At 39.6% G+C, this 144,179-nt stretch overlaps 2 protein-coding genes across 2 annotated transcripts in view; one reads left to right on the forward strand and one right to left on the reverse strand.

The window, feature by feature from the left end:
* Positions 1-46,309: 46,309 nt before the first annotated feature.
* On the forward strand, positions 46,310-110,217 carry LOC140243797 (uncharacterized). Its single transcript, XM_072323468.1, has 4 exons — positions 46,310-46,437; positions 98,792-99,033; positions 108,898-109,017; positions 109,958-110,217. Exons 1-4 carry the CDS (start codon positions 46,310-46,312, stop codon positions 110,215-110,217), a joined length of 750 nt encoding a protein of 249 aa, XP_072179569.1.
* A 20,105-nt stretch (positions 110,218-130,322) lies between these two features.
* LOC140241396 (monoglyceride lipase-like) overlaps positions 130,323-144,179 on the reverse strand; it is a 16,050-nt gene continuing 2,193 nt past the window's right edge. The window contains exons 2-7 of the mRNA XM_072321129.1: positions 140,113-140,219; positions 136,109-136,245; positions 134,598-134,708; positions 133,126-133,215; positions 132,391-132,606; positions 130,323-130,527 (exon numbers count right to left, since the gene is read on the reverse strand). Of these exons, the coding sequence (XP_072177230.1) occupies positions 130,414-130,527; positions 132,391-132,606; positions 133,126-133,215; positions 134,598-134,708; positions 136,109-136,245; positions 140,113-140,219 (775 nt within the window). The 3' untranslated portion in view covers positions 130,323-130,413. The remainder of the gene's footprint in view (positions 130,528-132,390; positions 132,607-133,125; positions 133,216-134,597; positions 134,709-136,108; positions 136,246-140,112; positions 140,220-144,179) is intronic.

The following is a 144,179-nucleotide window of genomic DNA, read 5'->3' on the forward strand; positions in this document are numbered from 1 at the left end:
CCGCATTCACCTGGCAGGCTTGTGTATTATTGAAGTCAAGTTGTGCAGCCAGTTGTAGAAAGTGAAACAGGGTTGTTTCTTTCTAGTTTGGTTGATTGTGTTAGTTTTGGTGAAGAATGTGTTCTTTTTGTTTCCACTGACCGAGATTTTGATGTGTGCTGTCATGTTTTCCAAAAGCAAAACCAGCAATTTACAAAACTGTTCGGGTGTATGAGGCATCAGTATCGTTTTTGAAAATGAAGCCAAAAAATAGAATGGCCGAATTTCAAGAGAAGGGTCATGACTAAAGTCAATCGTTATGCCCAATGATTACGGTATGATTCCATGGGAATTCCGTATAGTATTTTTGATAGTAGTGAATTCGTTTTGCTCGACAAACTTATATTTCAAGTTTTAAAGTATGTGTCAGATAGTGATTTTTGTTAGTGACAAAGGAAGGTCAGGATTTTTTTATGTGCATCTCAAAATTTGATGAGATGTCTATGCACATGAATGTGGATCAAGCGATCCGTGAATTAGAAGATAATGCTCATAACTAATGAACCTTGTTATTATTTTATCAGTTTGCGTCATCTAGCCATGACCATCTCAATTTGAATTGTTGTGTATGTGTTTTGATTTACTAGAGTTGAAAAGTCTGGATAGGATGTAATCAACAGTCTGATTATTTTGTGTTGTGTGTTTCATGGCAGCAGGGTCATGGTGAAGGGCTACTGCCCAAAGAAAAAGCAGCATATAGGCTTATGAGAGGAATAAGGACTATCGAGTTTAGGAGATTGTTAGGCTCTCCGAACCTGCCTTATCTTACTTTACAGATGAGGAATAAACACCCATCTTGCGCATTTTTTTTTTTTTTTTTGACTAGTGCCGTGTAATGATGGACACTCTGATGTTATCATTAATTCGTATATGATGTGTTTCTGTTATGGGGAAGAGCTGCAGGACGAGTATTGTGATATAATTATGTTTGAATGGTTTAGTGTGTTGCTAATGTCATTACAATTTGCGAAAGAGTTATTACATTTTGATTCTGTCGAGGACGATTATTTTGATGTCGGGAGTGCAGATTAAGCAAGAACTGCAATTAAGTTCGCGTTGATGTTTTACGAGTTTATTATCAGTTCTCGAAGTTTACGAAGTCTCAGGTTTGAGAGGTGCAGATATATTTTGTTGAAAGCTAAATACTTTGTTATGATTGTGATAATGTTATTCATGTCTAACGAAGGTAGTGACGTGTATCTTGATATTGACCATTGGGAGTATTGTATGCGTATCCTTAGCAGGGAGGTGGAAGAAATCTTCCACCTCCCTGTCCTTAGCTTTGATGAGTATTAAGATCGGTCAAAGTTAGGTTGGCAAGGTGATTGGTATGCTTGCTTGTAAATAGTATGCAAATGTGACAAACGTTCTACCCAATTTCGAGGACGAAATTTTTCGGAGGTGGGGTAGATGTAGCCCAGATGGCTACTAGCACATATAATAAAGAATAGAATAGACTATAGGATAGAAAGTTGAAGAAAACAGAAGCATTACAGTACGTTGTTTTCCATCAAGTCACCCTGTGACGTCAATATGAATCAGTCTTTTCCCCTTCTTGGAGTTTATGAAACCCCTTATTTTGCTTCCAGCTAGACTTCCTTTATTTTTTGTCAATTCTCCTCTCCCAAGAAAAGTTATTGGTCTATAGGAATTTATGAGTTTGACATTGGCTACTTTCTCCAGGTAGTGGTCAGTTCCCTGCACTCTCCATCCCCAAAGCCCCAATCCAAATTACGGGAATGACGTGTTTTTTGCCCTCTGATCCCTAAACATGAAATGACCCTCTGGGCTGGAAGGTCGTTCTCCAGCCGAATTTCTCACTTTTATTTTGATGTACTTTAGTGCAGAAGGTCAGACAGGAATTCCAAAAACAAATTCAGGGACAACAACCCAGAAAAATGATGACGATGACGTTGGACGTCATAAGGACACTAACATTCATTAGTTTTATGATTTTATTATCCAAGAAACAATAAGTCTTGACCAGTGGTTACAGAGAAAAAGGAGATAAAGAAACTAAAAGACAGTGGGCGAATTAATCAGAAATTGATGTGAATCGTAGGAAATGGAGTTCCACAAAAACAAATAGGAGGAGCTAATGGAAGATCTGACCAATAAGAAATTAATTTCCAGAGAAGATCACACCCCAAAATAAGATTTAGCCAATGAAATACTTTTAGAGAAAGGATGCCAATAGTAAATTTGTTATAAAAGACCATGTTTGAGCAGAGATTAGAAATAAAGAGGGGAATCCGAGCAGAGGAGCTACGTGATTAGAGAGACCTGAAGATAGAGAAGCGTGGCAAGCATCATGGGAGCAGCTTCACACTTAGTGAAGCAAAGGCTGCGGAATACTTTGGAACGTTGAGGTACTTTGAATAGTTGGAGACAACAGAGTTAAGAGTCAGGAGATCCCCTTCCTTGTACATCATGCCCCCTCATATTAATCAAATTAACTCTATCGACGCTGTGAATGTGAAGAGGATCTTGGTTGGACTGCCGAAGAGTTAATTAGTTAACCGATGAACAACGACAGGAGGATGAGAAACTGTGCCTCAAGAGAGAGTACAGAACATTGGTTTACACCAATCTGGGTTGTAACGAACTCCAAATAGTCAACTGGTGTCATCGGAGATGGTGAAGCGTCCTGTCAGATTGCCACAACGTGGACGGCAAAGGTGACGGACTGTTTGAAGGACAAGTTCACCTTCATAGACATGTGGGTTAAGTGAATGCAGCAATATTAGTAGAACACATCAGTGAGAGTTTGAGCAAAATCGGACAATCCGTTAAAAAGTTATGAATTTTTGAAGTTTCTCCTCGGTCACGGCTGGATGAAAAGACTATTATAGCTTGTGATGTCACATGAGTACAACGATATAAAGAAAGAATAAAGAAAATTCAACATATTTCCAGTTTTCTCGCATAACAAAAGAACACGTGACTTCTCTCTTTCAGAAGGCAGGGGGAATAATATCACCCTTATGTCAGTAGCAAGTCGAAGAAATGTGCACTTTATTAAAAAAGTAAAGTTTTGTGAAATTCTCTTTTTATTTTCCTTATATAGTTGTACGCATGTGACATCATACACTGTAGTAGTCTTCTCTTCCAGCAGTGACTGCGCAGATACTTAAAATATTCGTAACTTTTGAACGGATTGTCCAATTTTCCTCAAACTTTCACTGATGTGTTCTACTAATATTGCTGCATTCTCTCAATCCTTATGTATATGAAGGTGGACTTGTCCTTTAAGGAAGCAGTGAAAGCAGCGACCGGTTAACAGACGCCTCAGCCCTTGGACGAGCTCGAATGCAGACAAGGACCCTATCCGCCAGCCATGCCGACGTCGAGATAAGTGGCCACACCCACTAACATCATTTTCCCTACTAACCAAATCCCTCCCTTTCCCATAGATTAAGGTGGTAAAAATGAAACGGTCTCCAAAGATGTGTTCCAGTGTGTAATAAGAAAAGGAATTTGTTTGTGATTAAGTATCTGTTTCAGACCCAATACGAGAAGGCAGGTCGGTGAATAAATATGCTATTAGCCGCATTGATATTATCCATATAGATTTTCTCATTCTCCCGCATTTTATATTCACTGTTGTTGTGAAACAATATTTAGTCTTTTGGAAATTTGGTGATGATCGATTGGTGTCTATGTGATTACATAACCCCCGACCAGTACAGAGAGAAGCTAACAGACCAGACCAACATTAGTTTATCCGCCTCTGTACAACATCGGTCGCCCCTTTGAGACAAATTGGTGATTCTATATACCTCTTGTAAAACTATGACAAAGTTTGGTGTACCTCAAGGTTCTGTTGGAGGCCCGCTGCTTTTTTCTCTGTATATGCAACCAATTAGTGAAGTATTTCGCAAGCATTGTATTAGTTATCATTGTTATGCGGATGATATACAACTTTATTTGTCTTTTAAACCCACTGTGTCTTCATTGTCATCCGCCATTGTAAAACTCGAAGCATGTTTGCAAGACCTGAAAATTTGGCTTACATCCAATGGCCTTAAACTAAATGATGATAAATCTGAGTTTCTGTTATTGGGATCAAAGCATATGTTAAGCAAAGTTGATTATCGGTCATGTCATGTCAACATCGGTAGCACTTGCATTATTCCGTCGAAAACAGCCCGTAATTTAGGTGTCATATTTGATCAGGAAATGTCATTTCGAAGTCATGTAACTCATATTCAGCGGAATGTTCGATATCAGTTGCGTAATTTAAGTTTCATAAGGAAATATTTGTCTAAATCTGCAGCTGAGATACTTATTCATGCTTTGATTTCTTCTCGGTTGGATTTTTCGAATTCATTGTTGTGTAATCTTTCAAAAAAAGATGTCACAAAACTTCAACGGTTGCAAAATTCTGCTGCCCGATTGTTAACTTTTACTAATAAGTTTGATTCCATGTCACCAGTTCTCCGTTCCTTACATTGGTTACCTGTAGAAAAAAGGATTATTTTCAAGATTCTGTTATTAGTACATCATTCAGTTCATTATTTTTCCCCAATATACATAAGTAATTCTGTTCAAAAATACAATCCGACACGAAGGCTACGTTCATCATCAGATGCATTCTTACTCCAAACACCCAGAGTAAAACATGGGTATGGTGATCGTGCCTTTTCCGTTATGGGACCAAAATTGTGGAATCAGTTACCTCTTCAGTTAAGGGAACTGTCATCTACAGAGTCATTCAAATCCAAACTTAAAACTTATCTGTTCCTTTCATACTGAGGACTGTAATTGCTGTATGTCATTAATATTGGATTAATATTGTATTTTTAATTGATATATGTTGTATTCTTTATTTGGTATATATTTGCTTTTGTTTACCATTTTTTTCTTTGTTGAAATGTTTGAATATGTATATGCATGTAAATATATGATATTTTTTCATTTTTGAAGCGCCATGAGCACTGAAAAGTGGACCTGTGCGCTATACAAGTAGCCACTATTATTATTATTATTATTAAATAGGGAGCTTTAGATTTTAGACGCGCGGACGCTCAAAGAGAAAAAAAAAACATGAACTGAGCGTGCGCAGTAGCTTGACGTGCGCTACTGCGCACGCTCAGATCATGTTTTTTTCTCTTTGAACGTCCGCGCGTCTAAAATCTAAAGCTCCCTAATGAGGGGTTAGGGGTGACATATGGATTGTGTATATGGATTGTGAAAAAAAAATGTATCAGAGTGTATCAAAATGTATTAAATTGATGTTAAGTTTTGGCATAAATATTGTATCCATTGACGAAAATGATTATGAAATTGGTCCAGAGAATTTTGTATAAATCTGTTTGTATATTATGTTTTCCATTGATGAAGAATAACATTCTTTAAAAAAAAAAAGAATTAGAGACTACCAGAATCGATTATAATTGTTGACATCGTTCTCTGCGAAATCGATGCACTACTTACTCCTTCGCCGACCGATCGACTTACTTTTCAGCTCCGATTTCTCATTTTTCTTCCTTCTTCGACTTGACAAACGGCCGCGGCGAAGCGAACGGTAGGTGTGCATTTCTACATAATCGTGATATACATTGTACATAGTCCCCACCGCTGCGTGTCCGTAATACCCTACCTAACCCTAGTCCGCGGCGCGGGTGGGTGCACGCGCACTGTGTTGGGGCATATGGTGGGGACAATGACAATGACAATGACAATGACAATGAATTTTATTCTTGAACGACCCCGCCAGGGGGCATGGAAGAATAACAAACGATGCCCAAACGATCATGCCGGTCCACTGGTTGCGCCATTGCGTTCCGTTTGCCAACTAGGCAGATACTAGACTAGATATACGCACAGCATCATGCACCCTGGCCTGTTTTACGTCTCTCCTCTAGCTCTGCTCGCTGATCGCTCCCCGCTTGCTCGAGCTCGCGCTTGATCACGCCGCCGCGCGCGCACGCAGGGCATACGGCATGCCGGTGTAGGGAAGTATGAAACGATGGCCATGCGATGATTATGGAGAAGGGCGCTAGCTAGAGCAACGAATGGTGCATACAATTGGATGTGCAATGTGACATATTAACGCAAGTGCTGGGAGTAAAGACGTAATAGGGACTGTACAGTGCTGGTTGAGGTGGGGATTTTTAACACTCCTAAGTGAGATAATGAGAAACCTCTTATGAAATATGAAAGAGCATGTAATTTTAAGAAGGATTCAAAGTTTATTTGCTGAAATTGGTTTTCAAATGGCTGAGATATCAACAAAAGTAATAATAATTAAAGGCAACAGGCCACGCCTTTTTTTTTTTTTATAATTATAGTATGAGGATCTCTTTGTTTCACCTTATTTTTTGATGTCTCAGCCATTTTAAAACTGATTTTCATCAAATAAACTTTTGATACCCCGTAGAATTGAATGCTATTTGACATATCATAGCGTACGTGGTTTCCGAATATCTCGCAAAATGTTAAAAGCTAAATCCTCACCTCAGTCAGAACTGTACACATATCCTTTAACTGTTATCTCTACCAAAGAGTATGGAAGCTAGCTAATAGCGCTTGCTTCTATATGCTTTGATCTCTACTATCTTTGGTTCGGAGTATAACCTAGTCGGGTACCGGTACAGACATAATATCCCTCCCCTTCTAGATAAGGAGTGTACATAGGCTGAAAATACAAGTTGAAGGCAGAGAGAATTTTTCAGAGCAAAACAGGGAGAAAAGAATAGCGATGAGATTGAAAGAGAGAACAGGGGAGCCACAATAGTGCTTCATACACGAACATGTGAATTATATCATACATTGCAAAGACATTTAAAACACTGATAAAATCAATTTGTAGCAGCACAATGAGTCACACTTTCATTTTCTAACATTACTGAGAATTGTTTTCGTCCACTTGCTGACCATATCCGCTAGTGGTCGCTCTACGACGTAGTACAGCCACATTTTACGACCGCTCTGGCCCACTGTCTTGCGAGCACTCATATATTATCATCTGTCACATTCCTCGCGAACAACGTAACTTCACCTCCGGTCACTCCTACGGTCACCATGACAACGCGAGATGGACATCCTTTCTAACCAATCTCCTTCTTTCTTCGCTCCACTTCTCGAAGAAGTTTCGCATGCGTGTTATAACCTCTCCATTCACAAAAATCAACTTTTCACGCACACTACACTTCTTGACCAGCTTTCGACGTGAAAGCACGGAAACGTCAAGTTGTCAACTCGCCAAACTTCATCATCAAACATCGGACTCGTGAACTTCTCTCTCTCTCTCTCAATCTGTCTATCTCTATTTTCCCTCTCCAACTTCGCCGTCTTCTGGAGCATTCAACACTGTGCTACTTCGCCTTATTTACTGGAATTATATACTTTGTGTCGTGTTATGTTTGTGTGTATATACCAAACGGGAAAGTGCAATAACTGAACTCACAATTGGAGGATCATTTCCTGCAACAGCATCGACTCCAGGCGCAGCTCGGCAGCACGGGAGATATTGTGTGTTATAAAATCAACGAATGGTGAGTAGAAGGATACATTCTCTATGCTCTATTAACATCCTACTACGAAATCCCTTCACTGGTGACCCCGACGTGATTTAATTCATCTCCCCGCCACTATGACCGACCCCTCGCAAGCGCCTGTTGAGCCCGTTCAGCCCCCGATTGATGACGCGACTTCGAAACCATCCACTGACATCGCTGTCGATAACGCCGCCGTAGCAAACATAAAGCTGCCGCCCTAGTGGCCACATGACCCGTTGGTGTCGTTCGCGCAGGTTGAGGCCCAATTCACAACTCGCCGCATTACCAAGGAAGACTCAAAATATGCCTATGTGGTTTCTTCTCTTTCCCCCGACATCGCCCAGGAGGTGCGCGATCTCCTCATCACAAAGCCTGCCGCACAGCCGTACACCACACTGAAGACAGCACTCGTCGCTCGGACATCCGAGTCGGAGCAGCGTAGACTACAGCAGCTCTTGACGGAGGAAGAACTAGGGGATAGGAAGCCAACCCAACTCCTCCGTCGGATGAAACAGCTGCTTGGTGATCGCCTGCTCGAAGACAGCATTCTACGGCAGCTGTTCGTCCAGCGCATGCCGACAAACGTGCAACAAATCCTGGCCTCGTCTAGCGATTTGCTGACGGTCACACAGTTAACGGAGCTCGCCGACCGCATCTTAGCCGTCACAGCGCCGAGTTTAGTCAATGCCATGGCAGCCCCACCCCAAACAACATCCACGTGCAATCGACACCTCCAGGACCAAATACACCGTTTAAAAATGCAGGTGGAAACTCTAACAATGCAGCTTCGTAACCGTGAGCGGAGCCGTAGTCGAGGTCGGTCGGCCACACGCAGAAACCGACAGCATACCTCGCGTGGTAGCAGCCCTGCTGTACCTGCTCAGACGCCTGCTTCAGACAATGGTGAGTGCTGGTACCATCAAACCTACGGAGAGAACGCTCGCCGTTGTCAACCAATTGTTGACGACAACTGTCTTCTGCTCATCAACCGCCCGCTGCCACGACCCAGGGAAACGAGCAAGCCAGCGCCTAATGGCGACAAGCAGCGCTGGTTCACACTCACACAGTCGCCTCTTCTTCATTTCAGACAAGAACACCGGCACGCGGTTCCTCGTCGACACCGGCGCGGAAGTCGGTGTTCTTCCCCCTTCCCTGGCAGAGAGGCGAGTGCAATCAAACAAAATCAAACTACAGGCCGCAAACCAGTCACAAATCACGACATACGGCGAACGCTCCCTGACGCTAAATCTTGGACTGCGACGCATGTGTCGATGGATTTTCGTAATCGCAGACGTGCCCACACCCATATTAGGAGCCGACTTCCTACGGCATTTCAGTCTGCTAGTCGATGTCAAGCGACACAAACTGATAGATGGAACCACTAATCTTTCAGTCAGCGGCGTCGTCACCGAACCGTCGGCAAAGTCCCTCAGTCTGAAAATGCTACGCTCCACCGGCACTCGCTTCGACGCCCTAATTCAGCAACATCCATCAATCACACAACCAGTATACACACCGGCGAGCGTCAAACATTCAGTCACCCATCACATTGAGACTCGAGGTCCCCCCGTCTCCGCTCAACCACGCCGGCTCGCATCAGACCGCCTCGAAGCAGCTAGAGAGGAATTTAGCCACATGCTCGAGCTCGGCATCGTCACGCAATCGAAAAGCAACTGGTCTTCGCCCCTCCACATGGTGCCGAAAAAGACCTCCGGCGATTGGCGACCATGTGGCGATTACCGCGCCCTCAACCGACAAACAGTCCCCGATCGTTACCCCATTCCCCACCTACAAGACTTTGCAGCAAATCTCGATGGCATGACAGTATTTTCCAAACTCGACCTCGTTAAGGCGTACCATCAAATTCCCGTTCATCCGGCTGACGTTCACAAAACCGCCATCACCACGCCCTTCGGTCTGTTTGAATATGCTTGCATGCCTTTTGGACTTCGCAACGCAGTGCAGACCTTTCAACGCTTCATGGACGAAGTACTGCGTGGGCTTCCATTCGCCTACGCGTACGTGGACGACGTCCTTGTTGCAAGCTGCTCACATGAGGAACACGAAAAACACCTCAACATTGTGTTTTCACGCTTCTCTGAGTATGGCATCGTCATCAACCCAGCCAAATGCCAACTCGGCGTGCCATCCCTCCACTTCCTCGGCCACGTTGTCGATCACCACGGCATCTCTCCTCTGCCAGACAAGATCAAGGCAATTCAAGACCTCCCAGCCCCTGCTTCACTTCGCAAGCTGCGAGAATTTCTGGGTCTCGTCAACTTCTACCGGAGATTTCTCCCTCGATGCGCTGATTTAATGCAACCACTCACCGACAAGTTGAAAAATGCTAAAAGGAAAAATCAGCCCATCTCACTCAGCGACGACGAACTTTCCTCATTCCATGCAGTCAAAGCAGCGCTTTCACAAGCCACCATGCTTGTTCACCCGAAGATGGATGCACCCCTCTGTCTCATCACAGACGCGTCGGACGTCGGCGTCGGCGGTGTACTCCAGCAATGCATCGACGGTACATGGCAACCTCTCACGTTTTTTTTCTAAACGACTACAGCCAGCTGAAACTCGCTACAGTGCATTTGGACGAGAGCTGCTCGTTGTCTACCTGTGCATCAAACACTTCCGTCACATGCTCGAGGGAAGACAATTCATCGTGTACACCGACCACAAGCCTCTCACTCACTCTCTCCACGGCCGTCCCGACAGATACTCGCCACGGGAAATTCGTCAACTCGACTTCATTTCCCAGTTCACCACCGACATCCGTCACATCTCAGGCAAACGGAACACAGCTGCTGACGCACTCTCTCGAGCCTTCATCAACAATGTAAGCACTACCCCCATGGACTTCGACGTCATTGCCCTCGCCCAAGAGCACGACGAGGAACTCAAACAACTCACGACTGACAGTTCACTCAAACTTTCACCAGTGCCAATCCCCTCATCAGATCGCACGATATTATGTGATTTGTCAACTGGATTTCCTCGTCCATACATCCCAGCCCCTCATCGCAAGGCGATCTTCCACTCCCTTCATCAACTCTCTCATCCAGGGGTAAGAGCAACGCAGAAACTGGTCACTGACAGATTTGTTTGGAACGGCATCAATCGTGATGTTCGTTCATGGGCCAAAACATGTCTACAGTGCCAACGCAGCAAAATTCATCGCCACTACAAAACACCTCTCGGCACCTTCTCATCTCCCGATGCGAGATTCGACCACGTTCACATCGACATCGTCGGCCCACTCCCTCCATCAAATGGTCACACATACCTCCTCACATGTGTCGATCGATTCACACGATGGCCAGAAGCCTTCCCCATGAGCGACATCACAGCCGAAACAGTCGCTCGAGTCTTCGTCACGCACTGGGTCGCACGATTTGGCGCACCATCGACCATCACAACAGACAGAGGTCGCCAATTTGAATCCAATCTCTTCAACGCTCTCACTACACAACTCGGATCCACTCGCATTCGCACAACGGCATACCATCCGACATCGAACGGCCTCGTCGAACGCCTGCATCGTCAACTTAAAGCCTCTCTCATGGCACACGACCACGCCAAATGGACCGAGACACTACCACTCGTTCTCCTCGGCATTCGGACCGCAGTGAAGACAGACATAGGCTGCTCAGCTGCAGAGCTTGTCTATGGGACAACATTACGACTCCCAGGCCAGTGCATCACCAAGCATGAATAGATTTCGACGGACATCGACCCTTCCGACTACGTCCAACGTCTACGTAAGTTCATGCAGGACATGCACCCGCCATCAACACGCACTCAAAACAAACCGACATTCATACACAACGACCTCAACACATCTACACATGTTTTCATTTGCGGTGACACCGTGAGAAAACCACTACAACACCCATACAGAGGTCCCTTTCCGGTCATTCGGCGTGCTGACAAGTTTTTCGTGATCGACTACCATGGCAAACACGACACCGTCAGCATCGACTGCTTGAAACCAGCATTCATAGAAACGGACATCATTCCCGAGCCATTGCCTCGCCGCACCACACGACCACCCGTGACTACAAACACTCAACGCACGACACAACCTGCCACGCCCCCTTCCATCCCACCTCGCACCCCCACCTCGCACTCCAACCAAACGACCACGGAAATCAACAAAACACGCTCCGGTCGTCACGTGCGATTTCCCACAAAATACGTCGACTACTGTGACAACGGTTGAAGAGACAATTTTGTTTCTTACGGATCCAGCTTGTTGTTTTCTAAGTCATTGTACATATTATTTTGTTACTCTCGCTCACCTGAGAACATGCTACTCTATTTTTTACACTCATCCGATTGCTCCTACATCTCATTTCGCAGCAATCTAGGGGGGAGCTACTTGTAGCAGCACAATGAGTCACACTTTCATTTTCTAACATTACTGAGAATTGTTTTCGTCCACTCGCTGACCATATCCGCTAGTGGTCGCTCTACGACGTAGTACAGCCACATTTTACGACCGCTCTGGCCCACTGTCTCGCGAGCACTCGTATATTATCATCTGTCACATTCCTCGCGAACAACGTAACTTCACCTCCGGTCACTCCTACGGTCACCATGACAACGCGAGATGGACATCCTTTCTAACCAATCTCCTTCTTTCTTCGCTCCACTTCTCGAAGAAGTTTCGCACGTGTGTTATAACCTCTCCATTCACAAAAATCAACTTTTCTCGCACACTACACTTCTTGACCAGCTTTCGACGTGAAAGCACGGAAACGTCAAGTTGTCAACTCGCCAAACTTCATCATCAAACATCGGACTCGTGAACTTCTCTCTCTCTCTCTCAATCTGTCTATCTCTATTTTCCCTCTCCAACTTCGCCGTCTTCTGGAGCATTCAACACTGTGCTACTTCGCCTTATTTACTGGAATTATACTTTGTGTCGCATTATGTTTGTGTGTATATACCAAACGGGAAAGTGCAATAACTGAACTCGCAATTGGAGGATCATTTCCTGCAACAGCATCGACTCCAGGCGCAGCTCGGCAGCACGGGAGATATTGTGTGTTATAAAATCAACGAATGGTTGAGTAGAAGGATACATTCTCTACGCTCTATTAACATCCTACTACGAAATCCCTTCAAATTGAACAAGAGAATATCTCGGTCATAACTGATTCTGAATACACGGTGCATTTCAAACTTGATATTTTTTATTTTTTATTATTGTTGTATGGCTGATTAAGAGCCATTGTGTTAATCCTTCTCAAACTAGTTCTCTGTACTCTGTACTCCAAATATTTGAGATGCAAGAGCATAATATTCAATAATTAAATGTATTCAAAATTGCTTCATTATTGTATCCCCCGGCATGTGTGCCGGAGGATACTCGGTACTCCGGTACTTCGATTCAGCAGCGTTTATGCTGCCGCCATCACGTCACATTCTTGTGTGCACTCTAGCGGCCACAAACCTTGACGGATTTCTTTGAAATTTTGTATGGAGGTTCATATTGGTAATATCTCCACACCTATAACTTTGGGTCATGCTGCCCCCAGTGTTCCATCTTGTATAGGGAAAAATGCCATATTTTGGTGCAACGGTAGTTATATGTGCGCTCGATCTGGAGGTCACATCTTTATTTTGTCAACAGATTTTGTTCAAATTTGGTATGGAGGTTTATCATGATGTAATCTACAAGCCTACAGATTTTGGATGTGCTGCCCCCAGTGTTCCGCCTTTTATAGGGTCAAAGGTCATGTTGGTAGATCCCACTGGGCATTCTACCGGATATTACCCGGGTGATAACAGGCAATAACATTGTTATTACTCCGGTAACAGCAGCGGCCTAGCGGGTAATAACGGGGAAATAGTAGACCAATCTTTCCCTGTAGAGTGTTATTACCCGAACCCGATATTACTCCATTTACCCTACCCGGTATGATGTAACCGATATTTCCAGCATTTCCATGTTATTACCACCGATATTACTGCATTTACCCAATATTACCCTGATATTACTGCATTTACCCAATATCACCCGTTATGATGTAACTGATATTTCCAGCATTTCCATGTTATTACCACTGACATTACTCCATTTACCCAGTGTTACCTGGTATGATGTAACCGATATTTCCAGCATTTCCATGTTACTACTACCCGTTATGACTGCATTTCCCCAGTACTTAGTAGGCCTATGATGTACCATAACCGATATTACCCACGTTCCCATGTTATTACCTCACAACATTATAGGATAAAAATAAAGATTAAGGGTTGAATTGGGCATATTAATTAGTTGTGAGATTATGTTAGGCACAATTTTGGGATAAATATGCCCTAATCCTAATCCTATCCTAACCTAACCTGTTCCTAATATCCTACCGTCTAAACCTACTACCGGTACATCCTATTCCTAACTGACGTATACTCTATCACATTCCACCTGCAAAATGTTGTAATGCGTGAAAACATGGTTACTAGAATTAGGTCACACATTTTCTCATTTGAATATTCATTAATATGCATGAATGTTACCAGTTGTTATTACTCGAGTTTGCAATGTTATAACCAATTAAAGCCAGTCAACGTTACTGGTACCCATATTACCCCCTTCTTATCACCCTGTTGTAACTCGGTAAATGTTGGTTTCAACACTGTGATAACAGCAATTTGTGGAACTTGAAAATTTTGCTGGAATTGCTACGAGATCACTGTTATTACTCAAGTTTGCAATGGGTTACAACCAATTAAAGCCATTCAGGATTACCTATATTACCCCTCATCACCTGTTGTAACTCGGTAAAATGTTGGTTTCAACACAGTAATAACAGTATTTTGGGGAACTTGAAAATGTTGCTGGGATTGCTATTCAACATTACCCAGGTATCCATTTTACCCCTCATCACCCTGCTGTAACTCGGTAAAAGGAGGGTTTCAACACGGAGATAACATTAATTTGTGGAACTTGAAAATTTTGCTGGGATTGCTACAAGATTACTGTTATTACTCAAGTTTGCAATGTTACAAAACCAATTAAAGCCATTCAAGATTACCTATATTACCCCTCATCACCCTGTTGTAACTGGGTAAAATGTTGGTTTCAACAGGGTGATAACAGTAATTTGTGGAACTTTAAAAGTTTGCTGGGATTGCTACAAGATTACTGTTATTACTCAAGTGCGCAATGTTATAACTAAATAAAGCCATTCAACATTACCCATATTACCCCTCATCACCCTGTTGTACAATAACTCGGTAAGAAGTCGGTTTCACAGGGTGGTAACAGTAATATTTGGGACTTGAACATTGCGTTACGAGGTGCACCGTTTTTCAATTGTTTTCCTCATCAGAAACAGATCCTGTCGGCCTTGAGGATCATTCATATCTTATCCTTATCCTCAAAATAAAAAATAGTAAGGAATTCAAGGAATAGTAAGGAACACTTTCATTATTACACAGGTAATATCATTTGAGTAATAACATGGTAATATCGGTTACAGTTCGTTATTCCGAAGGATCTTAAGTCCTAAGGTTCGTTATTCTAATGGTTCGTTATTCTGAAGCTTCGTTATGCTGAAGATTCGTTAATCCGAAAATGTGATAAGGTTTGTTATTCCGAAGGTTCATTAATCTGAAAATGAAATAAGGTTCGTTACTCTGAAGGTTCGTTAATCCGAAAATGAAACAAAGCTCATTATTCCGAAGGTTTGTTACGGACCCAGATTAACGAATCTTCGGAATAACGAGCCCTATTTCATTTTCGGATTAACGAACCTTCGGAATAATGAACCCTATTTCATTTTCAGATAAATGAGCCTTTCGGAATAGCAAACCCTATTTCATTTTCGGATTAGCGAACCTTTGGAATAACGAACCTTCGGAATAATGAACAGCACCCGTAGCATCGGTAATATTTGGTCTTAGTCAAAATTCGCTAATCCTGTGTATGAAGTGAGCACTTAAAATTGACTCAAAGATGTACTGTAATCTAATTTCTTGTTTTCACAAAAATGAATACATTCCATTTTCAAATGAGGTGGTTATGGTGTTTGATGTCATCAAAATTGAAAAAGAGCTCAATAAAAGCAGTGAATTTCAGGAATACAGAGTAGGCTATGCTTTTTGGGGGAACGTTGGATCCCATTATGATTCACACTAGTCAATACTGTAATGGAAATGTTATTTTATTAAACAACTGGCAGGGAGACTACTCCTCCTTCCTATCAGGCCTAGGCCTGCGCCTTCCCTTCTCTTCTTCCTTCCCCTCTCCAGGGAGGTGGGACCCCACCTCCCTGCACCTCCCTGCACCTCCCTGCCCTCTCTCATCTCATCCTTTGTCCACTTGTCTTCGTCCTCTTTCCCTTTCTCTACCCCAGCACAGCCACCTTCCATCTCTTATTAGTACATCATCTCTTTTTTCCTCTATCTTCTCCCATACTCTCCCTGGCAGGTTGGGTTCTTATCTCTGTTCAGTAAACAAGGAAAGTGTTGTGAAAGTGGGGTCTCTGGAGCCTACATCCATGGTCTTGAACTGACCATGGACAAAGCACAGAGGCAGGAGTAATGTCGAGAGTATAAAAGGCTGTTACACTGCAGTCTTAGATTCAGAGAGCTACCCAGTCACTCCGTGAACGTCGATACGGGCGGGTGGTTGAAATTGGAGGAAAAGGCGTCATTTGCTGCACTTCCCACTTTTCTCGCGTGAGTAAATTCTAGATAACGGGAGTCATTTGGCATTTTCCTATAATTGAAAGTCTTATGTATGAACTTTGAGCTGAGAGAGAGAGAGAGAGAGCTAAGGAGCATCTTATTTGACATACAACTGTGTTTTGCTGCAACGTCGCATGTACTGGGCTATGCTGGAGAGTTCAGAGAGTTCCGAGAGGTACAACTGTACAAGAGGTACAAGAGCTTCCAGGAGCTCAGAGTATACCAAGGAGGTACTAGGCTAGTGCCTCCTTAAGTGTGTGCAGCAGAGATGTGTTTGTAGTGGCTCGATTAGCCGCTCATTACTTTGTATTGTTTCCCCTGTTGACGTATCGTTAGTTTTCACTGAAATTTTCCCCCAGCCTCAGATAGTGAGAATGGAAAATTCCATGTCAGCTTGCCGACCTACTTAATTGCTGACCTCTCATTCTGGTTTAGACCAGTTCATGGTTAGGTCTAGATTGCGTGGATTCATTTGGTAGATCCAATCACAGTTATATCTATAGTTTCTTAGTATCTATTTGCATATTTCACTTTTAACCAATGGCGACCCGAGGTTCGCACCTCCACACACGCATGTTTGGAACATCAGTTCTCGACCACATTCGATACGCTAATTCAAATCACTCGCACCTCGATCGTGCTTGAGTCAAGACATCGTCACTACGCTCCAGCTTCAACTTTCGTCGAGCACATCAAGCTCTCACACTTATTACCTTCAGTGCGGTTGAGTCATAATGTCTTCGTGCATTCTGCACTTGCCAGCAGCCAAATAGCTGAGGTTTTTCTACCGGCTGAAGTAAACTCTGCATTACGGTACTGCTTATCAGAGTTCCGGTCCAGAGACACTGAAGTTTTGGCTCTGCTGTTTATCATCAGGGACATCCTTCCCTTCGTCTCCGTTCGGTGACTTTCATTTCACGAACGTCTAGATATTTGTTTGCTTCATTCAACGCGTCTCCCGGCACGACTACCCACATATCGTTGGTCGAGATTAACGTCATTCTCCTACCTCCGTCTTGACTTTTCAGTCCCACCACGTATGATAGCCCTACTACATATCGACCACCGTCTTTTAAACCGACCGCGTATTAATTGGCGCACTGAACGCTTAGTACGCACTTCACTGCGCGCAAAGCACATAAAAATGGATTGGCTTTGACTGTTGATGAGGATGGTGTGGGAAAACCCGAACATTCACTGTTCATTAACGGTTTTAATCCAGGACAAATTTTCGAATGAATATTTTCACCGAATTGTAACGTAATGTCTATGGAAGTTTCTAAAGAGCTTCGTACAACACGGTGTTCAATACAACTCGGTTTGCGTGCATTGTCAATGCAAAAACAGCGATCGGTCTAAATAAGGAGCGTTACCGCGGGGAGCTGAAACGAGGCCACGCAAGTTCGACGGCGATATTTTTGCACTAAAACTTCGAATGGAAAAGGGAACAACGGCATTTTATAGAGCTGGATTTTCTCAATCACGTAGGTCAAGTTTTTTTATGTGAATTTCAGTGTAAGATATTCTTATCAAGCAAATAAACATTAGGCGGTCGATGAGTAGTAGGTCCAAACGGCTTGTGCCGAAAGGGTGGGTTGGGTGGTGGCACGTCGCGTTAATGGGAACACCACCCTTCGTCCAAAGCCCCCCCGGTTTTGCCGAAAGGGTGCGTTGGGAGCGTTGGGTCGCGTCGCATTGACTGGAACCCCACCCTTCGTCCAAAGCCCCCCCCCCCCCCCCCCCCCCCCCGGTTTTGCGGAAAGGGTGCATTGGTACTTTTTCTCATGTAATATTAAAAGACGAGTTTTGAATTTATATTTAACCTTCAAACAACCATTTCAAAGAGGCTATCGTACGGATCGGTTTACACTCTATTACCACTTGGTCTACAGCCAGTTGGTCTAATAGTCTGTTTAATATCAGTTGGTCTAATAACCAGTTGGTCTGGTCATCATTTCGTCCAGTTACTGTTTGGCCTAATTGTTATTTGGTTTGATTACTATTTGGTCTACAGTCAATTCGTCTAATAGTAGCCATTTGGTCTATTTTTGGTCTAACACCAATTTATATCATCAAATACCGATTTGGTCTATTATGAGTTGGTCTAATTCCATTTCGTCTAATCATCAAATGGTCTAAGATAAAACCAAATTTGTCCAATATAAATTTGGTGTACACATCATTAATTTTGGTTCATTGCCCAGTTGGTCTAGCCTTAGTCTGTCTATCATCATTTAGTCTTCACCCATTTAGTCTAATAACCATTGATCTTATTGTCATTTGGTCTAATAGCCAGCCTCCTGGTCTAATCAGGTATTATTTGGTCCAATCATCGTTTCGTCTATATGACCAACTGGGTTATTATTATTATTATTTTTTTTTTTTTTTTGGGGGGGGCTTTTTCTACGACTACGGACTACCCTCTGACCCTTCATCGAGGGAGAAAAAAAAATATGTTCATACGCATGAAATAAAATTAGGGTAAAGTTTAGGGTCCCTCGCCCCTCCCCCATGGTGCCAGGCCAGCACCCCCAGCAGCTGGACTATAGATAAGCCACTGATTATCCACATGATCCATGTCCTGTAATGTAAAACAGAAACGGATATTAGACCAAATGGATATTGGACCAAATGAACATTGGACGAACTAAATATTAGATCCGGACGATAGCCTCTTTGAAATGGTTGTTTGAAGGTTAAATATAAATTCAAAACTCGTCTTTTAATATTAAATGAGAAAAAGTACCAACGCACCCTTTCGGCAAAACCGGGGGGGGGGGGGGGGGCTTTGGACGAAGGGTGGTGTTCCCATTAATGCGACGCGCCACCACCCAACCCACCCTTTCGGCACAAGCCGTTCCAAACATACAGAGCGTCGCATCTATGATTAAGCGTCTCCAGCAGTCATCGTCATCACCACCACATCGACCTCATACATCGCCTGTTGAGACCCCCTTTTTAGCTCACCTGAGCCAAAGGCTCAAGTGAGCTATTGCGATCGCCCTTCGTCCGTCGTGCGTCGTCCGTCGTGCGTAAACTTTTTACATTTTCATCTTCTTCTTGAAAACCCCAAGACCGATTTTCATCAAACTTGGCAGGTAGCATCCCTAGGGGGTTAGGAACTCAATTTGTTAAAATGGGCACCATGCCCCACCCAGGGGGCCCCCAGGGGGGCCCAAACCCCCCAAAATTAAGGAATCTGTCAAAATTTTCTTCTCTAGAACCAGAAGTGATAGAGCTAAGTTAATACTGTGAGTTAGTACATTGATGACTGTAGTTTCAAGTTTGTTCATGGCAGAATCAGGGGTGCCCCCCTTGGGACCCAGGGGAGGGGGGTGGGGAGGGGTCCTAATGGGGCCTAAATTGTACATTTTCATCTTCTTGAGAACCCCATGACCCATTTTCACCAAACTTGGCAGGTAGCATCCCTAGGGGGTTAGGATCTCAATTTGTTCAAATGGGCACCATACCCCACCCAGGGGGCCCCTAGGGGGGCCCAAACCCCCAAAATGAAGGAATCTTTAAAAATCTTCTCTAGAATCAGAAGTTATAGAGCTAAGATAATACTATTAGTGAGTACATTAATGACTGTAGTTTCAAGTTTGTTCATAGCAGATCCAGGGGTGCCCCTCGGGGGGGGGGGGGGGGGTTGGGAAGGTCCAAATGGGGGCCTGAATTATACATTTTCATCTTCTTCCTGAAAACATCATGATGGATTTTCGTCTAACTTGGCAGGTAGCATCCCTAGGGGGTCAGGATCTCAATTTATCAAAATGGGTACCATGCCCCACCCAGACGGCCCCAGGGGGCCCCATCCCCCCAAATTAAGGAATCTTCAAAAATTTGGGCCCTTATTGTACATTTTCATCTTCTACTTGAGAATGCCTGGTCAAATTTTAGTAGAGCTGTGACTAATTTAGATTAGTGACTGCGTGAAAGGTGAACTTGCGATACTCAGGTGAGCGCTAGACCCGCGGGTCTCTCGTTATCTATAGAATGTCTATTCCATCATCTTCTACTTCACCTGATTCCTTTTCCTGTCTCATCATATCGCGATAGCCTGTGTGCATGATAAATTCGCGTTCGGATAAAGACTTCTCCAGGAACTCGTATTCACATTCGGAACTTTAATTCCATTTTTATACTCACGTGAGTTGGTTATATTGTCATGTAGACCTAGTCTATGTCAGCGGCGGCCTTCCGCTGTACAAACAGTGCCACTCTTTGTATAATTGTTTAGCAATGCATGTTAATACACCTCTGCTCTGCTAATTACATTACGGTATCACTGTTGTGGGGGTTGTCAGATCTATAGGGCCTACTCTGCGTCAACATGTCACTTTATCCAATGTCACAATTCTTTTGTGCAATAGCCTGTGATATTTTATCTTTATAATAAACATTCTGAAAAGGGAATATTTGACTCATTTCAATTATTTGTGTGAACTGCTCTCCAGGTAGATCATAAAGTTAAAAAAGGGAGATTGATTGTTTGAGCACGCCTTTTGTTTGTGTGATTTAAGATGCAATTTTTATGTTAACATTCTGAGTACCTTCTAACCTTCAGTACAAGAACACACTCTATTTTACCTAAATCCTTATAATCAATTTTTTCCACATGTTAATTCCTATGTTTGTTCTGATGTCCTCAATGCCATAAAATGCTGTCCAAGCCCACAGTAGGGACTTTTCGATTGTGTGGACATGGAGGAGGCCTTTCTCGTGCCAGAGCGGTTCCAAATTGCTGCAGTTCACTTGTTACGTCCACGATATTATCACCCATTTCGATTTTTATTGCACACCGTTCACGACATACTGCTATGACGTCATGGCCCCGTCCCCTCCTGCAGGCTGACAATTGATGCACCAAGCAGTGACATCACTCATGTCCTGAATCTAGGGGGACGAGAAATCCTTGGATTTCGCGATTCTTGGGTTGGATGTGCTGGGAACTTGGAGCAGTTCGTCATTACCATGACATCCATGTCCAGGAGGTGAAATCGAAAAGTCCCTGTATAGTATTGTTTGTAAGATTCTTGAAAAGCGGCATGACAGCACTGTATCATACTATTTTCTTGGCTGCCAAAAAGTAGTAAATATCAAAAAAGTTGTGTATGTCATCTCAAAAGCCTCCCCCCCCACCCCACCCCCCCCAAAAAAAAAGACATTGATGCTGCGCCCAAATCGAGTTCGCACAAAGACAAGAAACTATTTTCTGTTTTTGTGTGATGGTAATGCAGTCAGGCAAACCAAGATGTTGGTAGAAAATACTACCACTGGTACGTGCTAGTTGTTGGTGTTGGTTTTTTTTTTTTCTCTCTCTTTCTTCCCATCATAATATGTATGTGTAAGTGTGTATTACAATATGTATATATAGCAGGGCATGACATATAATTCATTGGTAGACCAGTTGCCCAAGGCCACCAAAACTGATGACAGGCCATTTCCATAAATCAGGCACTTAACATTGAAAATTGATTGTTCTGTTTCTGTTTATATCGGGCCACCAAAATTTTAAAGGACAAGTTCACCATAATATGCATGAGGATTGAGTGAATGCAGCAATTAACACATCAGCAAAAGTTCAAGGAAATCGACAATCAGTTCAAAAGTATTGATTTTTTGTGAAGTTTCTGTGCAATCTTTTGATCACGCTGGACGAGAAGTACTATAGTTTGTGATGTCACATGCATAGAACGAGATAAGGAAAATATAAGGAGAATTCTACATAATGTCACTTTTATCCGAAAAAACATTGATCACTTATCTTGCTCTATTGTTACAGGTTTCAGGGTAATATATAATATCATTCCCCTGCCTGAAATAGGCAAGTCAAGTGCTCAATGATTATTCGGGAAAAGTGAAAATATGTAGAATTTCCTTCATATTTTCATCATCTTGTTCTATGCATGTGACATCACAAACTATAGTACTTTTCTCATCCAGCTACGCCGGTACTGAAACTTAAAAAATCAATTACTTTTTGAACTGATTGTCCGAATTTCCTTTAACTTTCACTGATGTGTTCTATCAAATTTGCTGTTAAACATTCTCTCAATCCACATGTGTATTACAGTGAACCTGTCCTTTTTATTTTATTGACCCAAACAGACCACCAGAGAAAAAAAAAATAGTGTCAAGTCCTGATGTAATGTATATCTTTGTTTTGTTTTGCTTTTTGTATTTCACTCTGAGGTGATTATGTATAGAAAACATGATGATATACATACTCTATTTGAAATCTTTGCTTTACTTATTAAGGATGACATTTGATACTGGATCCAGTCACAGTAAGTTCATCTGGTTTATGTGCTTTTGTTGGTTTTACCTTGCATTCAATGTATGGCATACTTTTTAAAAGTTTTGATTATTTTTGTTTGTTTGTTTATGGATGGTCTTTGGATTGTTCATTAGAGCATTCAGCTTTAGTGTAGACCCTTAACGTCCGCAGATGTCACAAGTTTATTTGTACCCATATGATGTATTGACATGTTTGCATGTGCACAACTGACTGAAAATTTTTGATTTTGTCATTTGTACGTTCATATTTTAATACTCTCATAATGTTTGCATGTGCACAATTGACAGTATAAAACACTGATTTGGTCACATTACTATTCATTATCAGTGTCATTCTTTCAGTCTTCAGAATGCAAAATGGTATGCACAATAAGATTTATGATTAGTTACCAAAAACACTTTGATTGATTTCCATTGTCATCTGTGACAAACCTTACATGGAGTTGTACTTGTATGGAATTGATTATCCTGTGTTTAATTTGTTTTGTGGAGGGATCAAGAAAAATGCCTGACTTTTCATTGTTGCCAAATTTTGCAGAATAAGTTGTACTGCATATGCAAAAGCAATGTTTTTGTTTAAGTGTTGATTGTGAAATCATGTGTCAACTGCCAAGCGGCTCCAGAATATTTTATGCATTCTCACTGTCGGGTACATAATGTGAGGGCATCAATCCATTTTCAGGATGGGGGGGGGGGGGCGAAACTTGGATGGTAATTGGTATGTGTTAGGGAGCAGAGCAACTGAAGCAGGGGGGGGGGGGGGGAGTGGTTTCCTATGCGAGGGAGATTTCAGAATTCAATGATGTTTGAAAACTTTTGGTGAAATATTTGAAATTTATTCTGTGAAAAAGTTATGAAAATAGATGTTCAGGGAAAATGTGAATGGCCAACTCATGGTTTCGGTCTCCTCTGGTTCCACAAAGTGTGTCATCACTGTGTACTACATGTAACTCTATATGGTCCAAGCAAGAGGGAAATGTGAGAGACCATCCTTCCAACACTTGGAGCATTTGCATTTTCAGAATTAAAATGTAACAATCTGATGCACTTTGAGGAATACCTCGCCTTATGGGATAATGTTGGGCAGAACATTTCTTACCCGATTACTGTACCCAGTTAAACCAGAAAGCACATTTTGTTCACATCACAACCACAACATACTGTACCGGTACATCATTATGAATCTATGTCTGCACCACATACAGAGCACAGTATTTCACTACAGCCACAGCACATCTGTGGTATGTGGCACAATATTCTGAATGAGAGTTAGAGTCTCAGGCAGATGTAGCTTATCCTTCGTTTTTCCCAAGAGCTAGCTAGAGATTTGTTGTCACTGTGTGTGTACAGTAGCTTTGGTACTAGTAGTATGTGTAGTGCTGATGAAAGGGCTTGTACATACATGGCATGAATAAGTGTGTCTACTAATGTAGTGTAAACATCATACCCCTAATTGTTCTCTGGTCTCTTAGTACCTCTCAGTTTCTTCAAAAATTTTAATTACACCCATTTTAGATATTCCCTGCGAGAAACTACAAAGATAAATGAGGTTTGTCTGGAAATTTTCTACCTGTTTAACCAAAATGCCTACCCAACTATCCGTTAAATATAACCTGCATCAAAGGAACTTTTTTTTTCTCCCATTTGAACGTCAAGTTGTAATTGCCAAAGTGTACTCTTGTCCAAGGGAGGGGACTGAGGAAGAGGAGGGTTTACACATAATGTATATTAAAATATAGTGGCGGGTTGACTTACATTAAAAGGCAATCAGTGTTACTTTTTAAGAATTGATAGAGACTAAATTAGAACAGTAAACACTCCTTTTGAAACTTTACATAATATTTGTTGTACAAACATAGACCTACCATATGTATAAAATAAAGTGCAGAAAGTATGACTTATTAAAATATGAACAGAAGGAATGTAGAGAACATCTGTTGCAATACAGTGTATTTCTTTTTATGCCACAGCCATGAAGTATTGTTTTCGAGGTACTAAGTATACCGTCTGTCTGTGGTTCTTTCTGCCCATAATCAGTTTTGTGAACAGTGTAGCTTAATGGAGGAATCGTGCAGTTTTGGTGTGTAGCTTGATGGAGGAATCGTGCAGTTTTGGTTAAGACCTAACTTCAGGTTTCTAACAGTTTTTGGTGAGATCAATGAAAAATCTCTTATGAAACATGAAAGATCATGTAATTCCAAGAGGGACTCAACGTTTATTTCAATGATGAAAATTGGTTTTGAAATGGCTGAGATATCCAAAACACAGCAATCCTAATTAAAGGTGGGACCCACCTTTCATTAGGATCGCTTTGTTTTACTTTGATTTTGGATGTTTCAACAATTCCAAAACCAGTTTTTCATCTAATAAACTTGTAATTTCTCATATAATGATATTCTCAGTGTTATTTCATAAGTGGTTTCTTGGTATCGCAAAAAGTTAAAACTTGATCCTTATCTCCACCATACTATACTATCCCCTTAAGAACCGTTTGAGTTATCAGTAATGAAACTTGGCATGAGTGGACAAAGTTGTGCCTATCAACTTTTGGGTGCACAACCTCAAGATCAAAGGTCAAGGTCAAATTCTTACAATTTCTCTGTTTCCCTTATATCTATGCAATGTATACCAGATAAAGATTCTCCAGGAAAAGTTCCAGACCATTGAGTCAAAGGTCAAGTGAAAATGCTCAATTTCCTGAATAATTGCTGTCTGAAACAATTTAGCCATAAATCCAAATGAGCGATCCAGGCAATTACCCCCCCCCCCCCTTTTCAATATTCATAAACCATATCAGTTTAGCCCCGAGTGAATAACCCACCGATATGTTCATACACTAAAGCAATTGCGCGTCCCTGCGTGCTTCTTACTTGAATTCGCTACGCTGATTGGTTGAATGTCCTTGGCCTTACGAGGTCGCATCGGGTCAACGCGTGATCGTGACGTAGCGCGTATGCAAATTTGTGACGTCTTTATTACTATTAAGATTTCATTACTGTAAAAGTGGTTTCTTTCGCGGTTTCCATCGGTGCCGACTTTTTCGCGTGTGTTTAAATTCGCGGTCGGTAATGATAGCGTTGTAACAAGCGACGAGTTCAAAACATTTTCGCGTGATGTTAAATTCGCGGTTCAACCTCAAAGCGCGAAAAGCGCGAAAATAAAACCACTGCGAAAGAAACCACTTTTACAGTAATGCATTTGTAGTTCAACGTAGCATTTGCGGCGCGTGATTGTATCATGAATATACTATTATTCTTTCACGCTCAACGCACTGTGATTGGTGGTATGCAAATGACGGATCTACGTTATAGCTCATTATCTCTTTGTCACTGTTCGCGTGTAGACTTTTTGTGATGAAGATGTTGAAATTATACTACATGTATTCTTTCCATACCCTGGAAATAAATGAATGTATACACTTAGCAGTGTGAGTGAAATTGCAATTTGTACATGCATTGCCACACAGTAATTAAATGTATGGAAAGTTTTGGGCCATTAGGTCAAAGGTTGAGATAAAATCCCAAAACTTTGCCTCTTTTCATATTTTGGAAGTAGCTGAAAGTATTGTCATGAAAGTTGGTATATAACTACTCAGATAATTGTTACCGGTATTTGCCAATCATGTGAAATTTTTGTCTGACATTGACGATGGCATGTACATGTATAGTGTAGACCTAATGGGAGAATAATGCAATATGGTGCTTGCATTCTAATAGCCGTGGTGACATTTCTACTTTTTAGGAAAAATTGAAAATTTCCTCTAATGGCTAATCATAATTCATTGTGTCCTTAATATAGAATAGTAAAAAACTGTACAGTTAAAGGACAAGTTCACCTTCATAGACATGTGGGTTGAGTGAATGCAGCAATATTAGTAGAACACATCAGTGAGAGTTTATGAGCAAAATTGGACAATCCGTTAAAGAGTTATGAATTTTTGAAGTTTCTGCTCAGTCACGGCTGGATGAAAAGACTAGCATAGCTTGTGATGTCACATGAGTACAACGATATATAGAAAGAATAAAGAAAATTCAACATATTTCCATTTTTCTCGCATAACAAAAGAACACTCGACTTCTCTCTTTCAGAAGGCAGGGGGAATAATATTACCCTTAACATACGTCAGTAGCAAGTCGAAGAAATATGCACTTTATTCAAAAAGTAAAGTTTTGTGAAATTCTCTTTTTATTTTCCTAATAGTTGTACGCATGTGGCATCATACACTGTAGTAGTCTTCTCTTCCAGCAGTGACTGTGCAGATACTTGAAATATTCGTAACTTTTGAACGGATTGTCCAATTTTCCTCAAACTTTCACTGATGTGTTCTACTAATATTGCTGCATTCTCTCAATCCTTATGTATATGAAGGTAGACTCGTCCTTTAATATGCCAGTGGAATACACTTGTTTGGATTCTCTCGTGATTGTTATATCAATTTTCTTTCAGTTATCTTGCATTCTAATTTGCATAAATTTGCTGGTAGTGAGTTGGTGCATCATAATTATCAGATGCATTTTCGTCCATTTAACCTAGATTCATTTGAATGTTACATTTAACACAAAGTGCATGAACATGTGTTGCTCAGTGATTGTTGGTTATGTTGCTGTGGTAATATAATTATAGTGTATGCATGCTTTGAAGTATGAAAATGCTTATTTGTATCATACTGATGCTTCTCTGATGAGTTTTGTGAGCCTCCTGCTTTTGTATGTCATGTCTGTCAGAGTCATATTTTGTACCTCTCCTGAGTAGACAAACATTTAAATGGCACACAACCAGGGGGGTGTTTCATCAAGTTAGTCAGCGCTGACAAGTTGTCAGTCTCTGACAATCTCAGCCTATCAAAACCAAGGATTTTGTTGAAATTGTCAGCACTGACCACTTGTCAGCACTGATGAAACACCCTCTGTCTGTCGCACGTCGTGCGTAAACTTTTTACATTTTCATCTTCTTCTCGAGAACCCCATGACCAATTTTCACCACACTTGGCAGGTAGCATTCTTAGGGGTATAGGATCTCAATTTGTTCAAATGGGCACCATGCCCCACCTTATTGGGGCCCCCAGGAGGCCCAAACCCCCCAAAATTAAGGAATTTTAAAAAAATCTTTCTTCTATGGAACCAGAAGTGATAGAGCTGAGTTGATGCTACATGTATAAGTTAGTACATTAATGACTGTAGTTTCAAGTTTGTTCATGTAGAATCAGGGGTGTTCCCCTTGGAGACCCAGGGGAGGGGGTGGGGAGGGGTCCCAATGGGGCCTTAATTGTACATTTTCATCTTCTTCTTGAAAACCCCATGATGAATTTTCATCAAACTTGGTAGGTAGCATCCCTCGGGAGATAGAATCTCAATTCCATCAAATTGGCACCATGCCCCACCTGGGCACCCCCCCCCCCCCCCCCAGGGGGACCAACCCACTCACCAGTAAGGAATCTTTAAAGATTTCTCTAGAACCAGAAGTGATTGAGCTAAGTTAATACAATGAGTCAGTATATTGATGACTGTCGTTTCAAGTTTGTTCATGGCAGAATAAGGGTTGTGCCCCCCCCCCCTTTTTTTAGACCCAGGGGAATGTGTGGGATGGGTCCAAATGGGGACTTAAATTGTACATGTTAGTATTTTTCATGAAAACCCCTTGATGAATATTCACCAAACCTAGCAGGGTAGCATGCCAGGGGGTTAAGATAATCACTTTCTTCAACAGGGCACCATGCTCCCCTTGGGGGCCCGTAGGGGCCCTAATCACTCCCCCCCCCCCCCCCCCAACACAAAGGAATATTTACAATTCTTGTTCTCTTGAACCAGAAGTGATAAAAGCAAAGTTACTATTAGTTTGTACATTGATGACTGTAGTTCCAAATTTGTTTATTGCAGATCCAGGGCTGTCGGACCGTGGGACCTACCAAATCCAAATACGGACCTACATGTAAATTGTACATTTTCATCTTCCCGCTGAAAACAACATATGAATTTTCACCAAAATTAGCAAGTACCGGTAGTATTCCTAGGGGTGTAGGATCTCAAAGTGTTTGAATGGGCACCATGTTTTCCTTGGGGCCTTATTTTAGGGGCCCAAACCCCCTAAAATAAGGAATATTCAATACCGGTAAAAAATTTTCTCTAGAATCAGACGAGATTGAGCTTTAAGTCTTTTTTTTTCTCTCTCTCTTTTTTTTTGGGTCCAAACTGCATAGTCCAATATTCTACAAAGTGCAGTGTACTTGGCAGTATTTTTACCATTGTGAGGAATATGCAAATGAACACCATGCCCCCAGCTCTCAAAGATGCCCCCCCCCCCCCCAGTTTCCAATGTTCTTAGGTAAGAGTCTGCAAGAATGCATGGCAGGTGAACTTGCGATACTCGGGTGAGCGCGAGACCCCGGGTCTCTTGTTAGTGATAAACATGTATATTTATTGGGTGATATTAATATTGATCTTGTGAATGCCACTCCCAAAATATTTCACAAGAATTTGTTGAAACAGTAATGTTTGTTTCTTTATTACTGTTAATTTCTAAGCCTACCTGTGTTACTGACTGAACTGCCACTTTGATGGATAACTTTTTTTTTTCCAAATGGTAATATTCTCCCAATTCCCGAGTCTGGTATTGTTCTTTCAGACATCTCTGATCATTACTCTATATTTACACAAGTGCCGTTTAGGTTAACTCCCCAGGCAAAATAATTATCAGAAACGTCGTAAGATAACGACAAATAATCTTATTAATTTGCAAAATAGTTTAAAGGTATTGATCGGTCTTTTGTTTACAATAGTACAGATCTTGATTTGTGTTGTGATTATTCCATGAAAACTACCACTTCTAAAATTGATGAACATACTGTAAAACATGATATATTCGCGGCACGAATTTTCGCGAAGTGGAGCCGACGGCCTTTTTCGTGGCAAGAAATTTTCGCGAATTGCCTCTTGCGTTCAATGCATATAGTGTAGATAAGAAATTTCGCGAATCTCGGCGCTCGCGAAATTCGCGAAATTAAAATGCACGCGAACATTTCTCGTTTTACAGTATTCCTTTTTGCACATGGAAAAGTAGATACAAAAAAACTTCAAGACTCCCATGGATAACCCAATCTCTTTAAGATCAATTGATAGAAAAAATAAGTACAGATAAGTACAGAAGCAACCCCACATAAAAATAGACAAAAATATATGAATTATAAAAACACACTCACTAATTTATTGCATTTACAAAAGAGAAAATTTTAGATTAACCAGATAATGAAATATTAAAATGATATCAAAAATATTGGAAAACGATTAACAAGTGAGCACTGTATTTACAATTTGAAAGACGGAAAAAGCCAGGTTGTGACGGAATTAATAATTTTTGTTGAAAAATATACTTCCCAAATAATAGATACCTTAGTACACATCATTGATTGATCACTTATGATTGGACTTGTACTAAATCAGATGAAGACTGTAAAAGTTATACCCATACATGAGAAAGGGGAGTAGAATGATGTCAATAATTGCATACCAATATCGTTATTGACTTCAATTTCAGAAATTTTTGAAAGAATAGTACACATCCAAACTGTGAATTTTTTTTAACATGAGTAATATATTTACAAATTTTCAATATGGATTTAGAGAAAATCACAACACCACCCTCGCTTTACTTACCTTTGTGGAAAAGATTACACATGCACTCAATACATTTTGGCATACAATAGGCATCTTCCTGGACTTATCTGAGGCCTTTTATATGACTAATCAAGATATACTTCTCTCTAAATTATCCCATTATGTCATACATGGAAAAGCCATGCAATGGTTCACAAGTAATTTTATAACAGATTTCAATGTGTACATGTTAACGGTTTTAATTCTTCCATGAAGAAAATTGAATGTGGCGTTCCACAAGGAAGTTTGTTAGGCCCACTGTTAGATTTTTTAATACCGCTTTATGACCGGGCCAAAAATGCATGAGTTACTGAAAACGGTATCATGCATTTTTGGCCCGCTCCTGGTCTGAGCTAAATTAGCCGGCGCCAAGCATTAAAAATTGCGTTCAGTATTAGCACAGCCACGCTACTTTTACGATGACCCATTCATAAACTCAGTCGAAGTAAGAGATAATTGCCATGCTAACTGAAAACCTCACGGACAGAGCAAAAATGCCTTTTCGTGCGATATTTGATGTGCGTATAGCGCGCTTATGAACTGAGCAGCGTAAGCAGTGACCTTTGACTGTGAAAGGAATTTTGGCCTGTGCCTGGTCCGAGCCTGGTGCTAGCTGCAGCAGGGCCAAAATAGTCCACACCTGGCATGGGCCACTTTGGCCCCCACCCATTCATAAACTCAAAATTTTCGACTTGGTCTGCTCCTGATCGCTCCTGGTTGGAGCCAAGAGGGTTACTGAAAGAGGTATTGGGTCTTCAGATAAACTCTCCTTGATATTGCAGATGATTCCAGTCTTTTTTTATGCCTCCGCCACGAAGTGGTGCCGGAGGCATTATGTTTTCGGGTTGTCCGTCCGTCCGTACGTACGTCCGTACGTACGTCCGTACGTCCGTCCGCTTTCGTTTACGCGATAACTCGAGTAATATTAACTGAAATTTTACCAAACTTGGTCCAAGTATGAAGTATGATGGGGCAATGATTTGATTAGATTTTGGGTGAAATTGGCTAAAGGTCAAAGGTCAAAGGTCAGGGTCAAATCATGAAATTGTATCCGTTTACGCGATAACTTAAGACTGTATGGAGCAAATTTTACCAAACTTTGTTGGAGGATGATTTATGATGGGACAATTACTTGATTATTTTTCAGTGAAATTGGACGGAGGTCAAAGGTCAAAGATCAAGGTCAAATCCTAAAATTTATCTGTTTACGTGATAACTCAAAACTGGATGAAGCAGCTTTCACCAAACTTGGTCCAAGGATGATGTATTATGGGACAATTAGTTGAGTAAATTCTAGTGACATTGACAAGAGGTCAAAGGTCAAAAGGTCAAGGTCAAATGCTAAAAATGTTGCTATTTCCCCCATATCTATGCAATGCCCGCAGTTATTTTCTTGAAACTTAGTGTAGACATGTACTACTGCGTAAAGATTCTCCAGAGAGAGTTTCATGTCATAAGGTCAGAGGTCAAAGGTTAGGTGAAAATGTTGCAATATCACTTTTCTCGCAAATGGTTCAATGTATCTTCATGGAAGTTGGTACATATGCATGTACTGACTGGCAGGGATTATCTAGGGAATATAGGGGCCATGGGTCAATAGTCAGGGGGTCAAAGGTCAAGGTCAACTCCTCTAAATGTTACTATTTCCCTCATATACTAGTATATGCAATGATTGCATTATTAGTTTTAAAATTTAATATATGTACATGTATTACTTAATGGAGATTCTCTTGGAAATTTCCAGCCAGCAGGTCAAAGGTCAGGTTTAAATGAAAAAAAAGAGATATATTTTGTACTGTAATTACACTCTTTCTTCATACCTTGAAAATTATACTCAATGCATAAACTTATAATAAGGTCGGTCAGAAGTCAAGTAAAAATTTTCAATTCCCCAAATATGTGTACCTGCACTCTTTAATAGACAATTATAGCAAACCCAGTTCATGGAAAGTGAACATTCAAGATATTTCTGACAAACCTGTTATTTCGATATTTTGCCAGTTATGGGAAACTGTCATCACACATTGTGAAGACATTGTACTATACACCTATTGGGAGAATCATGCATTATGGCGGAGGCATCAGCCGCCATAGCGACATTTCTAGTTATTCCTGCCCTGATCTTGAAATTTTAATTAGTACCATGAATCATGAAAAATGTCACACAATGGATACATGCAATTGAATTGTCACTGAATATTGACAAAATATATGTCTTTCAGTAATTCCTCAGATCAGGGAGGTGAGACAAAAAGGAGTGGGCACTCTGCCCTGAGGGTTTTTCCTATCACTTAACACAGGATTACAAGGGATCAGTGCCCCAACGAACAAGTAAACGACCTCTTACGTAATGAGGTCAGTCTGATCGTTATCACTGCTGTTTGATGTTCGATCCTCGGGGCCGCGGTGATTTGGCCCTCTTTCGTTAGGAATATGGACAGGCCAGTTGACTTGTGTGTGTTCACAAGGACGTGTATGAGGGTTTTAGATTCTTTATGCAGGCTCACACGACATATACTCTTGGGACCTGCTAGTCTAAGAATTCAGCTCTCAATAGATACAAACATTTTGAAGTTGAGTTTTGACAATGTAACTGTTTAACAATAGCCATTGTTTTGTTCTTGTCTTAATCAAATTACGACGCAATGTCAAGTGTAAATCCTGACTAGTGCCGACGAAATTCACCTGTAGATCAGAAGATGTTGGGTTTTTTCTTTCGTCTGATGTATCACTCCATTGTTCGCTCATGTTGGTTCTCTTGTCATTTTTTTTTTGGGGGGGGAAACTTGTATACATCCGCCAAGACATGTTTTTTCTGGTCCCACTAACATATTTTTGTTAGCAATTTTAGTTCTCCAGGGGTTAAAAAGACTATATGAATGTTTTTTGGTATATGCTGGGGATAGATTGAGGTAGGAGGGCTCAAATCTACAAGAGAGTGGTCATGATGGAGACTACTACAGGACCTAATCTTGGTGAAATAACTTGCCTCCTTGCCTGGTGTATGGTGAAGACATATGAAAGTCCAGTGAGAGCTGAACATGTCTCACATGTCCTGTATCAGTGTATGCATGATAAGATTTTCACCATGGCGCTTTTTTTCTGTCTGTCTGTTTTTGTTTTATTCTTATTTGAAAGCTGAATGGGTCTATTTATGATGGTTGTTGCTGTTGTGGTTGGTATTTTCTGTGCTAGCTTGGTATTAAAATTATTTGTATCATTAGACATTATTAGGGTCCTGTGTTCCACTACTCAGCTGTTCATGTTTCCGCCATATTCTTACTATCAGTATATTATCATTGGTGCTGCTAACCATTATTATCAAATGTTTTTAAGTCTGTTTCTTTTTTGTTTCCATTTCATGTAAAAGTTATTTCACCATAATAGCATGTAAGGTACATTTGTTCCCAAGAAATCTTATAGTACATGGACATGTAAATGCACATAAATTATACAGTATTACTACTACTAGGCCAACAGCTAGGGCCTACCTTGTATACTAGCTGCAAAATTCAAAATATGACCATGCAACCAGTTCACTGCACATCACAATGCACCAGTGTTGTTTGCAGGCACAGCAATGTTAGTGCTTGCAGCCTACCCGTCCACCAGTACCACATGGAGTAATCCAGGTTCTGGCCAGGGACGGGTGAGACCCTCCAGCCTGTTGACAAGGATTGCGCATGTGCACTGTGCGGCCAAGCGGCAGTAATCTAGTTAGTGGAGTGGTCTCTTGGGGAGTGCGGCACCGAACATGGTTCAAAAGACACTAATCCAGTGCCCACTCCTTTTCCTCTCACCTCCCTGCTCAGATAGACTTCCATGTAATGTTGTATTTGACACTACTCCCCTCAAATAGGTTTCGTCTATTAAATTCTTAGGTGTTTGTGTTGATAACAAGCTTTCATGGAAGTGTCATAGTAATAATGATAATTATAATGTAATCGCACGTAATATAGGTATAATGAATAAATCTAGATATTACTGTAAAACGAGAAATGTTCGCGTGCATTTTAATTTCGCGAATTTCACGAGCGCCAAGATTCGCGAAATTAAAATGCACGCGAAATTTCTTATCTACACTATATGCATTGAACGCAAGAGGCAATTCGCGAAAATTTCTTGCCACGAAAAAGGCCGTCGGCTCCAATTCGCGAAAATTTCGTGCCGCGAAAATATCATGTTTTACAGTACCTCCCCTCTTCTGCTCTGATGACGTTTTAGTCAAGTTTGGTATTACAGTATTCAAATTACCGAATTCTTGCTTGAGCGAATACATATTCGACATTGCTAGACAAACTTTTTCTTCTGCTAAAGATGGCGCTCAGAATTGTTTTTAACCTTCATTTCCAAGCACGTACATACTGATACGTTATTCCCGAACATAAGATCCTGAAAATAGAAGAGTTGTATTTATTTCAACTTGGTCAATTTATGTTTAATTACAACTGCAACCACCTACCCAAAATATTTTACTCTTTATTTCACCATAACAGCCACGTACATAACTATCCTACGAGACAATCAAAATAATTTCTTCTTCTCTTAGTTAGAACTGTGCACACTCAAAATACATTTGTTTATACTGGACCAAATTTTGGAAGAGCTTAGATAATAATTTAATGGAATCTAGTAAGTTAATTACATTCAAATATTTGCTTTCCACATAAACCAGTTAATTCCATCTATGAAAAATCCCCCATGTTTCACATGTCCTTGGGATTTTGTAGCATGTCCACCGACCTTTTCTATTCCTGTCCTTTTCCTTTTCTTTCTCCATTCTTCCCCGTTCCTCTTTCCTCATCCTTCATTGTCCAGTAACTGTGCGTGTGCATTTTTCATTAGGTGATCCGAGTATCCTCTCGGATCACCTTCTGTATCTGTACGGATTCTTTGTTCTTCTTTTTCTTCTTCTTTATTTCTCCTCAAAAGTTGTGTTTCGATTAGCTCAGTAAGTGTTCCTCCTATCAATTTCAAAATTATACCATATATGTATCGTGTCCCAAAGTTGACAAATTTTGTAAAATCATAGTGATCAGTCAACTGTGACGTCACTATGACGTCATTGTATGAAAACACATTTTCGTGCATATCTCATTAATGGAAAGGCATTTTTCAATGAAATTTACGTCACACATATTTCAAATCAAGCGCATTCTACTCATATTATCAAAATTCACATTTATTATTATAAAGTGTGCGTACGCGCGCGTTGAAATATTTGTATGCTGAAATCGAGCTCAAATTCTTTTTGCACATGTTTCAGACCATTTGGAGCATTTTTTGAAAAATTGAAAAAATTGGACGGACGCGTACGCGCGCACGCGCATATACGCACGCACAGCTCATATGCAATAGAAATTTCCTGTTTTTTCACTTTGATCGGATACCTGAAAAGTCAAGGAATATTTTTACCAAGTTTCAAGTCAATCCGACTCAATATGACGTCATACGGGTCCGTCAAAGTTGAAATTCCGCGGGCGCGTCAATGGCTATATACAGTGCAACTATGCCAAAAAACCGCCAATTTTAAATCCGATTTCACTCGTCAGGATGGACGGTGACCCCCCATTTTCTTTACATATTCTGAAAGCTGATGAGTTGTACATGTCATTTCATGGGTTGGCGATGCTGAAAAAATGATTAAAAGATATCAAATTTCTTAATAAAGTAAAAAAAGTAAATTTCCAAAATGACGTCATCAAAATTCAAGTTCACTCGAGCGTATTTCACTTATCCTTTGCCGATTTTCACACAAATTTCAGTATGTTGTAGCTTATTAAATGCTCTTTCAATAATATTCTAACAGTATTTTGATTGGATGACGGCATCACCTCGTAAAAATGGATTGAAAGTAATCTTGTCAAATTTGACCAGTTTACGTGTTATCTCTATGGGAGTGCAGTTTTTCTGGAAATGAAAATTGACATGACTATCTTTCTCGAGCACTAGCTCACTTATGCTTCGATGAATTTCTCCCAAATTTTAATATGTTGTAGCTGAGACTTTGGGCTATCGTGAATGTGCCCTTTGTTTTTTCATACGACGTCAATATCACGTCAAAAATTTGGTTGAAATTAAAGCTTATCTTCGATGTATTGAGATATTTCTTTCTTTCTGCAACTTTCTTTGCAATAACTCAAGAAAGACAGCCCCTATCATCCCCATATTTTGCACATGTTTAGATCATGTTACGTACATTATTTCATAAAATAACAACTACTTGATCGGACACCATCTTGGGTATGTAAATTAGGGTCAAAGGTCATAAATATTTCATCCTGTATCTTAGTAAATACATGTCCTATCTTTCCCATATTTTGCACACGTAAAGACCATCTTACAAGAATCATTTCACAAAATAACCACTTTTTGCTCAGATGCCATCTTGTCTGTGCAAAGTGGGGTCAAAGGTCATATGTACTTTTTTCTGTACCTTCGTTATGACGTGTTATCTCTATGGGAGGGAATTTTTCTAGATGTGAAAGTTGACATGATTGTCTATATCGAGCACTAGCTCACTTACCCTTCGGTGAATTTCTCCCAGATTTTGATATGTTGTAGCTGAGACTTTGCGCTATCGTCAGTGTGCCCCTTGTCTTCAAATGGTGTCGGGATCACGTCCAAAAACGTGGTTGAAATTAAAGCTTATCTTCGATGTATTTTCATATTTCTTTCTTTTTCCAACTTTCTTTGCATTAACTCAAGAAAAACAGCCCCTATGACCCCCATATTTTGCACATATTTAGTTCATGTCACGTACATTATTTCATGAAATAACAACTACTTGATCAGACACCATCTTGTGTATGTAAATTAGGGTCAAAGGTCATAAATGTTTCATCCTGTATCTTGGTGAATACATGTCTTATCTTTCCCATATTTTGCACACGCAAAGACCATGTTACGAGAATCATTTCACAAAATAACTACTTTTTGCTCAGATGCCATCTTGGGGGTGCAAAGTGGGGTCAAAGGTCAAATATACTTCATTCTGTATCTTCGATAGTGTATACGGAATTCGGTACCCAAGATGGCAGGTCTGACTCCCTTTTCTAAATGAGAATCCAAACATCACACGGCCAATGTCTCTAAACACAGATGAAACCTATATGGTCATGCCTATTGCGATCAGGACTCGAATCATTGATTAAAAAAAAATCGGATCACCTAATTTGTCAGTCTTGACAAATTCCGAGTCTAGTTTCTGTTGTTATTGTTGCTGTTGTCATTTTTTGTGTGGCTGTGTGTATATCTTCTCTTTTGGTCACAATTTCCTGGCATGCACAGCCAAATAGTATCTGTGCCGTAAATTTGCTTTATTATGTATTTTATATGTTTGCATTCTAAAATCGTAGTAAGTATTGTTTATAGTATCAGCATCATTTATCAATGAGCAAATGTACAATGGTAAATAGATGAATTTAATATGAATATATTTTAGCAGTATAACAAATTGGTGCTGTTGTTTTGTTTCCAGTGTTCCACCTCTTACAAGCTTGGCTTTTTTAGTGGAACACTGTTTTCCGTCATGATTCTTTTTTTTTTCTTTTTTCTTTTTTAACCATGACAGAGTGTGCATTGTTTCTTTTTTTAATGACATCATTCGTGCATATTGTATTCGAAAAAACTGTCCTTACCAGGTGAATGAAAGACAAATCAACAACTTGTACCACTTTGAATCATGTTTTCTTTTTCTTTCTTGATGATGGAAATGTACAAACTTGAATTGAATTGAATTGAATTTTGTCCCCTATAATTCCCAAAATGAGGAAAATTTCCCTTTTCTCAATTGAAAACTGTCCAAATGTTTCACCCATATTATGCACCAGATCCTTGAATTTCAGTTCTCAAAACAACAAAATCTTCCTCGCATGGAAGGAGGCTACTCCCTCCCACACCACACCCTCCCCCCCCCCCCCCCATTTTGTCGCCTATATTATGTACTTAATACACTTGGGAGAGTTGGCCAATTGCAGAATATTTCATCAAAAAGTGTGCATCAAATCTGTCACTTCCATACTTGCCAAATAGTAAGATTTTATCAGATTCAGTAAGATTTTTTATGTTAAAAATAGCAAAATCAGATTTTCTGTCAGAGAAATCAAATTTTAAAAAAATATTTAGATATACCTTTCATGTGTATTTTCTGAAGATTTGACCAAAAGTAAGATTTTTAACTTCAGTTTGCATAGAAAATAAGATTTTTGCAATCCATGAGTAAGATATTTCATCTTGAAATGTTGGCAGGTATGCACTTCACATCTAATAAATTCAGAAGCTCCCTCATTCTCTTTAAATTTACCCTTTCCCCACTCGTTTCCTATCAATAGAATGAGACTTGGCACGCTTTGGGGATTAACAATTTTCTGAGCATTCCACAAAAGTGTGCATCAGATCGTTTTATTATGCCTCCGCCACGAAGTGGTGCCGGAGGCATTATGTTTTCGGGTTGTCCGTCCGTCCTTCCGTCCGTCCGTAATGAATTTTGTGGACAAGGTAACTATCGAAACCTGTTGAGGTATCCTAATGAAACTTGGCATGTATGTGTATTAGGGGGTGAAGTTGTGCCTATCAACTTTTGGGTGCACATGCTCAAGGTCAAAGGTCAAAAGGTCAAGGTCAAATACATAAAATTTCACTATTTCCACCATATCTATTGAATGCCTGAAGATATTTTCTTGAAACTTAGTGTATACATGTTTTACCCAATTAAGATTCTCTGGTGAAAGTTTGGGTCATGAGGTCAAAGGTCAAAGGTCAAAAGGTCAGGGTAAAATACATAAAATTTCACTATTTCCACCATATCTATTGAATGCCTATAGAGATTTTCTTGAAACTTAGTGTATACATGTATTACCCAATTAAGATTCTCTGGTGAAAGTTTGGGTCAGGAGGTCAAAGGTCAAAGGTCAAAAGGTCAAGTAAAAATATTAAAACTTCTTTTTTTTTCTCCGTACCTTGGAAAATTGTTCAAGGTATCTTCATGGAACATAGTATATACATGTACTGACTGGAAGTGATTATCTAGAGAATGTAGGGTTCATGGGGTCAAAGGTCAGGGGTCAAAGGTCAAGTGCAAGACTTCAGAATTTTACTATTACCCTCATATTTATGCAATGCCAGCAGGGTTATTTTTTTACACTTGGTGTATGCGTGTGTAACCTAATAGAAATTCTCTGGACCAGAAAGTTTTTTTTTTTTTCTCTTTTTGCCTCAAAGGTCAAAAGGTCAAAGATCAAGTGAAAGTGCTGAACTAACTTTTTCCTCCATATCTCGGAAGTGGCTCAAGTTACCTTGAAACTTAGTACATATTATGCATGTTCTACCTGAAAGTAATTATCTTATGAATTTTAGGGTCAAGGGCCAGATGAAAATGGTAACAATTTACTATTCAATTCAGAAATTGCACTTTTTCTCCACACCTGTACCATGAAAATTACTCAATGCCTAAATGTATGAATGGGTCAAAGTCAAGTTAAAGTCCTTAAATCCCTAGATACATGCTCTCCTATTCATCCAATTAAACCTACGTCAAGGAAGGTGAACATTCAACACATTTGTGACAAACTTGTCCTTCCAATATTTTGCCAATTTTGTGAAAATGTAATCACACAGTGTCCACATGTACTATCTAGACCTATTGGGAAAATCATGCATTATGGCGGAGGCATACCAGTCGCCAAAGCGACATTTCTAGTTTCAATTCTAAAAATGTGAAAACTCGTGTGGAAGGGAACTACCCTCTCCCACACAGTCCCCCCCACCCCCCCCCCCCCCCCCCGTCATCTGACATATGCTTGGTTCCCAGTAATATCACACATGCGTGTCAAGAATTGAGATACTGCGGTTTAGTCATTGACATATCTGTGAATATTTAGTTATCTTAATTTTTTGATGGGGAAAAAATCAAAAAATTTCACCAAAAGTGTGTACAAGATCTCTGAATTTCAGATCTGAAAAAGCAAAATCTCTCTTGTGTGGGAGTAGCCACAATCATCCACCCCTGCAACATTCTGCTAATTCTAGTTTATTGTCTCGCCCACCGGAGATGAAGGCGAGACTAAGGGATCCAAATGGCGTCCGTCCGTCGTTCGTCGTCCGTCACAAATGTTAAAGTTTACCTGCAAGACTCTCTTATGATGCATAACTTGGCAACTGTTACAGCAATGGCAGCCACACTTGGGTGATAGAAGCACTAGGGGTATCTTCATGTTATTGTGTTGTCAGAGGTCATGTGATGATGTCAAAGGTCATTTGAGGTCATATATTAAAGAGTATGTGCAGGACTCTCTTTTCTATTTTAAAGTTTACCTGCAAGACTCTCTTTCGACAAATAACTTCACATAAGTTGCTTGGATTACAACCTAACTTGGGTCATATGCACTGGGGGTACCTTCATGTTATGGTGCCGTTGGAGGTCACAGGATAAGGTCAAAGGTCATTTGAGGTCATACGTTAAAGTTTACTTGCAAGACTCTCTTATCACATGTAACTCGACACATGTTGCTACAATGGCAATCAAACTTGGGTGATGGTAGATGTCTCTTGGGAAGTTGAAGGTAACCACAAGGTCAAAGGTTACAGACAGGAATCAATGAACTTTTAAGGCCCAATGTTAAGTTTTTAGGGCGCATTTCGTTTATGGCTCATAACTTTTGATCCCTTTGTCCGTTTGTGACCAAACTTGGATTGAAGATGTCCCTTGGGGAGGTGAAGGTCGTCACAAGGTCAAAGGTCACAGACAGGGGTCAACAAACTTTTAGGGCCCAATGTTATGTTTTTAGGGCGCGTTTTGATTGTGGCTCATAACTTTTGATCCCTATGTCCGTTTGTGACCAAACTTGGACGGTAGATGTCCCTTGGGAGTTAAAGGTCATCACAAAGTCAAAGGTCACAGAAAGGGGTCAACAAATTTTTAGGGCCCAATGTTAAGTTTTTATGGCGCGTTTCGATTATGGTTCATAACTTTTGATCCCTTTGTCTGTTTGTGACCAAACTTGGATGGTACTCAGTAAATGTCCCTTAGGGTGTTGAAGGTCACCACAAGGTCAAAGGTCATAAGCAGGTCAATTAACTTCTGGGAGTTATAAAAAATATTAATTCCTTGTATGCGAATGGGCGAGACACAATTTGGCGATTACCTTGTGTTTTACAATTCTTACTCTTTTTAGCTCACCTGAACCGAAGGCTCAAGAGAGCTATTGTGATCATTCTTCGTCCGTTGTCCGTCGTCCGTCCGTCGTGCGTAAACTTTTTACATTTTCATCTTCTTGAAAACCGCAAGACCGATTTTCACCAAACTTGGCAGGTAGCATCCCTAGGGGGTTAGGATCTAAGTTTGCTAAAATGGGCACCATGCCCCACCCAGGGGGCCCCAGGGGGGCCCAAACCCCTCCAAATTAAGGAATCTTTAAAAATCTTCTTCTCTAGAACCAGAAGTGATAGAGCTAAGTTAATACTATGAGTAAGTACATTGATGACTGTAGTATCAAGTTTGTTCATGATGGAATCAGGGGTGCCCCCCTTGGGACCCAGGGGAATGGGGTGGGGAGAGGTCCAAATGAGGGCCTAAATTGTACATGTTCATCTTCTTCTTGTGAACCCCACGACCCATTTCACCAAACTTGGCAGGTAGTATCCCAAAGGGGTTATGATCTCAATTTGTTGAAATGGGCACCCTGCCCCACCCAGGGGCCCCCAATAGGGCCCAAACCCCCCAAAATTAAGGAATCTTTAAAAATCATCTTCTCTAGAACCAGAAGTGATAGAGCTAAGATAATACTATACAAATGATGCACGGGATAGAGTGCGTTAGTGGAGGCGTAGCGAAGCCGAGTGCCTGTTGCACTACATTGTAAATACCCGAGAGTGAGCTGCATCTCCACTAACGCCACAAAATAATCCTGTGCATCATTTGTTTTATAAAATGGGTCGAAAACTAACAGCATTTTTCACATACCTTTGTGGGTCAATACCAGTCAGCTACATGTAGCACTCGCTCGATCGAGAGAGTCAAGCACGTCGCGCTCAGAAATCCCTCACATGTATAAGTACTGTATGTATAAGAGTACTACTAGGCCTACGCACGCCACATAATGTTATACACACAAGAAAGGCCGGCCGGCGGCAGCCCGAACTAGAAGTTGTTTACACGATTGACAGCGCGTATAGTAGCGCGCGACACACTTGTAACAACTGATTGAGTGCGCACTGGTACTGCAGTGCAATGGTACTAAAGTAAACAACGCCCACGTGACTCATTTCAGTGCTTCCTATTGGCTACATTCTTGAACCCATTTTATAATATGAGTTATTACATTGATGACTGTAGTTTCAAGTTTGTTCCTGGCGGAATCAGGGGTGCCCCCCTTGGGACCCAGCAAGGGTAGTGGGGAGGGGTTCTAATGGGGCCTAAATTGTACCTTTTCATCTTCTTGAGAATCCCATGACCGATTTTCACCAAACTTGGCAGGTAGTATCCCTAGGGGCATAGGATCTCAATTTGTTCAAATGGGCACCGAGTCCCACCTGGAGGGCCCCAAGGGGCCCAAACCTCCCAAAATGAAGGAATCTTCTCTAGAATCAGAAGTGATAGAGCCAAGATAATACTATGAATTAGTACATTAATTACTGTAATTTCAAGTTTGTTCATAGCAGCTCCAGTGGTTCCCCTCTTGGGGATGGGGGGGGGGGGGGGAGGTCCAAATGGGGGCCTAAAGTGTACATTTTCATCTTCTTGAAAGTATCAACAATGATGGATTTTCACCAAACTTGGCAGGTAGCATCCCTAGGGGTTAGGATCTCAATTTATTAAAATGGGCACCATACCCCACCCCGGGGACCCCAGGGGGCCTTCAATCCCCCAAAATTTAGGAATCTTAGAAAAGGGGGGCCCATTGTACATTTTCATCTTCTACTTGAGAATGCCTGGTCAAATTTTGGTAGAGCTGTAAATAATTAAGATTAGTGACTGCGTGAAAGGTGAACTTGCGATACTCAGGTGAGCGCTAGACCCACGGGTCTCTTGTCATAGAAACAGAACTCCCAAATCTCACCAAAAGTGTGCACCATATCTGAACTTCGAGCCTGAAAATGCAAAATCTCCCTTGTGTGGGAGGGGTATGCACCAAATTACTGAATTTCGATCCTTATTTATGATTAAATCAAAACTGGATCATTTCACAAAAATGTGTGCACCTAGATCTCTGAAGTACAGGTCTGATATTGCAAAGTCTCCCTTATGTTGGAGGGGTATGCACCAAATTACTGAATTTCGATCCTTAGAATGCAAAATCTCTCGCGCGTCCTTTTCCTATAGACTTAGTACACCTTTATAGATTGTCAGATTTCCAAATGTTTCATCGTAAGTGTGTACCAGGTCTGTCACTTTGGTTTAAAAAAATTCGAAAGTTCAGTCCGTTGGGTGGGAGGAGATATTTATATACTTACAATTAACGGATGATTTCCCCCACAGATTTCGTACACTTTTGGGATTGAAATTTCCCAGATTCCATCATAAATGTGTTTACGAGATATTTTCATCTGAATTCTACAAATGTAAAAGCTCCCTCGTATGCAGGGGCGTCGATCCTGGAGGATGGGGGTGGGGGCAAACATATCATTTTCTTCCCCAATGATTCTGGAAATGAGGAAAATTTTCTTGCTTTTTTGATAGAAAACTGTCCAAATATCTTATCCAAAGTGTGCACCAGATTGCTGAATTTCAATTCTGAAAATGCAAAATCTCTCTCGCTTGGGAGAGGGGTACCCCTCCCACACCCTCCCTCATTCGATCCTTTCCCTATAGATTCGGTATACTTTTAGCTTGACAGATTTCAAAATGTTTCTTCTGAAATGTTGCGCCAGGTCTGTCACTTCAGTTAAAAAAAAAAGGCAAAAGTTCCATCGGGTGGGAGGGGATATGTTCTTTCAATTAACCCTTTCCCTGCGTGGTTTCCCTTAAAAACTTAAGTACACTTTAGGGATCGACAGCTTTCGGAATTTCATCAAAATTTTTCATTTGCATTTGTATTCGTAGAATGCAAAATCCCCCTCGTATGCAGGGACATCGATCCTGGAGGACGGGGTGGCAAACACATAATTTTGTCCCCCAATAATTCCCGAAATGAGGAAAATAAAATGCATATTTGATAGAAAAATTATTATCCAAATATTTATCCAAAGTGTGCACCAAGAATTGCTGAATTTAAATTCCGAAAATGCATAATCTCCATTATGGTCATTTTCCTGCAGACTTAGTACACATTTAGATTGACAGATTTCCAAATGTTTCATTTAAGTGTGCATCAGATCTATTACTTCAATTCTAATAAATCATTCTTAGTTTAACCCTAAAAAGGCCGGGGGTGGGGTTGAATCAACCCCCCCCTCGACATTTTTCACGACTACTCCGCCGCACGAAATTTTTTCACTGCGCCATTCGCTGACTTTCTACTTTCAAGTCTCGCGCATCTTTTGACACCATTTTTACGAAAATCGCGCATACCGTTACGACGCTGCATGACGTTTTATACATGCCTGTCAGACCGAAAATGGCTCAAAAACGTGATTTTGTGTATAAAGTCTATGCAAATGGGAGTGTTCTCTTCTTATTCATAAAGATATGATTATTTTCACTTTCATAGGCTGAAACTAATTAATTTTAGCATAATTATGGTTGAAATAGGTTCTGTCATAAATTTCGCGGAAACAAAATTATAAAACAAAAGGTCGAAAAAACAAGGAAATACATAAGAAATTCATAAAACAATAAAATACATAAGGAATTGATTTTGATATCAAATTTTTTTTTCAAGTACATTGTTCGGAATGCTACAAAGAATGTTTTCACCAAAAATTAGGATTTTAGGAGCTTTAATTTCTGATTTAGAGCAAAATGTATGATTTTATGCATATATTAGCATAATTAATTATTTCCATTTCTTTTTGTATAGCTTGGTAGAATACGCCACAGGTAATGCACCTGCCAAATTTCATGGCGATTGCGCAATCGATGGCCGAGATCTCGGGGGGGGGGGGGGGGGTTGAATCAACCCCTCCCCGGCCACAGAACACCCAAAAAAGCCCGGCCTGGTTAGGGTTAATGTTTCCAGGTTAGCATGCCTGTACAGTGACGGGGCATTAAACTGCACATTACTTGAATATAAGACTGTTCTGAAGCAAGTAATTTTCACACTACAATAGATATATACATGTATGTACTCTTAAATGAATTCCACAAGACCGTAGTTTTTTGGTTTTTTTGTTTTTTATGGGGCGCCAAGTGTCGCATGGCATATGTTGTAATGAAATCAGTCATTTCGTCAATGAAATGACCATTTCATCATTTCCTCGATGAAAATGATCATTTGGTTAATGAAATGGTCATTTCCTCAACAAAATAAATGATTTTGTAACGAAATAGGCCATGCGACACTTGGCTCCTAAAAAACTATGGTCTTTGTCCATGGTTTAAACCATGGTTTGAATTGTACCCACTTCTTGAATTTAGGCCTTCATCTTTGTACCCGACAAGGCGTTGCCATGGTAATGGTAAATTTTCTCGAAAATTTTGTGGGGTGAACTATTTCCACAATTTTGAAGCAATTGAACTCACATTTGGTGTACATTATGACATTGAGGTGTAGATGTGCAAGACATGTTTCCAATGCTTGTCGGAGAAAGCATTGCCATGGTAACCACAATTTTCCCAAAACCTTGTGGGGTGAACTACTTCCAAAGTGTTTAATCAATTTATTTCAAATTTGGCATGTGTGATGACCTATAATGATCTAAGGTGTAGTTATGCAAGACACTCTTTGTGTTTTATACCTGACAAGATGTTGCCATGGTAATTGCATTTTTTTTTTTATTGTGGAATGAACTACTTCAATGAACTACTTCTTCCACAATTGTGAAGCAGTCAAACTCACAAGGTACTCACAAAGTACTACACACAGACACACAGACACACACAACCTTTTATCAAACCCTGGTTCAATTCTTTTTCTAAGGAATCTGCGGGAGCGGGGGTATTAATCACCTTAAGTGATACTCTTGGGTTCTTTTGATGTATGTATCTCTTTGTTTTATCCAAACAAAAATGTCTAGGTGATGGCTTTTCCAGAGCAGTGCCAATTTAACCAGAGTGATGTCTACAGAGAGAGCTGCAGTGGAAACAGTCTGCAGGCCAGATGCCCAGAAGGCCAAAGGAAGGCAAGGCCATGCATCGGAACAGACAGGTATTGGACACATGAGACACAGTTTTTTAGTGTTACTCTAAGCATGCCACACAAAGTACGAAAGGGTCTCTGTAATGCAACTGTAACACATTATCATGATTTCAATGAAAGCTCTTTCATATAAAAATGGCTCATATTTGGATATATATTTGAAAGTTGCTTCAGGTAATGATGCATTTTACATATGACATAAACAAATGAAATAAAATTTAGGCATTTCCTTGCTCCTAATCCCTGCCACTTACTGGAAAGGGCAATCATATGTCATGAGGGAGGGGAAAGGGACAGCATATCATGTTTTTTTTTTTTAATTTGTTTATTAGCTGTGCACATAAATGAAGGGGAAAATGTCTTATTTTTTTTCTTCAAAATTGATGGAAATTTTCCCCAGAGGAATTTGTACTATGGTATTCCATTTACCTGTAAAAACTGGATGTATTGCAACTGATTGACAAAAAATTATGGGCGTACATACTTGAGCAGGATTTGAACCAATGACCTCCTGATCTCCATACAGGTGTCATCTCCACCAGACCAGACCAGATCAATTCATTGCTTTTTTTTAATGTCAATGTAGGGCAATTTGTCAATCAGTTGCAATGAAAACATTTCATGAATTTGAATAATTACTCAGTACCCGCTGCATGCTAAAAGGTTTAGAAACAACACTTGCTGTCGGGCAGAAGCTCGGTGGTCTAGTGGAGATGACACCTGCATCGGAGATCAGGAGGTCATAGGTTCGAATATTGCTCGAGTATAACGCCCATGATTTTTTTATCATGGCTACCACTAAAACACTGATCAATTCAGTGCTTATTTACGTCGATGTAGGGCAGTTTGTCAATAAGTTGGAATGAAAACATCTCAACAGAAGAATTTTGTGAATTTGAAAAACTGAATGTACTGTGTACTTCAATACATGGAATCCAGTGTGCATGCATTTAGTTCTTACTGTGTTAGGCAAGTCTCAAACGAGCATTCTGGTTATCAGGAACAACTTTTATTCTAAAGGTGCCGTATTGCATAAAATTTGAACTTGTCATTAAACTGGTACATTCCCAGTGACATCTCGACTATAACATGCCCAGCATTCTTCAAATGATGCATCTGAGATGATGTTCACCTATTCAAATCCATAGCATTGATTGGTACCATGTTATTCATAATTCCTCATGTTTTTTGTTTTTTTGCCAAGAAAATGGAGTGGCATCTATGGATTACTCATTGATAATATAACCTAGCTGCTTCTTGTACTTGCATTACAGAGAACAACAGATGGTTGCTTAGTAAATATTTGTATTTTAAAAAGAGCGTTGAATGAGCTACTTCCACTTTTTCACAATTTTGATGAAACCTGGTGCACCTAAAGTATGGATTTTCTGAAAAGAACTTGATAGTTGCACCACACACACTTAGCTCAATAGAAGCTCATCTCAGTTTCAGTTTATAAGGAATCCAGATATTAGTCTCATCACCTTGCCGGATCTCACTTAACTGACTTCTCTTACTTTCTATTCAAGCTAAAAGTTTATGTTATTATACCCCCACCCACACGTAATGAATATGGGGGTATACTGCAAGCAAATTGATTTTCGCAGTACAGTAATTTTCACGTATTTAGCGCTACTTCTGGCTAGCGCGAATTCTAAAACCCGTGAAAATATCTTCACAATAGCATTCTCTCCACATTTTGAATGGGTTGATAATTGCGCTCTGCGAATTCAAGCGAATATGTTTTGGAGCCACTCAGCACGAAAAATTAATCACGTGAAAATATAGATGTTTACAGTATAGGAATCACTCTGAGGTCGGGTGGCTGGGTGGTCGGCAGCGCCCTATGACATATTTTGGTGGAGAATCCGGGCATGTGAAATTTCCTGCCCATATTGAAAGTACAGAGGAAATTTTAAGGCTTGAATCTGAGAGGAAACAAATGTGGTTTTTGTAATTGTAATAATCATAGTACGTGTTAAACTGGTAAAGCTATCCTACTGGCTGCAGCTTGTGTGTATAACACGGCCTGATATTATCGGCCTGATATTTTCAAAATGGATTTGAAACCATATCTTGAAATGGGTAAAGAGGTAGGCCTTTCGGGAGAGGATTTGTTGGCATTCGCTCGGGAGGAGCGGCAAAAGGTAGTTGATGCAAAAGATAGAGAAAGAGATGAGCGACAAACAGAAAGAGAGCATCAACAGACTCTCAAAGAGAGCGAATTGAAGATCGCTACCGAAGGCAAAACACAAGCAGAGAGACCGAGCACAGTAGGAGTGCAAAGGTTACCCATGTTTAAATGACAAGCATGACAACATGGATTCATTTTTGTGTCGGTTTGAGCGCTATGCCCAGAGCTCGGGGTGGGATAGAGAAGAGTGGTCACTTCCACTTAGTACTCTCCTGACAGGGAAAGCTCTGAAAGTGTACACACGTTTGCCTAGCGAGGATGCCCATAACTATGATAAACTTAAAAGTGCACTGCTCCATAGATATATACTCACAGAAGAGGGGTCTAGGGATAAATTTCGTGGCTCTCAGCCTGAAGAGGGCGAGACCCACAGCCAGTTTTCAGAACGACTGAGGAGGTATTTGTTAAGATGGGTGGAGTTGGCTGGAGTTGAACAGAGCTTTGAGGGACTTTGTGAATTGTTCGTCATTGAGCAGATGTATAAGGTCTGCCCGAAGGAAATGAAACTCTTCATTAAAGAGAGAAAGCCAAATGGGCTGGAGGGTCTTGTCACACTGGCCCAACAGTACCAGGAGGCTCATCCCAAAATGAAACACGACTCAAAGCGAAGCTCACCAATGCCCACCTCCCAGCAAAGACAAAAAAAACACTCAGACCCAAAACAAAAATGGAGTCAGTGTAGTAGCATCCCCAAGATGATACAATTGTGGAAAGCTAGGGCATATCTCAAAAGACTGCCGAGCAAAAGGCAATACAGGCAAATTCAACCGAGCAGCTGGGCTACAGCTAAAGCAAACCGACACAAAGACAGAGGTAGATAACGCTAAGAGTGCGGAGTCGAGGGCTGCATGCCTACATGCATCCGTCGTCAAATATGATGTACCACGTGCTCACCACAGTGTGGAGGCTGCTGTACTTAGAATTCAGAATGATCTCCTTCAAGCTATGAATGTTGGGAAAATATCTCTCCTGGTCCTTTTGGACATGTCTGCAGCCTTTGATACTGTAGATCATGGAGTTCTTCTTACTCGCTTGGAAAGCCTCTTTGGTGTAACTGAAATTGCGCTTCACTGGTTCCGTTCTTATCTCACTCAGAGAACACACTTTGTGAGCATGGATGGTGCTAGCTTTGACAGATTGCCTTTGCAATATGGACTTCCTCAAGGATCTGTCCTGGGCCCAGTGCTCTTCTGCATGTACTGCTTGCCACTTGGAGATATCATCAAGAGTCATGGCCTTAGTTATCATTGCTACGCTGATGATATCCAGATATATTTATCAGTGAATCCTGCCCATTCTGAAGTAATCCAAGCAATACAGCGTATTGAGGCTTGTGTTGATGAGTTGCATAAGTGGATGATTTCAAACTTTCTGAAGCTTAATGAAGGGAAGACGGAGTTTATGATCATTGGGTCTAAGCATCAAAGACCAAAGGTAAACGTCACTGGGATCAGAGTGGGTGGAGATATCATCCCTCCTTCAGATACTGCCAGGAATCTTGGAATCATTTTTTACTCTAATCTTTCCATGGAAAGCCACATCTTGGCTGTATCCAGAGCAGCTTTCTTAGCTCTCAGAAACATTGGCTTGATCCGCAAGTACATCAATAACCATGTTGCAGAACTTCTGGTGCATGCATACATCACATCGAGGCTTGACATGGGAAATTCAGTATTGTATTATCTGAATAAATCACAAATACACAGACTTCAGCGCCTGCAGAATAGCGCAGCTAGAGTTGTCACCATGTCCAGGAAGAGTACAAGCATCAACTCTCTTCTGAAAAAGCTACATTGGCTATGTGTTGAACAGAGGATTGAGTATAAGATCAGTTTGGTTGTGTACAAGGCACTGAATGGCAATTCTCCATTATATATATGTGATCTACTAGAGCCATATGTCCCAGCAAGAGAAAATCTACGTTCTGCAGACAAGTACCTGCTGGTGGAACACAGAGCACACAACTCCTGGGGAGCTCGTTCATTCCGCGTGGCTGCTGCAAAGATATGGAATGGCCTTCCACAGTCTATCCGCAGAGCTCTTACCACAGAATCTTTTAAAACAGCCCTCAAGACTCATCTCTTCAAATTGAAAAACTAGCCAATGTGTAAGAATGTATGTTTACACATTTGGAGACAATTACTTCCTGGAACTATTTCTTTTTATTTTAAAGGGAAGGTAAACCCAAAGAGCAATGTGGATTGAGTGAAAGCAGCAACATTAGTAGAACACATCAGTGAAAGTTTGAGAAAAATCGGACAATCGATGCAAAAGTTATGAATTTTTAAAGTTTTGGTGTTGGAACCGCTGGATGAGGAGACTACTAGAGGATATGACGTATGAGTGGACAACAATACAAAGAAAATATAAAGGATATTCAACAAAAATTCACTTTTCTAGAATTATGAAAGAGCAGTGGACCAACCGCTTTCAGAAAGCAGGGGGAATAATTGCTACCCTTAACATATGTCAATATCAAGTTGATGGAATTTGTAATTTTCATGAAAAATGGATTTTTGTAGTATTTTCTTTATATTTTCTTGATATTGTAGTCCACTCAGTGGCAAGGGCCATACGAGATCAAACAAAAGGTGGGGAAATGCGATTATCGCATTGATGTTGAAGGGAAGTTGAAAACCTACCACGCAAACCTACTAAAAGGTTACGTGGAGCGCGAAGCCACTGTGGCTCAAGCAAGTGCCGCAACTGTCTTCGAAGACAGAGATGAGGAGCCCGACATAGCAAAGGTGCGAATAGATATGCCGATGCTCTCTCAGACAGAGAATATCGAGGATGTCTGCCTCGACACAAATTTGAGCGATGCACAGCGCGAGCAAGCACACGAGGTGCTGAAACGATATGAGCAACAGCTATAAAGCGATGTCCCTGGGAGGACAAACATGGCGGAACGTAGTGTTAAAATGACGACTACTAGTCCCATTGTCAGCAAAGCGTTTCCCATGCCACAGGCTGTGTGCGAGACCATTCGAAAAAAGTGGATGACATGCTGAAAATGGGCGTAATAGAGAAATCAGTTTCAGAATATGCATCTCCCATTGTGCTTGTGCGTAAAAAGGATGGCACAAATTGGTTCTGCGTCGATTACCGAAAGATGAATGCCATCACAGTGTTCGATCTGGAGCCCTTCCCAATTGCTGATGATCTCTTGTCACTCTCCAAGGGGAGATATTTCTCTAAATTCGATCTGAGCAAGGGATATTGGCAGATCCCCATGCATGAACAAGACAAAGGGAAAACAGCATTTGTGACGGACGATGGACTGTACCAATTCACGGTGTTGCCTTTTGGGATGGTAAATGCCCCCGCCATCTTCTCGAGGCTCATGCGCCCTGTGCTGGAGGGACTGCCGAATGTCGTCAATTATATTGATGACATCCTGTACTCCGAGACATGGGAGGAGCACCTCCATGCGCTGGAAGGCGTGATGCAGCGGCTCGTGGAAGCAGGCATGACCGCCCAGCCAAGCAAATGTCATATCAGATATGATTATGAATATGTTATGATAATTGACATGTTACCAATGAGTTGGTAACTAGGCCTGATAAACAAGTTTGTGTAGGCCACTGTATTACAGTTATTTCCATTTTGAAATTGTTGACGCCATATGATACATGTACAGTCAACCTCGCCTAAGTCGAATCTATTGGGACCAGCGAAAACACTTCGACTTGTATTTCCAGACAAAATTTCATAATGCAGTGTTTTATTATGCTTTTAGTGGCCGTGAAATTACAGTAGACAATAGTATAATGTTGTAATTAGTATTTTTGTTTTGTTTACGTTTTAAAAAAGAATCCTGGAGCTCAATTATTGGACTGTGATAATCGAAATTCGTTGCACGTAATTTCTGCAAAAGATCGCGAAACGAACGCGGGAGTTCGGGGCGCCGTTATTTGTTTGGGGATGTTTTACTTCGGTAAGAATTTGAACGAGACATGAAACTTGTCACTGAAGACGCGTTGGTGATACGCCGGGTTGATATTAGATACCTTTCATCCGTGGTCGACAACGAAAAGAATGTGAATATGAAACGTTATCTGAAAAGAGTTAAACAATAATAAAAAACGAAAGTGTCCTGTGAACATCGATCCCTCAAATGGCGTGCATGCGAAACCGTTACTCTAACCACTCGGCCACGGAACATCGACGGAAAAGGCAAGACAAAAAACAATGTATAGATATAGCAGGTGGAAAAAGTCAATGTCCGCTCAACAAACGTGACCGCGTGATCATGTATTGTATTGCTAGAGGGCAATGAGGCCTTGTAACAACTAATGGCACTATGCCATTTCTGGCAACTGGGTAAAAATATGTCCCGTAGACATAACACGCAAAAACGGCTATTTTTGATACCTTGCCTTTAATCACAGTTTCTAGTATGATGACGTCTTCAGATTACAAAACACTGACATTGACATGAAAGACAATTGTTCCAAATACCACATATTTATTGTACATCGTCATTTTGGTATGCACGTCTGTCTAACACAAGAGTATCAGGCAGCTATTAGTACCTGTGTGAAAATTATTATAGGCATGGCTATAAAATTCCCCTCAAAATTTCCTTATAATTGCTTTATTTTTACACAGACTTATGCTATCCCTTTAAACTCGTCACAGTTTGATTGAAATTATTTACATCATACATTAATACCATATTCAGTTCCAAAGCTGATCACGTTTGCTAATTAATTAAGATTAATTGTCTAGAATGTGTCATATGGCCAACCTGTATACACACGGATACACACACACACAATGCTAAATGTATGTATCAAACCTCTGTTACAGTAACACAACTTTGAACTAACTGTAGGAATTATCGCTGCACTTATCATCCATACATTTTATCACTATCTGAATCTCCACAAAAACCACTAGTTGACAAATAATCATCAATGCAGAAGACTGACTTAAAGGAACAAATCAAATACCTTTTTTACAATGTATAGCTTGTTTTTGTATAAATCAGCACAAAGTAACCACGACTACATTTTGTTACTGAATTGATATAAACAAATTTCGCTCAAACTTTGGACATGCATGAATTCCTAATAAAATCCACGTTTCATCTGCACAAATTAAATATCATTTTGTTACAATATACTATGATCAGTTTGAAAAACCCAGCCTCCAAAATTTTGCAGCAGTCGAAGCAATTTGGTCTCCAACACTAAACAAAGGGATACTGTGTGTGTGTGCGTATAGGTGTGTTTATATGCGAACGTGATTTCTACATGGGCGAAGGTGTAGTACACCATTGAAGAAAAAAAGTAAAAAGATATAAGTATTTTCTTTTGTGCTCTTGTGGGGTTCGAACCCGCATGTGTGCAACCTCATGTCTCTGAGACGTTGCCTTTAACCACGCGGCCATACGTCTCGACGAGAAAATATGAGGAACGTAAACTTATGTATGTGAAAGATGAATCAGGAATCGTTTCGTCCACATTCCATTCTCATTTTCAGTTTTAATCTGCAAAATTGTCAACCTGATGAGGACATTTCAAAAAATAAAATGTATGATTACTGCAGCTTATTGTCTCAGCTACAACATACTAAAGTTTCAGAGGAAATAAAGCAAAATCAGCTGAGATAAAGGTGCTTAAACGTTGTCAAGTCAATGCATGGTTTTTAAAAAGATCACCTCCCATAGACATAACACGTAAACTTGTCCGATTTTGCGTCTTTACCTTTAATCACAATTTAAAGTATGATGACGTCATCAAATTTCAAAACCATGACATGGACTTGAAGGGCAAATGTTCAAAGTACAACATATCTGAATTTGGGATAATATTGAGCTTAAACAACAGAGATACGAGCAAATGAATGTCAGAAACAGTACCTTAAAAAAATTAATTCCACTTTTTTGATTTCAGATGATGATATGATGACGTCATAATGTATTTATGGAGATATTGATACTTGAAACGTTATTTCCAATTCATATGTTTTTATGCCTCCACCACGAAGTGGTGCCGGAGGCATTATGTTTTCGGGTTGTCCGTCCGTCCTTCCGTCCGTCCGTAATGAATTTTGTGGACAAGGTAACTATCGAAACCTGTTGAGGTATCCTAATGAAACTTGGCATGTATGTGTATTAGGGGGTGAAGTTGTGCCTATCAACTTTTGGGTGCACATGCTCAAGGTCAAGGGTCAAAAGGTCAAGGTCAAATACATAAAATTTCACTATTTCCATCATATCTATTGAATGCCTGAAGATATTTTCTTGAAACTTAGTGTATACATGTATTACCCAATTAAGATTCTCTGGTGAAAGTTTGGGTCATGAGGTCAAAGGTCAAAAGGTCAGGGTAAAATACATAAAATTTCACTATTTCCACCATATCTATTGAATGCCTGAAGAGATTTTCTTGAAACTTAGTGTATACATGTATTACCCAATTAAGATTCTGTGGTGAAAGTTTGGGTCATGAGGTCAAAGTTCAAAGGTCAAAAGGTCAGGGTCAAATACATAAAATTTTACTATTTCCACCATATCTATTGAATGCCTGACGATATTTTCTTGAAACTTAGTGTATACATGTATTACCCAATTAAGATTCTCTGGTGAAAGTTTGGGTCATGAGGTGAAAGGTCAAAGGTCAAAAGGTCAAGTAAAAATATTAAAACTTCTTTTTTTTTCTCCATACCTTCGAAAATTGTTCAAGGTATCTTCATGGAACATAGTATATACATGTACTGACTGGAAGTGATTATCTAGAGAATGTAGGGTTCATGGGGTCAAAGGTCAGGGGTCAAAGGTCAAGTGCAAGACTTCAAAATTTTACTATTACCCTCATAGTTATGCAATGCCAGCAGGGTTATTTTCTTACACTTGGTGTATGCGTGTGTAACCTAATAGAAATTCTCTGGAAAGTTTTTTTTTTCTCTTTTTGCCTCAAAGGTCAAAAGGTCAAAGATCAAGTGTAAGTGCTGAACTAACTTTTTCCTCCATATCTCGGAAGTGGCTCAAGTTACCTTGAAACTTAGTACATATTATGCATGTTCTACCTGAAAGTAATTATCTTATGAATTTTAGGGTCAAGGGCCAGATGAAAATGGTAACAATTTACTATTCAATTCAGAAATTGCACTTTTTCTCCACACCTGTACCTTGAAAATTACTCAATGCCTAAATGTATGAATGGGTCAAAGTCAAGTTAAAGTCCTTAAATCCCTAGATATATGCTCTCCTATTCATCCAATTAAACCTACGTCAAGGAAGGTGAACATTCAACACATTTGTGACAAACTTGTCATTCCAATATTTTGCCAATTTTGTGAAAATGTAATCACACAGTGTCCACATGTGCTATCTAGACCTATTGGGAAAATCATGCATTATGGCGGAGGCATACCAGTCGCCAAAGTGACATTTCTAGTTGTAATATGCAATAAAAACATAGGGTCACCAGACGTTTTAAAGAGCTATGGCGAAATAAACAAAGACATGTTTTTCGCTATATTTCCACATAGACGCATACACGAAATTTCAACTTTGACGCCAGCGCATTCCTTTGTTATAGGTCAAAATTGATCGGAAATCAATGGATAGTGTTACTTAATGTATCAGGAATCCAAATCTGTCAACAAATGTGCATTTTCATGTTGCTTATGCGCACTGCGCGCGAAAATGTGTGGACGGACGCGAACGCGCGGAACGCTTAAAATTGTCTGAAACTTCGAGATTTCCTATTGGAAAGTTGTTTTTAGCCTTTTAAAAGTTTGACGCGCGCGTATGCGCGCGTAATGATGTGCTAGGTAATTAGCATTAAAAAGTAAGATAGAGTGTGACCTGAACTTTATGTCCACCGAAAATGATACAGAAATGACCTTTAGTTATGAAGTTATGATCGATCATGTAACATGGTCCGAAAATCACAAAATGGCGCCTAGATGACGTCATAGATATGTTACTGTCATGAAAACCTTATTGTGGCTAGATATTGTCATGAGACATGTTCCCTGAAAATGTCATGTTATTCCGTAATGTAATTCTTGAGATATTGATGACACAAAATTGTCCAGAAAGAAAGAAGAATAAAAACAAACGAGATATGAAACTCGTCACACTGAAGACGAGTTAGGTGATACGCTTAGGGTCATCAGATGTCGGTCATCCGTGATTGACAAAGAAAAGAATGTAATATAGCACCTTGAAGTTATAATGAGATACTTAGTTGAACTTTTTTGGGCCTACATTATTCAGATCACATTTGTTTTTCTGTCACACAAACTAAGTGGAAATTCTGTGCGTGTGCGACTAAGTCGATTTACGGACTTTTTGAGTACGTACAGTGCATAAACTTAGACCCCGTTTACGGTGCGGGGCTGGGCCGAGCCGCGGCCGAGCCGTGGCCGCGGCCAACCTCAATTGCGAGGCCGAGCCCCGCAAATTTAGTCCGTTTACACTGCCGGGCTCTGCCGCGCTTTTGATTCAAACCTTTCAATATTTTGTCGTAGTGGCGCTCTACTTGTAAACAAACGCAATTTGGTATTGTCTGGTTTTCAGATCCTTTGCCAACTGAATTCCGTGGCGACGAAGTCGCCGTTCGGGCAAAGGCCTTTGCCGAAGGAGAAAATCCTTTGCAGGACAAAACCACCTTAAACTATACTAGTTTTCGACGTTGAAGTGGTTAATATCCTGAATAGCGAAATAGTACAGGCTAGGGTTTGGAAGCCAGACTAAAATTGGCCGCGCATTTCGCCCAGTTTGTGTTTGCGTTTACACCGAAATGAAGGTGGGCTCGGCGCGGCCGAGCCTCGATCGCACTGTAAACGGGGTCCAAGTGATCCTCGGCACATACAAATAAAACATGACAATTAAGTGTTTATAACCATCCTGGCTTTAACAGTGGCCTTTTAAAAATGACCTTTGACCATTATTTACATAACCAATATGACTCCTTCTAATTTTGGTATCATAATGTTCAGTTCAGAGAGCTCTTACAGCTATATACAAGCCTGTGAGATTTACCAGCAGTAAAACCAATGAAGCCTCCGATACAAAACAAGGGATATAGAGCAAGTGAGTCTGTTTACATGAGAATGTGATTTATCCTGGACGAAAGTGATACTTCAATTAAAGAGAAAAGGGCAAAAGAAAAACGGGCCAAACGTACGGCTCCAGCGAAAGAGACATCGCCTTTAACCATGTAACTATAGGTCTCCTCCAACTAAGAGTACACTTTGAACGTAAGCTTATACGTGAATGATAATTTATGACGATCTCACGTGATTGACACACATTCAAAGGGGACAGTTAGAAGTGGAAGGAGTGCTTAATCGTGTCATTAATTCCTAATCAATGACACCCCTACTATAGGCATATCATAATTTCTCATCTAAAATCAATGGCCTAGATAGGACTCATGCACCATTACTTGTATCGTGCATAAACTTTGTTTTTTAAGCTTTGAGTGAAACGTGTCATAACATAATTCTGTAATTCTATCAGCAGTGATTGACATAATAAAGAAGAGTGATATATCACCGTATTGAACGCTTAGAACCTAACGGGGGGGGGGGGGGGTATAATAGCATGATACTCGGTTCTTTACTGCCCAGATGCCAACAACACCCATCACCCATGGCCACGCATAGAGAAACAGCCCTGGCGAAAATAAAACTTTGCTTTCTCATAGGCAGAATGACACAGAACCCTGTCAAATACACTTCACTTTTATTGGCAGGGATGGACATGAAAAAATTCATTACTAATACTAAACAGCGTATGCATTCCATTCATGTGGCGCGAGATACCTCTATAGCAACATAAAGCCTGTCTTCAACTCTGTTGGTCGAACAATGACAACCTGAAATTTCAAAGAGATGAGCGAGACGCTATATACACCTGGCCTAGAGTTAATTTATTCAGTTCTCATTCCTACTTCAAGTTGGGTTATGTTATTGTAATCATTCCCATCTGCAGTATAACAAAACCAAAGTGAGGGAAAAGGGGAGAGAAAAATGAGAGGTGGCAGAAGTAAAACTGCATGCACAACTGCAATCCATATCATTGCGTGTGACAAGTGAAGCAAATGTATTAATTGTTATAGCAGTGTTTTATGAGCATAAACAGGCAAATAGACAATGTCAAATATAAAAACCATCAATTTAATGTCAGAGAAGATGGTAAGCAAGATGCATTGAAACTGTAAGTAAATCGCTGCTCTTCTACTCGGTCATGGAACATCCAACTTTATATTCAAACAAAAAAAAATGTTAGGGGAAAGAAACAAATTTAGATTTGTTCTTCTTAGATTAAAAACAAGAAAAAGAAAATGTCCACGTCAGGATTAAAAAAAAATATGCCGCACGAACATGCATTATATTCTAGATGGGAATACGGTCTTGATGCAAAGGTCCAATGATTGTCTCATTACTTTAAAAGCAATCTATGGTTCCCTTACCATCACCAGTACCACACCACAATGACGTCTCTAAAATCAATGGTAGCACATTTATCATTGCATCGTGAATTAACTCCCTTTTCCTAAACTACCAGTGGAACGTGTCATATATTGTGTATTTCGATCAGTAGTGATTGACTTTAAAGAAGAAAGATAATGCAAAAAATTGAACGCTTACCACATTGCTTATAGGGCTATTCCAGTTTGGTACTGATCTGTTCTAGTCTCCCAGATGTCAACAACATATATCACCTATGGCTAAACTAGTGAAACAGCCATGACGAAAATAAACGACAGAGAACCCTGTCATAATCACTACACTTGGAAAGGTGTTGCCCGAAATTCCTCATTATGAAGCAATATCAAGTCACTTCCTTCCCTGCCTGTCTTTAACTCCGTTATTTGGTCAAACAATAACAACCTGGAATTCCAAAGAGATAAGCGAGACGCCATGCACCTGGACTGGAGTTTTAATTCAGTTCCCATTCCTGTTAGTTACATGTAAACGTACACGTTCCTAAATATCCTGCTACAGTATAACAAGAACAAATGAACAGAAAAGGAAAGAGAAAACGAATGGTGGCAAGCGGGGTACTGTTTCAAGGGGCAATTTACAACATTACGTGTGACAAAATTAAAGAAGCAAACCCAACCTCCAAACTCCAATACAAAACAAGGGAAATAGAGTAGCTGTGTTCATGACATCAAAGTGAAGCTGAACTGCAGAAAAAAAAAGAAATAAAAGGAAAAAGTACTGCTGGACTCGATTAACTTCTCTCCTTCCGGTCGGGCATTATAAACATGTAACATGCAGCGTGCTAAGCGATTCTGCCATACGGAAGATCCGAAGATCTTCTGCGAAACTTAAATCTATCTATGTATGCTACACACAACACAAATTTACATTGATATTCAGTTTTTTGGCGATATACGTCAAGTGACTGATAGCGCTATTCAACTTCCCACGAGTGGCCGCGTGGATTCGATCAATATACAGTTGCAAAGATAAATCGGGAATTGTTTCGACCAGATTCCATTCTCATTTTCAGTGATCGACAACGAAAATAATGTTAAGTAGCGACTTGAAGTAATATTGAGGAATATTCGTGAAGTCCAATTCTTTATACAGTCCTACATAATTAAGATGAAATTGTTTTTGTCATGCAACCAATCGAAAATTTCATGTGGTGTCGGCGTGTCCAAGTATGTTGATTGGAAAGGATATGTGACTGAATATTTACCAATAGGTCTTTATATTGTAAAAGAAAATCAAACTTGGCCAAGCGGTCTTTTAAGAGTCATCTTCACTTTAACATTTGTAATTTCAAGTCCAAGTTGCCAGTCAAAGCAATGTGGTCTCCAACACAAAACAAAGGGATATTGTGTGTGTGTGTGTGTTTGTGTGTGTGTGTGTACGTTTACATGAAAATGTGATTTCTACATGGACGAAGTTGAATACTCCATAAAAGAAAAAAAGCAAAAGATGTAAGTATTTCGTTTCGTGCTCTTATGGGGTTCGAACCCGTACGTGTGCAACCTCACGTCTCTTGTGACGTCGCCTTTATCCTCTCGGCCATGTACGTCTTGACGAGAAAATATGAGGAACGTAAGCTTATATGTGAAAGATGATTCAGGAATTGTTTGGTCCACATTCCATTCTCATTTTCAGTTTTTAGCTGCAAAATTATCAACCTGATGAGGAGATTTGAAAAAATAAAATGCATGATTACTGCAGCTTATTGTCTGAGCTACCACATACTTAAGTTTCAGAGGAAATGGAGCAAAATCAGCTGAAATAAAGGTGCTTAAACGTTGTCAAGTCAATGCATGGTTTAAAAAAAAAATCACCTCCCATAGACATAACGCGTCAACTTGTCTGATTTTGAGTCGTTACCTTTAATCACAATTTGAAGTATGATGGTAAGTCTTCTTGAACTAAGAGTGTGGAACGGAAGCTTCTACGTGAAAGATGCATCATGACGATCACCCGTGACCGACACATCTTCAAAGGGATCGGTTATTAGAGGTGGAAGCCTTCGTGCCAAGATATTGTCTCAGCAATTCCAAATTAATACATTTAGATATACCATAACTTCCCCCTGAAATCATTGGTATTATTCATGTACAATTGCTTGCCGTGTCCATAAACTTTGCTTTACAAACTTTCAGTGAAAGGTGTCATAACATAATTCTGTAACTCCATTAGCAGTGATTGACTACATAAATAAAGATATATCAAATTGAACGCTTAGCGCGTATAACTAAGGGGGATTTTAGCGTGATGCTGTGTTATTCACTGCTCAGATACCAACAACACTCATCACCTACGGTTATAGCCATGACGAAAATAAGGTTTTCCTTTTCTTTGGCAGATCTTTATAGACACACAACCCCTTTGAACACACTATAATTGACATGGAGGGACATGAAAAAGTTCATAACTACTACTAAACAGTGATGCCTTCTACTCATGTGGCACAAGATACCTCTATAGCAACATAAAACCTGTCTACAATTCCGTTATTGGGTCAAACAATAACAAACTGGAATTTCAAAGAGACGAGCGAGACGCCATACACCTGGCCTAGAGTTAATTTATTCAGGTGCCATTCCTGCTCCAGTTGAGTTAACGTAAATTATTTTCCGACCTGTCTTGTGCAGTGTAACAGGAACAAATGTGGAGAAAAGGAAAGAGAAAACGAAAGGTGGCAAGCGGGGCACTGTATACCAAGGGCAATTTACAACATTACGTATATGATAAATGAAGCAAATCCAGCCTCCAGCCTCCGACCAAAAAAAAAGGGAACTTGAGTGACTATGTGTCGTGGGGTAATGACATCGGAATGAAGCTGAACTGCCAAAAGAAAAACAAAGAAAGAGAGAGAGAGAAAAAAAATAATAGCGTCCTGCGGGTCCCGAACATCTCCTCCTAAGGTAGTGCATAATGACCATGCAGCGTGCTAAGCGACTATAAAGCCACACGGCTGTCCCGAAGATTGGATGTGAAATTCATATCTTTGTATCATTTACAACATGAAAAAGTTCATTACTACTACTAAACAGTGATGCCTTCCATTCATGTGGCACAAGATACCTCTATAGCAACATAAAACCTGTCTACAACTCCGTTATTGGGTCAAACAATAACCTGGAATTTCAAAGAGATGAGCGAGACGCCATACACCTGGACTAGAGTTAATCAGTTCAGCTCCCATTCCTGCCAGTTATCTAAACGTACATGTTCCTACCTATCCTGTTACAATATTACAAGAACCAATGAAGAGAAAAGGAAAGAGCAAATGAAAGGTGGCAAGCGAGACACTGTAACAAGGGGCAATTTACAACATTGAGTGTGACAAAATTAATGAAGCAAACCCAATCTCCAAACTCCAATACAAAACAAGGGAAATAGAGCAGCCATGTTCACGGGTTACGTATACTTGATAAAATAATACGATAAATGACATCGGAGTAAAGCTGAACTGCCGAAAAAAAAGAAAAAAAAAAAGAAAGAGAAAACTCCTGCGGGAGTCGAACTTCTCGCCTTCCGGTATGGCGTTATGAACACCCAGCGCGTTGAGCGATTACGCCACACGGCTGTCCTGAAGATCCTATGCGAAACTTAAATGTATGATAATACTATCGTGACAGTGCTGACTGAGATGGCGCTATTTAACTTCCCACAAGTGGCCGCGTGGATTCGACCAATATACAGTTGCAAAGAACAATCGGGAATCGTTCCGTACAGATTGCATTCTCATTTTCAGTTTTTAACTACAAAATTGTCGACCTGATGAGGAGATTTGAAAATATAAAATGCATGATGACTGCAGCTTATTGTCTGAGCTACAACATACTTAAGTTTCAGAGCAAATGGAGCAAAATCAGCTGAGATAAAGGTGCTTAAACGTTGTCAAGTCAATGCATGGTTTAAAAGACAATCACCTGCCATAGACGTTATACGTAAACTTGTCCGATTTTGAGTCTTTACCTTTAATCACAATTTAAGGTATAATGACGTCATCAATTTCCAAAATCATGACATGGACTTGAAAGGCAAATGTTCAAAGTACAACATATCTGAATTTGGGATAATATGAAGCTTAACAGAGATACGAGCAAATGAATGTCAGAAACAGTACCTCAAAAAAATTAATTCCACTTTTTTGATTTCAGACGACGATATGATGACGTCATAATGTATTTAGGGAAATATTGATACTTGAAACGTTATTTCCAATTCATATGCTTTTGTAATACGCAATAAAAACAGGGTCACCGGACGTTTTAAGGAGCTATGGCGAAATAAACAAAGACATGTTTTTCGCTATATTTCCACATAGACGCGAACACGAAATTTCAACTTTGACGCCAGCGCATTCCTTTGTTATAGGTCAAAATTGATCGGAAATCAATGGATATTGTTACTTAATGTATCAGGAATCCAAATCTGTCAAAAAATGTGCATTTTCACGTTGCTTACGTGCACTGCGCGCGAAAATACGCGGACGGACGCGGACGCGCGTAATGCTTAAAATTGTCTGAAACTTCGAGATTTCCCATTGGAAAGTTGTTTTGAGCCTTTTAAAAGTTTGACGCACGCGTACGCGCACGTAATGATGTCCTAGGTAATTAGCATCAAAATGTAAGGTAAAGCGTGACCTGAACTTCATGTCCACCGAAAATGATACGGAAATGACCTTTAGTTATGAAGTTATGATCGATCATATAACATGGTCCGAAAATCACAAAATGGCGCCTAGATGACGTCATAGATATGTTACTGTCATGAAAACCTTATTGTGGCTAGATTTTTGTCATGAGACATGTTGACTGAAAATGTCATGTTATTCCGTAATGTCATTCTTGAGATATTGATGACACAAAATTGTCCAGAAAGAAAGAAGAATAAAAAAAAAATAGAGATTTTGACAATCACAATAGGTGATATGCTGATAGCGTATCACCTAATAAAGAGAGATTTTGAAAAAATAAAGAGAGATTTTGACAATCACAATAGGTGATACGCTGATAGCGTATCACCTAATTAGATATATATATATATATTTTTTTTTTCAATGAACTTTTCTGCACAATGCGTCATGATCTGGTCGTAATTTGTTTTTGAAAATGTCTTTACTGTCTCGACATAGCGCTTGACCTTCGCCAAACGTGAGCGATGTTCGCAAAACCTTCGTGAAACCTCGAACAGACCCCAAAGCTTCTTCGGAGAATGTCTCCGCATGTTTCGCGATATTGTCCGATAAATCTTTATCATGCAGTGTCTTCTTATGTCTTTATTGGCAGTTGAAATACAGTAGAGGGTAGCAATACGTATAGTATTTAGTGTTTTTGTTTTGTTTCGAGTTTTAAAAAATTGAGAAACTTAGTTATTGGACTGTAATAATCGAAATGCGTTTCATGTACGTCAAAGGGATCATTCGACATATATTTTAGCATCTTCCGGAGCTGAATGTTATTGCTATTTATTTTCGAACGTAAAAGCAAACATCCGGCATTTATTTTATCATCGTACGGAGTTGAATACTATTGTTATTCATTTCCGAACGTCAAAGCAAACATCAAACGTTAATTTCCGCTGCACCATCGAATGCATCATTTCAAAATTTGAAAGCAAACTTCCGACAGATATTTTAGCATTGTATGGAGCAGAATATTACTGTTATTCACTTCCGAACGTAAAAGCAATCATCTGACATTTATTTCAGCATCTTCCGGAGCCGAATGTAATTGCTATTTACTCTCGAAAGTAAAAACAAGCATCCGACATCTATTCTATGTAATCATGGTACAAATACGGTGTTGAATATTATTGTTATTCATCTTTGGACGTATAAGTGACCATTCAATACTTATCTTAGCATCTTCCGGAGCCTAATGTTATTGCTATTTACTTTCGAATGTAAAAACAAGCATTCGACATCTATTCTATGTAATCATGGTACAAATACGGTGTTGAATATTATTGTTATTCATCTTTGGACGTATAAGTGACCATTCAATACTTATTTTAGCATCTTCCGGAGCCTAATGTTATTGCTATTTACTTTCGAATGTAAAAGCAAACATCCGGCATTCATTTTATCATTGTACCGACTTGAATATTATTATTATTCATTTCCGAACGTCAAAGCAAATATTCGACATTCATTTCAGCATCTTCCGGAGCCGATTGTTATCCTTATTCATTTCCAAACGCAAAATCAAACATCTGACATTAATTTCAGCACCGTACGGAGCTTAATCTTACCGGTATTCATTTCCAAAATTAAAAGCAAACATCTGACATTTATTTTAGCAACTTACGGAGCCGATTGTTACCGCTGTTCATTTCCAAAAGTAATGGCAAACATCCGACTTTTTTCGCGGGCCACCAAAATCTTCATTTCTGAAATTTTGGTGGCCCCGGGCCACCGTTAGTGTCGAGCCCTGTATATACACTGTAGGCCTGTTTGAAAACGCATTATTTTTTTAATAAAAAAAGTCCCAAAATACACTTTAGATAACTCCCAATGCACGCGGAAATTATGTTTGAAACTTAAGATAATGTGTGGGGGAACCTAGGGGGGAAAAAAATGCTTGTGAATTGTGGGGTAGCACTCACGGTCTGCACACACATACGTAACGGAGAAATGAAAGGGAAAGTAAAATACAGGAAAGAGAAAATCCTAAACTCAAGACAGTTATCAATCTTTTGAAAAATTTCTCCAATGATTAATGAAAAATTTGTGTGGTTGCATATCCGTTGCGTGTTTTTTGTTTACATAACTGGCTGTATTTTAGCAAAAGTATACACGCGACATTTACACGTAGGCCTACATCATAGGAACTTGGCATAAACTGCGCAAGAATGCGTGTTTTTGTTTTGTTTTGTTTTGTTTTTTGCTTCATTTTCGGAACACATTCGGATAAAAATTTCCGAATGTTTGATTTTGCCATTCGCGTCCTTTGCAAATCGTTCGCATGCTCCGCAAAGTCTCACTGAGTTGCAGATGTTTGCGAGCATGGCAAATAGGCACCTACTATATAGGGAATTTCAAAATTCTTCAACAGTTGCAATCAAATTCGTAAACAATTGCAGTCAAACTCGCACACTCTTTTTATTGTCGGAAGCGGTTTTTGTTGTCCCAAAGACGCTCGCAAACAGATTGGTGGCTTGTACCGGATTGTGAGGACCTTTTCTTCTTCCTTTTTCTCCCCGCACATGGCTCGCCTCTACCCTGGTACATGTGATTTATGTTCTTCTCAGCTGGACATCAAGGATACAAGGGATATTAGGGTTAACTTATATTCGACCCTTGGGAGTATTTTATCACAAAAGTAGTGTTTTTTTCCTTCGTTTATTTATCGAAGAATGAAAGAATGCTTCACTTCCATGTTTGAATGACATATGGGGAAAAAAATTCGACTTGTGCGATGAAAATTATATGTATTTACACAAATCTGGACTCGAAATTATCTTGGACATAGGCGAAATTCGACTTGTAAAACTTTGACTTGTGCAAGATTATTTTAAAGAAATAAGTAAAGAGAAAATCGGGACTTTTCTGGAGCTTCGACTTGGCTGAGTTTTTGAATTATGCGAGGTCGACTTAGGCGAGGTTGACTGTATATTATCAAGCTGTAGTGAGGACAGCGATAATGAACAAATTATGTTATGGCAGCTATTAAAATTTAGGCATTTATTTTTAGATATATGCCCTCTGTACGGGATCATGACAAGTGACAATTATAGCTGAGGCTTATGGAGAATAACAAGTCCTAAGAACATAAAGGACTGATAAATTGGTATGAGGTGAAGAATGTACATTGTGATGTACACTGTACTTCACTGATGTTATGTATTTAAGATGATGAGGTAGGGCAGATTCCATGCCCAGTATAACTTTCAGACATGTAAATGTAATATTTAGACATCATGCACTGTCTTCCAAATGGGGGGCCATGTCACGACATGGTAGGTTACATTGTCCATGTGAAAGTCCTGATAATCTCATCAGCCCTTTTACATCAAATTTATGTTTATGTGCAAGGCATCCATTAAAATAGTTTACACTGCACAGGAAGCAAGAGGGCAGTAACCCCTCAGCCCTTCATTACGTCAGGGGCACGAGTGTGATAAAGCATAACATAGAGGGAGAGGGTCACTCACACCAAGTGGAGACTGTTACCAGGAGCGAGGGTCATAAACGTGTCAAATGTCCACCAGTGGGAGGACAGCCCAGAAGAGGCATAGGTTAAGAAATTGATAGTCACACCCAGCTGCAGTGGTCAGCTAACATCAGAGGAATATCCTTTGGAAATCATGTTCAGAAACAATTCTTTGAAATTAAGGAAAAGTCACTCATAGGGGTGTGTCCATTTTGACCAAGTGGTAGAAAGTTTTTTGAACCATCTCACCTTCTCCAATAAGATAACTTGTTTTATAAATTAATATACAGTGATTGGTCCTACATAGACAAGTGTAGTTAAGAAGGAAATTTTGGAGAACAAAACAGAGATGCAAAACCCAAAATTCTTCAGACCAGAGCACAAAATTGTTTGTGAAATCACTACGTGTGTATCCAGTTCGTCGGGAGGGTTCGGTGAACATCAGTGTTGCCGACATACTGGTCTGCCCTTTGGTAGATGAATTTGGAACAAGTAAGGAGAAAGTGGTGGTGGCAAAAGGCCACCTTCAGTGTACGTTTGAAAGTCTGAGCGGAGGAAATCTCCCATCAACCCGAAGGAGGTTGCGGCAGGGGCCAGGGAGAAAGTAACTTGCACAGAAAGGGGAGAAATGCCAACGAAAGTTGGCGGTTAATGTCGGAACAAGGAGAGTTAGGCTGGAGTAAGCTCCAACTGGATTGGACTGAAGAGTCTACTAGAAAGGGATCGAGGGGACTCCGTCTAAGGGGGTACTCAAGTTTGATGAAACTAGGACCCATGGGCAAGGACAGATGATCTCATCTAAGAACTACCTGGCTTTAGCAATAACATTAACTAAATGTATCTCTTAATTGGCAACAGTTTTGTCAATGATTGTTAATCACTATTTTTATTCCAATGTTGTAAATACGTTTCAAAATTCAGTACAATAAACCACGCAATTATTGAACTGAAGAAGCATTTGTTTCGCCTACTTTGTAGATTCTCAGAAGAGAAAGCCTTCGATCCAGTTACGGGGCACCTGTGGGGCACCTGCATTTGAAGGGTATTCTAATTCTAAGGGGGACGTGTTCCGTTTCCGCACCCTACCTTTCGGCCTGAAACCCGCACCACGCCTGTTCACCAGGCTCGTGTCGTGCGTAGCGGCTTTTCTCCGGCAGCAGGGCCTAAGGGTATTTTGCTACCTGGACGATTGGCTGTTAGCAGCCAGCTCCCAAACCCTGCTCTCTCACCAGTTGTCATACCTGCTGAGAACAGTACAGTTGCTAGGGTTTCTTATAAACTGGGAGAAATCAGAGCTCGTGCCCACACAGTGCCCGACCTTCCTGGGTGCAGTGATCAACATCCCCCACCAGCTGGCGTGCCCCAGCCCAGCTCGGGTGGCTACGATCATGTCCACCGCCCGCCGCATCAGACGGCGGCGGCAGGTACCCGCCAGAACCTGGCTCCAATTCCTGGGGTATCTGACGAGCTTGGTTGATGTGTTACTGGACTGCTGGCTTCACATGCGCCCGCTGCAGATCCACCTCCTCAGGAATTACCAACCGTCACGGGACCCCCTGACGAGCATGGTACCCCTGACCCCGGCCGCCCGCCTGCTGCTCAGGCAGTGGTGCTGCCCGGAGTTTCTGAGCAGGGGCAACCCCCTACAGCCCCCGCAGCCCACACTTGCAGTGACCACCAATGCCTCCCATATGGGCTGGGGCAGTCACTGTCAGGGGCTCCATGCTTATGGGGACTGGTGCCATTCGGCTACCCTTCCTCATATCAATGTGCTGGAGTTTCAAGTGGTTATCCTTACCCTCCACCACTTCTTGCCCCTAACCCGGGGCCAGGCTGTGTTGATATGCACTGACAATGTCACTGTGGCAGCGTACATCAACAAACAGGGGGGCACTCATTCCACATGCCTGAACGCCCTCGCAGCGATGCTGTGGAATTGGTGCAGATGCATGGGGATTTTTCCTATCGTCTCGTATATACTGGGCAGGGACAACCTCATTGCAGATTTTCTGTCCCAGGGCCGGGTCCTCCCCTTGGAGTGGAGACTCCACCCGCAGATCATGGACGTGCTGGTGCAGCGGCTGCCCTGCTGGAAGTGGACCTATTCGCATCGGAGCTGAATGCTCAGCTACCGAGGTACTGCACGAGGGTGCAGGACCCCGCGGCCTGGCAGCTGGATGCCTTCTCCTTCCAGTGGAAGGGATTCAGAGGCTACGCATTCCCGCCCTTTCCCCTCATTCCCCGCGTTCTGCAGAAGATAAGACGGGACCAGGCGACCATCCTCATAGCCCCCTGGTGGCCAAAGAGGTCATGGTTTCTGGAGCTCACGAACCTGTTAGTGGGGAGTGCGAGGCTCCTCCCCACTCGCCCAGACCTGATAGCGCAGCCTGTGTCGGGAGCCCTGCACCCCCGACCAGCCACGCTCCACCTGACTGCCTGGCCCTTGTCAGGGAATCCGGAACTCAGGCGGGCCTGTCAGAGCGAGCTGCATCGTTCGTTGCTCGCAGCTGGAGGGAATCCACCCTGGAAGCTTACAATTCCCGTCTGGCTGGATACTATACCTGGTGCCAATCTCATGGGGTGGATCCCCGTGCAGCACCTTTGAGAGACGTTGCGGATTTTTTGGTTTCCCTTTTTGATAAGGGCCTAACCATTTCGACTATCCATGGTTACTGCTCAGCCATTGCGGTGGTGCATACCGGTTTTGCGGACGGGTCCAGTATCTCTACTGCCCCCTCCCTGTCAGGCTTAGTCCGCGCCTTTTTCTTGGAGCGCCCCCCGACGAGGAGATTGCTTCCCTCATGGAGCCTTCCTTGGGTGCTGGAGGCTCTCGTCTGGGCGCCTTTCGAGCCCGTAGCAGAAGCCTCCCTTAGGGACTTAACCATGAAGACGGTTTTTCTCCTGGCTATTGCCTCCGGGCAGTGCGCTTCACGCCCTGTCTACACTGCCCAGTCATGTGCGTTGGGAACGCGCAGGAGTGCGCTTGATTACCAACCCTTCGTAGCCAAGAATCAGACCGCAGTCTCCAGTCCGGTTGAGATCTTTATCCAACCGCTTTTGGCCCACTCCTCTATTGCAGAGGATTAAGTCTGGTGCCCAGTGCGAGCGCTCAAATATTATTGGGCACGCACCAAAGACTGACGCTCTGGAGATCAGCTCTTCGTCGTCACGAAGGAGCCCTTTTCTCCACCTTCGAAGGACAGGATTTTGAAGTGGATCGTGGCCGCTATTAAAGCGGCCGGCCCAGATGCCCTCTCTCCCAGCGTCTCGCCCCGAGCACATGATACTAGGGGGATTAGCGCGTCCTGGGCCCTCTTCACAGGAGTGTCGGTTGAGGAGATCCAGAAGGCGGCCTATACTGGCGCTCCCCGGATTCCTCCATCTCCTTTTATCTTGGGGACATCCCCATCGCAGTGCCCTCTTTCTCTCGGGCAGCCCTTCTGGCGGCGGCTCTGTCCCGCTAATTACACCGCTCTACAGCCAAGCCTCCCACTTAGTCCGTGTCGGTCAAGCATACTATAACAGATAGGTGGTCAGATGTACTGATAGTAGATCATGAGGATCAGGAGTGATCCTCTTCTCTATAAGGTACATATGACCACCTATCTGTGTCCCCCCTCCTTCCCCTAGCCTCGCGGCGCGACTTGACTGCGTGTCCTGGTTGCGAGTGCCTTGATGCGTGAAACTGGAGGAATCGTCATGGCGGGTGACGGGATACGTGCGTACGCCTCGGAGGACACAGGTGGTGTAAGGTAGGCCATCAGTGCAGAAAAATTATTTCGATGTATGGGCAATTATAGGGATATAATAGCATACTATAGCAGATAGGTGGTCGTATGTACCTCATAGATAAGAGGATCACTCCTGATCCTCATGATTCGTGCTGATTCCGAACTAGTGTGCTGGGAGTATGAGTATTGCATTGCCATGGCAATGGCATATTTTCATTAATAAATTGTGGATGGAACTACTATCTCTTTTTTTGAGCAATTACTCGACCCCAAATTTGGCATGTGTGACCGCTAGCAAAGGAAGATGTGCAAGACACCTTTTTCGTTAGTATTGCATATGCGTTGTCATGGTAATGGCAGATTTTTGAAAAATCTTACAAAATGTGGATTAAACTACTCTCTCATTTTTTGAGCAATTGAACCCAAATTTGGCATGTGTAACCGCTATCAAAGGAAGATGTGCAAGACACCTTTTTTTGTTAGTATTGCATAATGCATTGTCATGGTAATGGCAGATTTTTGAAAAATCTTACAAAATGTGGATTGATCATAGTGGGGCGGCATAGCTTGAAAAATTAGAGGAATTGTGCATTTTATGATAAAAGCACCAAATTTCGCACACATGTTGACGATGACATTTGAAATAAATTCAGATATTGGGCCATCGTAAATAGCGCCCTCAGCGGCCATGGCAGCCATTTTTAAAAATGGTCGCCATAAATGCCATTTTTTGTAAAAATTTACAAATTTGAGAAGAAAAAATCGATGAGATTTTGCAAACGAGTGGGAAATAAAATTCAAAATAGATTTAAATATTGGGCCACAGCAAATTGCGCCCTCAACGGCCATGGCAGCCATTTTCAAAATGGCCGCCATAAATGCCATTTTTCGCAAAAAAATTAAAAATTTCAGAAGGGAAAACCAGTAAGATTTTGCAAACGAGTGGAAAATAACATTCAAAATAAGTTCAGATATTTGGCCATCGTAAATAGTGCCCTCAACGGCCATAGCAGCCATTTTTTTCAAAATGGCCGTCATAAATGCCATTTTTTTGTAAAAATTTACAAATTTCAGAAGGGAAAATCAATAAGATTTTGCAAATGTGTCGGAAATAGCATTCAAAATAAATTCAGATATTGGGCCATCGCAAATTGCGCCCTCAACGGCCATGACAGGGATTTTTAAAATGGCCGCCATAAATGCCAGTTTTCGTAAAATTTTAACAATTTCTTAAGGGAAAATCAATAAGATTTTGCAAACGAGTGGGAAATAACATTGAAAGTAAATTTAGATATTGGGCCATGGCAAATTGCGCCCTCAACGGCCATGGCAGCCATTTTTTTCAAAATGGCCACCATAAATGCCAGTTTTCGTAAAATCTAAAAATTTCAGAAGGGAAAATCAGTAAGATTTTGCAAACGAGTGGAATATAACATTTAAAATGAATTTAGATATTCTGCAAATTGTGCCCCCTAATGGTCATGGCAGCCATTTTTTTTCAAAATGGTCGCCATAAATGCATTTTTTTTTCTCTGAATTTACTAATTCCGCAAGAAAAGTCAATAAGATCTTGCACTCAATTTACAAATTTCGTTTGAAATATATCTTGCGCCTATGTATTACATTATTGTAAATAGCGCCCTCAATGGCAATTGCAGCCATTTTTCAAAATGGCCACCATGGATTCCATTATTTCTTTTTTCATGAGTTCACAAAAGGAAAAGTCAATAAGATTTTGCACACAATTTGAAAATCATGTTTGAAATAAATATTTGTATTAGATTGTTATAATAAATCTTTGTATTAGATTATTATAATACTGCCCTCAACGGCCATTGCCGCCATATTCCAAAATGGCTGCCATTGTCATAATCATTTTGTTTTAAAGAATGGTAATTTCAGAAAAAAGTCAACAAATGTGTACATAAATTGAAAATCATATTTAAAATCAAACAATATAATATCTAGGTTGCATTAACTGTAGAAATTGTTCCTTCGCAAATTTTCAAGAAGAAAAAAAAATGCTAATGACGGTAATTGCAGCCATTTTCCATAATGGATGTCATAGATGCCATTTTTCTTTTATGAAGATGTCCTAGTGCCGGAAGAAGACAATAAACATTTTTTTGCGCAAGTTGACAATTACACCAATGATGAATGCATATTTTAGGTGGCAAACATGAAAAATCTCCGAAAAAGAGTAATATGAATATCCAGGGATAATGGTGCCATGTATCAACTTTGACCGTTGCACCATATCATTGAATATATGGGACTATATGACGTGTATCTATTCTAAAATGTAACTTCCAAAACATTCTTGAGACATTCTTAATGGCCTTTCATTTTACGAAAAAAGTTAATTTACTTTATGCTATGCTTCCATAAAAACACATACATTTGATATCCATACTGTTAGCCGTCACACGCGAAATACTGCAATTAGAACTAAACTGAAAACATGAATTTAGAACTAACCCATGAATGAAACCTTTTTTTTTTAATTTAGATTTCTTTGAACACCAGATTGCATTAGATATAATTGCTCTTTAGCAGTGTGTGGAAGCCATTTTGACAAAGAGCTGCCATAGCCGTTGGGGATGATGTTTAAATGGTAGCTCAATATCTTCATTTCAAATTCAAATTCAAATTCAAACTTGAATTTATTTGAATGTTTTTTGTCAATTTGCACAAGAAATTGTATTGTCTTCTGGCATTATCATATTTTCAAGAAATAAATGGCTGCCATGGTCGTTGATGGTGCCATTTGTAATGGCCTCATATGTTATTTTCTTTTGAATATAATTTTCAACATATGTACAAATTTCATTGATTTTCTCTCTGAAATTAGCAAATCTTTCCAAAAAAAAAAAAAAAAAAAAAACGAAAATAAGAAAAGAAGCAGACATCCATGGCGGTCAGCATGGCCCTTGAGGGCGCCTTCTAAGAAGACCTATACTTAAATTTATTTTTGAGCAGAATTTTCAACTTGTTTGCAAAGTTTTATTGATTTTTCCTTCTGACATCAGCAAATTTTTGGAAAAAAAAAAGGTGGGGGGGGGGGGCATCCATGGCAGCTGTTTGAAACTTGGCTGCTATGGCTGTTGAGGGTGCACTTTTGGATGGCCTATCATCAAATTCAGTTTGAATTTAATTTTCCACCTTTGTGGAAATTCTGATTGACGTCTGCAACACTTTACGAAAAAAAGACATTCATGGTGGCCATTTTGAAAAATGGCTGGAATGGCCATTGAGGGGGCAATTTGCAATGGCCCAATAAGTTTACTTTTGAATGTAATTTCCTACCTGTTTGCAAAATCTCGTTGGCTTTCCTTTCTGATTTTAGTAAATCTTTTCGAAAATATAGCATTTATGGCGGCCATTTTGAAAACTGGCTGCCATGACCGTTGAGAGCGCAATTTCCGATGGCCCAATATCGAGATTTATTTTAAATGTCATTTCCCATTTATAACTAAAATTTCATTGACAATGAAAAAGTGGCACTTATGGTGCCCATTTAAAAAAAAAAAAATGGCTGCCATAGCCATTGAGGGCGCAATTTTCAATTGCCCAATATCTGGATTTATTTTGGATTTAATTTCACGCTTGTTTGCACAAAAAAGAAAAAAATTGGCTTTCCCTTCTGAAATTTGCATTTTTTTAACAAAAAAAAAAAAACCATTTTGAAAAAATGGCTACCATGGCCGTTGAGGGCGCAATTTCCGATGGCCCAATATCTAGATGTATTTTGAATGTAATTAACATTTATGGGCAAAATCTTATTAACTTTTCCATTCTGAAATTTGCAAAATCATCGAAGAAGTGGCACATTAGACAGCCATTTTTAAAAATGGCTGTCATGGACGTTGAGGGCGCAGTTAACAATGGCAAAATATTTAAATTCATTTTGAATGTAATTTCCCACTTGTTTGCAAAATCTTACTGGCTTTCCCTTCTGAAGTTAGCAAATGTTTTGAAAAAATGACATTTATGGCGGCCATTTTGAAAAATGGCTGCCATGGGCGTTGAGGGCGCTATTTCCGATGTTTTGATATCTAGATTTATTTTGAATGTAATTTCCCATTTGTAACCAAATTCTTGTTTACTTTTCTCTCCTAAAATTAGCAAATTTTACGAAAACATGGCATTTATGGCAGCCATTTTGAAAAATGGCTGCCATGGACGTTGAGGGCGCTATTTACGATGGCCCAATATCTAAATTTAATCTGAACGTGATTGTCAACCTGTGTACGAAATTTGGTGCTTTTATCACAAAATGCACAATTGTTCGGCTATGCCGCTCCACTATCAGTGTTTCAGCAATTGACCCTTAATTTGGCATGTGTGACCGCTCTCAAAGGTAGATGGTGAGACACCTTTTTTTTTGTTGTTGTTAGTATCACATAATGCGTTGCCATGGCAACGGCATATTTTCATAAAAACTTGTGCATCAAACTACTCTCATTTTTTTCAGCAATCAACCCAAAATTTGGCATGATTGACTGCTGTTAAAGGAAGATGTGTAAGACACGTTTTTCATTAGTATTGCATAATGCATTGCCATGGCAACAGCAATTTTTTTTTAATCTTAAGAAATGCTGTGTATTGAATTTATAGCAATTCCGTTGAAATTTGGGATGACGATCAATGTAATGTGTAGTTGTGCAGGACGCTTTCTTTTGTGAATAAATCTGTTGCCATGGAAACAGCAGTTTTTTATACCAGTCATAGAAAAATATGTGGATTGACCTAACTCCTGAGTTTTTGTCGAGCCCACCAGAGGTGAGGAGAGACTAAGGGATCGCCTGCGGCGTCTGTCCGTCCGTCATCCGTCCATCCGTCGTCTGTCCGTAACGCTATAAAAACTTGAATAGCTCTGTACTCTGGGCTTCAATTTGAATCAAACTTAGAGGAAAGAGTGGTCATACAAAGTTTTACCTTTTACCAAGTATGAAGGTCACCTCAAGGTTAAAAGTCTCGGGCAGGGGTCAATGAACTTTTAGGGCCCAATGTTAAGTTTTTAAGGTGCGTTTCGATTATGGGTTGTAACTTTTGATCCATAAGTCCGTTTGTGACTAAACTTTGGTGGTAGATGTCCCTTGGGGAGTTGATGGTCAATACAAGGTCAAAGGTCACAGACCGGGGTCAATGAACTTTTAGGGCCCAATGTTAAGTTTTTAGGGCGCATTTTGATTATGGGTCATAACTTTTGATCCCTAAATGTATTTGTGACCAAACTTGGATGGTAGATGTACCTTGGGGAGTTGATGGTCACCACAAGGTCAAAGGTCACAGGCAGGGGTCAATGAACTTTTAGGGCCCAATGTTACGTTTTTAGGGTGCGTTTCGATTATGGGTCATAACTTGATCCATAAGTCCGTTTGTGACTAGACTTTGGTGGTAGATGTCCCTTGGGGAGTTGATGGTCACCACAAGGTCAAAGGTCACAGACCGGGGTCACTGAACTTTTAGGGCCCAATGTTAAGTTTTTTGGGCGCATTTTGATTATTGGTCATAACTTTTCATCCATAAGTCTATTTGTGACCAAACTTGGATGGTAGATGTACCTTGGGGAGTCGATGGTCACCACAAGGTCAAAGGTCACAGGCAGGGGTCAATGAACTTTTAGGGCCCAATGTACTGTGCATTTGACTATGACTCCTAACTTTTGATCCATAGGTCCATTTGTGAACAAAAAAAAAAGATGTACGTTTGTTGGCGAGACACATTACAGCACTTGCCTTGTTGAGTATTTGACTTGAATTTTGGCATGTGTGACCACGACAGTATGTAGATGTGCAGAGGGCATCTTCTGTCGATGTTGAACAATGCATTGCCATGGCAACAGCCTTTTTCTATACCAGTCCTACCAAAATATAGTGGATTCAGCTAACTCCTTCATTCTTTGAGCATTGGCTTGAAATTTACGTGACCGCCATAGTAAATACATGTGCACATACATTCTTTTGTCATTGTTGAACAAATTGGAGTTGCCATGGTTATAGCTTATTTTGATTTGAAGTCATACAAAAATATTGTGGATTCAGTGAACTCCCAAAGTCTTTGAGCATTTGGCTTAAAATTTGGCACATGTGTGACCGCTATAGTACGAAGATATGCAAACTTTACCTTTTGTCATTGTTGAACAATGTGTTGCCATGGTAACAGTATATTTTGAATGAAAATCACACAAAACTTTTGGTTCTGCTAACGCTCAGTTTTTTTATCATTTGGCTTTAAATCTGGCACACGTGACCACTATATTACTTAGATGTGCAAATTTACAATTTTGCAAGATACAATTTTTCAAAACATAAGACATGGTAATGTTCACATACACTGTTGAGACACAATATGTAACATTCCTTAAGCCCCGGTCACACAGCACTCCACGTCTATAGCATGTACAAAAAGTTATGAAAATCTGGTGGACGTGGTCGTAAGTGGTAATTTTTTTGGTCATTGTGGTTCGGCCGTGCTTTGTACCGGGTATGGCTGTTGGCAGCTGTTCCACTGCTGAAGCACTGCCTAAGCACGGCTAACCACGTCCAGCCACGTGTATGTACGCGGAAAAATCCATTTGTCAGTGATAAGCCGCTAAACACACGCTATTTCCCGTGATACTAACGCGTAACACGCGTCAGATGACCGTGCTCTGCCCGTGACAGACCGCTAAAATTTTGCATCTTGCTGCGTCTCCCCAAGATTTAATCACTGCCGGAACACGGATTATCACGTATGTTTCACGCGTGTTGCACGTCTTTACCACGTGTGCCGCCCGTGGTTGTCCTCGAAATGAAATTTTGAGCAGTTCAAAACTTTTTACCGCGGTCACACAGCACTCCACGTCTATAGCACGTACAAAAAGTTATGAAAATCTGGTGGACGTGGTCGTAAGTGGTAATTTTTTTGGTCATTGTGGTTCGGCCGTGCTTTGTACCGGGTATGGCTGTTGGCAGCTGTTCCACTGCTGAAGCACTGCCTAAGCACGGCTAACCACGTCCAGCCACGTGTATGTACGCGGAAAAATCCATTTGTCAGTGATAAGCCGCTAAACACACGCTATTTCCCGTGATACTAACGCGTAACACGCGTCAGATGACCGTGCTCTGCCCGTGACAGACCGCTAAAATTTTGCATCTTGCTGCGTCTCCCCAAGATTTAATCACTGCCGGAACACGGATTATCACGTATGTTTCACGCGTGTTGCACGTCTTTACCACGTGTGCCGCCCGTGGTTGTCCTCGAAATGAAATTTTGAGCAGTTCAAAACTTTTTACCGCGTCCGATGCCGTTCCGATTTTTCCCCGCATCCTGCCACATATATAAATTGACCGTAGCTCATCTTAAACTCGACATCAACACGAACAACATCGTCTGCTTCATGGGAGACCACTTTTTGACGTTTTTTGGCCGTGATTAGGCCGTAAAGCGCTGTGTGACCGGGCTTTAAACAGGCATTTCTACAAATGTAGGCATATGTCACAATCCAGTATACTAGAGTTCACCAAGAGGTTATTATTGTGTATGTTACACAAGTTGTGTTTTCCATTTTTCTTTGAACCTGGGATACATGAACTACAAGGGAACCATGACTACTGATGAATATTCACAGTGGTTTACAAGAACAGTAAAAAGAATACTGTAAAACATGATATATTCGCGGCATGAAATTTTCGCGAATTGGAGCCGACGGCCTTTTTCGCGGCAAGAAATTTTCGCGAATTGCCACTTGCGTTCAATGCATATAATGTAGATAAGAAATTTCACGTGCATTTTAATTTCGCGAATCTTGGCGCTCGCGAAATTCGCGAAATTAAAATGCACACGAACATTTCTCGTTTTACAGTACTGTGCCTATAAACCCAAGAGTTCAAAGAGTGTATGGTTTACAAGTTGATTGATCCACTGAAAAAAAAAAATGTAATGGGGAGCAAACTACCAGGGTGAACTATTTTTGCAGTGTTTTGAGCAGTTTGACTGAAACTTGGTGCACAAGATGATCTGAACACCAGGCATGTCAGAGAAGTTTTTGGTTTGTAATGGCAGCCAGGGTACATGTATGAATATTGCTTTTAAACTTGCAAAGAAAATGAAAAACTTTGTCCATGTGTGATTGAATTAGTTTAAACTTGGTACATACAACCTGTAGCCTGCAATGAAAGTGTAGATGTGCAAGAAAAACTTTCTGTTTATAGCAAGTAAGTTGTGCCGGGTCTAGGGCAATTACCCCCTGGGCAATTACCCCGCACCCTTCCCCTGGCCCTAATCCTAATCCTAATCCTGAACCTAATCCTATCCCTAACTCAAACTCCTAACCCTAATCGTTACTCTAAGCTTACCACTAACCAGTATTTAGCCGGGGGGGTAATTGCCCTCTCGGGGTAATTGCCCGGATACGGTTGTGCCCTATAGTATACCAGCCAAACCTCAAAAAAGGCTTTAGAAAAAGATTCAACAGCATTTTTTGTTAATGCTCCGTTCTCATGCTGAAAGTCTTGCAAAAATACTGAGGAATAGTGTACGGGCGAATGTCAAGCGCATTTTTGCTGAAAAATGTCATTTTTAGCGCAAAATTCAGAAGCGTGTCAAAAATTTCGATTTCTATTTTTTGTTTGCATTCAATTAATATTGCAAAGATCACGAGTTTCAATTGTCCCTTTTAATGAAATTGCAATCTTAAATTATTTTTATTAGCATTTTAAAAAGTCATTTTGTACATACCCTTATATGGGACTCTCAAATGTTTGAGTGTTGTTTTCTCGAAATAATATTCACAGATTGATTACTGTTCTGCAAAGTTTGTTTTTCCAAGCTAATTAGATCATCTTCCAAAAGTAATTTAACATTTTATAAAACTACAAATGCTTCTTTAATTGAATGTGCCAATATTATTTCTAGTTTCATCGAAAAAATGTTATTTTTAATCAAAATTCCAAAGATGCAGAAACTCAGAAAATGCATTTTAGAGCATTTTCCATTAACCCCGTGCTGTGCAGCTTGTGTGTGCGCGAATGGGATATGTGTGTACGGTGTGCGTGCATAATCTATCTCTCGAGCTGGCTAGCTATAGCTGTTTCGGTTGTTGATGAGCTGGAAGCGTGGTGACGGAAATACAAATTTCCATCATAATGTAAGTAAATTAGGGAATGAATACATAATTCTTAATTGAACTGCATAAGGGTACTTTAAGATCTGTTTTGATCTAACAGTTAGATACATTGTATCCAACTTTGATCTGAGACTTCGTAAATATCAAGGTTCAATTAGTAGAATCTAACGTTAGGCCGATGTCTAATGACTGTAGTTATTTTGCACCGATCCCCGTGCCTGTCAAAGCGAAGCACTCTGCCGCCCCGACCGTGCCGGTGTTGCTGGTTAGTGGAACACCGATTACTGTATTCCGTAAGGCACGTCTGGACACAGTGCGAAAATAGGCCTACATTAGGTCTAGATGTAGGTGTCTTCTGTTCGTTAGATCTAGGTTTCTAATTTATGGCTTCATCACATGTAGTTAGACTCGATCCTAGTCTAGGTCTAATATATAATCTAATCCATCTAACTGAAAGGGGTTACGGTTTAGATCTACGGCTATGCCTACGCCATAACAATCGGGCTATAATGACTAATACTAACAACAGTAACACCTAGCACAGTAGCAGTTGTAGACTAGGCAGTAGGGCCTAACATTCATTAGGCTTAATACTCTTTCTAACATTAGAGCTAGCAAAAGATCTGAGGCTAGGGTCAGGGCCAGGGCAAGGGGCTGTAGTATATAGAACTTCAAGGAATAGATGCACTAACGTTTATAATCTAATCGAATACCAGTAGACAAACTAGACCTAGAGTTTCTATAACCTCTGAGACTGAGAGTAGGCCAAGACTTTATTTGTAGGCTTAAGAGGTTTTTTAAAAGACATAGGGCCTAGGCCCAGTCTGCTAGAACCGTGTCTTGATCTCTCTAATGAAATGTGAGGTTTTACTGTAGTTCCACTCGACCAGATTAATATCTAACGACAAACGTACAATGTACTTATGTTTAAAGCTAACAAGGTAAAGACATTAAACTGTTAGATCTAGAACTTCATGGGTTAGTAAAAACATCCTGTTGACTTCAGACCCTACGCCGAGAGGCTAGATCATGAGTTTAGAAATAGAGTCTAGGAGTAGGATTTAGGTGTTTTAGATATGGAGTGGACTGACTGAATCTTACCATTCCAATATGCCCGAAGGAGAGAGAGAGAGAGAGACAGAGAGAGAGAGCACTCAGTCTTGACTGCCAACCTCTCCTGATCTGTGAATCCTTTACTCTTTCTAGTTTACAAGTAGATCTAAGTAAAAAAGGAACAATTTAGAAATGTCTTTACTCTTTAATATTAAAGTACCTACTTCTTATGTTAATTAATGTATCAAAGAATACAGTATCATTTGAATAAATGTAAACATTGGTTGTTGTTTTTTTATTGATCATTTAGACCGATGTGCTGAAACCTGGATATCTTTGGGGTTTTTTTTTTTTACTTTTTAAAAAGGGGGAAAAATCACATCTCAATAAAAGAGATAAGTCATAATTTATTTACACGAGGAATACAGAAAATCATGTCAATGCAAAGATGCCTTTTCAAAAGAATCAAATTTCAAATTCATTTTTGTTCACTGTTAGGTTATAATGCTCTGCTTTAGAGATTAATAAAATGATTTATTTGAGTTCTGTTGATTTCTGTTTTCAGCTAGATGTGCCAACAAGTGGACAGACCGAGTCTTCCCTTCAAACTTCGCCAGAGAGTGACATATCCTGACTTGCCAAAATCTAATTGTAAAGGCTGGACTTTCTACCTCGCAACGAAGTGCAGAACAACTAGAAGGTAAGAAAGTGTAAATGTCTGAAATAGATTATATATATAGCGGCCTAATTTGAAATATCTGTTCAATACTAAGTTACTAAGATACTAAGTGTTTGAGTATCAAATGTATCAGTTAAAGACCTAATAGAATGCGTGCAAAATGTTTTAATATGCAAAAGAAATGTAAAATATATGTCATGATTATCAATATAGATATGTTTTCAGTAACGTTCCGGTTTTTATCGCTTCTAGAAACTCCCCCAAATATCACATTTTTGAAGGACCTTGTTGCAATTTTTGCGAAAAAATATGTCATGTGACCAACACCCCTGAACCGATTGATGACGTATAAGCACGGAGTTGTGCTCAGTTAGCAGACGCCGCTCAGCACTAGCACTTAGATTACTAGCTTGGTACACGCGCGTACACGTTAGCTAGCCCGGCCAGGCCCGGCGCCCGGGCCCGGGATGTGCGCTCCTGATCGACCCACTGACTGTCGACATGTACGCATTAGTACCACGTACATAACACTAAGTTAGCTTGCACATATACCTGGTACCTCGAGCATAATGTCTTCCCCTATATAATGGGTAAACTTCAACATCGATGATGATGATGATGATGATGATGAAGACTGCAGCTCTGACGATAGCGGAGAAGAAGAGGAGTCACATGAAGTTGAAGGGGAAGATGGGGAGGGAGAGGCAGCCGATGAACTAGAACGTTATTGTTGGCCTGCACCTTACCGATATGAACCAGCTGCATCTCCCGCTGCCAGTGCAAGAGCGATGACATGGCAACAAGTCCGAGAATATAAGACCTCACGGAAATGATCGCCTGGGAAATACAGAGTGGTATGTGTGGTATGCCCCCATAGTTTAACATTAGAAAGGATATACTGTATTCTACATGATTGACACTGTAAGTTGTAACTATTTGTCTAGTAAGTAGTAGAAGAACAGACCCAGCTCGCTCACAAAGTGAGCAGCTACTCCGGCCTCCGCAAGCGGGAGCGTCCCGGCCGTGGCCTGGCCTGTCGGCCGGCGCTAGCAAGTTAAACTAGTAGATCTAACATTAGTAGTAGTCTACTAGTAGTAGTAGTCTACTAATGTTAGTACTACTACTAGTAGTAGTACTAGTACCACTAGGTCTAGTAGACTAGTAAGTAGTAATAGTAGCAGAATCTTTGGTAGTTGAGGCTACACTCTATACATTAGGGGGATTAGAGTATGTTACAGGGTGGGTCGTGGCTCAAAAAAAAAAAAAGGCCTGTTACATGTTAACCAGTTTCCCAAGGTCAGTTTCTGCTATAATTGTTATCAGTCATTTAGATGCGCCTGGACCATTTTCTAAGAAAAACCATGCCAAGATTAAGAATGATCGTCAGTTTTGGTTGAGTAGTTTTTGTTTTATGATACAAATCATACTGTGGAAGGAAGCCCTACCGCCGTGCTTGTCTACCGATGAACGCAACGGTGGGGCTGAATTCATGAGTAGGCCTAGGCCTATAAACAGGCGAGTCGCCGTAGTATTAGTACAGACACGCAGTGGTGGGGCCTATTTCACGAGTTTGCCTACAAATCTATGTAAGCTTAGCGTTGTCCGAGTGCGAAGTATCCTTTTCTCGCCACAGTCTTCATGGTCTTACAGTGAAAATAATGGATATTCAAACGTACCACAGTTGTAATCTGTATTATTGGCAGTATTAGATCCGAGACAATTCATTACACATTCTTTTGTCCAAAGGCTTATTATATTAGCCAATGACAATAGTGCAGCACAGCGCTAGCTATGCGCTCGCTAGCTCGCTCCCCTGCCAGCGCTAGCCGCCGGCGCCGGTGCTGTCGCTGCGCTGCGCTAGCCTTTGCTAGCTCGCTTGCTATGGCTAGGCTGGTCGGACAATCGATATCGACGACTCCGATCTTTGACGTCATCACAATTTAGAAGTGATAGTGCGCCGCATGCGGCGAAAGTACAAAAAGTTTTCCAAAACAGAGGAAATTGCATCCATTATGTTAACAAATATAGAAGAAAATTCAGAACAGTAAAAAACCCCGCACGACCACAGAATTACTTAGAATTTAACATTTGATATTATTACATCATTAAGGAAAATATGTCTAAACCATTTTATTAGGTTTTTAAATGCCCAGTTGAAATAATGCCATGTTTAAATACATTGATATTAAATATTCATATTCCATTTAAATGATTTGTAACAAGCATGTTTTCACATTGACAGCTACATTACAATACAATGTACTAGTAATTTGCAAACAAAGAGAGGAGAAGAATCTTATATAGATCTCCATTCGTATACAAAGGGAAAATATCTGTGATTAAATGTGTATTCTTGTTTTCTTGTAAATTCATGGCATGTTCTATTGTAGAGAGTCCTATGAAAGAACGGTATTCTATTTACTGAAGAGGAAATAATGTAAAAATCAAACGTAAATCAAATCAAGTACGTAATAGCAATTTCTGAACCATGTTAATTGGAAATGGCGTTGGCACAAATGTTTAATGTGTGCACAGATGAAAATACAGTACTCTCCGCATAATCGGGTAGGCTCGGGCAGAGCGTTTCTTACCCGATTAAGCGGAGTACCCGATTAACAGAAGAACACGTCTCATTCACAGTTGACACATGCAATGTGTGTATGTATATTGCATTGAACACTGCACCAAACATCTATATACACTGTATGCTTGAACACGCATGCTTGCACGGCACATTATACATACTGTACCTTACACCCTGCTGAGTCACGAGCAATGATTTACACTCTTTTTACGGACAAATATGTCTTCAGAAAACTCATGTTTAATCACTCCCCAAATGATCGGTCTCCTTTGCAAATTAAGCAGAGAATGCGATTACCTGATACACGTACATTAATTGTATTTTCATGTTTAATGCGATTAGCCGTGGAAAATTTGGCATTCATGATTTCTTAAAGTGTTTTATCTGTGATAAAATGTGGGAAGGAAATTATATTAGAAGAACATTATTTACCCATTTATGCGGAGAGGCAACCCGATTATCAGGTAAAGTTAATGTGCATTGGAACTGATTTTGACATTACTACCCGATTAAACGGAGTACCCGTTTAAGCGATACCCGATTACGCGGAGAGTACTGTACGTCTGTGAAGTTTGTAATCTCAAATCAATTTACTTTCCATTAAATAATATGTTGCATTATGTATGATAATCATTGTAAGTGTAATATGATGTGATGTAATGTTCTTTTTTGTCCCCGCCGAACGAGTTCGAGCAGGGGACTATGAAACGGGCTCTGTACGTGTGTGTGTCTGTGTGTCCGTGTGTGTGTCCGTGTGTGCGTCCGTGTGTGCGTCCGTGTGTGATCAAAATGTTCAATTTGCTACTTCTCTGTCATTTATGAGCCAATTTTGATTCTGTTTGCTTTATATGATAGCACTACATGGGAGCTTTGAAACTTCTACTCAGAATTTCAGTTGTGACCTTTGACCTTGACCTTTGAACTATATTGTACATTTTGCTACAAAATGCTACTCCTTCGCCATCTCTAACCCGATTTCGATTCCGTTTGCTTTATGTGATGGCACTAGGTGAGGGCTTCAAAACTTCTACACAGAATTTTGACCTTTCACCTTTGACCTTGATTTTTGACCTACTTTTTATTGTACATTGGCTACAAAATGCTACTCCGCCATTTCTAACCTGATTTCAATTCCGTTTGCTTTATGTGATGGCACTAGGTGAGGGCTTCAAAACTTCTACACAGAATTTTGACCTTTGACTTCTTTGACCTTTGACCTTGATTTTTTACCTATATTGTACATTTTGCTACAAAATGCTACTTCCGGTGGGGACATATATTACGCACAGCGTAATTTCTACTTTTCCTTGTTATTTTTTATCAAGGTACCAGCAACACATGGGCATGCTGACTTTGAGTTCACATCCAACTAGAATGAGAGGGAGAGAGGAAGATGTCTTGACTGCCATGATCTAATCTGTAAATGGCCTATCCAGCTCACAAGTAAGTGCTTACGCTTTGAAATTAGGAATATTACTTCATGAATACAAATTGATTTATGCAAGGGAATTATATCCTAATCCACATACAAAGGATAGCATTGACAATTAAATATTTGTTACTGGAATTGCAGGTGTCAAGATGACTTTCATCCTATTTAATTCATTTTCAGGAAGACATGGCTATAGAGCATCAAAGATGATAATGATAAGGACTTGATTAATGTATTAATAAGAATTAATGTTGACAGTGACATGAAGATCTAAAATACCGTACCGAGGGATTCATGATATTGTGATGATTCATTCTAATTCATGATGAATGTGTTCACATGAATTAAGGCTGATTGTTCTTTTTTGAGCCCTGTCAAAGATTTTCCTTGAATCATTGTGTTGTTGCAGTCATCCATTCACACTCACATCTGTCCTATTCTCATCTCGCAATAATTTAGAAATTACTCAGCAGATCATCTTCAAATTTGGTTTTATAAAGGAGAGATGATTATTTGGGTTTGTAGCATTAAAGTTACTGTTATGATTTTGCTGCTTATTGTGAATTCCATGGAAGCCCTGATTTTAATTGACTGTAGAGCATTTATGCCATGGTAGTAACCTTTGGATGACAAAGTTACCATAACCTTTAAGCAATGGGACTTTGATTAGTTTCAGGGTATCGAGGTGAAAGGTCAGGGGGGTCATTATATGCACGAAATTGTTGAATGTATCCAGTTGCAGTATCTGGCAAGCACTACCTTGAAATTCTTCTGAATGGAATACAAAGCTAAATGGAAAGAATTGGATATTTTGATCATGAAGTTCCCTATATTTTATATTTCATTGTGTATTCATGGTTAAATTGCTACCATTCACTATCTACTATATATGATAGATATACTAAACCGGTTAAAGGAAACACTACATCTGGAGGAAATCAAGTTCTTTATCTTTATTAGTGTACATTGTATTTGTCATTCTGTCTTTACTAGAGATTAAAATACCCATGTCACTTTCCTCATGAATTAAAGACAGATACATCACTCTTTTCCTTCTTTCTCCCTCTCTCTCTGTAGAAACAACCCTGCTAGGCTATCCGGTCCGCATCCATGTTCCGTATGAAGGACGTCAGTAGAACCTGACCTCACACATGGAATGCATCCATCTAAACTTCTCAAATGTTATCAAAATGTGCTTTCAGGACTATTATAGAGATTGAATATTAATAAACATATTATATTATATATATATAAATGTGTGAAAGACGTGTATAAGGACTTTCTCCTAATCCGTAGTATTTTTTGTTGTTGTTCTTATTTGTTGTTTTTTTCTTTAGGGATGAAGTAAAACAAGAACTGATATCAAAATGTGCACAACACTACTTGACAAACAGAATTTACAATTTGATATAAATCTACTTCCAATTTTGAGGTAGCATTAAAGGGATGGTATAGTTTTGATTTAGATGGGGCTGAGAGGGAGATTTTGTAAAATAAAGAGAACCCTCTTACAAAATATAAAAGAGTTAACAATACCAAGAGGAATTAAAAATTTATTTGTTAAAAATTAGTTTTGAAATGGCTGAGATGTACAAAAACAAAGAGGTCCTAATAAATGATGGGACCCACTTTCAATTAGGATAATTTTGTGTTACTTTTTTTTTATGCGTCCGCCACGAAGTGGTGCCGGAGGCATTATGTTTTCGGGTTGTCCGTCCGTCCGTACGTCCGTACGTCTGTACGTACGTCCGTACGTACGTCCGTCCGCTTTTACGCGATAACTTGAGTAATATTGACTGGAATTTTACCAAACTTGGTCCAAGTATGGGGTATGATGGGGCAATTATTTGATAAGATTTTGGGTGAAATCGGCTAAAGGTCATAGGTCAAAGGTCAAGGTCAAATCATGAAATTGTATCCGTTTACGCGATAACTCAAGACTGGATGGAGCAAATTTCACCAAACTTTGTTGGAGGATGATGTATGATGGGACAATTACTTGATTAGTTTTTCAGTGAAATGGGACAGAGGTCAAAGGTCAAAGATCAAGGTCAAATCCTAAAATTTATCTGTTTACGTGATAACTCAAAACTGGATGAAGCAGCTTTCACCAAACTTGGTCCAAGGGTGATGTATGATGAGGCAATTAGTTGAGTAGATTTTAGTGACATTGGCAAGAGGTCAAAGGTCAAAAGGTCAAGGTCAAATGCTACAAATGTTGCAATTTCCCCCATATCTATGCAATGCCCGAAGGTATTTTCTTGAAACTTGGTGTGGACATGTACTACTGCATAAAGATTCTCCAGAGAGAGTTTCATGTCATAAGGTCAAAAGGTCAAAGGTTACATGAAAATGTTGCAATATCACTTTTCTCACAAATGGTTCAATGTATCTTCGTGGAACTTGGTACATACGCATGTACTGACTGGCAGGGATTATCTAGGGAATTTAGGGGTCATGTGTCAATAGTCAGGGGTCAAAGGTCAAGGTCAAGTCGTCAAAATTTTACTATTTCCCTCATATACTAGTATATGCAGTGCTTGCATTATTAGTTTCAAAACTTAATACATGCATTACATAATGGAGATTCTCCAGGAAATTTCCAGCCAAAAGGTCAAAGGTTAAGGGTCAAAGGCCAGGTTTCAATGCCCTCCTCCTCCCCCCCCCCCCCCCCCCCCACAAAAAAAAAATTATATTTTGTACTGTCATTACACTCTTTTTTCATACCTTGGAAATTACTCAAAGCATAAACTTATAGAAGGGTTCGTCAGAATTCAAGTAAAAATTCTCAATTCCCCAAATATGTGTACCGGCACTCTTAGAAAATTATAGCAAACCCAGTTCAAGGAAAGTGAACATTTAAGACATTTCTGACAAACCTGTCATTCCAATATTTTGCCAGTTATGTGAAACTGTCATGGATCACACATTGTGAAGACATTGTACTATACGCCTATTGGGAGAATCATGCATTATGGCGGAGGCATCAGTCGCCATAGTGACATTTCTAGTTTTTACTATTTCTCTGCCATTTCTTCATCTTCATCAAACAAACTTCAAATCACTCGTATAATTGGATGCCTTTTCACATTTCAGGGCCCCGTTTTATCAAGATAACGTTAGCGTTGATTGTGAAATCAATGCTAACTTTATCCAACTTGAAGTCCGCTATAACTTTAAATCATTTGTAAGTTTCCGTTTTACGAAGAGACTTAATTGTCAATTATAGTTATAGCTCATCACAATGACTTAATTATTGATTTAGTCAAAACAAAAAACACGGGACGAGGCTGGTTTCTGGTACTGTCTGCTTAAAAACAATACAATACATAAAGCAAAACAAACAACAAAATCATGAATGTATTGTTTGCCACATAACACAGCCACGGAAGCGTAGTCTGCTAGTGCGCGGCAGTATGATTAGCGCTACAGCCGCTGAATTAGCAGTATATTTGCAACAGAACCGCAAAATATACAGTTGTTTTGCGTTATATTGACGAAAGTCGCTAGATCTAGCACATCTCGAGCTCATTAATGAAAATCTGCGTACACGTGTACCGTAAAGATCCCACACACTGCTCTACGTAGGATCTCAGTATTAAAATCTAACGTTATAACATGACATGGATGTAAAAAACGTACATTATACAGTAACTGACTGTCCAAGGTGAAGTTCGTGTATGCATTGTTTCAAACCTGGTGTGTTAACGTGTAGGATTATGGAAACTTGGTGACTACAGTAGCTTGTTTTTACCTCTACAGCGCAGATCGTCGTTGTAAAGAATAGATTGCGAGTCTACATGTCGAAATTCTAGACCTATAGTAGATGCTCTATGATCTAGTCTGCAGTGTCCAATATGGTAAGTACAAACGACTCGCTAGGCCTTACGTTAGGCCTATTCACTGGTTAGATCTTGCTGTCGTACTCGGTGCTATAGAATTAAACTCTTTATTTTCTGTATAGGCCTACTGAACTCTTAATTAGTACCAGGTATTTATTGAAGAACTAGCTCTACGTAGGCCTACGCACGTCAGAAATCACTGGTTTCCTTTGCATTAATGGGTTCTTTGGCAAGATATGCATTGCACACAGACGCGGTTCTAGTTACCAGGGAGGTGTTAAGCCCAGCTCACACCTTTGCAGTTTTAGCTGCGTAGAGCTGCGTCAGCCGAACGCAGCCTTAAAGCAGCCTAACGCAGCACTCCGCTGCAAAATATTTAGTAGCAGTCACATTAATGCGTTGTAGCTCGTATATTTTTAACAAAATGATTGCCTACGGTTGCCTTAAGTTGCGTTTCACCTCGCCCTAGCTCGCTTTTGCTCGTAACAGTACGATTCAATACGAAGATTGCTCGCCCCGTTGTGCGTGTACCTCGTTCGCCACTCGTTCGTTGCTTGCTAGCATCTCGCACTAGCTCGCTAGCAGCTCGCATTAACTTGTTTCTCCTCGTTTCACTGCTCATCCACTCGACTGTTGCTCGTTTCAGCTCGATCCGCTGCGTATCAGTTCGCCCTGCTGCGTATTAGCTCGTAGAGAGTTGCACTGGTATATAAATTTTTGACATTTCACAATTACGGGGGGGGGGGGGGGGGGCACAAAGGACTTTTTTGGTTCAAATTCTTCCAAAAACACCAAATCTGGTACACATGTTGCCAATAACATGTATACTATTTCAATTTTTGATGGGCGCCAAGAAGGGCGCCCTCCGGCCATATTAGCCAAATCCAATATGGCCGCCATCTGAAATTCAAAAGTCACTTGAATTGTTTAAAAAGGTGAACATTTCACAATCATTTTCAAAATCTGTATTATGGGTCTTCTGGGTCAATGAAATCGATTCTGATGTTGTTTTCATGGTCTGAAGTCAACTTTTCCTTATAGGGTCACCCTAAATGTCGCTTTGGATCAAGACACTATTTTCATTACAGGTTATTTCGAAATGGCTTGCCTATGGTCACTATAGCAGGAATGACAACATTGCTAATTACCTGCAGTTGTTGAGGACTGAACAGAGCATATTACTGTGTGTATGTGTGTTTTTTTTTTTATTACTTTTCAGCGATATACATTGTGTGGTAATACAATCCGAGAAAAAAAAGATTTTCCACAAAACCTACAATAGCAGCGGGAAACTCAGTTTGAGGTGTTTTTAAAAACTGAAATGTTTGGATGTGATGTTGCTGAAAGAACACAATCATTACAAAAGCTTCATGATTTGATAAGCAATTTGTGTTTCTTATGTCAACTAAATGAATATTAATTAAATCTAATTAGATTTTGTTTTCACAGATAAATACGCAGTCATAGCGAGCTAAAGCGAGCAGCATCGAACAGGAACGAGGTAAGGCGAGGAGGAACGAGGGAGCGACGGACGAGCTAGATTCGCAATGTAGCGAGCTACATCTGCAATGGTCCTTGCTAATGCGAGCAGAGTACCAGCTAGGAACAGCGTGTGGTGATGCGAGCTAAAGCGAGGTAATGCAAACGAAAGCAAGGCTATGCGAGGTGAAGCGAGCAGGTATCGCAGCCATACACAGTGAAACGCAATTCAAAGTAAAAGCTGCGTTGGTCTGCGTTAAGCAGCTCGTTGTCGCTCGTACCTTGTTCGTCCTTGCTCGCATTTGCTGGTTGCCCCTCGTCTTAGCTCGTATGGATTTTGATCTTGCGTTCAGTTGCGGATGTTTGAAAAAATTTCAAACTAGCGAGCTGGAACGCAAAGCCTCTGCGTTAGTCTGTGTATTGACCTCGTATTAGCTCGTTTCATTGCGTAGTGCTGCGTTGGGCTGCGTTAGACTGCGTTCGGGCAATACGCAGCTGAACGCAAGCTCGAAACGCAAAGGTGTGAGCTAGGCTTTATAGAAGGAGAGACAACTCCTGCTCTCCTTTGAAGTCATGCACGGCACTGCCGAGAAGTTATGCGCTTAACTACAGGTGGAATTCAGGTGTTTTGACAAAAGAGAGCATCAATAATCGGGACTAGCGCTCTCACATCTCGAAATACTTGCCCCTACTGCATTTCGCTCTCTCTCTTTCAATGTGATGGCAACAATGAATTTGTGTACCTTGAATTGGAGCAGCGAATCAAAGTGCAGTGTAAAACTGACAGTTTTAACAGCAAATAGTTTAAAAGCACGCTGGAGCACGCTTTACCGGAGTACTTTATTTGAAAGATCAAAATATCCCAGATTAAAGGATAGAAAACTAACATGCGGAAATGTGCGCATTATAGAAAAATATTAGGTTTTTAAGAGGGACTAATTTTCATTTCATTTCGATTTGCGAATTACGAAGAAACTAGAAATACATGTTTATAATATTGAATTCTTTCCTAAATTACTCTTAATCAATTTGAGTATTTCATGTAAAATTTTACGGGAAATAAAGCTTGTAATTCAACGAAAGGTGAAATGCGTTCTTCGTCTTTGAACTTCGCCTTGCAACTAGAGCGGTGCCGAGCATGACTTCAAAGCGTATAGTGGAATGCTAGACATCGCATTAGTAACGCCTTGACCCCAAACATGTGTTTGCATGAATTACGAAGAGTTGTCTCTCCTTCTATAACACCTCCCTGTAGTTACTCGGTTACTTGCCCTTGCTGGCGATGGCTTGATTGGCGAGCGGGTGGGCCAGGGCGCCGGTGCGCAGGCTGGGATTGAGACGGCTGTCTATGGTGTTTGCGTGCAGCAGTCGCGTAAGAAATGCCTACCGATCGTGAATTTCATGCAAGGAAAAGACCATAATTACATGAAAGAGACGCAACTAAATGTTAGAGAAAGTGAGCAGTAGTATTTGTGACAAGACCCCAGCTAGACGAGGAAAGTGTGACAGTCATCTTTCTTCTGTAAATTGCCTTACAATTAAGTGAGAAAACTTATATGTTGATTTGGGATGAAGTTGGAGTTGATTTCAAGTCTGGGTCTCTTAATAAAACGGACTTGAAGTTTATTTGGAAGTTAATCATTGATTAAGTGGACTTAGAGTTGATATGAGAAGTTAATCATAGATTATCTTGACTTAACATTAAATTTATCTTTTGATAAAACGGGGCCCAGAAGTTGTTTCCCATGTTCTTGCAAAAAGTTAAAGTCTGAATCTCCATCTCAACCAAGATTATACCATGCCTTTGAGAAACCAGAGATACAAGGTGCATAGTTCTTGGAAATCAATCCTGTTATTTCCTTTGAATTCCAAGTGCCAATACTTTAATCCTGTCAGATTGGAATGTATTTTGCTTTTGTTTTTGTTGGGGGGGGGGGGTTCAACAGAAGGGAAAGTGATCTTTGCCTTTCTTCATCAGATGGAAGAAAAGAATATGACATGTTGGTCAGCAAAAAAGAAAACTGCACGTTGAGGTGCTTAAAAAATAGATAACTTTACAGAGGAAGAGTTTGGTGAATCTGACGGGAAATAGCACAGAGCATGTTTTTCTAGTTTTAGATATAAAAGAATAGTGTGTACACTAAAGGAACAAATATATGATAAAGGTTCCAATTCAAAGTACAAGAAGTAGTAAAAAGAGAATGGACTGGCGAAGATGTACAGTATATATGTTTTGCCAGGTTTATTTCACATGTGCCATTATTGTCATGATGTTGCTAATAGTAATATATGTTAGCTATTTTAGGGCCCCAGCAATGTAGTCTGGTATTTGGAATTAGGAAAGTACTGAGTATTTGAAAGATGCATCATCCATGCACTTTGGAGAGGTGATATATATATATATATATTTTTTTTTTTTTTTTTTTCACTGAGAGACAAACACTCAGTACAGATATTTTTTTATCACACTGGTCTGCAGAACACAAGAATAATATCAGACTAAAGGTAGATTTTTAAAAATTTGGCAGTCACCTTAATTTAGCTGTACACTTTTGCAAAATGAGTGACGAAAGATCAAAGCAACAGCGTAGTCATTATTAGCTAGGATATGTGACAACAAACTGAAAAAGATAGAGATATTGAAATATTGCTTCAAGAGAAGATTTTGTTTTTCCAGCTGGTGTAACATTTATGATAGTGGACACTAAGCATATGTCACATAAAAAATGGAGTTTATCAATGCAGTTAATGTAGTCAGTGCAATTTGTATTGTTGATTTTCAAAGATGTTCAAAGATGATTTTCAAGATGTATGTCACAGAGATTTGTTTATAATAAACATTTTCACTGAGGACTAATTCTTAAATGCTTTTAATCATTTGAGAAGATTGCTTTCAGATGGAAATTTTCTTGTTTTTAAAAGTTCACAAATCGAGACTGATGTTCTTTACCTTTCAAAACGAAATACTGTTGAAGACAAATTTATATTTTGCAAGATTCAAGCATGTTCTTAATATGTATGCTATTTTATCAGCATTTTGGTAACCAGCAACAAAGATGTCAAGTGCTTCTATTTTAGTAAATGTACGCCAATGACATTCATTGTTTTGAAAAAAGAAAAATTTCCTCGATTTATTTCATTGTGTGTTGATATAGTCTGTGAACACTGTGAGATGGTGGTTGTGGGCGTGTGCACGTTGTGTAGTACTTTCTGTTGGTTGACTGGGAATTTAGAGTATTCGTGATAACTGAAATGATTTTTTTTTTTTTACAAAGATGTGATAATATAGAACAAAAAGAAATCGAAATGAAAGCAAACCATTCGTTACACACAAATGTCTGCTCCAAGGACATAGAACTTGGCCAAGGATAAATATAATATGCAAGACTCAATGATTTAACCGACTTAATGATAGGAAGGGGAAATGAGGCTGTTATTGCATTGTACGCATTTCACATCTACTTTCTCTTTTTTTTTTTTCTTTCTTTTTTGAGGATGATATTTGCCTTGCTTTTCCACACAAATCCGGGATACATGTAAAAAATTCTTATGTGCTATCATCGAATGAAGTGTGCTTTCGAAACAACGTTGATTTACGGTTTTCAAAGTTTTCACACAATCAATCATCATAAAAGAAACATTTAGTAAGTTTTCTGTGGGAGGATAGGTCAAAATAAAACGCAAATACAGTGAAACCCCGTTATAACGAGGTCCGTGGGACCGGCGATATTACCTCGTTATAACCGGTACCTCGTTATAACCGTACGCATCGAAAACAAAGAAAAACATAAGCACGACATCGGAATATACCCATCAATGAAACTTGAGAACATCCTTTGCGTTGTTATTACACAATTATGGATCATTATTCTTGAGATAATAAAAGGAAATTATTTTTGAATTAGACGAAAAAGTAAGGGTTGAAATGAGTTCATTCTTTATTGTAATTGTTTGTTAATTTTTCCTAACAGCAGCGCAAATGGAGTAAAATACAGGCGTTGTTTACCGTAACTTGCGAGGTATTTTTACGCTGTTGGTGCCCAGCGGGAATGCGATGATTTCATGAATCATTTCGACTGTAATCTTGTACAATATATGATCGTTGCGCTCGAAGGGACTAAAAATGCGTTCATTATTTTCTTCTGAAAATCTCTTCGCGTTCTGTACATCCGTTCGTGAAAAAAATGTGACAGGATTGAATGTGGCAGGTTACGTTGTGATCCTTTTTACGCAAATCTGCACCTCATAAACCATTCTGAAAGAAAGAAAAATCTTCATTGTGAAATGCAGTGTTAAAATTGTGATAATGAACAAACCCAGATCTATTCAAACTAATAAATGCGTTTGTTTTTTTCTGATGTAGGTTAAAATACGTTATTCAATTATTTTTACGCTACTGTCGCCTGGCGAGATCGCGATAATTTCAGAATAACATACATGCGTTGTTTACCGTTAACTTGCGAGGTATTTTACGCTCATGGAGCGCTGCCGGAATTCGATTATTTCATGAATCATTTCGGCTGTAATTTTATACAATGTATGATCGTTGCGTCCGAAGGGATTAAAAATGCGTTCTTTATTTTCTTTCGAAAATCTCTTCGCATTTTGTACATCCTTGAACTGTTAAATGCGTTTGTTTCTTTTTCCAAACACCGATTAAGTAGGTTAACTTGCGTTATTCAACTATTTTTACGCTACTGTAACCCGGCGAGATCGCGATGATTTTATTTATCATTTCGGCTTTAATCATACACACTCATATTTAAATTATCATTTGTTAAATGATAGGCCTAATGAACAAATCCAGATCTATTCAAATTAATAAATGCGTTTGTTTCTTTTTCTGAACACCGATTAAGTAGGTTAACATGCGTTATTCAACTATTTTTACGCTACTGTCACCCGACGAGATCGCGATGATTTCTGTAATTATTTCGGCTTTAGTCATACACACTCATATTTAACTTATCATTTGTTAAATGATGATGAACAAATCCAGATCTATTCAAATTATTAAATGCGTTTGTTTCTTTTTCTGAACACCGATTAAGTAGGTTAACATGCGTTATTCAATTATTTTTACGCTACTTTCAGCCGGCGGGATCGCGATGATTTCATTAATTATTTTGGCTTTAATCATCCACACTCATATTTGCTAAGCAGCAAAAGATTTGGAAGTTGGAACTAAAAATGGAAAGGATATAATGATGAACTGCACACGCATTCTAATTGCCCAGTTTTGGCCACATTAGTGTCGCTACATGAAAGTTTTTAAATGCATTATCTTTTTTTCTTTTTTTGTTCTCGTTTCGGTGTGGTCTGCCCTAATATCACGCACGCCTATCTCGCGAAAAAGAAAATCAAATGATTATGTTTAATGATTTATTAGTGACATCGGAAGGCATTCCTGTGTCTTATCGCGTGATTTAGAAGAAAACATGAAAGAAACGGTTCTCTGCAAAACGGAAAAAAGATGTGGATAGCGTGAATTCGGTTTTCAGTGTTTCGTTTGTCGCGTGTTTGCAAGCGGCAATTTTGTCAAGAAATGGAACCTCGTTATATCCGATCAAATTGCTAATGTTTTTCTTTATCATGATGCACCGAAATTGTCCTCGTTATAACCGGAATCTCGTTATAACCGATTCGTTCTGCCATAGGTTTACACGCAAAGGAAAACGGGATTGACGCGATCACCTCGATGTAAGCGGTTCCTCGTTATAACCGAACTCGTTATAACGGGGTTTCACTGTACCTTACCTTATAACATTACAAAAGTAAAAGTGATTTCGCCCTACCCCTTCAGGGCTGCGTTTCAGGGCCTGAGAATGAAAACAAGCATTGTATCGATAGCCATGAATTCCCAAGCATACTGGGGAGGGGGGGGGGGGGGGTGAATATGCAGGATGGGATATTTGGCATCGTAATTTTCCCCAGTAAAATGTGATTTGTTATCACAGTTGCCATGACAACCATTTCCAAACATAGTAAAAAATTTATATATAACTCCTAAGTTTTATTGTTAAACCTAGATTAGTACATTTTTTTGCACAAAACTGTTTCAATATTTTTGTATGTTTTGCAAACATGAATATTTGAAAATTTCTGGGAGTGTCCCAATAATGCCCAGTTGCCATGGTAACATCACTACTGACCACCCCTCTATGTAATTTTTAGGGCAAAGAAGCACATTTAATTCATATCAAGGTGCCACAAAGGGTTTTTTGCAGTCAACTCTCCAACCCGTCCATTGACTTCGCCGATTATGTAAGATAAATACCTGTACGCACTTAGCATGTTACAATATATATTCAAAATGTGCGTCACTCCAGTAAAAATACATCGTTCCATTTAGGATAACATAAAAACAGGTTATCTTTCACCTAATCTCATAATTTCTTTGATGCATGTGACATCAGAACATATATTACATTTTGAATAAATAAACACTTTTGAATAGATGGATTTAGGTAGTTTAAAAAAACTTTGAAATATGGGTAGATTTCACAAAGTACAATTTTGAGCAAATCACGGTTTTATGTTCCATTGCGCCATATGCTGTATGTGCGTGTAATATTCTACATTCAAATGTATATTAGTCAGGCTTTGAACTTGAAATAGAAGATAACACATTTGTAGTTTGAAAGGTATTTATCGACTATTGCTTATTTCGATTAAAAAAAAAAATTGTGATTTTTGACATTCTTTTAGATTTTGCACTAAAAAAGGCATTTTTCGGCTAAAACACGCTTGACATCCGGCCGTACGCTAAACTTCGGTATTTATGCACGACTTTCAGCTGGAAAACTAAGCATTAACAAATTTTGCCGTCCAAAGAAAAAAAAATCGTCTTGGCTGGCCGACTACTAGTTGTAGCACCGGATCTAATTGTAGGCTTCAGAATCGGTCTAAACAGTATTGTCCTAGAAAGTTACATGTAGGTACAGTATGTGATGTGATCTATGCAGAGAAGTATCAGATGATATTGTGCTGCTGATGTGAAACCTTTTGTCTAGACGATGATGATAATGATAACTAGAAAAGCACTCAGAGAGAGCAAACCTCCGCCATGCAGCTCACTTGCACCCATACACACTTGCTGAAAATTGCTTAACTTTCACTGATAAAGAAGCCTCTGATTTCCTCATCAGCTTTCTGCTTCTGTGCGATGCTCTGAGCATGGATATGCAATCCTCAATTACATGCAGCTTGAACTTCTGAGTTCGTTGACCCTATTTGCAAAAAGATTAAAAGTTCATTTAAAAAATAATAAAAATTCCTGGATTACTACCAAGATGGAATCATGTTATCCTTGTGTCATTATCAAAGTTTCCTGTAAGTTTCACCCAAATCTGTTCACTACTCATTGAGTTATTTTGCAAACAAACAAACAAACCAATGCCAACAAAAAGATAACCTCCTTGGAGGAGGTAATAATGATAAGGGTATCAATAATGGCCCTTGTCACTCTGCCTGAGTGCTCAAAAGGCAAGAAAAATGAAGGGAAAAGAAGCAACATTTATGGTGTATGATTCGTTTATTAACTGTAGCTGAATATGAATTTATGACCTTCCATGGAAAAGAACTAATCCACTGATTTCCAGGAAGGACTCTAATAATCATCATTTGATTATTTTTTCACTTAAACACAGGAGTGTCCTCGCCTGTGTGTCATGTGAAGATGGTTTCTATCAAGACAAGCCGAATAACTGCACGGAATGCTACCCCTGTTCAGAGTGTCCGTCAGGTTACAGATTATCTCAAAACTGCACAGCCAGAAGGGATACTGAATGCGAGCTTGAAGTGACATCCACAACTGCCACAACTCCTGATGACGTGCAGAGGCAGTGGAAGACAGCTCCAAACGACAGAACTGTGAATGATGACCCCCAAGGTATGGTTATATGATTAATTATATTAGGGGAAAAAATATAACTTTTGAGTTTTATATCAACAAAGGCATGTTTTGCCATATACTCAAATAAATGAATCAATGAAATTCTATATCCCCTCCTGTCTGCTATCAGAAAAAAAAAAATTCAACCTAGCTGTAATATCTAACTTGTTTAGCGCATTGTATGGAATGGCAGTGTGGTAATTCGTTTTGTGTGTTTGTGTATATTTGTTCCTTCCTCCTTCCATGCAAGCCAGACATCATAAACATAAAAGCAAAATTCAAGACATGCGCACACAAAACCATCCCTTAGTTTGAGTTCCTTGATGCTTGCCCCAAGTACTGTAAAACGAGGAATTTTCGCATGCACTTTAATTTCGCGAATTTCGCGAAATTAAAATGCACGCGAAAGTTCTTGTTTACATTTGATATATACATTGAACGCCAGTGGCACTTCGCGAAAATTTCATGCCACGAAAAAGGCTGTCGGCTCCAATTCGCGAAAATTTCATGCCGCGAATGTATCATGTTTTACAGTATGCATAAGTTGTAGATGCCTCTTATTAAATTTTGGGTCATATCTATTAAGGTCATAGGTTTAACTTGAGCAATAAATGTCATCTTCTAGCCATGATATAGCTGTAGCTAGGTGTGTCAAGTGGGAATAATATATCTATTCTCCTATTTCAAGCACATGGATATCTTACGCATTGGAGGTCTGATAAGAATTAATTTGGCATAAAGCATAGAAATCAGGCAATATTGGCTTGCGGCAGAGAGGATTGAAGGTCAAAGGTCAAAATCACTGAATTTCATCTAGATATGATTGAAGTGTCATGCTTAGATATACATGTATCTCCAGTTTCAACTTTCTGGTCCAGGTTTGCGCTACAACTCTCTGAGATTGCACGCCTAATGATTTTAGATGAATACCCGGTGAATAACCGGTATTGACTTCAAACATGGCAGAAATACCTTTACAAAAAGTGAAAAACCCTTGTAGTGATTAGAGTAGCTATGAATATTAAAGTATGAAAGCAAATCAATATTATCATTATGACTTGTACTGTCATTTTCAACCATAAAAGTATGGCATAAATTCCTCTTTCAGATCTATAAACAATACTTTCAAACAATATTGGCAGCCTGCATTAGATTCCCACATTAGTATGAATATTTGATGAGTTTTCTTATCCTGGAATAAAACGCTGTAACTTTTTATCAATGTGATAATCATTGTTTTATTGTGATTACAAACAAAAAGAATCTGAATAAAATCGTTCCTGTATTTTGAACTGGTTTATAGTGCTCTTTTACCTACAAATTAAAACAAGCAAAGACCAGTTGGTACTCTACCAGAAAGCAAGTTTGTTACAATACTGTAGATACTAGTACCAGCAATATACCTAGTTACAATTTCTCCAGTTTGTATTCTAAAACCCAAAGTGCTCCATGTATACTCTTTTATAAATCATATATTTCTACTCAAATTATGTATTGCTTACTGTAAAAGTGGAAATTTTCGCGCATTTTGCGCAACCCGAAACTAGCGCGAAAATAAAAGCACGCGAATATTTTTGCTTGCCATATGTTCCAGTAGTTGATGTCTTGATTCCGCGGAATTAAAAACACGCGAAACTCTTCTTACCCTGCCGAGCGCGAAAAATTAGTTGCGCGAAAATAACACTTTTACAGTATCTGGATTACATACATTTGAAGTTATTAGCAAAGATCAAAAGGACTTCTTTTTTGTAATGTTTATAAATCAAGGTTGCCCTAGAACTCATTCGGATTATTCATATATCTTATATGGCCAGATTGGATGTTATGTGGAACAAAGCAAGAAACTTTATATTTCCATAGATTATGAAACAGACAAAAATCACTCTAAAAGTAAGCAAATTTGTTGTGGCGAAAGTGTCATTGAGCTACTGCTGTATCATTGGCCTGAACACAAACTCTCCACTTGTTCATGTATACATTTTGTTTGCATAAATTTATGTTGATTTGTAATTATTAGTGGCAAGTATTATTCCTTTAAAGGGGAGTTATAGTTACTATGTATTGAGCCAAATATGTCTCTTTTTTAACCTCTGCCAAGAAGGTTTGCCAGCATTGGTTGGTTTGTTTGTTTGTCTGTGTGCAAAATGACTCTTAAAAGTTGTAAAATTATTTGGATGAAACTTACAGGAAAGGTTGGTAATGACATAAGAAACAGATGATTAAATTTTGGTAGTGATCCAGGAATTTTTATGAATTTTTGAAGGATTTTTTATCTTTTGGCAGGTAGGGTCAGTGAACTTAGGAGTTCAACATGAGTGTATTTGAGGTTTGCATATGCGCACTAATGTGCTTGCTCTGCATGGGCGACGCGCTGCGCAGCTGGAAGCTGATGATGTAAACAAAAGGCTTCTGTATTGGGAAATTAGGTGATTTTCAACATGTATGTGTGAGTAGAAATCAGTGATGGAAATCACTGATCTCTATGGAAAAACGAGATAAGTGCAGGCCTCGAAATAGGATTTTGGAGGGGCAAGGCCATTAAATGTTAGAAAAGGGCACTTTTTCCAAGAGGCCAGGGCACTTAGGTCAGTCAGAGGGGCACCAAGGCCACATTCGAAAGGGCATGTTGGGTGTTTATACGTGATGTGAATGCCCCATAGAGCTGTATGCTATCGACCGTGCTGCTACACTCCATTATAAAATGGGTTCAAGAATGTAGCCCATAGGAAGCGCTGAAATGAGTCACGTGTGCTTTGGTTACTAGTACTCAGTCCCATTGCACTGCGTGTTAAATCATATTGCCGATCGTCTGTGCGCGCGGCGGCTCCTTTGAATTGCATGCATACGCGCTGTCAATCCTGTAAACAACTTCTAGTTCGGACTGCCGGCCGGCCGGCCTTTCTTCCCTTGTGCATAAAAGTGTGGCGTACGTAACATACGTACAGTGTACAGTAGACCAAGCGTTGTGGGACCGGACGCGTACATGGAGTCACTTTGAAGGGCAAATCCAACGATTTAGCAGGTTAATTCTCACGCCGTTTTCAGAGTATGTTGTCTAGTAGGCCTATATGAGGAGTCTATATCAAGTCTTTAAGGTAAAGGGTGCATATTCTATGTAAAATAAGTAAGTTTTCATGCGGGAACTTAAGTGTCCGGAAACCCAACCCCCCATCATACTTATATGTGCGGGATTTCCGAGTGCGACGTGCGTAAATGTTTGGGACGAACATCTTCAGACGTCTTGACCCACAAAGGTACGTGAAAAACGCTGAAAAATGCTGTTAGTTTTCGAATTTTCGACCCATTTTATAAAACAAATGATGCACAGGATTGCCTCCACTAACGCATTCTATCCTGTGCATCATTTGTATAGCAGCGCACGCACGCATCAGATCTCTCCGCAGCAGACGACGTTAGGCAGTAGGCCATACGCAATACGATGTAGGTTCTGTAATACAGTACGTTCTCAACGCACAAGCCACGCTCGCTTTGGAGCACCTCCGGCGCCATTTTGCTTTAAGCATGCGGCGTTGGCGCGGGTCGCGTCGGGTGGGCATGAATGCAGAGCGAGAGAGATGGCAATGCTCGCAGCCGTCCGACAGGCCTGGCATTTTTTAGCATGGCTTGCGACCACTTGCTCCGGCCCGCCGCTGCCTAGCTAGTAACTCTATGGCCGATGCGCTGCGGAGGCAGTCGGGACGGTAAAAAGCCGGTCGGGTGTAGACACATGTACGTACACGTCGTCTCGTATCTCGGAAAGATATACTTTGAGTTTGAATCAGATATATTGGGACGCGAGTGAACTGACGGTATGATATTTGAGTAGACTTTGAGAAAGGGCATATTATACGTCATTTCTAAAAGGGCACCACTGCCACAAGAAAAAGGGCACATTTTTTTTGGCCGTAACTTTGATCAAGGAAAAAAAGGCATTGCAGCCAACGAGAGGGGCACCGACGGCCATGGCCATCGATGGCCGTCGGTTAATTCGAGGCCTGTAAGTGGTGGAAATGAACTGCTTGGTGGTCCAAGGTCTGCACTCTCAGAGTGCTTTTCTAGTTGTTAGTTGATCTACTTGCCAAGTTGAGATGTCATGATTACTTTATTACACATATACCTCATCTAATTTGCATACATGATAACGCTGCTGCCAACTATTTGCTATTATGGCAACCAACAATACTTTTTGTCTCGCCCACCGGAGGTGAAGGCGAGACTAAGGGATCCAAATGGCGTCCGTCCGTCGTCCGTCGTCCGTCTGTCCGTCCGTCGTACGTCACAAATGTTAAAGTTTACCTGCAAGACTCTCTTATGATGCATAACTTGGCAGCTGTTACAGCAATGGCAGCCACACTTGGGTGATAGAAGCACTAGGGGTATCTTCATGTTATGGTGTTGTCAGAGGTCATGTGATGATGTCAAAGGTCATTTGAGGTCATATATTAAAGAGTATGTGCAAGACTCTCTTTTCTATGTTAAAGTTTACCTGCAAGACTCTCTTTTGACAAATAACTTCACATAAGTTGCTTGGATTACAACCTAACTTGGGTCATGGATGCACTGGGGGTACCTTCATGTTATGGTGCCGTTGGAGGTCACAGGATAAGGTCAAAGGTCATTTGAGGTCATACGTTAAAGTTTACTTGCAAGACTCTCTTATCACACGTAACATACATATTGAGAAGTCGGATAGTGCTGATGCGTCTAGTTTTCTGGACACCCTCCAAATGTCTAAGTTAAAGAATCACATTGCATGCTCGACGCACACGGCAGGCCATACCCTAGACCTCATTATTTCTAGGGACGACGATTCCCTGGTATCGTCAGTTACAACATCGCAGAGCCTACCATCAGACCATTCTGCAATTATGTGTCGCTTGAATACGAGAAGACCCGATCCAATTAAGTGACACATTACTGCTAGGAAACTGAAGGACATTGCCATGGACAGGTTCTGTAACGACATCACTTCCTCGGATTTATGTAGTGATGATCTACCAACTGTTCCAGAACAACTGATGGAACTCTATGATCGAGAGCTTCGAGGAATCCTTGATGAGCATGCTCCAATAGAAGAGAAAGATGTTATCTTGAGGCCACATGCACCTTGGTACACTCAGAGCTTGCGCCGTGCTAAGCAAGAGCGACAAAAGAAGGAGCGTCGTGCTAGAAAAACGAAGCTAACTGTCAACAAAGAAATCTACAAGGAGAGTTGTATATCATACAACAAGGAACTTCTGCAAGCAAAATCCAATTATTTTCTGGAAAAGGTACGTGTTGCTGACAGCCGCGCCCTCTTTCGCTTGGCGAGCAGCCTCTCCGCACCCACGTCACAGACAGTTCTTCCAGAACATGACTCTGACCTGCAACTTGCCACCTCTTTTGGAAACTTCTTCGATGGGAAAATCCAGAAATTGAGGGCTGAGTTAAACAGTTGCCCCCTTCAAGATATGTCAGTTCAAGTTACTGAGAATTGTACTGCTACTTTGAGGGAATTTGATGTTGTCACTGATGACACAGTGCTGAAAACTATCAAATTAACATCAAACTCTACATGTAATCTGGACCCTATCCCGACGTCTTTATTGAAAAGGTGTTCATCAGCCCTGCTTCCTATCTTAACAAATATGGTCAACGGTAGTCTCCAGGCAGGAGTTGTGCCAGAGAGCATGAAGCAGGCAATTGTAACACCCAGGCTGAAGAAGGACAACCTTCCTCGTAATGAACTCAGTAGTTACCGTCCCATATCGAACTTGAGCTTTGTCGCAAAGTTGGTTGAGAGAATAGCTGCAAGCCAGATCAAGGACTATCTGGCTATCAATAACCTTCTGCCAGATGTACAGTCAGCATACAGAGCCAATCATTCCGTGGAAACAGCTCTGATAAGGGTCCAAAATGACATTCTTCTGGCGCTGGACGGCCACCAGGAAGTTGTGCTTGTTCTCTTAGACTATAGTGCGGCTTTCGATACTATCGACCATCAAATCTTGCTCCGGAGGTTGGCTGAACGCTATGGATTTGGCGGTACAGTCCTCAACTGGTTTCAGTCATACCTGGCTAACAGATCCCATGTCGTGATGATCAACGGTTCATCTTCAAGCATTTACAGCGACACGTGTGGTGTAGCACAGGGATCTGTAATGGGTCCACTTACCTACACACTCTATAGTGCTCCGATATATGATATTGTTAAAGCGCATGGATTGGAAGTGATGATGTACGCTGACGACACCCAAATTTATTTGACTTTCCGATCAAGTGACAGGGCTCAATCACTCTCTCTTGTCAGTGAATGCCTTGCAGATGTCAAAGCTTGGTCTCACGAGAACATGCTTACACTGAATGATGCAAAAACTGAAATCGTTCATTTCTCATCACGATTTCGGCATATGCCTGAGCAGTTGTCCGTTGGAGTTGGAGATCTGGTGGTGGAAGCATCCCCATTCGGAAGGAATCTTGGTTGCATCATGGATCAACATCTCACAATGAAAGAACATGTCAGCTCTATCTGCCGTTCTGCCATGATAGCCATCCGAAGGATAGGACAGATTAGACAGTATCTCACTACTCCAGCGACGTCGGCTTTAGTTCATGCATTTATAACCAGTAGACTTGATAACAATAACAGCCTCTTGTTTGGACTCCCACAATCCCTGATCAGCCAACTTCAGCGAATCCAGAACACTGCAGCCAGGATTGTCCAGAGGGTTCCTAGGAAACATGATGTATCTAATACTCTTCAACAACTACACTGGTTACCCATCGATAAGCGCATTCTGTTCAAGATCCTAGTTATCACATTTAAGAGTCTTCAAGGAAAATCTCCCACATATATCTCTAGCATGATTTCTCCATATCAACCATCCCGCTCTCTACGATCAGCTGAACAGAATCTCGTAAAAGTCCCTAAGGTAGTCTCCCACACCCATGGTGACAGAGCCTTTTCAGTCGCCGCCCCTTCACTCTGGAATTCACTCCCCTTGAGCTTAAGAAATCAGCCATCCCTCAGCAGTTTCAAAACTGCACTTAAGGCTTATCTTTTCCGTTATTAGTTGCTCAGGTAAATGTTACCAGCCTGTTGAGGGTATTGTGCTTTCATTGTAGTGTAAACCACTGTGTACTTATGCAATTATTATTATCATTGAAGTGATTAATTATTTGTGTTAATTGTAGTATTTTGGATCATGCAGTAGTTTATGTTTAGGTATATAGTATGTAAAGCGCTTAGAGAATTTCATTGATAAGCGCTATATAAATACTGAGTTATTATTATTATTATTATAACTCGACACATGTTGCTACAATGGCAATCAAACTTGGGTGATGGATGCACTGGGGGTACCTTCATGTTATGGTGCCGTAAGAGGTCACATGATAAGGTCAAAGGTCATTTGAGGTCATACGTTACAGTTTACTTGCAAGACTCTCTTATCACACGTAACTCAGCACATGTTGCTACAATGGCAATCAAACTTGGGTGATGGTAGATGTCTCTTGGGAAGTTGAAGGTAACCACAAGGTCAAAGGTAACAGACAGGGGTCAACAAACTTTTAGGGCCCAATGTTAAGTTTTTAGGGCGCATTTCGTTTATGGCTCATAACTTTTGATCCCTTTGTCCGTTTGTGACCAAACTTGGATGGAAGATGTCCCTTGGGGAGATGAAGGTCGTCACAAGGTCAAAGGTCACAGACAGGGGTCAACAAACTTTTAGGGCCCAATGTTATGTTTTTAGGGCGTGTTTTGATTGTGGCTCATAACTTTTGATCCCTATGTCCGTTTGTGACCAAACTTGGACGGTAGATGTCCCTTGGGGAGTTAAAGGTCATCACAAGGTCAAAGGTCACAGAAAGGGGTCAACAAACTTTTAGGGCCCAATGATAAGTTTTTATGGTGTGTTTCGATTATGGCTCATCACTTTTGATCCCTTTGTCCGTTTGTGACCAAACTTGGATGGTAAATGTCCCTTAGGGTGTTGAAGGTCACCACAAGGTCAAAGGTCATAAGCAGGTCAATTAACTTCTGGGAGTTATAAAAGATATTAATTCCTTGTACGCGAATGGGCGAGACACAATTTGGCGATTGCCTTGTGTGAAAACATGAGAAACTTAATGATATTCTTTTTTTTTCAAATTTTTGGATGAAAATTCATTGATCTGGCTGTTCAGTTTTATTGTCAAGCCCATTGGAGGTGAGGGGAGACTAAAAGGATCGCCTGCGGTGTCTGTCAGTCCGTCGTCCGTCTGTAACGCTACAAAAACTTAAATTACTTTGTACTGAGTGCTTCAATGTCAATCAAGCTTGGAGGGAAGAGTGGTAATACAAAGTTACACATTTTACAAAACATGAAGGTCACCTCAAGGTCAAAGGTCACAGGCAGGGGTCAATTAACTTTAAGGGACCAATGTTAAGTTTTTACGGTGTGTTTTGATTATGACTGAAAACTTTTGATCCACATGTCTGTTTGTGACCAAACTTGGATGGTAGATGTCCCTTGGGAAGTTCCACGTCAAAGGTCACAGAAAGGGGTCAACAAACTTTAAGGGCCCGATGTTTTTACAGCTTATTTCGATTATGGCTCATAACTTTTGATCCATGTGTCCGTTGTGACCAAACTTGGCTGGTAAATGTCCCTTGGGGAGTTGAAGGTCACCATGAGGTCAAAGGTCATATATGGGGTCAATGAATTTCTGGGAGTTAAAAAACATCAATTTTTTCTACACGAATGGGCGAGACACATTTTGGCACTTGCCTTGTTCTGTACATTTAAAGGGACGCAGTCCTCACGAAATTTAAAAAGATATGTTGTTGTTGGTACCTCCAATGAACTACTTTCATCAAAAACAAACTTTCAAATCACCAAATAAGCTCGTACATTTCGGTTAAGAAAGTGTGACTCTGCAAAGGAGCAAGTCTTGGCGGAGAGTCATACGTCATCGATGCACAACTCTTTCCAGCGGTGTTCTGCTCGTCATCCCTAGTTATTTATAAATACATGTTTACTATTTATTTTTATATTGATTGTATATATATGAATAAGCTTGAAATATTTTGTTTGAAATAATAAAACCACATATTGTCACATTTTATGAAAAAATCAGATATGATCATTTTGAACACTTAAATTGGTTTTCTGAGGCTGTCAACTTGAGAGTAGGGCATCAATGACGTTGCACCTTTTGGCAGGCTCTTACACGATCGTTTGCAGGAATTATATTTAAAAAATCGCGTACGGAGACAATTTTTGATGTCCACGCGTATAAATTGGTGAAAGGTTATATTTTTTACTCTTCTTAATTATCAGTACAGTGAAAATCTCAGGACTGCTTCCCTCTAAGACCTGTTGATGCAGAGTGAGTGTTAAGCTTTGGTACTGATTTGCTAATGACATTTGATTTTGACCAATGATGTATCTCTTCCTTGGTGTACATACAATGTGTGTGAAAGGGTACTGAACACCTTTGTACATTCAGATTTCAAAGTGAGTATTGGAATTAAATTTTCATGCTTTTGATCAATGTTGTGTAGTATATCCAGTGAAACTGATGATCTTGTGTCAATCTGCAAATGATTGATTCAACCACAAACATTTGATATGACATTAAAAGTCTGCTTTTCAAAAGAGAATTTTTGTTTCTACTATTCATGCTGTATTCTACTATTCTGTGTAATCAAGCCATGTGCTTGGTTTGACATAGTATAGTGTTGATGTACATATTACACTGAGCGAGAGTTGACACTTTCCTTGATTATCTGATAGCCAGTTGTGATAAATCCCTTATAATTTTAATGCTATTGTCTGTGTGACTTCGCTTCATTCAACTTTTGTGCCATTTGCTCTTTCGTTGCTTTGTCTTTTACAGGTGATACATCTCATAGAATTGCCTATGGTCTGTCGGCTGTCATCCTTGGTGTAGGTATTATTCTTGTTGCCATATATAGGAAGCAGCTGGTGAGGATCAGCAAGAGAGGATGCAAACCAAGTGAGTGATGCATGTACTTCTTTGAAGATTAAGGCACCCTCTTTTGATATAATGTACATATCTGAAACAGGAATAGCTTGTTGTTGCTGCAATTAGATGATTAGGTAGAAGTATTCTCTGCATTCTTTGCCCAAACCTGCATGGCATCTCCTTGATCTATATGTTACATGATATTTGTATGAGATATTTGAAATAACTAGGAGATGCTGCAAAACTTCAGATACCTTCCAATGCCACAAAACTTTAAGGAAAATTGAGATTTAAAAAGAGAGAGGGAGAGAGAGAGAGCTTCCATTTATCTCTGCTAATTGTCATCTGGCATAATCAATCTGCAGAAATTGGAGGATAGGGAAGGGGGAGGGATTGCTACTGCTATATTTCAGGCAGCCATTCTCTTTACATTGCCAAGCACCAAAAGTTACCCATGTGAGAATTAATTCACCAAGAGATGTAGAACAGTGTGAAATTCTACAGTGAGTTTCTGGGAGTCCAAACACGATAAATGGTATGTGACTAAGCTACCGTCACAGGGAAGGGAGATGAACCAATAAGATCACACTATGTCTGGATGATATTTATGGGGAATATGATTGGGAAAATTATGGCATGAGTATACTTGCAAACAGTCGAGTTTAAAATAGATGCCTTTCAGCTGCAGTGGCAGTTTGTGGCATTCTGTGGCATCTCATCATCAACCCTGGCTTTAAAGATGAAGAAAAGGGGAAAGTTCATGGAGTGAAAGCCTTTTGGATCTTGGATATGAATACAGAACAGTTATTGGTGCTGCATGTGTTTGCACCTTCATTGCCTACATGTAAATTACTAGCTAGATAGATTATACAACATTTAGAGTTTCATTGACATGGAAAAAGTGATATGTATCTCTTGGACTGGATAAGTACTGACACTTTGTTTCCTGTAATGTTTTACCTTCCAATAGGACGTCGTATTAGGAATTATGAAGAGCAGCCAGCTGAAGACGAAGAGCAGCCAGCTGAAGACGAAGAGCAGCCAGCTGAAGACGAAGAGCAGCCAGCTGAAGACGAAGAGCAGCCAGCTGAAGACGAAGAGCAGCCAGCTGAAGACGAAGAGCAGCCAGCTGAAGACGAAGAGCAGCCAGCTGAAGATGAAGAGCAGCAGGCTGAAGATGAAGAGGGGCTAGCTGAAGAGGTGGTCTTACAAATTGAGACTACTCTTTAATACTTGACGCGATGATCAGCATGGTGCCTTAATAGACTGCTCTTCATTTCTTTGTCTCATTGTGGGCCTTGTCATGTCCTCTCCATTTTTGAAGATCTGTTTCTTCAAAAGATTTCCTATATTTGATTGCAGCTTGACATGTCATTTGTATTATTTGTATGTAATATAGCATAAATTGAAATACTCATCTGATTGGTTGCCACTGTATTTTTGCTGTGATAACCGTTAATGTACTTGAGCTTCCAGCGGACATCCCACTCTACTCACTCCACAGTGCCTTAATGACAGTTTGAGTGACCACATCTCCTTTAGCTGTTATTACGGGTCTAGGGCAACTACCCCCTGGGCAATTACCCCGGACCCTTCCCCTGGCCCTAATCCTAATCCTAATCCTGAACCTAATCCTAACCCAAACCCAAACTCCTAACACTAAACCTAACCCTAACCCTAATCTTAACTCTAACCTTACCACTAACCAGTATTTAGCCGGGGGGTAATTGCCTTCTGGGGGTAATTGCCCGGATACGGTTATTACATCTAGATACGTGTGTAGCAAATGCTGTTGAGGTTATGTTTTTAGTATTTTCCTGTGTGAGTTGAGCCGTAAGTCCATAAGGTCCATCTGAAAAAAGAATTATCACCTATTTAGGACGTCTCAGCGGCGCATTAAAAACGCGTATTGTTGTCCGCTCAATTTTTACCGTTCAATATCAGAGCATATTGAACAAAACGCATAGGCCAACGTATTAATTCCCCATAGACTACCGTTGATACTGGCCGTTCAAGATCACACCATATCCTGTCTCGTGTGTTGCATGAGCGCTTGCTGTGTGCGCAAACGCTTGCAATAGTGCGCATCATTTTGTTACAATTCACAAGCGCGCAAACATCTTGCTAGTTGCTTGCATGCTTCATACGCAGTTTTAGGGGCTTCCCCTTTTCAGGGCTGGGATGTGACCGTTAAGTCAACTTCAAAAACGAGTAGAAGCCCGGTATTTTTGTGCAGTTTATGCCTTCTCTGCTTGATTGTAGATGATAATAATTATATTGGATGGCATTAATTCATGGAATACCAGGGAATATTGCACTTGTTAGGGTCAATATTGCACTCATCTTCGATTCGTGCAATATTGGCCCTAACTCGTGCAATATTCCCTGGTATCCCATTCATAGCCATCCAATATAATATAAATGTTGCATAATTCCGTCATTTTTCTTTTTCAGCTACATAGATATTACATACAAAATTGTACATCAGGGATCTCACCACTGTGTATCACCCTTGTCAGCCTTGACAAGCGTGAACTTTGAAGGAGTAATCATTGACTAAAATTTGCCGAGGGTGATACCATGCGTATGCTTGCCTAGATCAGGGCTCTGTTTTATCCAAAGATAAAATTGATTTTAAATTTCCATAATACACAGGCTGCCATAGACTATCATAAAAATTTAACTTTATAAGCAATTTTAACTGTGTTCATAAAACAAGTATCATGCCTCCTGTGTGAGTGTCACTCCCCAACATCCCATCTCACTCTTACATGCCCAGCAACATTATTCTTACACCCCCAGAAAGAAAGAAAGAAAGAAAAAACAAAACTGGCAGATAGATCAGTAATACAGTAGATATTGGATGAGCAGCCTGCTTACGCTTATCTGAGTAAGGTAAACTTCTTCCCTATGCGTTTTGTTGGCTAGAGGATACCCATACATGGCTGTATCTTACAGCTTTTTTCTTTTCTAACTGAATAATCCAATGAGGGCTCTAAAAATTTTGCCATCTACTAAGTCATGTCAGTCAAAGATAGGGACATACATTCTAGACTCATTCACCCTTGACCACATTTGGGGAAAAAAGCTCAAAATGATGTCTTGCAGGACCATCTTCTATAGAGAATAGACAAGAATTATTTAAGTAAAGCAGAAATTTATAGAGAATCTAGAAATACGACAAGTTTGATATCTACGGAAAGCTAAGAAGTTAGTTAACAAAACTGGATGTCTTTTAGACGATGTAACTTTACCCCCAAACTGTTTTTGAGATTGAAAAAACACCCAATTTCCATGACCACGTAGCTCTGTTCGCTACAAGAAATGTCGAATTTGAGTGACGTCACCAAATGTGTATGAGCTGATTTGCCGTACGGCTATATGAGACCCGCTCTGGCAAAACCCGAAACTTCTCGGCAATGTGATTTCGCGCTACAGCCCGAAAAAGGTTAAAAAAAAATGACCTCAGGGACCAAATTGACATTTTGGTATCACGTTGTAGGGGAAATTTTCTAGTTTCTGATTGATATCAACATTTCGAAATACAACCTTCAAAATGTGGAATTTTGAAGAGAAAAGTGGTATGTCAATCTCAAAAGTTGGCCAAAATCTTAGGTCTAAAGACCAAATCGCCTTCACTTACGGCGAAAATGACTGTTCTTTTGGCGATCGTGTCTTAGATATTCTGCGTTGAACCCTGACACATTTGGTACCTACAGAAAGCTCTGCCTCTGCTTATTCCAAATATGGTCATGACATGATGTCATGCTACTCACTTTCACTCATAAATTCGTCTGAAACATGCGTAAGTTTATGCAAATCGTCTCCCAGACGTGTAAAAAGCCTTGCTACCAAGACACGTGATCGAAATACGTGTTCACGATTGGTCAACTGCACCGAGGACCCCCTTGTTTACAAGCAACCTACGTGTTATACTATGGGGATCGCTGCAGCAGCGGTGCATGCTTGCATGCAACACGTCTATCGTGACTGCTGCTCAGCACAGAAATGTTGCAGTTTCCCGTTTTGTTAAACTGTGTTTTTAGCAAGATGAGGTAGAAATTAGAATTTAAACCAACACACAAGAGAAAAAGAAGGTCACATTTATCTAACAAACCTTCATCATGCCATTTCGAAGAAGAATCAAGCTGAAATCACGGCATCAAGGAATACCTCTTCACTGCCGATTCTGCTGGTACTGTTGTGCGTACACCTGATCATGGCGATCGCGAATCTTGAGCTGATTACGGTGGGTTTTGTGCTTTTCAAACGTATTTCCGTAAATTTATGAGTGTAAAAATGATTTCCAATCAATTACAGCTCTTCATGAGTATGTAAGATTACCTCAGCTATACACAATCCCCCCACAATAATCGATTTGTTGCGTCAATAATAACAGCAAATTGTGGCTGTACCAAGGAACAGCTGATCACGGCGATCGTGAATCTTGAGCTGACGATAGGCTTTGTGCTTTTAAAACTTTGTTTTTCCGTAAATTTATGGGTGTAAAAAATGATTCCAATGAATACAAACAAACAAACAATTTCACAACGTGAATATATAGTTTTGGAGGACGATTTATTCTAGATTGACAACAAATTACACACCAATTTCCTGAAAAGTGCACACAGTTTGCCTAGAGATACGTAAATCCCACTGGGTTGCATACACATTTGGTGACGTCGCAGATTTGGCACTTTTCGTAGCCGCATCGAGTGCTCAAATTAGGTAAAAATAAAGATTCTTATATTCAAAGCAGAGACAACTTTATTGCATGATTTATGTCAGATATTAATAAAAATAACAATAAATGATGGAAAACAGTCAATTTATATGATATTATTTCCTATAAATTTCTTCTTTAAGTAAAGTTGTGTTCTAAATATACATGATTTTGCACCATATTGCACTTATTTCAAATTGAAAAATGAAAAAGCTGAAATATAGCTGATAGTGCCATAATGCATGCAGTGCATTCAGTGTTTATAGTCTGACCCTGAAGAGAGTGGAGAGAAGGGAAAAGACAAGTGGAAAAGTAACAGAGTTCATGCATCGGTTAGGCCATGTGCATGTGCAGTGGAGATGTGTTCAGATGCTTTGATGTGATTGATTCCTATGAAATGAAGTGGGGAGTGAGAGGGAAACACACAGGAGTCATAAACTCACTTTTCTTACATGTGTCGTCAAACTAAAGCATGAAAGTACAAACAGCTTGTAATACAAAATTAATGAGATAGCATCACATTTAACATTTGTCTTTCAGCATGTGATGGGTGTACACTGAATTACATACAGTATACACATGGTTTGTGTGTGTTTATTATATACTTTATTTGTTCCATTCTAACAAATTTAAATACCATGAGAACAAAAGAGTTATCTGTATAAAGTGTGTTGATTCCATACTCGACTAATACTGACTGATATGGCAGTGATATTTTCAAATGTTTGTCATTTTCTCTTTGATAATCCGGTAAAATCCAGTTTTTGAATGCCATGTGGCATTGCAAATTACATGATGGTGACTATGCTTTCATTTCTGTTTCCGTCTTCATCCTCTCCTGGTTCTTACTTTGCTCTCTCTGCTTCTTGTTATAATATTTTTTTTTTTTTCTGGAGTAGTCATTGATGTGTAGCAAGAGTGTGTATTCTATCTGTATAAATGTGTATGTCTCTACACTGTATTATCTATCTATATGTATGTCTATGTACATCTTGGAACTTTCCACGTGTTGGACTTCGAATGTTGCAATTATAAGAAGAACGAGTCTCAAATACGCCATGGATCCAACAAGGTTTTTTTTAGCTCACCTGAGCCAAAGGCTCAAGTGAGCTATTGCGATCGCCCTTCGTCCGGCGTCCGGCGTGCGTCGTGCGTCGTGCGTCGTGCGTCGTCCGTCGTGCGTCGTCCGTCGTGCGTCGTCCGTCGTGCGTCGTCCGTCGTGCGTAAACTTTTACATTTTTATCTTCTTCTTGAAAACCCCAAGACCGATTTTCATCAAACTTGGCAGGTAGCATCCCTAGGGGGTTAGGAACTCAATTTGTTAAAATGGGCACCATGCCCCACCCAGGGGGCCCCCAGGGGGACCCAAACCCCCCAAAATTAAGGAATCTGTAAAAATCTTCTTCTCTAGAACCAGAAGTGATAGAGCTAAGTTAATACTATGAGTTAGTACATTGATGACTGTAGTTTCAAGTTTGTTCATGGCAGAATCAGGGGTGCCCCCCTTGGGACCCAGGGGAGGGGTCCTAATGGGGCCTAAATTATACATTTTCATCTTCTTCTTGAGAACCCCATGACCAATTTTCACCAAACTTGGCAGGTAGTATCCCTAGGGTGTTAGGATCTCGATTTGTTAAAATGGGCACCATGCCCCACCCAGGGGCCCCAGCGGGGCCAAACCCCCCAAAATGAAGGAATCTTTAAAAATCTTCTCTAGAATCAGAAGTTATAGAGCTAAGATAATACTATGAGTGAGTACATTAATGACTGTAGTTTCAAGTTTGTTCATAGCAAATCCAGGGGTGCCCCTCTTGGGGGCAGGGGGGGGGGGGGGTTGGGAAGGTCCAAATGGGGGCCTGAATTGTACATTTTCATCTTCTTCCTGAAAACCTTATGATGGATTTTCGTCAAACTTGGCAGGTAGCATCCCTAGGGGGTCAGGATCTCAATTTATCAAAATGGGCACCATGCCCCACCCAGAGGGCCCCAGGGGGCCCCCAATCCCCCCAAATGAAGGAATCTTTAAAAATTTCGGCCCTTATTGTACATTTTCATCTTCTACTTGAGAAGCCTGGTCAAATTTTAGTAGAGCTGTGAATAATTTAGATTAGTGACTGCGTGAAAGGTGAACTTGCGATACTCAGGTGAGCGCTAGACCCGCGGGTCTCTTGTTTATTACAAAATTTTCAGCCTGCCTCAGGCCTTCGTCAGTGTAGTGCACATGCTGAGCTAATATTACATGGACGTATATATAACAATGTATTTATATATAGTGTATATAGCATATTTATAATATGCACATATACTCAGAACTTTTGTTGAGTTTGAGTCGAGTCTTCATTGAGATTTTAATTATTGTACATCACTTTCTACCATACCCCTAATCTCCACAAGTGTTGCAACGCTCTCCTTGACAACGCAGCTCCAGGGCAACGCACTATGCGCATGACGCGCAGGGCATTGTTATGATGTTATGTTGTTATGATTCATGTTTGCAAAAACTTATCATTGTCTCAGCATGTGCACTACACTGACGAAGGCCTGAGGCAGGCTGAAAATTTTGTAATTAAAAAAAAAAAACCTTGTTGGTTCCATGGCGTATTTGAGACTCGTTCTTTTAGGCCCGAATTCACGAAGGTGGTACAAATGAAACCATAGTTTTAACCATGGACAAGAACCATGGAGGGCCAAGTGTCGCACGAAATATTTCGTTACGAAATTGGTAATTTCATCGACAAAATGACCGTTTCGTTAACGAAATTATCATTTTGTGGACGAAATGTTCATTTAGTTACAAAATGTCATTTCTTTACAAAATAATAATTTCATCGACGAAATGACTGATTTCATAACGAAATATTCCATGCAACACTTGGCGCTCCATGGTTTTTGTCCATGGTTTAAACCATGGTTTCATTTGTACCACCTTTGAGAATTCGGGCCCTTATGTCTATGTTTATATCTATCTCTCTTCCTATGACAATTAAGCTATGACAATTAAGGTAAAACCTTTCATGTACAATTTACTTTGGCTTATATTGGCTCCTCAGAAATTTGTGAAAGTTTCATGCTTGCAAAAATCTTGTTTTACAGTACAGTGTTTGTGTAGTTCAAATGTAAGACCTGTTGATGTGGAACAGATGTACTTACAAGAGTTGGCCGTAGCGGAATATTTCACCCCCTATAGAGATTATATCTCCTCTGGAATGAAATAAAAAAGCACATTATCAGTTAGAAAAAGAAAAATGTTCCATAATACAAATAAGATCCTAAGGATTGGACAAGGTCTTAGATAAAGTGAATGAGCAAAGATCTATGATTAATCGAAAGTATGTCTCCTTATGCTGTCTGTGATAGTATACACTAATCACTGATTACTAACTTCCACAAGTTCAAAGGCATTATTTACCATTTGCAGACAAAACAAACACTCAGCTTTAGTGCTTTAAAATAGTTCTAGAATGTGAGTTAGGGATAGAAACAACCAGTGTAAAAAGAGTTAATCAATATAATCAATGTTAAGTATAGTGAGATATACAAAATGTGAACAGTAGTTATAGTAATATTGTTTCTTGACTGAACCATCCAGTTATGGTTTAGTGAGAAAAATATTGAAATCTCCTTATATTTTAGGCTTTATTACAAAGTTTTTATGTCGTAGGATGTTTTATGATACGACTGACCTACACATAAGTATCGAATGTGGTGACTCAAGTTTTTAAATCACTGCTCCCAGTGGCAAACAGTATACAGAATACAATTTGTATGTCAGTGTTTTTAATGTATTCAAATTGATGAAATTCCTGTGTTGGGTTGGATTGTTCTTGTCATTGTTTGCTTCTTTTTTTTTTTTTTTTTGTCTTGTAGATCAGACACCTGTCTTGTGATCAGGTGGTTTTTAATGTATTAAGTGATATTGTTGCTGTAGTACACAACACATTTCTAATTATTTTGTATTTGTTCATACTCTTGCCCCATTGTTATATTATTATTGTTTGCATATTAATACATGCATAGGAAAATGTCAAAAATATATGTATTGTCTGTATGCAACACTCGTTTACATTGAATTATATGAGAGCCATCTGACCTTTGACCTCAAGGCACAACAAAGCATAACGTCATAGAGTACTGAAGTGATGATGTTCACAGTCTTTGTTATAGCTTGGGTGGAACCAGGTGTGAAACATAGTTAGCAACTATAAGATATACTTCTCAAAATTCTGCAAATTTCATTTATTAAAAAAAAAAGCTATGTAGAAGTGGGTCACATTACTGTACACGAGTTTGACAAAGTATGCAATGAATGTAGATAAAGATGAACAAATTCATATCCTTAGGAATTAGGTACACTTGTTGGTCTTATAGTTTTGTGATGTTTGGATGTTGAAATATGGAGGGTCCAGCCAGATGATCCCAAGGCTAAAAGATAAGTGCCCAAACTGCTGATGAATCTCAGATTGTGAAACAAGATACAGTGTAGATAATGAAAGCCCAGAAGGTTCATTCCAGGAGACGAGCATTGCCTTTTCAGCATTCCTCCCTATTTCCAGCATTTCAAATATTTTGCCTTATCACACGGCTGGCGCCACAATTTAAAAAAGGGGGGGGGGGCAGGTTATCATTTCTGGTGCCACTTCCAGGTTTTGTCAGCTTACAAGCAAAAAAAAAAAAAAAAAAAAGAAAAAAGGATACAAAGAAAAAAAAAAAAAGGAGGCCTTGCATGCACTTCTACCACTTCCAGGTTTTCCATCAACTGACACACACAAAAAAAAATCCCTCTGGCACAACTTGTAATCAATTAGCTTCCAATCGACATTGTCAACTACTGTACGAGTTGAAGTTTTTGCGGTGGTTTTATTTTCGCGAATTTTGCGAATCGTCTTTGAACCGCGAAAATAACAATGCACAGATAAGTAAGTTCAGTTTGACCCTCGCAACTCTGAAATTAACAAATCACGAAAATATCTTCCAAGTAGCAATTTGCGAAAATATCTGTACGCGAAAATTTCAGCTCGTACAGTAACAAGCAAAACAAAATAGACTTAACCATTTCTGGGTTTTAAGAGAAGTGGGGACCCCAAGTGGTTAGACCCTGTGTGTGTATTACATTTTGTTTTTGTTTTTGTTTTTATGCCTCCGCCACGAAGTGGTGCCGGAGGCATTATGTTTTCGGGTTGTCCGTCCGTCCGTCCTTCCGTCCGTCCGTAATGAATTTTGTGGACAAGGTAACTATCGAAACCTGTTGAGGTATCCTAATGAAACTTGGCATGTATGTGTATTAGGGGGTGAAGTTGTGCCTATCAACTTTTGGGTGGACATGCTCAAGGTCAAAGGTCAAAAGGTCAAGGTCAAATACATAAAATTTCACTATTTCCACCATATCTATTGAAATCCTGAAGATATTTTCTTGAAACTTAGTGTATACATGTATTACCCAATTTAGATTCTCTGGTGAAAGTTTGGATCATGAGGTCAAAGGTCAAAAGGTCAGGGTCAAATACATAAAATTTCACTATTTCCACCATATCTATTGAATGCCTGAAGAGATTTTCTTGAAACTTAGTGTATACATGTATTACCCAATTAAGATTCTCTGGTGAATGTTTGGGTCATGAGGTCAAAGGTCAAAAGGTCAGGGTCAAATACATAAAATTTCACTATTTCCAGCATATCTATTGAATGCCTGAAGATATTTTCTTGAAACTTAGTGTATACATGTATTACCCAATTAAGATTCTCTGGTGAAAGTTTGGGTCATGAGGTCAAAGGTCAAAAGGTCAAGTAAAAATATTAAAACTTCTTTTTTTTCTCCATACCTTGGAAAATTGTTCAAGGTATCTTCATGGAACATAGTATATACATGTACTGACTGGAAGTGATTATCTAGAGAATGTAGGGTTCATGGGGTCAAAGGTCAGGGGTCAAAGGTCAAGTGCAACACTTCAAAATTTTACTATTTCCCTCCTATTTATGCAATGCCAGCAGGGTTATTTTTTTTTTTTTACACTTGGTGTATGCGTGTGTAACCTAATAGAAATTCTCTGGAAAGTTTTTTTTTTCTTCTTTTTTTGCCTCAAAGGTCAAAAGGTCAAAGATCAAGTGAAAGTGCTGAACTAACTTTTTCCTCCATATCTCGGAAGTGGCTCAAGTTATCTTGAAACTTAGTACATATTATGCATGTTCTACCTGAAAGTGATTATCTTATGAATTTTAGGGTCAAGGGCCAGATGAAAATGGTAACAATTTACTATTCAATTCAGAAATTGCACTTTTTCTCCACACATGTACCTTGAAAATTACTCAATGCCTAAATGTATGAATGGGTCAAAGTCGAGTCAAAGTCCTTAAATCCCTAGATACATGCTCTCCTATTCATCCAATTAAACCTAGGTCAAGGAAGGTGAACATTCAACACATTTGTGACAAACTTGTCATTTCAATATTTTGCCAATTTTGTGAAAATGTAATCACACATTGTCCACATGTACTATCTAGACCTATTGGGAAAATCATGCATTATGGCGGAGGCATACCAGTCGCCAAAGCGACATTTCTAGTTTGTTTTTTGCTTGTTTTTTAAGTGGGGGCCTTAGGCTCCCCCCCCCCACCCCCCCCCCCCAAAAAAAAAAAATGCGCCAGCCCTGTATCAACGGCATATCCACAAATTTCACTTATGTTGTGCAATGTAAATACAATATATATACTCATATTTTCTGTAAAAGTAGCATTTACATGTGATGCTTGAGATGAAAAGGTTAATGGATGAATGAAATGAATTAGTGAATAAGACAGAGACTCTAACTCTCCCACTTTCGATGGGAGATCTCCTGCCGAAAGCCCATTTTTGCAGAATCCCCCGTTCTCCCGCTTGAGATTTAATTTCTCCCGCCCTGGCTCTGTGTCTCCCGCTTGAAATAATTTCTTACTTATTGCCATCATATGTTTAAAAATAAGCCTTGGATAACACGAGAGAGCATCTGGAACCCTAGAGCTTGGACCCCGGCTGCAAGGAACTTCGTGCTTCGCGCACATCAAATTGGAGCCTCCCGTTTGCTAGGGGTTTCAGGCGGGAGAATCTCCCGAGATCAGAAGGTGCTTGGGGTTGGAGTCTCTGATAAGAAAGTGATGCAATGTGCAGAGAAGACTCTGCTTTTGGAGACAGGGTGCAATATAGAAAGTGTAAAGGTTGGCTGTATGTCCCTGGGACGGAGGGTAGGGAATACGAGAAAGAAAATGTACAACCTGTATAAGGCTGAAACTTGTCAAAACAAGATCTTATTTTGAATAAAATCCTTTTGACACTACAGTTTCACATACAACTCGTGTGGAATGCGACTTTGATTTTCGGTGATTTGCAGGTGTTTGTGTGCAGATTGAGGACGCATGAAAGGTCCAAATGTACCCCAACATCCATGAATGTTGAGAACCTCATAATGCAAATGAACAGAATTTGAAATAAAATCTGGTAAGGAATGTTTAAGTGCTGATGATGTAAAATTTTCAAAGTTCTGTGTATCTGGCAGAGCTGGACAACACATCTGAAATTGGATTCACTGTAAAATACATCCTGGCATCATGTAACATTCTACAATTTTGAGTAAATTGTTACGAAGTTCATGATTCAAAGATGTGTGCAATACTGTTAAGAACTTGCCAATGACATTGATAAGAGCAGAATCAACTCAAGACATCTTGTCAACATCTGCCTCATTATGTGAAACCCATTTACATCTCTTCGGAGGTGACACAACATTTGATGACATAAATGGTATCCCGGGGTACCAAATAAAAATCAGCCATTTTGTTGAATTATTTATTTTTTTAAAAAGGTTGTACCCTGGGTGCCAAAAAGAGGAAATTATTTTGGTGCTGGAGCTAGCGCGCACTAGCCACTGCACTGCACTACACTAAAGCACACGCTAGTGGTATCGCAGCTTTCATGCACGCATAGTATAACATGCAGCGGCATGGGAAGGACTATGTACACGCACACAGTGCATGCATTTTTCTCTGACTGTTCTCGAATGGACGTGAGGTGGCGCTACACAACGCGGTAATCCGGGGTACTACGGTACCCCGGGGTAACGCGTGGTGCATCATTTGCTCCTGCGACAATTGCTTGAGTCTTATTTTCTCAAAGGACTGAGGGTGAGGGTTAGGGTTGTGATAGGATTTTAGGTTTAGTTTGATGTGAATATTTGGATTATGGTTAAGGTTATGTTTGGGGGCAAAATTCATGCTTATCATATAGTGTGCAGATATTTCATGAGAGCAATTGTCACAGAAGCAAATGTCATAAAACCATTCAGTGATCACATACTGAAAATAATCGACAGTGTACAGGTTTTATCTGTGGAAACCTAACTCTGGCTCTGGATTTGTTTCTTATAGCTCGGTCAATTGCTGAGCCATAAATGCACATTCTTTACAAAGGTGGCATAATGACACACAAAATTAAAAGTAGACTAAATTGTTATCTTCATGCATAAACTGTCCTGTTGCACTTCTACTTCTAGATGTTATCCTGCCAAATGAGTAGAAGGATGAAGGATGAAGGATGAAGTACTGTGAAACGATATATTGGTGGCACGAAAATTTTGCGAATTCGAGCAGACGGCCTTTCACGCAGCATAAAATTTTTGCGAATTGCCACTGGTGTCCAATGCATATTGTGTAGGCAAGAACTTTCTTGTGCATTTTAATTTCGCAAATGTTGGCGCTCGCTAAATTTGGGACATTAAAATGCATGCAAACATTCCTTGTTTTCCATACTTTCCCCATAAGTAGAGCAATTAAAACCAAATGTAGTTTGATTTGTAGGTTGACACATGTTTATGTCCCCTGAAGTATAAGAAATATAATTAGAAAAGTGAAATAAAGACAGACTGAAAATTGGCCCAGCAATGAACTGCTTTTGCAGTAACAACACAGTGTGGGTCATGTGCAATTTTCTTCATTTGGCATGTAAAGAAAGCGTAACCGAGATTTTGACAACATTGCACCAACTTATGTATGCAAACTGGATTTGGAGTACATGTATGTATTTAAACTCTTATGTATTGGGCGTGAACATATCAACTATATGAACTGAAGAGTTTGGTGCAAAGACCATAAAAACAAAAACGACATAAATTTCATAAAAATTCATAAAAATATAGTGCCTAAGGTTTATATCAAGTGCTGGCTTAAAGGATGGTGAACGAGACATTAAAATCAAGAAAATCATACAAAAGGTGTCAAAGCAGAGGGAAATGTCTGTTAAAACAGATTTTTTATGTGACTTTTTAAAATATATTCGTACTACTGAAAAATCGCGAGTTAAAACTGACTGATTTTGTTCACCGATTTTCGCTCCAGAACGGCCGTCTTTCTCGGGGCCCTAAAATATGACGTCATGACATGGACGAACGTACCCTTTACGATCGAGTGTGCAGCGCTAGCTAGCTCTACATCGAGTCCGCCATTCATAAAGCACGTACCGTAGTTCTTTGTGAGCGGATGCAATACAATACTGTACCTTGCCTGTCTTTAGTCGCATCTGCTTTATCGGCAGAAACAGCAGGGTAAAATGTACCATTATTTAAAAAAAGAAGAAGAGATGAATGAATAAATAAATAGATAAATAAATAAATAAATAGATAAATAATAGCCATAATAATACTAATAATATAGTCTGAAGCAACGTCAGTAGCGAACCGCCGAGTCCCCGCCGGAGAGCTAGTTTGGTGTGTATGGTAGCCCCACTACATATCGACCACATTCTTTTAAACTGACCGCGTATAATTCGCGCACTGAACACTTAGTATGCACTTCGTCTGCGCGCAAAGCACATAAAAATGGATCGGCTTTGAATGTAGATGAGGATGGTGTGGGAAAACGCGATAATTCACTGTTCATTAATGGTTTTAATCAAGGACAAAATTTCGAATGAATATTTTCACCGAATCGTAATGACAGCACAATGTAATGTCTATGGAAGTTCCTAAAAAGCTTCGTTGACGTTTTTTCTACAACACGGTGTTCAATACAACTCGGTTTGCGTGCATTGTCAATGCAAAAAACAGCGGTCGATCCTGATAACGCGATTTACCGCGGGGAGCTGAAACGAGGCCACGCTAGCTCGTCGGCGACATTTTGGCACTGAAACTTCGAATCGAAAAGGGAACAACGGCATTTGATAGAGCTGGATTTTCTCAATCACGTAGGTCAAGTTTTTTACGTGAATTTCAGTGTTAAATATTCTTATCAAGCAAATAAACATTAGGCGGTCGATGAGTAGTTGGTCCAACCCTACATAGGCTACTCCACTTCGTAGATCCTTACGTTAGCTAGGTCAGAGTTCTTGTTCTACCGTAACGTTAGGCTCTACTACTGTACTAACTAGGCCTATTAAACGGTTACTATAGGCCGTTTAAAGGGTGTGTACAGTTCTGGTCGAGGTGAGGATTTAGCTTTTAACGTTTTGCGAGATATTCAGAAATCACTCTATGAGATGTCAAAGAGCATGCAGTTCTAAGGGGTATCAAAAGTTTATTCAATAAAAATCGGTTTTGAAATGGCTGAGATATGCAAAAACAAGGTGAAACAAAGAGATCCTAATAAAGTTGTGGCATGTCGCCTTTTATTATTAGCACTTTTTTGGATATCTCGGCCATTTGAAAACCAATTTTCATCAAATAAACGTTGAATCCTTCTTAAAATTACATGCTCTTTCATATTTCATAAAAGGCTTTTCATTATCTCACTTAGGAATGTTCAAAACATGAATCCCCACCTCAACCAGTACTGTACAGTCCCTTTAAGAGTAGAGACTGAGGCGCGAAAGCGCAAGTAGAAATTTAAAAAGGTATACTTCATGGTAATTCGAAGGAAGATGGATTCAATAAGTGAAATTATAACTCACTTTTGCTTGATAGAGTAAACAAGACACGTACAGATACCTCGGTGCACTCAGGCCATCATGTGGAATTCACGCTTTGAATGCAAACCACGGCGCGCGCGGCGGCGTGATGCAGAGCGTAGCTTAGGTGCAAAGTTAGCTAGCGGTAGCGTATCACATCAGCGAGCGCAGGGCTGATTCGTCCATGTCATGACGTCATAATTTTGGTCACCAAAATTTCGCCATCAGATCGGGTTCAGGTGGTCTAAAAAGGGCCTCAAAACACCATCTCTCAATCGTTCTAAAGACATTTTCACCTTCTGAAAGTTAACTATTCATATTCCTAGAGACTTAAGCTTTGCAGAAATATATAAATCACTTTGTTTATGAATACCGACATTTTTTTCTTGTTCACCATACTTTAATACATTCTTTGCATGTTGTATATGGGTAGTCATTCAACTTAGTCTTAATATACTATGTGTGCTATGCATGTCACACTTGTTCCTGCTCTACTGCTAGTCCCATGCAATGACCTTCTTTCATATGAAGTAACACAGTAGGCTACCTATGCTAAAACAAAATATAATGCACCGAAGCACAAGCTAATTAAGGAAGATTACTTTGATAGACTGGCCACCAAATACCCACTGCTGTAAAAGTGGATATTTTCACACAAGTAATTTTTTGAGCTCGGCTGTGTAAGATGAGTTTCGCTTGCTTTTAATTCTGTGAAATCAAAACATCAATTCCTGGAACACATGACAAGCACAAATATTTGTGTGTTGTTTTTTAAAATTATTTTCGCACTAGTTTCTGGCTGCGCGAAATGGGCAAAAATTATAACACCAAAAATTTCCACTTTTGCAGTGTGTGGCAATGTCACACATGTACAGATGGAGAGCTACAACCCAAGTACCGAGTGTACAGCAATGCTGCACATTTTAATAGTAATTAAGGGATACACCCTGACTTTATGGAAACTTGAAAAATGCTGCACATAATGCCAACAGACACAACCACTGTATTGAACCTACAAGTATGTACATTGCTATACACAACCTTGGCGACTTGCCAAATACATCCAAGTGACTGTATTTAGCCTCCAATAACATTGCTACAAATTCAGCAACTGAGAAATTCACGAGTGTAAATTGAAACCATACGATGAATCAAAATGTGTCAAGCCATTAGCAGTTCTATAGAAGTTTACGTTTTTGAGTAAAAGATGCTGAATTGAGCCTCACATATTTTTCATATTTATTGATGATGTGCTTCATCCAGTCTGCTGAACTGCAGTGGTAGTTCCTGTAGCGCAGCATATTACAGGAACTTCAGCAACAACATGGAAAATGCATAGAAATATGCACAAAAACAGTCAGAATTATGGCTCAAACAGTCACAATTATATTATCAACAGAAGCAAGCAGAAGTATTGATAATCATTACATGAAAATATATTCTGAGTGAACATCACAATTATGATTATTTGGATGATATTACACGTAATATCAACATTGAAACTGGTTTCTACTTTATCAGTACATAAAACCACAGAAGACGAGTCCCGAGAATACTCGGGGAAGGTGTCTATAGGAAATGTACGTTATAGCAAAATCATCATACTTACCTAAGGGCATAAGGAAACCCATTTTCTTTTTCTTTTTTTTTAATCCATGGTAGCCTCTTTAGTGTTGACACTGTTCTACCAGAGGGCCCTGCCATTATTATTACCCTAGCACGACTAGGTACCCATATATATATACATATAATATATATTATATATAATATAATATATTATATATACTGAGTATATGGGCCGTGACGCGAGAAAAGGGCCCTTGGGGCATTAAATACCGAAAATGAGTTTTCACCGCCACATTGTGGAAGGAACTCTGACGTATTTAGATATACAAACCTTTTTCTGAAATTCCAATCCTAAATGACCCCATTACGACATTCAAAACAGCATGTTTTGTCCAAATCTTGTCACTTTTTGATGCGTCTATGCATGTGCGCGCGGTTAGCTAGTTGATCTTTTTTGCACGTATTGCTTTGTCAAACTTCTGCGCCGTTTTCTGGCGTTTGCGCGCAGCGGTGCTGAGGGCCCTTTTCTCGCGTCACGGCCCATATATATATATATATATATATATATATATATATATATATATATATATATATATATATATATACACACACACACACACACACACAGGTTGAGAGGGACATAGGTATAAGAAACATCCTGTCAAAGGACATACAGTTGTAGCACTGGGTGGGAATCGAACTCCACTCCTCTGGGAGTTTTATTTGAACACTTCAGTGGATATATTTTTTTCTTCTACCGATCTATCCTTTTTCCTTTTTCCTTATATGTGTACATATAATATGGTTTGTGCTTACAGTGAGACAAATATGGAGAATAAAGAGTGAGTGATGGATGACTTACTTTTATGGAGTACTGATAAAAACAGCCTCAAATACATCGACTTCATAGTTTGCATTTCAGTACACGTACATATATTGTACTTGGTACACACACATGTACAAGTATTGCATATATACTGCATGCAGCATTTTCTTTTTTTAACAGAGGTCAACCGACGGTTGATGAAGAGATATAAGGTATACACACACTGGCACTCATTACTCCTACTATCTTCATCTATGGAGGTCAAAGTTCATGTGTATGCCAATTTCATGTTGACACACAAGAATATTGCTAGGACATTCTTATTCTTTAGCCTGAGCTGCATGTCAAGCAGGAGAGTAAACTTCTTGTATGAAATGCAACCAAATTTTCATCCTGTAATGGATGACAATGGGCTTTTTAAAGGTTGTGTGTAATTTTAAAATGATGTTTGTCCTGTAAGAATTGTGTGCTCTGCAGTGATGCAATGAGAGATAACAGTTTTCTATCTTTAATAAAGAAGAATTGTTTGTGCTTCCAATGTATTCTGTTTACTGCAAAAAATACCAAATATCTTGCTGAAAGGTTGCATCAATTCATATTACAATATCACACTAGCAGCAACCAGAGCCTTGTAATAAAAGGCTCTGACAGCGACTTTCAAGAGAAGAGCTCCCTCTACAGACTGACAGCTTAACAGCAAAGCAAACTGAGAAAAACTAATGACAACAGGACTTCATGAGGTAGGAACATAATATAAAACTTGTATCAAAGATGAATTCATTGAACTGAAGGAGTGCAGTATCTGATTTACTAGCTTGTGCTGGTAAATTAACTTGACTAATTTAAAGGGATGGTACAGTTTTGGTTGAGATCAGGCTTGATGATGATTTTTTGAAATAATGAGAAGTCTCTAATTAAATACAATGTATGAAAGAGCATAATATTCTAAGAGGAATTCAAAGTTTATTTGATGAAAATTGGCTTTTGAAATGGCTGAGCTATCCAAAACAAAGGGACCCACCAAATAAAAATTGAGTTCCATTTAGTGTTGTTTGCTTTTTAGCATTTAATAAATTGGTTTCTAAGTATCTCGCAAAAAGGTCAAAGCTGAATTCTCACCTCAACCAATACTATGCCATCCCTTTAAGACTGCAGGTCAACCTAATCAATATATTTAATTCAAAGCAATTGTCATAAGAGGGCCATATTAATGAAGATTTCCTATAAGGCCTGAGAAAAGAAAATACAGACATAGCCGTACTTGGTAAGAAACGACGAACATACAAACAAATTTGCAACTTTCATGCTTATAGTAATTGGCTCCTGAGACTTTGATGTGGAATTACTATACATGACTTGTCCAATGACTCGGTTTTAAGATATTCCACAGCTCTAAGTGTCCAGTGGTTTAATGTACATGACAATGCAACATGGGAAATAGAAAGAAAATCAAAAAGTGTGTGAACATGACAAAGTATGCTCGATAAAACACATTCTATGAACACAGCTCATGGAGTAAACATGTACATGAGTGATTATATATATCATATAATTGACTTCAAATAGTTATTTCCTACAAGCAGGCTTACAAAGCTGAAAGTTTTCTAATCAATAAATACACCAATCTCTGAAACAACTGAAGTGGGGAAGGCATTTTGAAGACAAATTGCGCCTAATGGGCAACATAAATACATTGTACATCTAGATATCAACTCATACAATAGCTAGTTATGAGTTAGTAAGCCTCTAAAACATGAACAAAGTAATCCAACTGTATGATACAGTTTGGGGAATTTCATTAGAACTTTCAAATGTCATTGATTCACAACTGAGTAATACAATACGCAGCCTTTGGCACCAATGGTTGAATACATCTTTCATACAATTGTAAACTCCTATCACGTCGGTAGTTATTTGAACGAAACCCGTTTTGGTCATTGTATCATTCAATATCACCACTCGCAACCACCATCCACCCCCCCCCCCATACATATATATATATATATACATATATATATATATATTTATATATATATGACAAAGGGCGCTCCCATTTATTATGAACATGTTATAATGAAATTTGTTACAATGAAGTAAAAAAATTGGGTCTCAAAATTATTATCTTGATACACGTGAAGTCTACATACTTTGTTTGTTCGGCTACAACAAAATTTTGATGAAACGAAAGGAAACTCTGTCCCAAGGACTTTGTTTGTGGGAGTCACATGTATCCAATACATGCTCAATACCATTGGGATGTGAGCCCCTTGGCACCGATGAACCATTGCTTTTAAATATCTGTGAAAGACTGACAGACATAATAGTGTACTGCAATGAGACAGTGCATTCATGTCAGTAGCAGCAGCACTTTCTTTGACTATAGTGAAATTTAAACGTACATATATATATATATATATATATATATGGCCTGTCCCGAAGACTTTGTTATAACGGGAGTCGCCTGTACCCCATATGTGCTCAATACCACTAGAGTTTGTTCCCCTTGGTTATGATGAAACACTGTTTCTGAAAATCTGTGAAAGATTGACAGACAAAACAGCTCAAGGAATGCAGTATGCAGTGCACTGATGTCTGCAGTAGTGGAAGCAGCCAAGAGTAAGCATACACTTTGACAATAGTAGCTGTTCTTTGAATTGACAGCTGCTTTTACAAAAAAATCCTCAAATAAAGTCTTTTCATCCACAGCAACAGATTTTCAATCTAATTACCGAAATAGCTTGTGGAAACTTACATACAGGTATATCTGATATCTGTGGTTTGATTTTAGCATTCAACAGATGCTAACACCTCTGTAAGAAATATTACAGAAATGTTAGTGTTTATAGAACATATCTTCCTCTTTATATAAATCTACTGTATATACAGACATCTCTTTTAACTCTTACTCACAACTATATAATGTTTAAAAGCCACAACAATAGTTGACAGCCAAAAAACTTCAAATTTGCCACCTTTGCAAACAAGTCAGAAAACATATAGGGAAAGCAGCAAAAGTGTTAAAATTGATCTATGTAGATCCACATGACAATACCATCGATACATACCCACAAAAAGAATAAATGCAATGAATAATGTATATGAAGTATTATCATACATTAAAAATGAATACCCAAAAGTCAAATGTCTAAAACAATATGATGTACCCGTTCCAAGGAAAAATAAATATACAACGTCATTGATGCCATGAACAGCTGAACAACTGCTGGTGAAAAGAATGTGAAAGACATACACTAGGCAAAAAGATTTTAAGCATTACAAATCCTCTTTGCAAAAATACTGTGTGCTGTCAATTCTTGCTAATCCATGGACAATGTCTCTGGATAATAATCAAAGAAATTCATTTAAGGGCGGATTCACACAAAGCTCCATATTAAGTCGTCCACTCCACTATGATTTGATGCTGGAAAGAATCTCCTTGGTCCACTCCTCAATGTCCTTGAATACAACCTCTCTCTCTCCCTCGGGCTCCTTCTCCAACTCGTGATAGTAGCCCTCGTATCTCTGTAATGAGAAGACATATAATTTCATATCATATTGAAATAATAACAGCAGAGAAGAAAGAAATTGTCATCTACATCTCTCACGGAGTGACACTATACAAATAATGCACAGGACAGAGTGGATCAATTGGCTGCACAAGTTTAATTTTGGAACCATTTAAAACCCACAAGCACAGCGAGTGGGTTTTAGACTGCTTCCAAAGTGAAATATGAGAGATCCAATTCTCACTTATCCACAAAACAGGCCTTTGCATCATTCATTTATGAAATAGACCCATGAATTAATAAAATTTGACCTTTTTCCCCATCATGCATCAGGTACATCTGCAACAGTCACTATACAAGGCTTGAGCTACGTGTTCGGACTTTACCAGATGCGTGGCCATGTGTTTGAATTTTATGGATGCAAGGCTCAGTGTGGATCAGCAAAAATCAATGCATGATAATAGACCAATCAGACTGCAGACATTCTTGAGCCCATTTTATACTTCAAAACGATACAAACACGTACACAGTACTGTCTGTGAATATTTTATTTTACTTTCTAAATGGCACTACAGTATTCTGACAGCTGAAAATGTATACAGTCAACCTTGCATACCATTTCATTCCCTCTCCTACAGAAAAGTTGACCTCGCATACAGTGTAAGTTGGAGAATCGCATAAAATTTTTGAAAATAAAAATCTTGGGAAATATTCAGCGTATACAGTACACATGTACCTTATTTGATGAATCCTTGATTCTGATTGGTTGAAATGGGGAGCATAATTCAACAATCTCCTTCAATTGTTCACAAATAGTACTAAACTGCCCCATACTGTAAAAGTGGTTTCTTTCGCGGTGGTTTTATTTTCGCGCTTTGGCACTTTGAGGTTGAACCGCGAATTTAACATCACACGAAAATGTTTTGAACTCGTCGCTTGTTACAACGCTATCATTACCAACCGCGAATTTAAACACATGCGAAAAAGTCGGCACCGATGGAAACCGCAAAAGTTTCTGTACGCGAAAGAAACCACTTTTACAGTAGTATCCAAACTGTCTAAAGGTACTAAACTACCCTATTTTGGTTTGTAGTGGCACATATGTACATGAACAGTAAACACTTGGCTTCCATAATGTAAGAGGTGACCCTTGTCTGATGCTATTGCAGTGCAAAAGTCCATGGCATATACACTGTAGTTGGGATTCCTTGGGGCAGTAATATCAACAATGCCCTGAAAGGCAGTCCTTTTATGTACACTACAAAGCAGTAAGCTGAATAATTACACTTTAATATCTTGACGTTTTGCACAATAATTCTACAAGAGAAGGCCTCGTCATGAGGCTTTTTTACCTTTTTTTTTACATCTCATTCAACTTTTGTGACCAAATCTGCGACGTCTGCCTGTACCATTATGAAGCCATGCCCATTTTTGTAACTGCATCCCAAAACAGGCATAATTTTGTGATTTTGTATACACTTCCTACAGAAAACATTGCTCTGTCATGAAACTTGTAAATACCCGAATATTTTTACTATTAATCACTTTCATTGATAAATCTTATGCTAATTAGGGTAGAAAAGGGGTTAGCGACAATTTCAGATGAAAACCACAGGGAGGAAAAAGTCGAAAAAATAAAAGTCGAAAAGCAGAGAAACGCATAACAAATTCCAAAATCAACAAAGTACATGAGAATTTAAATGAATTTTGAACAACATAAAAAATCAGACTATCAATGCTTTTAAATAGTGTTTAGCAGGCTAAAATAAGATCTTAGGATTGATTTACATAACTAATCAATTAAAATTAGAAATTGATAATTCAAAAGAAAATTTAGTTTTGAGAGGGAATCTGCCCCCTCCTCTTGGTATGTACCTACCTTGTAGACCTTGCGCTGACTTGCAGCCTTCTTGGCAAAGAGATCAGAGCCCTCAATGATACAAAGTTTGTCCTTGGTGCCATGGAGGAGGAGGAATGGATATGTGGCCTTGTTGCACTCAGCCTGGATCTTCCTACAAGCCTTCGCAACATTCACGGCCAGGCGTGCCTTCACCTTGCCATGCCACACCAGTGGATCTTTGACATAGTGTTCCACCTGGCAGAACAAATCAAAATTCAGAATGAATAGATGTACAGTTTGTATCAATATGTAGCCTGCCACATTGTGGTCTTCATGTTAGCATAATTATGAGACTTTTGATATATCTATCACAATGGCAACTGCATCAAACCTGTCTACAATGACCACCTGTCTATGATGACCACATGTTCTATCCCTTGAGCAGTCACTAAAAGCAGTTTTGACAGTATATGCATACATATACACATACATACATACAGGTGACTCCCATTTTAACAAAGTCCTTGGGATCAGTAGTTTTATTCTGTTATTAAAAGATTTTGTTTCGACTGAAGGACACTTTGCATCATAGTTGTTCTTAATAATGATTTAGGGACCTGAATTTTTCCTTTGCTGTAATGAAATTTTATCAAAACCGTGTTTGGTGTAACCAGAGCTGTATTCTACAATGTATATACAGTATATGTTCAGAGACATCTGAGGGATTTTTTTTTTTTTTTTTTTTGGGGGGGGGGGGGGGGGGGGGCTACTTACCACAGCTGGATCACGACTCAAGTTTGAAATGTCAAGTTGTCCAATGGGCATATGTGGGGACATTCTGGCCATCAGTTCACCCATGTATATCTACAAAGAAAACACAGACAGAGTGCACAGAAGACCATCAAAGTGGAAATAAATACACAATAATACAATTTTCAAACACTGTTGAGAAAAGTACAGGTCACACGTTTTCATATTTTACTGATGATAGACATGGTACTGGTCATATAGCTTATACGTAAGTGCACACTGCAGTAAACCAAATATTTGCAAATACAAGTGTATTCAGTTTTGCACTAGTGTCAAAATTCACAAAAATGCATGAAAAAGTCCACACTTCTGTTACTGCAAGCATGTGGTTGTGGTTCTCTGAGCCATCAAGTTGTAAAAATCTGACTATTGTGCTATCTGATTGTGCCAGAACGGTCCAATGATAAATGTCAACAAAACAGTGTTGTTGATTTTTGTTCTTTTTTTCTTTTTTCTTTTTTTTTTTTGATGAATAGACAGTGCATTATGAGCAAATCAAATTGATAAACTTCAGGTATCACTTAATTCACATGTGATTCAGAAATATACAATCATAACTTGCTAAAACTACTACTTAAAATCCAATATGGGCAAATCACTATAGGAATTATGCAGAGTTAGTAACAATCCAGCCACATTGGTGATAAGCAAACACTAGCTAGTATGAAAAGAAAAAACAACAAACAAATTCATGAAATTTGGACAACAGGCAGTACTGGATTTACCAAGATTTATTCACCAGTTTCCTCATTTCATAGTAAAAACAGTTGGTCATTTGGATATGGGATATTTCTGTTTTGAGTCACCGAATATCTGTTCCATTCACAGTCACTTTGATAAATGAGGTAGATTCAAACTACTGGAGTAGCAATAACATGCACAGAAAAAAAATCAAAATTATGGAATTTTCTAATGCAACTTTTGCATGAAAACAAAATTTGATAAATTCACAACGCAGGTATCCCATTAATTTGCACACTAAACTTCACTACATTTCCCTCAATCAAAATTCTTTAAAATGATACAAAAATAAATTCCTAACATGAAATCATGCCATGATTATACTGATTTCAGAATGAGGTTGCTGCAGTTGCTAAATTCTTGACAAAAGCTGATTTTCAAGCACTTCTTATTTCTACTGCAACAAGAGAAGTATGAGTAGGTGTTATTACTTTGCCTCATTTACATAAAATGTCTTTCTGACCAATATCACTGCCAGAATACACAGGAAAAACTGTTCATTTTAACAACTCTAAATTTCTTACAGTCTGTGTTTGACTTGACTGTACCAATATCAACTTTATAATGGAGCAAAGCTTCCTTTGACTCATACACCTTTATCCTGTGTAAGATATTCACATTGCATCTTGCAAGGAATATCTTTCATCTTATGTTGGCAAAAGAACAAAAACAAAATAAAACATATACAGACTTACAGCAGCTGAGGAACCCTGAACACCACTCAGTTTGGTTGCAGGAGACATAAAGATTCCACCGGCGTACTTCTCAGGGGCTGAGTTCATCAAGAGAATGGCTATAGTGCCTCCCTACAGTGGGAGAAGAACATGATACTCAGTGATTCCTCCTAACTCTGTTAAATCCCTGTAGTTTCAATTTTTAGCATGGTAAACATTGCTTGCATAGTCAAGCTGCTCATCTCAAGGAAACAGGAATGCTACAAGCTGATTTAAAAATGCTTTACTTGGTGCAAGACACCAGTCTCACCCTGAGAAAAAGGGAAGCTATTGAAATTTGATATGATTTCATCTAATTTTTTTCCTGAATTATGCAAGCAAACGTAAACATGCTCTGATACATGATTGTAAGAAAAAAAAAGAAAAGAAAGCAGAACTATAATCTCACATAATTGCATATAAAAGCACTTACCAATACAATTTAAATATGTTTCCGTTGAAAATGCAAAGGAGACTATCTTTAGCAAATTTGTTGAATTTATTTTGTATTAGTACCTTCTGAAAAAAATGAATAAAATTTAGGTATGACTAATCATGACTACGATACACAAGAACTACACCACTATTTGGTTTTCACTGTGTACGTACAGCTACACCATTGATTTCATTGGATTCCTACCCTCATGAAAGTACTTCAGATAGGTGTGGCAAACACTTCCCTCTCTGCTAATTATGCCCCAAGCAAATCGAAATGAAAATCGAGAGAGCAGTTTCACTTCTTGGTTTCATGTGATTCTTGAACACTTCAAGGAACTTCAACACTATGGCAGGCATTCTGTGGTTTCATTCAGTTAGGGTCTAACTGGAAAGGTTGCAGCCACACTCGATATTCCATATAGAGGAGTCCTGTTTTGCTTTCCCTACCCTTGTTTCTTTTGACGCTTTGACCTGACAAATGAATATACCTCAATTGCAATAGCTTCATACCTGAATGGTCTTCTTTCATTACTCTTACAGCATTTTTCATTGATTAATTTCAACTGAGAGGAATGTTTTTATTTGCCTTTAGTATAACTAATGATAACTTGAGTATCTATTCTTGGACATTTATACATTGCAATCCTTTTAAAACAAAAACAAAAAACAGTTAGAATAAAACCCTTGATACAACAAAGTAAAAATTCAAGTCCCAAAGTTATCATTTGTATATATCTTCATGTACTTTACTGTTCTGCTGTAACAATATTTCGACATAACGAAAGAAAACCGCTAGTCCTGCTTAAGGGCTTTGTTAGAACAGAAATGCACTGTATCTGACAAAAAGCAAATTGAAACAATTGTATAGAATCAAGCTCAACTAAATCATATCTAACTCAACCAAACCAACTGGCATCAAAGTTCCACTCTGCATCTATGAGAGAGACAAATTTAAGGCAGCCATTTCAAGCGGCAAGATAAGCTGCTCCATTGGCTAGATGACATCACGCCCACAAACTCAAGACAAATCTTGCCACCACCTGCTGGCTACTGACCATGGAATGACCAAAGATGATGATGGGGAGATCTGGGTGATCTTTGGTCACTATGTCAATGTGCTGGTTGCAGTCTGCCACATACTTCTGGAATGCCGTCACGTCCACTCTCGCACCACCACTTCGTCCATGGCCAACTGCATTCAGAGAGAAGGGAGACAGAAAAGACATAGACAGAAAGAAGTGTATGTGTTTGTAAGAGAAAAAGAGAGATAGAAACAGACAGACAGACAGCGACAGAAACAGAATATAGTGTAGTTTGTGTGTGTAAAGAATAAGAGAGAAAAAAAAAAAACAGAGAAGAGTTTATAAACAGTATTACAAGCATGAATAATTCTGTCATAGTTACAGTTGTGGCACAAATTTTTACAATAAAAAATCTAACAATATTGCCCTACAATGCATCCTGTCATCATACTTATCTGCAAAAAAAATGTATTTGCAACTCTTGCATAGTCAATGTACAAAAATAAAATCAGCAAGAAGCATATATTGTCTAAACCATAAATTTACACTAGAGAATGTTTTCACATCCCATTAAAATGAAAGAAACAGAGAATATTAAGAGATATCATACTAAGAAAAGCAAAAATAATAGGTCTACATTAGGTACAATCATCATTTCCCAATAAGATATCAAATAAAAAATGGATGTAATACATGTAACAAGAGGTGTGCTGGTCTGTTTATCTGCTAAAAATAAACTTTCCAAACTGATAAAAACAAGTACAATGTACATAACTTTCAATTTTCACTTCACCTACTGTTGCAGTGAATTTTAAACTTAACTAATTTCTTTAATAATGAAATTTATTTGATTCATATTACAGACTGATTCAAGACAACAAAATGTTTCTCCTTTTTTTTTTTTTTTTGCCATTTCCTGAGTTGGCATTTCAGCAAACATCTCATGATAAGTAGACAGCATGTGATTACTGCTATGAGTATATTTCACTTTGTTTCAGTTCCTTTGGTTTTTACTTCCATTGACAGCAGACATCAGAATTACAAGGGTCTAATATACCCTTGTAATTCTGATGTCTATAGGTATAATGTCCCACACACAAACTGACAGGACTTTGAAAGGAGGAAATGGATAATGCATAAAGAGTAAATAGACAACAAAGACCTTTTGTCCATTCACTATTCATATGCTTACATAGGCCCTATATCCACACTTCAACAAGCAAAGGGAAATATTATTTATTGGATCATTTAACTGCACTTCCCTTCTGCAATTGAATTCAAAATACTCACATGAATCATATCATAGACAATACCAAGAGTCCTGAGATATAGAAAGTGTAATTTTGTACGGAAAAAAATAAACAAGCTTTGGCACAGTAATACTGTTGTACGAAAATGTGCAAAGTAAAGATATAAAGCAATGTCATCAAACTTCAAGATACATTAGCAGAGCTAACACTTTATATAAAATTTCAAGAAAATAATCAAAAGTGGAGGGGATCATTTTCGTACATAAGCAGTGCTTGACCACAAAGATGGCCCAGGCAAGTAAGGGAGCTTCTCTTCTGTATCTTTACTGGTATCAAATAGACCTAAAAGCAGAAATGCAGGTACGTGATCCTAAATAAAGATTTCATGCACACATCCTACACAGATTATCCTCTAGTGGCCCTCCACATATGGTGCAGCACAAACCTTATTAAAGCAGGTCAATGGCTGTAGCAGTTCTTGCTAAAGTTTATCATGGTAGTGCCAGTGCATGTGCATTGCACAATATCATTGACAAATGCCATAATAAGATTAAGATTAAGAATGAAACCATGACCATCATCATCAGCTGTGTTGTTGCTTCTATGCACACTCAATTTAAACAAAAAAAAAAAAAAAAAAAAAAAAAAAATCTTTTATGACTCTTAAGGTACATGTAGAGTATGTTTATCAAATTGCTTCTGGCATAGAATTAAGGTTTCCAAACAGCATTCAGGGAGTTTTGGGCAGTTGATAAAAACAAAGCTGTTTTGATTATAGGTTTAGAAATGCATTTTTTTAACGCCAAAAAATGTGCAGTTGCAAACACGTTTGAGCCAGAAATGCAATTCTGTAGAGTTGATAAATGCAAAATCCACTTGAAACATGTTTGTAGCTCGGAATGGTCAATGCCAACCACTGCCACCTATGCATTTCTGCTCCTCGAGTCAAACTGTGCAATGGAGCTGTGCAGTAATGAGGTTTCCCTATCGACTCATGACAGAGTTGATAAATGCAACAACTTGTGGAACGCAATCCAAAAGGGGTTTGCAAACACATTTTGATAGTGGTGGGTATTCAAACACGTTTCAAACACGGGAAAGTAGATAAACATAGCCTTTAATTTCTTGGAAAGCTCTTGTCAACTGGATTCCACCCAGATAACTGATCCAGGTATTGCATGTACAGTACCTGGTATACATGTATGTGTGTGTATTTATGTACATGTACAATGTACATCTATCTGTGTGCAGGTAGGCATATTTGTGGGCTAGCACTTGAACTCTGATGCACTATGAAGGAGGTATGAAGCCGACATATTTTTTTTATACCAAACAAATTAGCTAATTTAGCTAATTTACCACAGTGAAAGTCTCAGAGTAAAGTTTTGGTTTCGATGTCAGCATACTGCAAGTCTATCCCACAAAACAAACAAACAAAAACAAATAGTACACTCATAGTTGTTTGTATCCATGCTCACTTAAAAACAAAGAATAGTCTACTATCAGTGCCTCTCCCTCTACATGTACAGGTATATATCTATTGGCCCATTCTAATGGAATAATATATTGGTGGAACAATTATAATTTTCAAGTCAAGTCAATCCAGCTCCGGGACAGGATTACATCATGATTTCAAATGCAGAATTGCATCTTGATTTGGATTTCAAGTACTGTAGCTCATGCCTACATGTGAACAGACATGCTTTCTGATAAGTGCCGCACTCACAAATATTTGCTTGCATATCGGCCTTATCACAGCACACTTCCTAACTGTGCTGATAGACTAGTGTTTGGAAGTGATATGTTATCTGAAAGATAGGATTGCTTGTTTGAGAAGACTCGTATTTCTAACAGGGATCTTGAGACAAAATCCTGTATGTAAAAAACTGCCCAAAACAACAATTGTGCAGTCAACATTTTGGGGTGATTACTTTTACACAAAATATGTGCGTGGCAAATGTCAAATTTCCATGCTTTGGAACAATCAAAATCAAAGAAAGAAAAAGAAAAAAAAAACGCATTTTGCAATGGACTGTTTACGATCTGTGCAGAATGACTGCTGGTCCTGTAATATGGCTTCCAGATTTGGCAAACTTTGCCATGTCATACCTGCCAACATTTCAAGATGAAATATCTTACTCGCGGATTGCAAAAATCTTATTTTATACGCAAACTGAAGTTAAAAATCTTACTTTCGGCCAAATCTTCAGAAAATACACATGAAAGGTATATCTAAATATTTTTTTTTAAATTTGATTTCTCTGACAGAAAATCTTATTTTGCTATTTTTAACGTAAAAAAATCTTACTAGTTGGCAAGTATGCCATGTACATCATGTAATCCATGTGAACAGATCTTCACAGATCTTGAAGATCACATCTAAAAGCAGGTATGGTGAATTACGTCATCAGTACAACTTCACTACAGATGTAATGATGGCTGGGATCCCACCACTGTAAACATTATTAATGCTGCATTCTGAGGGTTGGAAAATCATATTTTAATGGAAAACAGTTACCATTCCTGCAAAAGACATGTGTAGAAACCTGCAGTAATTTTTGACAAAAAACCCACACAAAACACAAAAATAGTAGTTACTAAATATTTTTTAAAGTAACAGTTGGCATCTCTCTGATGACTACGAAGGTCCTCACCTCCAACACAACATTTGGATTGTGAAAAAGAGATGAAGAGTTGAAATCATGCAACAGTTTCTCTATGGATGCTTCTCCCCCCCCCCCCCCCCCATATACACTGCAACCTAGCTTTCATACAGACGACACTCACTGTGGTCATGACCAAAGACAAGGCAGCCCAACTTGTTGAATGATTCAGCGAGGGCGTCATATCTTGCACAATGCTCTCCAAGGCCATGGATGATATGAACCAGAGCCCTGAATATCAGTTAGAATATAGGAAAAAAACAAACAAACCAAGAAACATATGATAATACATTTTATTACATCACATGACACAATACATCCTATCCTGTGGCCAGCATATTTTGCTCTGTATGTTCAGGAGTACACGTGTATTTCAAAATTAAAATTCTGCACTGCATATCAGAGCCATGTGTGCACTTGCTGCCTTTTGCAAGTCATTGTAGCGGGTTGTAGGAAGAAAAAAAAAACAGACTCAAAAGCAGCAGTTCAGTAAATATGGCAATTGGACTAGTAGACCACATACCGTATGATGTGAATTTTCAATCAATGTGCAACTAGATAAAGTTGACTTGCTTTACCTCCAGGTGATCAGAATATATTTTGGGGAATAATGAAATAGAAAAGGGAAATTCAAGCAATGCACATTGTAGCTGTAGCAGTACAATTCTGCCTGCTTCATGCAATTTGCTTGAACTCAAAACACTTATACACTACACTTGTTCACACGACATAGTGTTTTCAAAAGCAACTTCCTAGAAATTGTGAGTGCCTGCAAAAATGGCTGCAACTTCATCATATCAGTACAGCTGCCAATTAACTTATTTTTGGCATAAAAGTATGACTCTTTTGATGGGATAACCATCAGGAAGTAATAGACATTGATTTGATATTTCCTCAGACCCACACATACTGGTACAGACAGACATGAGTGCTGGTAGCAATGTCTGTTTATGTCATCAATGTGTACAACGCCCTTTTGATGCATTTGTTGTAGGTGTAGCATTTGACAACTTATTGAGAAAACGTACTGCTGAGATACTAGGACTACAAAACTATGATCCAAAAACTGTCAGCCGAATTCAAAGTTAGTGGTGCAACACCACACTGATATGATAGCATGATTGTTTAGTAGAATATATTTGATTTTCACACACACACATATCAGTATTCCTCTGTAGACAAACTTTCCTTCCTTCAGCCTACTTTAAAATAGGATGTCTATTTACACAGCGTGATCTTTGGCTGTATTTTATTGACCCTGCTATGGAAAAAAAAAAAAAAAATCTGCATTCATATCTCAACAACATTGTGAGCCATCCTATACTAGACATTGAAATTCTACCACAGTCTAACTCATTAGTCATTTTCCTCACTAGAGGTATGGGGAAAAAGGAGGATATTTGTGGCATCATTATACAGTAAACATCATGATGTACAGTAGTGCACAATGTATATGATTCATGGACAGTCTGTGTAAAAACACTGCAGAGCTCTTTCTATCAATCCACAAGTGGCAGACACACTAAATGCCAGGAAAGATCAGGTCCCCTGAGGTGACACATTGCACTCTGTGAGGCCCAGCACAATTGAGGGGGTAGTCTTTAGCAAATTTAGGAGGGCACCAAAAACAAATGTGCATCATCACTGGCTGTACTCTGATTTCTATCAACCCATAAACACCACTGGCTATGAACTTGTTATGGGAACTGACCTTTTGTATTTAGCCAAAGAGTTAGTGTATCATTTATAGTTCAACCCACAGAATCACAGCAAATATGTTTCTGTGGTTAAATTGTAGCTCTGTATATTTGTATTATAATCGTTATGTACTGTAAAAGTGGTAATTTTCGCGGTGCTGAAATTTTCGCGCATTTCGCGCAACCAGAAACTAGCGCAAAAATAAAAGCATGCGAATATTTTTGCTTGCCATACGTTCCTGTGCACGATGTCTTGATTCCGCGGAATTAAAAACACGCGAAACTCTTCTGACCCTGCCTAGCACGAAAAATTAGTCGCGCGAAAATATTCACTTTTACAGTACGTATTTAGTGTTTCACATCTAGTGACATTACAAAAACATTCTTTCATTTGAAGTCATTGCTGTTTAAAATTGTTTGTTTTAATTGTCAAATTTCTCAGATGTGCTTGCAATAAAGTTCTTTTCGAAAATTGAAGTTCCTGTTACTCTCTAAAAAGAATAAAATAAACTGAATTAATTGTGATTTACTTTCAGATTTTGAGCCAATTGTATTTACATGTAAGTTCCAGGAACAATGTAACCCTTATCTACAACATTATCATATGCACTGTAATTAAGAGGTACAAATCTAATGATGTGATGTAAATTTCTGCAAATCAGCATAACATCAAAGGACTTGAAAGGTGAACATATTCTTTAGATGCATGGTGAATCATCTTTAACTCATTTTTGGCTTAATTGGAACATTTGAGGATGCTGCTTTTACATTGTAATTGAGAGGCTGTTTTCTTACTGAAGGATAGCTAATTTTTGCCATCCCTCTATCTAATCCTGTATTGTACATCATGTACCTCGACTATAGTGGCACATCTAAAGGATACAACAATATCAAATGTTTCCTTGATGCACAAGTGACTGCATACCTCAGTATATTCATCGCAAATACTACTTCCTCTTTACAGTATTTGGTACCCTTATGATACCAACTGTATTCAAATGGCAGTGCACCACAAAATGGAACAAGAGACCTGCGGGTCTAGCGCTCACCTGAGTATCGCAAGTTCACCTTTCACGCAGTCACTAATCTAAATCATTCACAGCTCTACTAAAATTTGACCAGGCATTCTCAAGTAGAAGATGAAAATGTACAATAAAAAAAAGGGCCCAAATTTTTTAAGATTCCTTAATTTGGGGGGATTGGGGCCCCCTGGAGCCCTCTGGGTGGGGCATGGTGCCCATTTTGATAAATTGAGATCCTGACCCCCTAGGGATGCTACCTGCCAAGTTTGACGAAAATCCATCATGAGGTTTTCAGGAAGAAGATGAAAATGTACAATTCAGGCCCCCATTTGGACCCCCCACCCCCAAGAGGGGCACCCCTGGATCTGCCATGAACAAACTTGAAACTACAGTCATTAATGTACTCACTCATAGTATTATCTTAGCTCTATAACTTCTGATTCTAGAGAAGATTTTTAAAGATTCCTTCATTTGGGGGGGGGCCCCTGGGGGCCCCCTGGGTGGGGCATGGTGCCCATTTTAACAAATTGAGATCCTAACCCCCTAGGGATGCTACCTGCCAAGTTTGGTGAAAATGGGTCATGGGGTTCTCAAGAAGAAGATGAAAATGTACAATTTAGGCCTCATTAGGACCGCTCCCCACCCCCCCCCCCCCCCTCCCCTGGGTCCCAAGGGGGGCACCCCTGATTCTGCCATGAACAAACTTGAAACTACAGTCATCAATGTACTAACTCATAGTATTAACTTAGCTCTATCACTTCTGGTTCTAGAGAAGAAGATTTTTACAGATTCCTTAATTTTGGGGGGTTTGGGTCCCCCTGGGGGCCCCCTGGGTGGGGCATGGTGCCCATTTTAACAAATTGAGTTCCTAACCCCCTAGGGATGCTACCTGCCAAGTTTGATGGAAATCGGTCTTGGGGTTTTCAAGAAGAAGATGAAATTGTAAGAAGTTTACGCACGACGGACGACGCACGCCGGACGCCGGACGAAGGGCGATCGCAATAGCTCACTTGAGCCTTCGGCTCAGGTGCGCTAAAAATCCATGCATGCTGAATTTGACTGCTCTGACAACAGATTCTAATCTTTCTGTAAGGCTTTACAATATCACTATCATATCCTTCTGTACTTTTAACATAGAATGTGTGCAATGTGGGTATTAAAAAAAAAAAAAGAGAGAAATCTAATGAACCTGCACAATGATAACCAGAAGCATATTTCTTCTTTATTTAACATTTTTTTTTTCTATTGCAATCTGAACTCTTTATGTCCAGAAAAAAAAAATAGCTTCAACAAAATTAAAAAAAAACTGAAGTTCACAGAAATTTCATTTTTTTTTTGAAATACAGATGAGAAAGTGTATCAAAGAAAACCACAATGTCAACCTATTTGCTATGCACACATGAAGAACATGAAATGAGATACTGATGAGAGCATGGCCACATGGCGCTAGCTAAAAAAGTATCATATATAAT

This window comes from Diadema setosum, chromosome 2, assembly GCF_964275005.1.
Source record: "Diadema setosum chromosome 2, eeDiaSeto1, whole genome shotgun sequence".
Classification (NCBI taxonomy): domain Eukaryota; kingdom Metazoa; phylum Echinodermata; class Echinoidea; order Diadematoida; family Diadematidae; genus Diadema; species Diadema setosum.

Excerpts from the sequence above, each read along its gene's own strand:
- LOC140243797 (XM_072323468.1), top strand. The coding sequence starts at position 46,310 with ATGGCTTTTCCAGAGCAGTGCCAATTTAACCAGAGTGATGTCTACAGA. Across the intron at positions 99,034-108,897 it reads TGTGAATGATGACCCCCAAG|GTGATACATCTCATAGAATT; the intron begins GTATGGTTATAT and ends TGTCTTTTACAG. Across the intron at positions 109,018-109,957 it reads CAAGAGAGGATGCAAACCAA|GACGTCGTATTAGGAATTAT; the intron begins GTGAGTGATGCA and ends ACCTTCCAATAG.